Source organism: Plectropomus leopardus, chromosome 12 (assembly GCF_008729295.1).
Source record: "Plectropomus leopardus isolate mb chromosome 12, YSFRI_Pleo_2.0, whole genome shotgun sequence".
NCBI lineage: Eukaryota > Metazoa > Chordata > Actinopteri > Perciformes > Serranidae > Plectropomus > Plectropomus leopardus.
The window spans coordinates 31,161,723-31,282,900 of NC_056474.1; the positions used below are offsets into that span (position 1 = coordinate 31,161,723).

A 121,178-nucleotide genomic window follows, 5' to 3' on the forward strand; every position below is an offset into this window, starting at 1 on the left:
CCGACACATTCTCGGTGTCAACATTCAGTGGCAGTTCTGTCGTCCATGGCTGGTTGTTTTGCCACAATGAATGATTAACATGATCATGATAGCTTCATGGAATCACTCAAAGAGTACATGGCAGTTGCACTGGTCTTTTGAAACAACTTAAGCTGCATAGTTAATGGCATGAGTACATTTACTGAGCATTGTTACATGGCCTTTGTTAATACTGCTACAGTTGAATCCAGTTATTACCATAACACATGGAGGCAATCTCATCATTGTGTTGCATTTTCTTTCATTTATTATTGGCTTACATTGTAATAAAAAATATTATCACTTTAATTTGTATGTAATTAATATTTGTGGTGTTGAAAACATGGAAACAGCAGCTTGGGGCTGGCTAAAGTGCTATATACCAGTAACAGCAGGCAGCCATTTTAGAAAATGGCTGTCATGGTCATGAGAAAGATGATGTGCAGTGGCCCAATATCCAGATTTCTTCTAAATATATTAAGCTTTATTTGTACCAACTTTGGTGCTTTTATAACAAAATGAATGATAAAGTTAGCTATGCCACCCCACTATATACGTTTAGAATGTAAACTCCTCTTCAGATTATTAAACCCTACACCAAACCCTCACTTCCCTCCTGTAAATGTATATTATAATGCAGATCAGCATGTTATGTATTTATTGAATGTATGTACAACAAATGGTTAAATAATTATATTATAATTCTGATTATATTATCAGTTTTTGTGGTCAACATTCCCGCGTTACCATGTCCTTGTGATGGAGTTTGTTTATATCAAAAAGAAACTAAATCCCTCAACGAAATAAAGATCATTTACAAGAGAAATATCTGTGATGTCACACAAACCATACAATGAACAATTAAATTTAGTAAGTAAATCAACGCTGTGTGTAGAGTCTAGAATAAATTAATCCTAGAGCTGCTTCACAGGCATTCAAAGTTTTAAAAGTGAATGATAGAAACAAAGCATTGTGGTGAAAATTGATCTGGATCCTTCTCTTCTCTTCTCTTCTCTTCTCTTCTCTTCTCTTCTCTTCTCTTCTCTTCTCTTCTCTTCTCTTCTCTTCTTCTCATCCTCTCTTGTATTGTACAGCAAGGGAAGCCAAACTGAGGAGGAGGATGGCAGTTTTTCCCAGAAGTATCCAATACCATATCTGACCCTGTAGACCTGCATGGACACAGAGGAATGCTGACGGCTTTGAGTTACATGACATTTCTAGGAAACAAAGCTGCAGGAACATACACAGAAATGAAAAGACGCAGTGTTTGATGGAGTAGTAAAGGAAAACATGATAAAAATACATCTGAAAGACATTAAATGAAATAACGTATTTAATAAAAGACCATACATATATGTCATTTGGTGCTGTAAGGTGGAATTAGAAGCCACATTAGGTGGGAACAATCAACCATGTCTAGTCTCATTAATCCCTCCAGAGTCCTTACCAAAACCTGATCCCATCCAGTGAACACAAATTCACATCCTTAGGTGTGGATGGTACCTGCTGTGTTCACAGACACATAAGATCTTGACACTGATGTTGCTACTTTGCACTGCCACAATAAGGTGTCTCTGTAAGACTGTGTAGAGTAGAATGATACATGGGATAACGGTATGCCAAAACATGGTTTAACAAATAGTGTTGTTGGACCCCAGTGCTTTTCGTGGCAAGTTCTGCCCTACTGTGCTGTGTTCAGCTAGTACGGGACCTAACCACGAACTCTTTCCCCTAACCATAACCCCCACTGACCTCAAACACATCAGTGTAACAAGTAATATCCAATCAGAGCACAGACTGTGACAAGAACTATGCTGTCATAGCTTGATCAAACAAGATCAGCACTTACCAAGAAAATCAGTGCCATCACTTTAAGTATTGCAGAGGGAGTGCCATAGACTGTATAAAAGGTAGCCTGCAGGTCTGAAAAGAGAAGCCAATACAAATGAACCTTAAACTTGCATTATTTGTTATGGCCAGCAGAGGGTTTCTCTTCTCAATCACCAGCTTCAAGTCATCCTCTCTGTATGTAAATCAAGTAATTGAAAACTTTGGGATGCATTGCATTCTCAGCCAGAACCATCCCTTGCTCCTCCTAGGCTCCACCCTGTCAGCCAAATTGGGTAAGTTCGGTCTCTACCAAAACAGAACGATTATGGCTAAAAGTGTCAATGACAGTGTCCTCATGAAATGGGCATTAAAGACTTGAAGACATTCGGGCATGTTCCTGAGAGGTCAGAAACTGTTGAGGGCTGCCCAAAGGCAGAAGACATTTCTAAACATAAACAGACAGCTAATCTCCTGTATAATAAACTTGTTCCCTGAGTAGGGACTTGAACTCTGTATAATTGACAGTGTCCTCCTCAATGGGGACACCTGGAAGCAACAGACATGTTTCTTGGTCTGGTATTATGTAGAACTGGCCATATGAGCAACTCAAAGCTGGCCACCACCAGAATGCAGACTCACTAAAGACCTCCTACAATGAAGATGGCAGCATACAGTACAGACAGATCACCCAAGAAACTGAACACCTGAACAGGGACTTGAACCCTGGATTAAAAGTCAGATGCTCTACCGACTGAGCTACCCAGGCTTCAAGTAAGGGCATTTATCGAGGGAAATCATTGGCCAAAGTGGATTGAGTCAGTCAAACACAAAAACACTTTTGGTCATACCACCTCCTTCAAGAATGGAGGAGAGCAGAAAAAGTGAGCAAGACAACTTGTAATCACTTTTCTGATCATGAAAGCTGAGATACATACATCCTCCTGAGCTACCCAGGCTTCAAAAAGGGCATTTATCGAAGGAAATCTTTGGCCAAAGTAGATTGAGTCAGTCAAACACAAAAACACTTTTGATCATACCACCTCCCTCAAGAATGGAGAGCAGAAAAAGTGAGCAAGGCAACTTGTAATCACTTTTCTGATTATGAGAGCTGAGATATATACATGTGGCAATGGATAATTGACAGTGTCCTCCTTGTGGGTACAGTTGGAAGTAACAGGCATGTTTCTGGGGAGTCTGGTACTACGTACAACTGGCCATATAAGCAACTCAAACCCGGCAAAAACCAGACTACAGACTCACTGAAGACCTCCATCAACGATGATGACAATAAACAGTACAGACATATCACCCAAAAAACTTATTGCCTTAATGGGGACTTGAATCCTGGACCCTCAGATTAATAGTCTACTCATCTACGGACTTAGCTAACCAGGCTTCTTGAAAAGTTGTTTTTCGAGGGAAATTATTGGCCAAAGTGGATTGAGTTAGTCAAAAATAAAAAAAACTTTTGTCCAATACCACCTCCTTCAGGAATTGAAGGAGAACAGACAAAAAAAGCACAAGAACTTGTAATCACTTTTCTGATGATGAGAGCTGAGATATACAGTATACATGTGGCAATGTATAGTTGACAGTGTCCCAAAGGGGACAACTGGAAATAACAGACATGTTTCTTGGGAATCTGGTACTATGCAAAGCTGGCCACCACCAGACTGCAGATCTCTTACAATGATGATGGCAGCATACAGTGGAGACAGATCACCCAAGAAACTCAACACCTGAACAGGGACTTGAACCCTGGAGCCTCAGATTAAAGTGGATTGAGTCAGTCAAAAACAAAAAAAAAACTTTAATAAATATCTTTAATAAATATATGTTCTCATCCACTGACTAATCATTTCTGCTGCACTTGTATATTGTCATTTAGTTTGTGTGCACTACCTTGATTTTTAAAGTAACTAATATTATCAAGTAATTGTAACTGAGTGAAAGCCCAACATTTCTTTCAGAGGTGGAGTAGATGAAAGTAGCATGAGATTAAAATACTCACTTAAACTAAAAGTGGCCTTTTTATCTTTTTTTTTTTTTCAAATTAAATTTTCTTATTAACCCTCTTGTTTTTGGTTGATGTAAAGTTTATTTCCCTCCATGATAGCTTGAATGCCTTTTCAAAGTCTTCACTCACTGCCGAAAGTTCTGATGATCTACTGACTGAGCTACTCAGGCTTGCAAAAAGGAAATTTATCGAGGGAAATCATTGGCCAAAGTGGCTTGAGTCAGTCAAAAACAAGAAAACTTACCACTTACCACTTCCCGTAGGAAGGATGTATCAAGGGAAACTTAAGTGTGGCCAAAGTCGTTTAAATCACTGGAAAAACTAACTTTTGTCCAATACCACCTCCTTCTGGAATGGAGGACAGCAGACAAAATGAGCAAGAGTATTTGTCATCACTTTTCTGATCATGAGAGATGAAAAACATACATGTGGCACTATATAATTGACAGTGTCCGCCTCAATGGGGACTTCTGGCATGTTCCTAGGGAGTCTGGTACTTCTAGGGACTGGCCATACGAGCAACTCATCAATGGCCACAAGCAGCCTGTGGACCTCCTGAAGACCTCCATGAATGATGATGACAGTGGATACTACTGACACATCATCCACGACTGAGCTACCCAGGCTTCAAGAAAGTCCTTTCACCAAGGGAAACCACTCGCCAAAGTGTTTTGTGCCGACAAAAGAGAAAAACAACTTTTGTCCATTACAACCTTCTTCTGGAATGGAGGGAAGACGAAATAAATATCTAACTTACATGGACTTAGTTCTTGTCCAAGCAGGCCAGAGACTACTATAGCCTATAAATAATCATTCCTGTCAGGTTTTCAACATGTTCAAGCACCCACACAACATCAACTCTTGCTGCCTCTCACTTACCTGTGAGTTTTAGAATTTTAAGATTTTACTGCCTGTTTTTAAGGCCTCGGACACACCTTTTTTATATCTTTGATTTAAAACCACTTGAGATCATCTGGCAGGGCCCTAATTAATGAAATATGTATTTATCCCTAATCTTGATTTTGTGTGACATGGCTTTTGCTGTCCAGTCTCCTCATCTTGAGGATCTAGGGTGAGCAAACTTGGTATACTCTTTCAAATCCTTTGTTAAAACTAAAAGTATTTTTGTTTTTTGTTCCGAGCATGGGATAGGCTTCAGACCCTAAACAGAAAGCAGCTTGGAAAATGGATATATGGATGCATCAGTATTTGTCTGTGATTGCAATAATGACTAATTGAATTATAAATGTGTTAATAAAATGTTGATAAAATATTTTTCTTACAGTTCAGAGAATCATCAACCCCTCTGAGAAGTTGTGCCACATGGCTGCACACGCTTACCTGCTGCACTGCTCTGCTGTTTGGTGCTGTCACACCATGGAATACTGGATGTGTTCAGAGTGGGGGTTGTCAAGTTATCTGGAAAGGGGACGGTTAATTTATTAATAGTGACTCATATTAATATAATGTTAATTAAATATTATAACTAATCAATATCAATAAAGCTGCTGCTGAGTGTTTAATATTTATAAGGTCATAATTAAATAATGTAATTGGGCTAGTTTGCTAATTAGCTAGGCATTGTTGTAATGTGTCCTTTTTTTATTTATTAAATGTTAAACTACACCAAACATCACATGTGCAATAGGTGGTACTGTTGCCATTTAGACTACTGAAAAATAATAATTTATATGTTTGAATAGCATTTTTCACTAAATTATACAATTATGATAAACTCCTTACAATTACAATTACAGGGGTTCTTTTTTCAGGAGTTTTTCCTTGGGTGATGTGAGGGTCTAAGGGCAGAGGGATGTCATACACTGTAAAGCCCTCTGAGGCAAACCATGTTTTGTGATAATGGGCTCTATAAATAAAATTGACTTGACTTGACTTGACTTAACTTGACTTGACAATCAATATTTACTCCAAAATAGCCATACAAAGGGAATGTGCTATTATTATTCATCAGCATCTTACCTGCTACCTGAATCAAGACTTCAGAGCTGATTGTATCAGGGGGCTGGGTCATACAGGAGTAATAACCAGTGTCTGCCTTTGTAGCAGAGCCGATACTCAGGACCACAGTCACATTTGGAAGGATGGAGGTTATGTTGACAAGAGACACACTCCCCTAGGAGACGAAAATGGCGATTACTGTGACAGTACACTTTGACACTAGCATTGGTTGACTTTCTTAACAGTAACAAAATTTCAGGCTGAAAAGTAGTGTTACATTCCCCCCTTCCAGTGAGGGTCTGAAGATTGCATGGTTATACCCATAACCACACCTGACACTAGGCGGGTTTCCATTGACACTCAAATTGTGCAAATTGAAATTGCAATTATTAAATACTTTTCTTGTGGAAACGTCAATTTTGGAAGAACTCACATTCATGGCAAAAATGTTTTTACACTTGGCAGATACGCAATCATCTCGCAACTGTGTTTTATCAACATATCACTTAAGATTTGTGCAATTCTGTAGTGGAAACCCGCCTCATGATGTCATGGTGTACTGACAAAACCTGGAGTGCACATCCACATCACTGCAGCAGGATAGGAAACTAAAGCACTTCAGACAGTAAAAACAAGGCTGCTGTTAAAACGTTCTCTTGTATAAGGGGTAGACAGTGCTACAAGCACAAATCCAACACAACTGCCACACAAAACTTAAATGTTATAATCTTCACAAATTCATAATTTTTTGCAACAAAAAAATGCATTTAATTGCATTACATTAACAAACAGGAAAAACTCCCTAAAAAGAACCCCTGAAACAGGGGGGGTGGGGTGAAAGAAACCTCAGGAAGAGAGGCAGAGGATGATGTGGGATCCCTCTTCCAGGACAGACATAAATGCAATAGATGTCGTAAATAACAGTTTAACTTTTTCAGAGGCCAGTATCGGACCCCTCCACTTTTTTTTAAATCTGAAGGTATGGAAGTTTAAATGGTGTTTGTATCTTTAACTGTGGGGAATTACATAGAGAAGAGTAGGGATATCAGAATAACTTAAAAACTAAAAAGAGTTTTGATAATCTGTTAAACATTTTTAAAAATGGTAAAAGCATCTATTGTGTTGGAGCTTAGAGTGTCTAGTTTAAACACTGTTAGAGGAGATACATTTTAAAATCTTAAACATCAAAGGATTTGTTCAAAATTTTATTTTTAACATATCTCCAAAAGTATTAAGGGGATCAAATAGAACTAGAAAACTAAAACTAGAAAAAAACATTTTACTCCTCACTTAAACACATTTTGCATTATTGTTTTTGTGCAAAGTTATTTAATATGATAGCCTGAACTATGCTGACATACCATTAGATATAACCTTTAGTAAAAGCAGAGGCGTTGACTCGAGTCACATGACTTGGACTCCAGTCACATGATAACAAGACAATGACACCAAGTGATCAGGAACTGGATCTTTCAGGGTCAGAATCCGTCAGTCACGGATTAAAAAGAAATCTCATTTAATCTTTTATTGACAGAAAGAAAAATGTTTAAATGGAACACCAAGATGACATATTTGTTTCAGGCTGTGATGTGAAATACAGTATATCATATTCTCTGATGAGTTACTGTGTGTACGGATGGGCTACTTATTATTCTTTACCTTTATTTTAGTCATCGTCCTCAAACATTTGAATTTTACATGTCATGACTGGCTGCTATGCAACCTCCCTCCTTCCCTTTCTGTATGTTGTTGGTATCTCCCTGTCTGCCTTCCCTTCTGTGTCATTATCCTGTGTATGTGAGAGGGAGCATGTTTTTTCCTGCAGGCTGGGCCAGGTGTCTGCAATCTGCTGATGAGCTGGAGGACTACTTAAGATCCTGTCTCAGACATTCTTGCTGCCGGAGTATTAGCTCTACATCAGTGGTAGATGTTATTCACAGCCTCCTGTATATGCCATGTTGTTTGCTTCATGTTTTTCCTGTGTTACTAACCTTGTCTATTTGTCTTTTTGCCTCAGATCTGCCTAAAGCTTCTAGCTTTTTGTATGCTTCATCAGCTCAAGTACCTGCCTGCCTGCCCGCTTGCCCACCTGCTTCAACTCTCACTAGCCATTGTCCCTCACCTCACGGATTTCCACCAACTCTTGCCTTTGTTTGGACCACGTGAAGACTACAATGAAGACTTCCCCCTTACGCCACGCTCTGGAGAGCGGTTTGGCTTCGCTCACCCCCTCCCTGCACATTCTAAACTTGTTAATAAACTACCACAATCTACTGAGATCCTCGAGCATTGTGTTTTGTGTCAGCACTTGGGTCCTACATCATGTCTCATATGTCACATTACATGTTGTTTTCAACTTTTTTACCCACAAACATTTCAAAACCACTGCACTGTTATAAATAGTTTTAACCTTACTACCCTGTTGAGGTTTAACTTACTGTCTTTCCAGCACTATTCTTGTAATTGTTGGGTTGTATCCACATTGTATACTCAGTTCCAATGTACATAAGAAAGAGCTTCATTCATGCTTTCATAAATTAGAAGTTTCTGAAAACTTTTAATAAGATTTAAATACCTCATGCGGGCTGTCCCTCCACAGCTGTGCCACATGTTGGACTGTTAAACATGCAAACTCGCAGCTCAAAATGAAGCTCTCTCCAGTCGAAAGATTTGCGTCATATCCAGAAATACTCACAATAGGTCCACTGCAGCCACCTGCAGATGTGAAAGAAGACATAAAAGATAAAACTGCTCCATAAAAAACATTCAAGCCGCTCAGAAATTCAGTTGTGTTTCTTGCCATTGCCAATATTTACTGTTGTCATTTGCTTAAAATGCTTTGAAACTGGCACTTTCAGGTTAGTAGGAGTCTGTCTCATGATTCTGAGGGTAGTAGATTAACCTATACCGCTGTATGACACTATATGGAACAGCTAATGTCACTAGAGACATTAACATCATTAAATATTCATCCTTTTTTATTTTATAAAAATGGTAAATGTATTATGTTATCATCACTACCTTTACCATAAAATGATTTTGACAGTAAAAAAAATATACTTCTGTAATTATTTCACCATGTACATAATGGATAACATCAAAAGCATCATTTAACAACAATGAATGATCAGACTTTTTTGTTGCAAGTCAATTTTAATTACATTATCTTAGCTTTAAAATGTCAAATGAAGCGGTTGGTGGCGCTTTTTTTTTTTTTTATTATCTGACCCTTAATACCATGTAATGTTATTCCATGATGTATTTGATTTTTTAAAAAAATCAGTAAGATTTTTTACCATTTCTTAGATGTTTTCAAAGTACAGCCATGGTATATATGTGTGGAAATAGTACTAGTACTGGTAATACTACTGATTCCATATTAACAAATTGATATATGGTTCTATACTAAAATATTGAAGGCATTATAGCAGTAAAGGGTTTGTAATTTTGATTTTACTTTTTATTTTTTCTTTATTATGGACATAACCATTTGGTAGAGGCCTATATTTTTAAAGGATGGAGTCAGGGGAAAAAATAATTTAAAAAAATAGTTTTTATTGTCCAAAAATGCAAAAATAATATAATAATATTGTCATAAAATTGTCATAGCTTTTTTTCTAAGTCAGGATGTTTAAGAGTAATATCAAACATAGAAACGAATATAGAAGAATACAAGTACAAGTAGGCTACAGTTCATTCTAAATGTGATAACAAGCAAGATGTCAGAAACAACAAAGACCTCATAAGAGGTTCCATTGGCTTTTTTTCACAGCAGACATTTCAACTTGTCATTGTAGGAAAAGCACAGGTGTTAATGATGCATCAAACCATTCTTCCTGCAGTTTGTGAAAAATGTTTACTGACGCAACAACAGAAAAAAAAACAGGGAAAAAAACAGAAAAATATGTCAAATAAAATTGAAAAAGGGAAAAGCTCTTTTACAGCAATGCTCCTGATTCAGTGGGCTAAAATGATATATAACATATGATAGTAATAAATTGAATTTTTAAAAAAAATTTAAAAAAAAGAGCTAGCAGCAATGGCTGTCAACAGTTATAAATAGCAATAAAATCAGTAAATGAGATGAAAAAGCTAAATGGCAAACAAATCTGCAAATAGTGGGAAAATGCATAACAACATAAAAAAACTTTAGAAAAAGAAAAGATATATTCGATTATGGATTAGGCTGTATAATGATTGCATTTGTAGAAATAAAATATAATCAGTCTGCTCAAAATGGGAGTCATATACATGAGGAAATTTTATTTGGTGAATATTTGTATCTTTTAATATATATTGTATGTGCAATGCATTTTTTACAGTTTGGGTATGCAGTGGTATTCAGTCAGTGCGCCTGCACACATATATTTTTAATTCACTGTTAGGTTATTGTTATTATGTTTGTACAGCAATTATTGAGGTGACCACTAATAAAAGCATACACAGAAATAACTATTAATTACTGAATCAAATACAAAATAATTGCTGCATAACAATAAGTATTACCACTGATAACAATATCGATGTGTTTTAGGGTTTTTTTAATCTCACCTTCAGTGTGACTCCAATACAGCAAACTCATCAGCAGAAACAACATGTCTGACTCTTTTCTCATCCTTTTCGTGTATCCGTTACCTGCCTGTCCTTGTCCGACTGACAACGTCTCTGGTATATTTGACACAAATATGTACAGAGTGTAACCTTCTGATTGACAGAAGTTGCTGACCTAAATCCCAGACAGGATGTACATCTCTGCATTTCTGAGCTGATGAAGTTCTTGATAACCAGAGCTGAGAGGGTTTCTGCTGATAACACTGACCATAATGTCACTGTCATCAAGCTGCAGGTGATGGTAAAAAATCCCCACATGTGCTGCCATGTTGAAATGTAGATAGAAAGCACACAAGAACAAACATTAATGCTGATGTTAGTTCACTTACAGGAAGGGTTTTGCTGATATCTCTCCAACTAAAAGGACAACTGACACTTTGTAACAGGACTTATAATAATGTATTTCATATAGTTTAGAATAGCATCATTGTATGGTGTTTTTAATCTCCATAGTCAACCAGATCCCACCCCTGACATTATAGACATTAGCATGATAAAAGATTTACATTAATAAATAATAAATAATAATAAAAGTGATCAAATTGTGTTGAGTAATAGGATCTAAGTGTTGAATGTGTGTAGAGTTGTGTGTAGAGTAATTACATGTATATATATATATATGTGTGTGTCTGTGTGTGTGTGTGTGTGTGTGTATGTATATATAGTCACACTGCCCACATAGACTTCAGTGCGTGCTGGTGAGAGTAAAAAACAACTTTTTCACCACAAATCAAAGTGTGCGTGACCCCCTCTCACGTACTCTCACACAGACGCACATACGTGCCCACAGATTTTCTGTCCATAATCTTCAAAGCAGTTTACGCTCGCCCCTTCCGTTTACTGCGCAGTCCTCAGCTCCCTCTACGTAAACTGCGTTACGGGCACTGGTGAAGCTTTTCAGCTGGTTAGCCAAACATCCTCAGAAAAAGAGATGAGCAGGAAAACGAGACGAAGAAAATAGGGACAATTTACTATAAGCTAGAAAAATAGCGACGGAAAAAAACTCTGTTTAGGTAAGTAGTCTCTTTTTTTAACTTTGAAAAATGTGTTTGTGAAATGAGCTAGCTATGTTTATGAATGACTGTATGTATGGGCAGAAATTCAGCGTTAGCCAACATTGGCTAGTTAGCTGTCGGCTAGCATGTTAGCCGACGTTAGCTTCTGTCAGGCTACGTCTTGTTACGACTACAGAGGCTAGTAAACGATAGCTGAGTAGCTAGTTGTTGATATGGTTAACTAGCCACCACATTCACTGCTACTTGTTATTAATGTTGTATTATCTGGCACTATTTAGATTTCTTTACTACTGCATTTTCTCCACTTCAGTATTTCAAATTTGTTTCAATGAAGCTAACGTTGTCAGGCTACGCTGAGGCCAAACACACAAACTACTGTGGCCTAAACCTAACTTCCTGCGGTACTTACCATGATTGATACTTCGATGTTCAATAACATTATATTATATTTTCGAAAACAGGCTTCTAGCTCAAGTTAGATAACGTTAGCGATTGCTGGCGTCTAGTTAGCAGATTAAACATTCGCTGCTCCCCTAATGTTAAACTCTGCTGCAGTCGTATCAGCTAACGTTAGCACCATTAGCAAACCCCAAACAGCTCATCACCTCAGCAGTTTTCTGGTCTAAATCTTGAAATGGTGACGACCTTGTACAAAGCTGCGTTTTACAGGTTGGCTTTTAAGTACTCTCAGGTGCTCGAAGACATATTTCGAAAAGAGTAAGAGGTGGTGCAGCTAAGTTAATCACTGGAGTGTGGGTGGTGAGACAAGGCCATGTTAGCCAGATATATTACATTTCCCTTAAAAATCCTTGAAAAAAATAATCATGACCTTTGTACTGCCTGCTGAAAGGAACTTGAAATGAACAGAATATTAGGATAAAGGCTTTCATTCCAATAGTGGTCACTACTACTGCAGCAACTTGTATTTTAAGGTGCCATTACTTCACACATAGTAAATCTTCAACACTGCTAAACATTAACAATTTTGTAATAACCTACCTAATAATAATTAGGACATGGTGGACTTGTAATGAAGACATGACAGTAAAGGCAGTGATTCAGTCCCCATTAGAATAAAGATAAAGTGAACTGACAATGGACATTTATTTAAAACTGTTAAAAAGAAACCATACAGCTCTTTGTTGTGGGCCAGCAATGTTAAAGACACCTGTGGTCGCATGCCACTCACAAAAACCATCCATACACCTTTGCCAAAACATAAAGTGGTATTTATAAAGGAAGAGTGTGCAGTAAGAGTGTGCACATCTCACGCATTCTTCAGAGCAGCGTACACACAGCTTGAGCTGAGATAACTGAAATATGGAATTAATAAAGTCAGCCTGCCACAATTAAAACATCTGCCACCAAAAGATTTTGTGTTACAGCACACTCTCAGAGCGCAGAGCGTACCGTGGGCACAGATGGAGCAGGGCAATATCAGGCACACTTAAGGTGAAACTTGACCATTTATTCTGCTGGGTCGAATAGTTCATATAAAAGGATGTACTCACAGAAGGTGCTCCTCTAATCCTTTCATCTTTTGAATACATCATGAAAAATTCAATAAGCAACTTATCAAGAAAAGTTTGATTATTAGATATCAAAAAACAAGTAAAAATATCCAGAAAGCTATATTCAAAATTACATCTTTAGAATTATGTTGCAGAAAGAAAACACATTTTTAATTTTTTTTTTCATTTTCTTTCTTTTTTTTAGCACTTTCTTGATATGATTTCTTGTTTATTTTTGCTTTCTACTTTTCTTTTTATGTTGCTTATTGTAAGGTAATTTTCTTGCAATTGTTTTGGCCATTTCTTGTGAAGTTGCTCATTGCCTTCTTTCCATGCTGAAATAGCTGAAGCCATCTTGCTTAGGTTTCAAAGGGTTTTGCATCATGAATAAATATTACATACACCGAGAAGATTGTATTTTATGTCTGCTGGTGGGCCACCACAATAAGTGTATGTAAAATATAATGTTAACTCTTGATGATAACTAAAATTAGCCAGGAAAAAGAACTTGATATATTGATTTCCATGTCAATCGGTTATTGACCAAATTAGTTATCATATACTGCTTATCGGCTATCGATAAAAAATCCATTATTGTGCATCCTTAATCTGGTCTGATCAGCTCTGAATGGATTGATAGATCAATTATTATCCACCCAGTAAGTCACAAACTGCTGTTGAGAATAAAAGAACTAATGGAGAGCTCTGCCTGCGCTGCTTTCATGGACCTGCAAAACCCCCTGAAACTAGAGAGGGAACACATAATGACACACATGCATTTAAAAGAAAAAAAAGTTTGCTGTTTTGTTTGTCCCCCCTAGCAGCTTACACCACACATACACCTCAAATCTGTGGGAAACACTGACTTTTAAAGAATAAAAATCACAGCTAAAATTGAGTCTAATCGTACATTGGAACTGTAAATCCTACACTGCGAGCGCAAACCTCTTAGCATAAGCCACCCCTGCAAATTTATTTCCCCACAGAAGCAGTTATTGATTGCATAAAATTTATTTATTTATTTAATTTTTGCATTTTGCTGTCAGTGGATTGTTATTGTATGCAACTCACTATTTGTTTTAGTTTTTTTATTAAAACACAACTTATACAACAAGCCAATAGTATAGTAGGTGCTGATACGGAGGCTCGGGTCCAATTTTTAGTTTTAAAGTAAGTCTGCATTGACATATCTAATAAACTGAACATCAGATTTTTCTTCATGTAGAGAAACTGTTGAATCTGTTGTCCCAATTGCTTAGTAATTGAGGTCAGGTTTGTAGCCTGTGGCATGCTGTGTAGTGGATACTATTGAGTGTGAGGCTGCATGCAGGTTAGTGGGTGTGGAAAAGTTGTCTGGACTAGAGGGGATCCAAAATACTGCTGACAAAGACTCAGTAGTGATACCAAAATGGGTGTCTTGATTTCAGTGACAAACATATACTATAATTTGTCAATGCCTACAACCCATTGCTTGACGTATTTTCAAAAATAACTTAAATATATTACCAGTATAGTTACCGGTACAGTATAGCTTTATTCTGGCTCTCAGGATGAAGGGCATGGGCATAAGTCCATCACTGGCTGCCTATTTCAGACAGGAACATGCTTCCTTTGTTACTGTTTTTAAATTCCTGTTGCTACATGAAACAAGTCTTCCAAGTCAAGTCAAGTCAAGTCAATTTTATTTATAGAGCCCATTATCACAAAACATGGTTTGCCTCAGAGGGCTTTACAGTGTACGACATCCCTCTGCCCTTAGACCCTCACATCACCCAAGGAAAAACTCCTGAAAAAGAACCTCTGTAATGGGGAAAAAAAGGAAGAAACTTCAGGAAGAGTGGTAGAGGATGATGAGGGATCCCTCTTCCAGGACGGACAGACGTGCAATACATGTTGTAAATAACAAATGAAATACTACCAAAAGGTCTCTACCAAAATCAAATTTGATTTTGAGTTTGAATGCCCTGAATTTATATGTTAAAGGAGCTACATATGACATTCAGAGCATTATTATAGCAGCAAACAACTGTGTGCTATGTAAAGATATAGTGGAGTAATGGCATCTTGAAAAGAGAATGAAGTCATGCTCCCTCTGTGTTTGTTGTCACCCTAACTTCTCAGTTTGTTACTTTGATAGGTGGTCCAACAGCGCATCAATGTGAGTCCCTGTGTGTGAGTTACAGCAGTTACCGCTGATTAGGTTGTCCCAACACACAGTGTTGTCCCAGAGGCTCAGCACCCGCCATTCAGTTACCCCCCTTGTTATCACTGTTATATCTGTCAGCACCGTTAGCTGTTGGCAACTGGCTCAGCAACAGATTGTCTGCACATAGCTCTCAACATGGAAATGTTGAGAGCTATGTGCAGACAACCTGAATCAGCCTTTGAATCATAGATATGCTCTGACTGACCTTTACAGACATCAGTCATCAGTTGTTACAAGAAAAGGGATGCAGTGATTAAGTGCCAGGATCAAAGAAAAGCTAATAACTATTATTAATAACTTAGAACCGTTAGGGCCCATTTTAATATTACACACACTCGTAGTGCTCTGCACACAAATGTGCATTTCAGAATCAAGCTTTAAAAAAAAAAATCTTTTTTTTTTAATATGATTTTCTACTTAGTTAAGATTTATTGAGTTCATTTTTTAACCAACATCAGTCCTAATCAGGCCCTGCGATAGTCTGGCGACCTGTCCAGGGTGTACCCCGCCTTCAGCCCGATGACAGCTGGGATTGGCTCCAGCCCCCCCGCGACCCTTACGATGACAAGCGGTTACAGAAAATGACTGACTGACTGACAGTCCTAATCATAAATATCAAATATTCTTTAAATGACATGTTTTTGTCACGATGCCACTATGTTTTTAGATACAAAAAATAATTATTTTTAATATACGACATGCAAAATAGATTTTCTTTAATATCACAGCCTTGAAAATGTTATTGATTAGCAACAGCATTGATTATGACAGTGCACCAAGTGTAAATAGCATTGGATTTTTCCATATGCCAAAAAAAACTAAATAAAGGCATCCTCAGGTAAATAGTAAAAATTAAAAATTCCAAGGCAAAAGCCCAGAATGACACCCAGAAATAATACAATGTATGTTTTATGCTTTGATGGCTGTGGGATCAAAAATTGCAGTTTGAGTGGGTTTCAATGGTGCATTTCTTTTTTTACCTTTACAGCATGAATGTTTTGTTTCCACAGTGTATTTTTTTATTTTATATATTATTGTAGGGTAATTTGTGTAATTTTTAGATTAAACAAAAATACGCAATCTTGCTACAATGTATGCCAAATGCATGAACACAGCCAAAATATCAAAAAATGAAGACTTATAAGCACGTAAAATGCACCAAACAGTCCTTAACTCATTGAGTGCCAGCCCTATTATATAATGGAAAGTGGCTTGTGCTAGCTTTTCTGGCCATTTTGAGTCATCTTTCAAGACCCACAGAATATTTTGTACAAAGACTCTGAAAACACCAAGTAGCTCAAATGAAAGAAGAAACTCTCCTTTTCGTCATGGAAAAAAACGTTTGTTTGCACCTTGTTCCATTCTTGATTTATCTGAAGTTGAATAGAGGCTAGTTTCATCAAAAAGACCACTTTTTTTTCCTAGAAAGCTGAGAAAATGCATTTTTGTTAAAGGGAGTCTGTCAAGCAAAACATTGATTTGAATGTTAAAATTTTGCCTTCAATGACATAGAAGACATCTGAAAATTGTATTACAAATGTGTGTAAATGTGTAAATATGCAAAGTATAGCACAATGCAACAAATCATGGCCCTGGTTCAGAGAGAGAAAGCCCAAAAAAATAGAACCAGAGTCCTATTCCATTATTCCTACCTGCAGTATTCGGGCGACCGGGCCTGTTTTGAACACAAGTTTTTTCAAAGTAAACGCTTCAGACCCTGCGGGACACTCAGTTAAGAGCATGGGGCGAAATCGGCCGCTTGACCCTCTCCGTTTTTTGGGGGGCATTTTATGCCGATATTGAATTGATGTAGCTTCGTTGCTAAAGTTTCAAATCCCCTCTGCTCTCTGATCCCAGCTACTCCACTTCATGTTTTGATCTACCGTCTTTTGTACTACAACTACGAATCCCAGCAGCCCCAAAATTGCACACAGGGAGCATGAGAGCACCCCCCTTGTGCCAGCCACCAAAAACACACTTTGAGGTATATATATGTCAATGGCACTCAAGCGTTGGCTTTTGAATGACGTATATATACGTCAATGGCACTCAATGAGTTAATTTTTAAAAAGTGGGGCTGGGTTAAAAAAATCAATTCATCAATGCATTGCAATATGTTTTTTGCCAATTCAGTATCGATTCATAGGAATTTGATTATTTCCATTGTAATGACGCCCCGCTCCCGTGGGGGCAGTGTGAGTGCCTTCAGAGTGTGATTGACGTTGTTCAGAGGTCCCACTTGAGCCCCAAACAACGTCTGTTGTTTATCCATTAAAATGGCGACAGTGGTGCGAGGTAGCAGTGTGTTAAAATCAGCGCCGACAACATTAAAAGCCGACGTTTGGATACACAAAGTCGATAGTAGTTAGGTGGTGTGTGAGCCTCGTGAGTCAGTGTTAAAACACTGCAACAATACGATGAATAATTTGAGCCGACAACACGCAGATGTTTTGCAACCTGTTGGTAACGCTAAAGCTGTGGATCACAAACAAATGCAGGTTGACAAATCCTGCGCAAATGTTTATTACTTTTGTTAAGTTCGGCTCAGATAAAAATGCACACTTTTCTGTTTTTTAAATTTATTTGTTTTAATTTTTATTTAATAAATAATTATGTAATGGTAAAATAAGTTTTGGTGTCAGTTTGTTCTAAATCATTACAGATAATGCACGCTTTATTGAACACATATCAGAAGGTATTCAAATGAATTATCTGGTATTTCTGACATCAACACACAACTGAATCGATATCAGAGCAACTGGATCAATATCGAATCATATCGAAATCTAATCGGATCATCACGCAAAGAATCGAAATTGAATTGAATTGTGAGGTTCTTGACAATGTCCAGCCCTAGTTTAAAGCCTCCATATGGTATTTTATCTGTACCTAAAACAGACCAAGCTATTTTAGATACTAAGCTATTTTATTGCATATTTCCCAATTAATTGTATGATTTGATTTAATATAAGAAGGGAAGTCAAACTTGGGCAATAATTTGTCACTTTAGAGTTTGTTGAAAGATATTGGGCACAGGGGCAAGCATGAAAATTGAAAATTGCTTAATGACTGGCTTCAGTACAGCAAGTACATTTTCACCAAAGACTATTTCCCATACTAACATTTGAGAGAAGACCTCAGTCTTTTTGATTGAATTCATGCAAGAGTTGCAAACTCTTCTTTTAGCTCAGGCCAAGGATAGTGTGTGGGAGTGATGTTGTCTCTCCCTTTGGCCTAATCCTTTCTCATATATAGCCCTTCCAATAGCATTGATTTTTGCTGTGAGTTGCCCAATCTGACAGAGGCCTCTGTGGAAGGGAAACAACAGTGTTGACCTGCTACAGTGGATGTAATTACAGGCACAGGTCTAACTTGAGTCAGGGTGACATGCTGTTAAAATTTATTATGGAATCTGATTCTAGCAACTCTTACAAACCTGTTTGCTAAGTTTCAAAGACTAATTCTCTCATTAGAGAGAATCAGCTGAGCATGTTTCCCACATCAACAAGTTCTCAGGCAAAGAGCTGACGCAGCTGCACTGTAGCTGAGGTTGTTGTCGCACATAGTTTAGAAATCCACTGAGTTCATAGATTGGTATTGGCGTCAACCTTTTTTTCACATCCAATTAGCAACTGTTTTTGGCTACAAATAAATTCTGCGCGGGGCGCATCTAGAGTGGTTTGATGGAGTCACAGCATCATTATTTGACTTGACTTTAATAGAACTGCAAAGTTGTTTTTCAGATCACAGTTGTATGATATTTATGTGGTAATTTGAAGTGTCCCTATAGAGATAAAAGTAAATAACAGTTGACTATATCAGAGTTGTTAATATGTTTACAGAAATTTAGCAAACACAGAAAAAAATCCACATATAAGAATTGGATCATTGTGTTGATGTTTGTAGCTCACCTGTTGCCCTTGCTCACAGCGGCTCAGGGGTCATGTTATTCTTGTTAATTACATAATAGGAGATGCTTTGACATACTCAGCATTGTCCACTGTCTCAGACATTGCCTCCTCCTCCTCCTCACTGTTATCCTTCTCTCATGTTGTTATCATCACCAGCAAAGAAGTGGTCAGGAACCCTGCTGGAAGTGAACTGTTATTCTGAAGCTAAGTGACAGTTCTGCAGAGTAAAACCATAGAAGAGGAATGCATGATATTGGATTTTTTGCAGATATCTGATATGCTGATATAAAAACAACCCATCTGGCTGACAACTGATATCGATATATCCACTTTATTTCCCTTCCTAATTTTAGAGACCATCGCAACTCTTCTATTGTAAAATTAACATCATATTATGCACACTCTTATCCTGATGGCCATCAGCAGATGGACACCTAAAATACAATGCTTTTCAATGAATATTATATTCATTCATTGTGCAGAAGAAGAAAAATACAGCTTAGGGTTGATGTTTTGTGCTTATTCATTTGAATAAATCAATCAATCAGACTTTATTTGTATAGCACTTTACATACAGATGAACTGTAACACAAAGTGCTTTATACAATAAAACCAAAATCTACCCCCACCCCACAAAACACACACATGCTGTTGGCCAACAAATACCATAGGTATTGCAGTTTAAACATGCATGTAACTTAAGTAATATAACTGAATTGCAGACTCAGAAAGGTATGTTTTTAGAAACCAATAATGAGTGTTCAGTGGGAGGGTACCTTTGGGCCAACAGAAAAGTTAGAATACTTTGGGCAGTTTTTTTTTTACTTATAAAACAAGAATATGCATCATCCTCTACCTGCATAACTAAAATGCTAATAAATAATAAATAAATAGAAACTCATGCATTGTCATTTACCAGTTTGTTACATTATGAGTAGAGGAGAAGGGATATATTGGATATAAAAGGAAAACGGAGAGGAGAGAAGGAAGGATGAGTGTTATTATTGGAAGTGGAAATAAGAAACACTAGAGAACATGTCCTGTCTGTGGCTGTGAATGAGAGGTAGAGGGGGTTGTGCTCTAAGGGTAAGGTTAGTGGTTTGATTCCTTACTCCTCCAGTCAACATGTCAAAGTATACTTGGACAAGATACTGAACCTCAAATTGCTTCTGATGCTGTGCCATTGGAGTGTGAGTGAGTAAAAATGGTTACTGAGTAGCAGGTGGCACCTTGTACGGTAGCCTCGGCTACCAGTGTGTGAATGTGACATGCAGTGTAAAAGCACAGTGTGAGTGGTCAGAACACTAGAAAAGCGCTGTAACAAGTGCAGTTCATTTGACCATCTTGGTTTTCTGTCAGAAAGGCTAAATACTGTCAGTTGGGTGCTGTGATCAATTTTAAAAGATATGTGTATATTTAAACTTAAATGATGGCTCTGTGTTGCCTGAAGGCACTGTGATTAACCCTTTGTGTCTGCTTTAATATTACATACACTTGTACTGCTCTGTGCACAAAATGCGCTTTTCAAAATCAAGCTTTAAAAATATTAGACATTAATATTATTTTCTACTTTCATTGATTGTTTTCTGCTTTTCTGCTTAGATGGCTGTGGGATCAAAAATTGCAATTTGAATCGGTTTCAATGGAGCATTTTTTGCACTTAACGGTATGAATGTAACAGCTTAGTTGGAGCCTGTTGGAGCTGAGCTGAAAATTCCAAGATTAAATGAAAATACACAGTCTTGCCTAAATGTATGCCATATGCATGAACACAGACAAAATGATCAAAAAATGAAGAATGAAAAGCACGTAAAATGCATCAAACAGTCCCTAAGGGTCAAATATTGAAATATGGTTGAGCTTTCATCAAGTCATTTGAATCTAATCTAATCTTATTTTCCATATGTCTTTTTAGGTGGTGCGTTGAAACTCTGGGACACAGCATTCGTCAAACCCAAAGGCCAAAACTTTACCTGCTGTTTTAGGGGACCAACCTTCTGTGTAACAGTGGATAAGTACAAGTGCTTTATAAACAAATAAGACCTATGGCAATAAATCACGCCCAGAGTATTTAGTCATACCCAGTGGTCAGATGTAAAAAAAAGTTGGACCTCTGAGCTAGTTTTCTGCTAAATTCAAACCAAACTCAGCTGCTGTCAAAGTGCACTGGGATTGGGTGCATGGGTGTTGTGCTACCAGTAGGCTGTTGTCATGGTGGACTGGTATGTCTGAGCCTGAAGCTAGCATAGCTTCCCAGTCTCATGTAGCATGTTAGCATATGGCTAGCCGTGTATGGTGACTGATCAGGCCATTATCCTCTCCCCCTTCATCGCCATCTCTGGCCCCTACAAGGGGGTATAAACCAGCTGGTAGTGGTGCCCTCTTACCCCGTCATCTTTTAATTTCTGTCATTTAGTCATCTGTCCACCCAATCATCAGCTTGTGCTTTTTGTCATTCTCATCAGCCCCATCACTTTTTTATAACACTAAGAACTATTTAGCGCTGCCTACTCTCTAGTCCTTTATGATTTCTGCTTCTTTTCTTTCCTTTCTCACATCTGTCCCAGTCCAGCTCAGTCCCTGCCCTCTTTAAATTCAAACCCCAAGCCCAATTTGATTCACATTTTGGCCCAGCGGAGACCACTCAAACGTCTGACAGTCAAGCCGCCAGGCAGTTGTTTTGGTAGTTGTTTCGGTTGCATGGAATCGGCTTAACCGTGGAGAGGCCAGGCTACCACAAACTGATGGACTTTGACAAGCGAGGAGTAGGGGGAGGAGGTGGAGGTGGAGGTGGTGGTGGAGGAGGAGGTGGTGGTGGAGGTGGAGGGAAGGCGGAGACAGAGGAGGGGAAGAGGATGCCTGGAAAAACAGGAAGTCGATCAGGGCATGGTGGCCGAGGTGCCAGCTCCAACTCCGGGGTTCTGATGGTTGGACCAAACTTCCGGGTCGGTAAGAAGATCGGCTGTGGGAACTTTGGAGAGCTGCGACTTGGAAAGAACCTCTACACCAATGAATATGTGGCCATCAAACTGGTAAACATAATTTCTCTGTATATATCTGTAGTATTGTAGAACAGCACATGGACTTTGTGGACTAGTGGGAAGGACAATCATTAGTCCATATCGCTGAATAAAATTATTTGCAGTTAAAAAGGACAGAAGTCTGTCACATTGTACATCTGTATTTATTTGACAGTATTGTCAAAGAAGTATGTGCTGTATTTTGTGAATTTTACTACCTCTGATTTATGACAAAGATTTACTGTAATTCCAACATAATCTTCCTTTGTAGGAGCCCATCAAGTCGCGGGCGCCCCAGCTTCATCTAGAATATCGCTTCTACAAACAGCTGGGAAGTTCAGGTGAGAACTACTGCCTCCTTTGTCAGGCTTTGTACTGTGAGAAACAGATGAGTTTTCATGGAGGGGTTTGGACCATAACCACCAATGCCAACTAAAAAGTATAGACTTTCTGAATTGTGTTCTTTAGCATAACTTCTCAAAGAGAACTGCCATAATCTCTTCATTTTCTGCAAATTGTTGTGCCATTTAAAATGCTCGTTATGCCTTGGCGCCAGCAAAACCCTTTTTTTTTATGAACAGGGAGAAAAACACCATAGGAAAGACAGTCAAGATGCCTACTCCAAGAAATAAGTTGCAGTGAGAATCAGATGGGGCCCAGAGAGGTTAAAGTATTTACATAAGAAATGATAGGCTGTCATCTTTTGCAAAAACTGGCAGATGAGCCTCTCAGGGAATATTTTACCTTTTCTCATGCATTTCCAATCCAATCATTCAACCAGTTGTGATCAGATCACCCAATTTGCATGCTGATGCTGGGTCTAAACTGGGATAATGTGTGTTGTGTAGTGAAATCAACAAGTTAGCAGAGCAGCAGCTTAAGTCCTTTGTGTCTGCACAGCAGAGTTTACACTTCATTTTTTACAGCCTATTTTGATGTAAGGAACACAATGACTTGTTTTTGACCTGAAGCTAAGAACTTGGACTTCATGTGGGACTTGTTGGTCTTGACTTGAGACTTCTATTGCTGTTGAAGGATATCTGTACCATAAACTTGATGTTGAGCTCAGTGTGGTACTGCGTGCTGAGTGTATCAGGATAAAATTCAGCATGGTGGCCTTCAGCTGCTCTCAGTCCTCTCTGCACAGTTCGTCCACCGTCTGTAGGAACTGCAGTTACGTATGTCTCATAATGAATGCAGTGATGGTCGATATTCGATCACTGTCTGGTTTCTCTACATAAATTAGCCTCCTCTGTCTCTTTCTGTCCATCCAGAGGGCGTCCCCCAGGTGTTTTACTTTGGACCGTGTGGTAAATACAATGCAATGGTTCTGGAGCTGCTGGGTCCCAGCTTAGAAGATCTGTTTGACCTCTGTGACCGAACCTTCTCTCTAAAGACTGTACTCATGATAGCTATTCAACTGGTAAGACAAACACATAAAAGCCTCATTTTTTTTAAATTTCAAAAACACTGTCATTGTTGGATTACTTAGCTCAGCCTTTTTCTCTATGTCCTTTCTTTTAGATAACCCGTATGGAGTTTGTCCATACCAGAAGCTTGATCTATCGAGACGTGAAGCCGGAGAACTTCCTGGTGGGCCGACCTGGCTCCAAACGACAACACACCATCCACATCATAGACTTTGGCCTGGCGAAAGAATACATAGACCCAGAGACCAAAAAACACATCCCATACAGAGAACACAAAAGTCTGACTGGAACTGCTAGATATATGAGCATCAATACACATCTGGGGAAAGGTGAGCTGCTCCCTCGTGCTATACATCCATTCCTCCCCTTCAGCCATAGACGTCTTAAGCCCTGTAGGAGCATTAACAGAACCTCAGCTCATTTCATTTTTGATTTTTTGGTATTTTCACTTTAATGAGAAAATGCTTTCTACATTTTCTTATGTTGACTCTGCCTTTAGTTAGATGGTTACAACTACATACAACTATTCTGATGAGTGTAGTAGAATCTGCATCAAGTCAGTGTGTGTTCTTTTCTCTGGAAAGTCCCACACATCAGGGGCATCTCGATGCGCGTTAACTCTCCACAAAAGCTGCAGTTTTGTCACATCTGCTAGGAGGAACAGCACCTGTTATCTACACTGTTTCCTGTCTTTACAGTGTGCCCAATGTGTGTCACAGGCATCAGTAAACAATGAAACAGTACATGCCAGCTGTCCCCGTGTGAAGGAGAGAGAAGAGGTTGAGGCAGAAACAGTAGCAAGAAAGAGGCGCATTACAAAGGCCAAAGACAGAAAAAAATTGTCAGAGCTTTTTGTATTTATTTTTGTTTTTCTATTTAAGAAGCCAAAATCAGAAAATGTTTGATTTATTTGATGAACAAATAACTGAAAAGATAAGTGGATCAAAACTATAGGCTGTTAAACTGGGTACAGCAAACTAAAAAGGTTATTCAGCTGTCAGCTGAATGACATGACTGTAGTGTGATGAAACACACAAGTGCTGGTGTAAATATTGACATTTCTAGCCAAATTTATCAAATAGGTCGAAATATAGCACCAACGCCATCTAATGATTTAAATCCACCCTGAGCCTTGCAAGGCCAGCACTGACATATATACATAGAGTCGAACAGTTTGGAGTTTAGAATGTGGACTTTACATCATGAAATTCGTGTAAAAAAATATTTTTACTTTCTTTTTTTTGTGTTTCCTTTCAAGATATAGTTTGGGCTTTTTTTCACCTTTATTTGATAGGACAGAATGTACATGTGAAAGGGGGAGAGACAACATGCGTCAAAGGGCCGAGGCGTACCTGCCACCGCTGCAGTGAGGGCTAAGCCTCTATACATGGGGTGCCTGCTCTATCTACTGAGCCGCCAACGCCCCATATTTTTACTTTCTTATACCACAAGAGCACTTGAATTCTTTGGAATGAGAGGTTACATTTGTTATGATAAAGAGTCAAGATTAGTTTTTGTTGTTGTGTTTCTGCGCTGGGTTGTATGTCCTTCCCTACTTTTTTCCAAGTAGATTTTTTCCAATTTGGTGCAATTTGGAATCATAGATGAACTGATTAGATTTTAGTGGTCAAAGGTCACTGTGACGCTCGAAATCACATTTTTAGCCATAACTTAAGAACTTATGTTAGTTATGACAAAATTTTGCACAAATGTCTAATAGAATAAAATGATGAAGTTATGAGATTTTTCTATTTTTTCTTTTCAAAAACTCAAAGGTTAACTTTTATGTGACATCATAATATTCTGCAAAAACACTTTTATGGAACATCTTAACTCAAGAACAGAAGGGGAGACATTTGGTCATATATGGAATTGGTGGCACTAATCTTGGGTGTACACCTTGGTATTGTGCTGATTGTAGAGACTTTCTGTGCTGCCATGGGGAAGGTGTGTGTAAAACTTTAAGAATTTGAAGTTTCTTTTCAGCAACATCTATATTTTAGGCATTGTCAACTTTTATGGCTACATATGAGTTTGGACAGACATGGATATTAACTGCAACTTGACAGGTTTGTGGAGTGGTGGTTATTCTACTTATTCTGTGTTTCAGAGCAAAGCAGGCGGGATGACCTGGAAGCTCTCGGCCACATGTTCATGTACTTTCTGCGAGGCAGCCTACCATGGCAGGGACTCAAGGTGAGGATGCAGTTGACCAGCCATGCAACATGTTCATCAGTCCAGTCATTTGGGTTTTTTCCACCTTCATCACCTCTGTCTTCCTGTTTTTTTCCATCCCCTGTTATGAATGAATTCCTCCATGTCTGTCTTCTTTAGGCCGACACCCTGAAAGAACGTTATCAGAAGATCGGAGACACAAAGAGAGACACACCAATAGAGGTCCTCTGTGAAAGCTTCCCAGGTTTGTATACACACACTTCTACAAAAAGTGTTTCTGTGCAGCTGTTGCTTATCTGATCAGGCTAGCATATGTTGATCAGATCTTGTGTGTCTCTGTGTATGTGTATCTGTGCGTGCGTGGGTTCGATGCTTGTGTGTGTGTGTTTGTGTGCCTGTGTGTATGCAACAGAAGAGATGGCCACCTACCTGCGGTACGTGCGTCGGCTGGACTTCTTCGAGAAGCCAGATTATGACTACCTGAGGAAACTCTTCACAGACCTCTTTGACAGAAACGGATACATCTTTGACTACCAGTACGACTGGACTGGAAAGCCACTGGTTAGTGTGGAGGGGCTGTATTGTGCTGCACACACACAAAAAGCTGTCTGAGCTGAACTTGCTTCTGGGTTTAGGGCAGGGTCAATGCTGAGAAGTCAGTTCAACTGTGACTTAAAATCATATGATCTACTGTGCAAACAGGAACTGATAGTCACAATATTGATTTCTCTTAACTTCCGAAAGTCAGAGATACTTCCTTCTCCATGTTGAAGTTCCTTTGTAAACTGTGGAAGTTAAAATGATGTGAGTTTTGAGTTCACCAGCAAGGTTTGAAATTTAAGTGGTACACGATGCTACAACATTTAGTATAATAACAATTAGGGATGCACCGATTTGTAAATTCTGGACCTATACCGTTGTTTAAAATACCAAGAATTGAAAAACCAATACTAATGTTGTTATTTTTTTATTGTATATTTTGTTTTTACTATTCATTCCCCCCTTGAGCACGGGCAGGGGTGTCAAACTCAGATACACAGTGGGCCAAAATTAAAAACTGTGACAAAGTCACGGGCCAGACTTGATATTTATTGAAGAACTGACTACAGTTTAGCATGTTATCCCTTCTCTTCAGATATATAATGATGAACTTTTTCACAGGGAAACAAACTTAAGTTTTGCTTAAACGTTGAATCTCGAACAAGCAAACCTTATTAATATTATAAACACAAGAGAAATCAAATTTCAAATAAAAGACATATCAGTGGCATTTGTTTCTTATTTTTATTTAAATAAATAAAATAAAACAAAATAATTCTTATGTCCCTCTCTCTATATGTAACCTTTTGAGTTCATTTTCAATGGAAACCTTTTTTCACAGGCCAACAACAAAACAACCAAAAAATAATATTAATTTTCTTCAATGAAACCAGGTCTGTCCTTTATATTTTCGAACAGATACTCTGCCTCCCACCTGTCTAGAAAGCTTCTGTTTTCAAAGCCCACCTTTTGTTTGGCCATTTTTTTTGGAGGTTTAGCTTAAATTTGCCCGAGGTGACTGACAGTTGAACTGAACTGTTTGATTACTAGTAATACACATTCAATTAAAAAGGGGACTTATCCATGAGATCAGTAATCAAGTCCACATAACAAAATGTAACTGACTGTGTTTGTCCTTACTTGTATCCCATGTTGACCCCACTCTCTGTCTTATTAGCCCACTCCTATTGGTCCAGTGGCCAGTGAGACTCCACTTCAGACGAGCAACAGAGAGAAAGCACCGCAGACCAAAAACCAGGTACACACACTCATCCTGAACTAATATGCAACATGTCAGTGTTCATGTGATCTTTAGTCGAGTCTAAATATTTGGAATAGATTCTGTCAATATATGCCAAACTGTCAGTATAAGCCTAAAACCTGCATATTTGTATAAGTCAATGTACTATATATGTATGTGTATGTCAAATGAAAAACTCATCCTGTGTTTTACTCAATGTATGTGACACACACACACACACACACACACAGCAGCTCTCTGTCACAGTGCTGCTCCCTCTGCTCTTGTCTCTGTCTTGGTAGCTCCTTCTGCTGGTTGGTCATGTTGCAGGATTAACTTGCTTGGTTTCTTTGTCAAAAAACAAAATACAAGAAGGATGTCCTTATTAGGTTTAATATTTTTTGTACCTCGGTAGTTAATTGTAAAGTTGTACTCTTGTGTAAAGTATTGGTTGGCCTTTGTCATGTTTTACCATTTTACATAATTAAGTCACAGTAGACAGTAATGATTTTTAACACTGATAACAGAGGAGGTTGGGGAACAATGAGTGTCGGTTGCCCCTTGTAGAGTCAGCAGGTGGCTGTGAGAAGTTGGTTTGCTTCAGGGAGGGTGGCAGCTGTTGTCAGACCGAGTGGATTTCATTTCCACAGTATCCAAAGCATCACTAAGCCCTTTGTGGACAATTTACAGCATGCAGCCACCTCTGGGCAGGGCTATACTTTACTGTATACCCACCAAAAAAGCCACAGATCAGTGTTTTCCACACAAGCGTCAAGCAGGCGGAGCTCTCTATGCTCTCCCATTTTAAGGAACCTTCAAGGCCACTTGAGTATAGATTATTGAGTTTTCGAGGTGCACCTGAATGCATCATGAAGTTCCTGTTACTGTGTGTCAAAGCCGTCCCTGACAGACAAACAGTAGAGGACAGAAGGAGTGTGACAGTCAATAACACCAAAATGCCATACAGACCCTCAGCATAAATGTATTTATTTATTTCTTGATTACACAACTATTTTGGTACAAACATTTACATGCCAGTGTGGCAGACATTCTTCTGAGATTTCCACACCAAACTGTAATCTGTCCACATTTGGTGCTTGGCGGGTGTTAATTTCGGACTCTGCCTGCAGATACATAACACTTTTCTTTTTTTTTTTCTCGAGGCAAAGCTGTAGGCAGTTATGTTAGTCTTTTATGTCATCTGTTGTGTTTTCGCACACAGTGTGATGAAGATTAATTGATGATTGATTAATTGGTTGTTAAGAATTTATTCCAATTTGTGAAATGTAATTTATTAATCAAAAGGCTTTGCAGTGACCTCAAAGTAAATGCAATATGATGCTTTGAGCTTTGATTAAGGAAAAAATACATTTGTTATTGTTTAAAATGAGCAAAGTTTTAACGTTTTCCAAATAATGAATTGATTGTTAATTTTACCAATAATTGGTTAAGGAAAGTGCTTAAGTTTTAATAACATTACTGCACTCTTATGTCAAGTGCCACTTCCACTGCATGGTTTGGTTCAGTTCAACTCAGCTCATGTTTAGAACAAGGTGCTTTTCTCTGTCTTGTTTCCACTGTGGATTGTGCCCCTCAGTGTAGGTGGGATTCTCAGGAGACTGTCAGCAGCACCATGTGAAACTTCAGTGACAACTTCTTTGATGCACTTGCTGATTCTTTTTCTCAACAGTCAAACGAATGGAGGTCTGCACTGTCAATTGTGCAGCATAGTGTACTACGTAATTTTGCTGTTTGCCGTTTATTAAATTTGGGTCAAGTGAATCAAAAATTGTAGTCGCTATTGATGGAAGCACAGCTATTTAAAATTGCGGGTTTATGCAGGATGTCTTGTGTCACACTAGTGATGATTCTCACCAACTTATCAGTATTTTACAGGTTATTTTATTGATAGTAGGGCTGGGGCGACGCGTCGACGTAATCGACGTGACCGATTACGTGAATACGTCGATTCATGTAACGTGCGTCGATGCGTCGCACCGTTTCACACAGCCCGTGTCATGAGAGCGTGAGCAGCGCCGAGCGTGTTTTTTTTTTGTCTCGGTGCTCGTGTATCTAGTAAGAGCGTGCACACTGCTCGCCCGAGCAGCGCCCGTCAGGCGCGTCTGAGCTGCGCGTCAGCTGCAGCACATCTACAGAAACGGTGGCTCGCTGTTTTTACGCGTGAAGCTCGCGTTGTTGACTTTATACCACTTTGTACCGCACTTTAAAGTTACTCTGTCATGTTTGTTTTACCTCAACTTCCTTGCTTCCCTTTCAAAACAAAAACCCTCTGGCTGTGTGTCTGAACAGAATGCCATCAGTTGCTGATACAATGCATTTTATTTTGAAACATTTACAGGATGGGGTTGTCAGCTGTGCAGTAGCTTTTACAACTTCATAAATAAGTGGAATATGTGCTTGTAATTATGCAAATACAGCACTCATATCAGCAGGCAGTGATATGCCTGAAGGCCCAGTTAAGGCTGGACTATTCTGATGCAGAAAGAATGTACTGGTTATTATTATTTATGTTAGAGAAAAGTTATACTGTTATTCAAATTGCACTAATTTTACTGTAAGATGTTTTGTTGGACTGCGAGATTTCAGGTTTGTTACTTTATCAAAGAGTAACTGTTTTGTTAAGTGACTTGAATTTTACATTGTTTTAATTTTGCTGTTTAATTGCTAAATGTAGATTGCTCTACATACCTTTTCCTTGGAACAAGCTCTTGCATTCATTTTATTTCGGAGAGACTTTATATCAGGCTGTAAAACACAGATTACCAGTTAAGACTGGGCTGGTTTTTGTTTGGGAATGATGCCCTGCAGTGTAAGACAAGTTTTAAAATGTTATTTTCTGTAAATTTGTTGTTATATTAATCGAGTAATAAAAAAAATAATAGTTAGATCAATAAAAAAAATAATTGATAAATTAATCAATTAATCACAAAAAGAATCGATAGATTAATAGATAAAAAATAATGGTTAGATGCAGCCCAGATTGATAGGACAGCTATAGAATGACAGGAAATGTGGGAGAGAGAAGGGAGTGACTCGCAGCAAAGGGCCACAGGCTGGAATCGAACCTGGGCTGCTGCAAAGGCCTCAGCATATATGGGGCACACTCTAGCAGGTGAGCTAGAGGCCACCCCAGGTCTGCGCTGTTTTAACTCCACCCTTAAGTATCGGCTCAGCTTTTTTGAAACTTCGGCTGAGATGATACCAAAAAAAGTACCAGGTACTGTACACAACTGTTGCTGATTGAAAACCAAAAAAGAGCAAGTCGGGCCCAATCTTTATGAACATATCAGCATGTGAATGAATCTGTAGGCAATGATACCAAATTGTGGTATTGGAAGGATTCTAGTTTTTGTTTGTAGTTATAATTTCAAGTAGAAGTGTGAGTCCAAGTAGTGTTGACCAGTCACATTTGAGTTTCAGGTAAATAGTCTGTGAGGAGAGGAAAAGAGGCACAATGCTTTGTATTTTGTATTTATCCAAACTTGATGAGAGGAAGGCGTGTGAAATGTTTTTTGTGTCTTTAAATAAAGATAGATCATTATTTTTGAAATATTTCTAAAATGATAAAAACAAGATTGCACAAGCTATGTGGTGTGCTGCTCCAAACTTTAACTACTGTCAAACCACGTTCAGCATTTTGGAATGTGGAATATTTGCGGCATGCAACACTCTGCACACTCTGCAGATTAATATACTCAACATACATGTTTTTCTGGATAAACAGCCATTTAACAAGAGTTTCCTTATATTTTTATGCCTCCACAAGCTTAGGGTATGTTTGGTGCATTTTACATGCTTTTCATTCATAATTTACTGATCATTTTGGCTGTGTTCATGCATATGGCATACATTTTGGCAATATTGTGTATTTTTGTTAAATCTTGGAGTTTCCAGCTCAGCTCCTACAATAAGTCTGAAATACACTGTGTAAACCAAATTGTTACATTTGGACTATTAACTGCAAAAAAATCACCATTGAAACCCATTCAAACTGCCATCTTTGATCCCACAGCCATCACATATTAAAACATGCGTTATTATTTCTGGGTGTCATTCTGGGCTTTTGCCTTAGAATTTTTCATTTTTTTTCACCTGATGATGTAATGTTTAACATATTTGGCATATTGAGAAAATACATGCTATTTCCACAAGGTGCACTGTCACAGTCAATGTTGCTGAAAAAATTTAAAACATAGTGGCATCATGCCAAAAACCTGGCATTTTAAGTGTTCAAATTCTGAAAATTAATGAATATTTAACATTTAGGACTAATGTTGGTGAATAATATTAATTTGATTAAAGTAGAAAATCATATTGATGTGTAATATTTTATAGAACTTGATTTTAAAAAGCGCATTTTGTGCTCAGAGCGGTGTAAGTGTGTGTAATACTAAAGCGAGCCGTAGAGTTAACAACACAATCATTTAAGAAAACACCATGAGACATTTGGTCAGGTACTGAATTGGTGACACTGTGCTGGCTGTATGGATCGTCTGTGCTGTCGGGGGAAAGATGTGTGTGAAGCATTTATGTTTTCACAGATACAGAATTAAACTGTGAGTGCAACTTGACTGGTGCGCAGAGGCATGAAACTGCATGATAGTAATTCTGATTTTTTTTCTGCCTTTGAATACTTATTGACCTGACACTTATAATCCCTTCTGTACCCGGTTTCCAGCCAGTATCTTTGCATATTTCATGGTGAGGAGTCTGTATAGTCCAGCCTGTCTTTTATACGTACAAAAAAATGCACATCAGTCTAGATTTACAGAGGCAGTAGTTAGTTTGCACTGTGTTCATAATCCCCAAAACAGGTTTGAGGCAGGTGATGTGAAGGCAACAGAAAATAGACGCCTCCTTCCTCTTTTGCATGGGGCTTCCAAACGTGCGCACACTCCTGTGCACTCTCACTGTACTGCACACTTGAGTGCTCACTCTCCTGTTGCTCCTCCAGCAAATACTGACTCTGAACTCACTGTGTCTTTTTTCTTTCCTTTTTCACTCTTTCCTCATTCTTCTTTCTCCTCACCTCGCCACTCCTATCCTCCATCTGCTCGTCTACCCACCTTCTCCCTCGCCTTACTGCTTTCCCTTCTCCTTTTCTCTCTGTTCCACCCTGTCCCTTCCTCTTACCATGGTGATCCTCCTCTTCCATTTCACTCGTGCTTCTCACCTTTTCCCTTCTCCATCACCTCCATCTCCTCCTTCTCCTTCTCCTCCCCCTTTCTCGTCTCCCTGCGATCGGCTCCCTGTCTCCTCTAGTCTCCAGAGGGGAAAGGCAGTGAGTCGCAGCCCACTCCAGTGACCAATCGAGAGCTGCTGGGCTCCCATCTCACTGCTGATAGGCTGGGCGGGTCCGTCCAGGTACTGGGAGGAAGGGTTAGCTCTGCTGGCTTCTTGTCTGTCTGCCTTACTGTCTATCTGTCTGCCTGCATGATCTCTGTCTTTACAGCAGGGCTGACCAAAAGTCTGTTTCCTCACAACCTCAATCATTCCCTCACATGAGACCATTGTAATAGAAATTACAAATAAAAACCTTAATGCATCCATGTTAGGTTTGTACAGTATGAGTTAGAGTATATTACACTTCTTTTACATTAAGATAATGAAGACTTTCTTTGAGGAGACCGAGGGTTGGGGCCTGGCTTCTCTTTTATCAGAGCAGACTGTAAAGACCACATGATGTTGGCTTCTTTTTTGAGCTGGTCAGTGACACTCAGTACATTTACATGCACAGTTTAGTTGAACTACAGTCATTGTTCTATTAGGTTATTTTACTGGACTACTGTCCTTGTCCCAGTATACAAGCACCGGGAGAGAATCCATTTATTGACAGAAATATGTCTGACTCCTCTGTGGCAGGTGGAGATATGCCCTCTTTCAGCTAATTGCCGTAGACCTTTATTATTTTATGATATAGACCGAATTACAATCACACCTGTTTATTTACAACAACTTTGTAGTAGAAAACAGTTGGTCATGTACATATAATCAAACAACACGGAGCAAACTCTGCCTACATTGATTAGTTTTAAGCCCACTAAAAAAATATTATTTTAAGTGTAGCCTACCCTATATTTAGAATATTTTCATTGCTTTACCTTTCTGTAAGACAGCGCTTACCGACAGGGATTTGAAGCTGTTATATCAAAAACTCCAGACTCCAGTGAGGAAAACAGTCATTTTACTTCACTGAAAGGCGGAGCTGCTGCTAGACCGCTGCCTCCATCAGCTGTTGTGGAAGCTAAAGCGGAGACAAGATTCAAATATAGTGAACACTTAAACTTGTGTTGAATTCTTTAGTTTGTCAAAATATGTTTGCTGCGGCCCTGTTCACAGCAGGACATTGCTGAGGAACTGTACTGGGGTGTGACTTTTTTTTTTATTTTAAAAAATATATAAAATACTACCTTTATAAGCTGTATGTCCCTCACCTAAGCCAAATTTAAAAACACAAGTCCCTTATCAGTGCTTACATTTTTTTAATGCCTGACCTGTTTTGCAGTAGCCCTTCCCCTCATATACTGTATATTGAACAGTCTCTATCCCTAATCACAGAGGGACGACAGCGTGGCGACAAGGAGCACACGCAGATAATTTAGTCCAGTTAAAGTCAGACTGAGGTGTTTACATGACAGAATAGCTGGACTTTCAGTCAAATTATGGGTTGTGTTCGTCTGATTTCGAGAAATTCGACTTACACCGATTTCAGTCAGACTAACATGTTTACATGCATTTTAAAGGTCCAGTTTCAGTCAGACTAACACAATAACTTTACTTTGACATCATATGAACATACGACCTGTGGAAGAGGCTGGGTTTCATTCTGTGTTTGTAGCAACAACTAGAATAAGTTAACCTGGTAGTTTTTGCTGAGATCATAAGAACCAGTGCACCCATTATATATATATCATCTCTGTAAGTGATGAAGGAGTTTGGTAAAGTAAATTACATTTGGCCTTTCATCAGGTTAGTGGCATGCACACTAGAGCCAGGTCTCCAAATGTAGTTCAATGCTGTTGCTAATGTAATTGTATGGTTTTGAACTGGTGGTCCTTAGAGCAACATGCAGTGACTTTGCACAGGATCAACCACAGTGCAGAGTTAAATGTGGTGTTGCAAAGTGGATGTTAATTAAGAATTTACATATAATATAATCCATGTCAAAACATCAGGAACTAAGGCATTCTGAGGCACAGGGTAGTTCTCCTACAGTTAGGTCCAAAAGTTTGTTTTTTTTATAATTTTGCATTTGTACACAACCACAATGGAGTTGAAATAAAACAATCAATACCTGATAGAAGTGTAGACCTGAAGCTTTATTTTGAGATATTTCACAAAAATATGGCATTTACTATGTAGGACTTAAGCCATTTGTAGCAGAATGCCATCATTTTCAAGGGATCAAAAGTATTTGGACAATTGACTGACAAAAAGTTAATTGGTCAGGTGTGGTCCATTCCCTGGTTACCTCAAGACATGACATGAAGCATATAAAAGGTCTGGAGTTGATATTAGGTAGTGTTTTGGCATTCGGCAGCAGTTTGACTGGAGCTACCAATATGAAGTCCAAGGAGATCTCTATGCAAATGAAGGAGGCCATCATTAGGCTGACAGAACAACACAAGACTGTAAGAGAGATAGCACAAATTAAGTGTGGCTAAATCAACAGTTTGGTATATTCTTAAAAAGAAACAAAGCACTGGTGAGCTTAACAACATCAAAAGGCCTGGAAGACCACAAAAATCAACGAAAGCGGATGATCGCAGAATCCTTTCCTTGGTGAAGAAAAACCCCTTCACAACATCAACAGAGGTCAGGAATACTCTGGAGACGGTAGACGCATCATTGTCAAAATCTACCGTCAAGAGACGCTTTCATGAATGTAAATACAGAGGATTTACCACAAGGTGCAAACCACTGGTTACATCCAAGAACCGAAAAGCCAGATTAGACTTTGCCAGAAAACATCTAAAAAAGCCTCAAATGTTGTGGAATTGGATTCTTTGGACAGATGAAACAAAAATAAACTTATATCAGAATGATGAGAAGAGAAAAGTATGGAGAAGGAAAGGAGAAGCTCATGACCCAAAGCACACCACTTCATGTGTCAAACATGGTGGAGGCAGTGTCATGGCATGGGCCTGTATGGCTGCCAATGGAACGGGCTCACTAGTGTTCATTGATGATGTGACTGCTGACAGAAGTAGCGAGATGAATTCTGAGGTATCTAGGGCTATACTCTGTGCTCATATTCAACCAAATGCTAGAAAACTGATAGGGCGGTGCTTCACGGTGCAGAATGATAATGACCCTAAACATACAGCAAAAGCAACTCGAGATTTTTTGAAGGCAAAAAAAATGGAATATTCTCCAATGGCCAAGTCAGTCACCTGACCTCAACCCAATAGAGCATGCTTTCCAGTTACTGAAAACAAAATTGAAGGCAGAAAGACGCACAAACAAACAGCACTTGAGGATGGCTGCAGTGAAAGCCTGGCATAGCATCAAATTGTTTCCTCCAGGGAGGAAACAATTTTGGTTATGTCCATGGGCTGCAGACTTTGGGCAGTCATTGACTGCAAAGGATTTTCATCTAAATACTAAAACTTATGGTTAAATTTAAAGTTATGTCCACACTGTCGTACACTGTCCAAATACTTTTGAACCCCTGAGAATGGAGGTACTATGATTTAAATGGCTGTAATTGCTAATTGGTACATGGCATATTTTTGTGAAACCCCTTAAAATAAAGATAAGTGTACACTTGCATTACAGCTTAATTGTTTTATTTCAAATCCATTGCGGTGATGTGGAAAGGCAAAATAATAAAAACTCTCTCATTGTCCAAATACTTCTGGACCTAACTGTATGTCAGTTGACCTTAAAGGGACAGTTCAGCCCAAAACAAAAAATACACAATTAAGATGAAGATTAAGATTTTTTATGAATTAAAATGAGTCTGAGTAAGTATGAAAATGCAAATAACATTAGTCCAAAAATATTGCCAAAGATAAATCGGCTTATTAAAAAAAACAAAGATTTACAAAACACAGCACTGAAAAGGCTATGGGCCTGTACACATGTAACATCTGTAACCACCTGGAAAACGCGAGGTCGGGCGCTGAATGCTATTCCAATGTCCACTTTGTGCCAACTTTCAACAGCACAGAGGCAGGTTGCATCTGAGGTTTGCTTAGCAACCATAAACAGCACTGTATCATAGCCCTCTTACCAGAAATCTTGAGTGCGGAGCTGATCTTCTTCCAGCAGACGTTTCTTGTGTATTTGGCCCAAAATGTTGTCCGTGGGACAGATGTAATGATCTGTGTAGCCATCCACTAAAACAGTCCACTTCTTTGACCGTTTTAGTATTTTTTTTCAATTGTGGATTCAAAACTTCCAGATGATCTGCTCAACTTTTGAAGTTATTTGATCCAATAACACCTTTTGTGTTATTGAGGGAGCCAGTTCCTGCTGACAAGCACAAAGCCCAAAAAGTGTTTCCATTGCAGATTTGAGAAATATGGCTTTTTCGAATCACCTGAAATACCACCTCATGTGAGCGGAAAAACGTATTTGTGATAAATGGGAGGTTTGGGTTGTTTGATTTTTTAAAAATTTTTTCATGTTTCCATAAAGCATAGTTTATATTTGCTATTTCAGTTTGCGCAGCTTAGGGGTCAGTGGAAACCTGCCTAATGAGATTCATAATATGCCGAAATACAGTAGCGCTGAGCGTAGATAGTAGTAAAGTAATGATTTTGTTGCCATAATGCCATCTTCAAAACATACTGCTTTTTAACACCCCATAGGTTTTATAGAAGTGTCTTTTTAAAATTTTTGCTAAGATACTCGGTAGTATAAGTGACATTTGCACATTAGCTTTGGTGTTTAATGTACATTTCGATGCTCATGCTTTTTTACTATTTAAGATTTTTACTTACACACTGGAGTATTGCTGATTCTAAGTTAAGATCTCAGTTCTTCCACTGCTGATTGACAGATGCATTGGCACTTTTTTTTAGTGAGTTTCTATTGGAGCACCAAATGGCCTCTTGTAATACAGCTTTTCATTTCTCATTTTATTTATTTATCAAGGGACAGTGTGCAATGACATCAGTCATTTATTCATAGAATAATGACAAGATGGTTACACTAGATTTAGCAAGTCACTAATTTCTATATGTAGTCCTGCACAAAATCAAGGACAACCCAACTGACAACACAAGGAACATAAACTGCACTATAAATCACTATAAAGCATCATGAGCCTCCTTGGTATTGGCATTCAGTAGGTGAGACTGAGATAATTTTGCAAATGTGATTAAAAAACACAGTACAGTCATGTTATGTGCTCTGAGGCGATTGGAAATCTTAAAAAGGAAAAATGGGTGAAATGCTTATGTGATGTCAGAGCTGCTGCTGTTAGGAGTCAAGTAAAATGTATATATATATATATATATATATCTCAGGGCCAATGTAGTCATAGCTTTCTGTTGTAAGTCATAAAGCAGAGGTGCCGCTATTTTGCATGGCAGTAGAGTAAATGTTGACAATGGCTGTTTCTCTACATGTGATAAGCTTCCCTGGATGCCACAGCTCTTCTGGACTGTTCAGACCAAGTCCACATTAAGCTGGCTACATTTGAAAACTCTTTTGTGAGGATGAAGAGCAGGATGCAGGTGGATTTTTGTCTCTCTGTTCGGTTTTAAGTGCCAAGTTAAAGGAAGAAGACGTCTTTGATTTGTTTTTCTATTGATTTGTTGTGTCAGTGTAGAAAAAGAGCTTTCAAAATGACCTGAAAATACTCCTGTGAATTCATTTCACATACAAACAGCGTTTTCAGATATATCCGCCTTAGTGTGGACGTAATGAAAGTCTCATAATTTGTCCCTCTAAGACTGGGCTTTGGTACACCTACACTCACCCCTCTTGTGTTTGATATCTCATCTCCAGGTGATGAGTTCAACCAACGGGGAGCTGAATACAGACGACCCGACTGCAGGACACTCAAACGCACCCATCACAGCCAACGCAGAGGTGGAAGTGGCTGATGACACCAAGTAAGGACACACACACACACACACACACAACGTTAATCCTTAGGGACTATTTGGCGCATTTCACGCACTTTTCATTTTTTGATGATTTTTTCTGTGTTCATGCATATGGCATACATTTTGGCAAGATTGTTTATCTTTGTTTAATCTCAGAATTTCCAGCTCAGCTCCTACAGTCAGTCTAAAATACACTTTGGAAACAAAACTGTTCTTTGTTTCAAAATCAGGCTATAAAAAACACTGTACATTAATATGGTTTTCTACTTTCACTGAGTTTATTTTTCAACCATCATCAGTCCTAATCATGAATATCAAATATTCATTAATTTTCAGAATTTTAACCCTTTAAATGCCAGGTTTTTGTCATGATGCCACTATGTTTTAGTTGAAATAAACATAAAAAGATGAAATATTTTTAATATAATACATGCAAACTCAATATTTTTTATTATTATGATGACAGTCTGGGATATGTCATTGATTAGCAGCAACATTGATTGTGACAGTGCACCTAGTGGAAATAGCATGTATTTACTCCATATGCCAAATATGGTAAAAAAAAAAAAATGATGTCACCAGGTGGAAGAAAGTAAAATAGACTAATTCCAAGGTAAAAGCCCTGAATGACACCCAGAAATAATAGTGCATGTGTTTATGCTTTGATGGCTGTGGGATCAAAAACTGCAGTATAAATGGGTTGCAGTGGTGCATTTTTTTGTTCTTAACAGTATGAATGTAACAACAGTCACCACAGTGTATTTTAAACTTAGATTTAGATTTAGATTGTAGGAGCTGAGCTGGAAATTCACATAATAAACAAAGATAAACAGTCTTGCCAAAATATATGCCATACGCATGAACACAGACAAAATGATCGAAAAATGAAGAACAAAAAGTGCCTAAAATGCACCAAACAGCTCCGAAGGGTTAAAATCGATAATAATGAATGAAAAAGAAAGCTGTATCTGAAGTCTGTTAATGACGGTGTGTGTGTGTTGCAGGTGCTGCTGTTTCTTCAAGAGGAGGAAGAGGAAAGCTCTCCAGAGACACAAATGAAAGCGAGAGACAAGAGAGAAACCTTGCTCTCCTTTTGTTTTTTCTCTCTCTTTTCCTCTAGCCCTCTTCGTATAGCCCTCTCTGTGCTCCTCACTCAGTCCCCCTCTGACCCTCCTCCTCTGCTGCTGGAGGTCCTGTAGTTTACCGTGGGTGGCTTAGCTAAAGCTGATCTACTGGTTTCTAACGCTCTGGAACCACAAAGACACAGTAACAAGTTCCACCTCGGAGCTTTAACTGTGGACTAGCTGAACCAGCGGAGGAGTCCTCACGTATTTATGGTCACAAACTGAACAGAAACTGGATCAACACAAACTGCTGTTGGAAACTCGTGACCACAAACAAACAGTTTACTGTAAAAGACAAACCTACAGACTGGACTCAGCTGGATCACTTGGCAGACTGGCTGGTTCTCTATATTTTTGTTTTTTTGTTCCTTACTGACTGGTTCAGAGGAGAGAGAAGAACATTTCTGAGGAGATACCGAAGAGAGGAGAACAAAAGGACGAGACGCATCGAGACTGTCCTACCACACAGGCACTCAAACTATACACAGACACGCTGCACGCGTTCTCATCAGAAACAGACTTCACGGACAAAAAGATGCAGCTCTCACATATAGTCTATAAAGTTTTTATTCCCCCCAGGTCAAAGGAAGTACACTGTGAGGGGCTCTGTCTATTTTCTGCAGCGGACTGGGCTCTATGTGCTTCTCAGACACATTCACCCTCAGAGGAAAAAACCTCACAACCACCAGAATCAAAAGTTGAATAAGATGTTTATGTGAAAAACTATGCTTTCTCCTGTTTTAATTTGTAACTAAAAAAAAAAGACTGTCTACATTTTGGAACCTGTGTTTTTTTTCTGTCTTTTTGAGTTCCAAAAGTTTGTGTTTTTCGTAGCTTGGAGTGTGTTCCTCAAAATGTTTTTTTTTTTTTTTAAACTTGTATTTTTAATTTTCTGTTGTTTTTTTCCCCCTCTTTCTCTCTGGGTTGGAGGACGGAAGGTCGGATAACTCCATTAAAAAAAAAAACACCAAACAAAATAAAAGCTGATCTTTATTTAAGGGAATCATGAACATTTTTTCCAGTGTTTTAGGGATGTTATTGCCTTTGTTGGAGTGTGTTATTTAGTTTGGTCATCCCTTACATGGGACGGAGAAAGGCTTGATTCTTCAGTTTTATGAGAAAAGTCTTGTTAGTTGCTTCATGTTTTGATTGCGGTTCCCTCACAAATTGCAAATTACCAGAATGGAAATTTCTTTAGGATAAAATGGGGTGCAGATTTCTTAGAGTATTTGTACCTTTCTCATTATTTTGCGTTTGTAGGCTGAAGAGTCTGCTGAGCTTCAGGGGATAGTTCAGTGAGGTTTAATGAAGAACTTTTCCATATTCAGTGTATTACATAGAAATGATGTCAGTTGGCACCCCCCAGCAGCTCCTGTGTTCTGTGAAGTAAAATGACTGTTTTTGTTTTTTGTCAGTGGAGTCTGGCTTTGAAGAGAGCGACCGAACGGCTTCAGTTTTCCGTCGGAAATTACAGTCTGACATTAAGGTAAAAATAGGGTGAAAATATTAAAATATAGCATATAATTCAACTGTATCATGTTTTAGGTGCCTTAAATGCATTTTGCTTGTCCACAGCAGTACATAGCTCAGCTTTTGTGTCAGAACTCCTGCCTGCTTCTTTATGCGGGGATAATGGTGACTGACATCAACTGTGGGTAAAACACTGACTTTGGATAATTAACCCCACTTCAAAAGATCCAAACTGTCCATTTAAGTGGGAAAGCCACAGCCCTTTTTGGAAACGGCTGTTAGTGAGTGCTTTACTGGAATACATAATGAAACAGCAATTTATGGAAAGACATGAATGCCATCAGCTGTCCAGAAAAGGGTTGAATTCATCCTTCCAGTGGTTATCCAGATGTTTTATTATAATCCAACTGACTGACACTGCCATCTAGAGCCCTGTAACTAGTGACGCTGAAAATGATACAAGATGAAAATAAGCACATCATTACCTAAGTATCCTTTATGGAGCGTAAATATAAAAAATATATATTTATTTATTTCATTTTATGTAAAAACGGACTATGTAGAGTTTCAAACATAAATGTTACCGTTTGATGCACCGTACCAGATTATAATTTGGAGCGAATTCGCATCTGCGGTCCCTCAGCAGGTCAGAACAAACACACAGCACATTAACATGATAACATGATAACAAGCTGTGCAAGGAGACAACAAAAAGAAAAGACACACTAGACAAATACACCACAGCACATAATATAAAGTCATACAAAGAAGAAGGCACAAGATGGCACAATTTTTATGTATATTGACTGCAGTAAAAGAAAAGAAAACCGATGTCCATCCAGGTTTCAAAAAGCTAATGTGGCCAAAACGACCATGATTTTTACAGTGACATAAACTTTTTTTTTTTGATCTGATAGCCATGTACAAAACGTCAGGTATCTTAAATGATAACAGCAAGGGTAAAATAAAAATAAAAATAAAAAATAATCATATCTGCGTGATAAGTGATAAGTATTACGACGGAGGATTAGGGCCACATTAAGGGAAATTTTTTTTTAATTATTTACGAGATTAAAGTCATTAGTTACGAGAAAAAAGTCATTATTAACGAGAAAAAAAGTCATTATTAATGAGAAAAAAAGTCATTATTTACGAGATTAAACTCATTATTAACGAGAAAAAAGTCATTATTAACGAGACAAAAGTCATTATTAACGAGAAAAAACTCATTATTAACGAGAAAAAAAGTCATTATTAATGAGAAAAAAGTCATTATTTATGAGAATAAAGTCATAATATTCAAACCTGCTGCTTTTGGAGACACTTGTTAACATGAGGGCTACGGAGGATTTGGTTGAGTTGTATCTTAGGATAGGTTTCACAAACAAGGAGATACTTAATCTTTTGGCACATCAGCATCACATTATCATAAGTATCAGGACTTTAAAAAAAGAATATGCAAGAAATTGCATCTTTTCCGGCGAAAGAACCAGTCAGACTTGGAGGATGTTGCTGCTTTTCTGGAGGGGGAAATGGCTGGAATTGGTCAACTGCAGGGTTATCGTTGGATGCATCTATGGGCTATTCAGAGGGGTTTCGTTGTGTCTCAAGAAACAAATCCTCCGTAGCCCTCATGTTAACAAGTATCTCCAAAAGCAGCAGGTTTGAATATTATGACTTTATTCTCATAAATAATGACATTTTTCTCGTTAATAATGAGTTTAATCTCGTAAATAATGACTTTTTTCTCATTAATAATGACTTTTTTCTCGTTAATAATGAGTTTTTTCTCGTTAATAATGACTTTTTTCTCGTTAATAATGAGTTTAATCTCGTAACTAATGACTTTAATCTCGTAAATAATTTTTTTTTCCTTAATGTGGCCCTAATCCCCCGTCGTAAAAGTATGTATGAAGTGTACAAAAAAAAAATTAAACATTAAAACAAGGGCGGGGATCGCTTCTTTTTCTTCTAAAAGCTTGACGCTTTTATGTTTTAATAGTAATTTGAGAAGAGTCTTCAATTCTTGGAGGAAATATTAAAAACATAGGAGGTGAATTAGAGAAATGATGTGACTATGTATGTATACTTTTAATGTGTAACATCTTTACTTTACTACGTAAATGCGGAAGTGAGTTGGGGATATCATTCTGTTATGTACACGATCTTTGGCTGTCAGTCTGCCGTCACATGACAAAGTTAGACCGCGAGGCTTCTGCTATTGGCTGAGAAGAGCTGGAAGGCTTTCCTATTGGTCCATTCTTCTGGCTTTTTCTGCTTACATCAACACAGCCGGTTGTTGTTTACATCTGTTTGTAGTTTTATCGCCAGATGTGCTTTATGCTTGTTGCCACTTGGCTAAAGGATAACGGGGAAGCGGCTCGATGTTTTACGTGCCGAGGTTGGTTTAATGTTATACGCTGCTGCAGTTGTGCGAAAACTACGAAGAAGAACTGGCACGCGAGGTGTTTCTGTCTAATTTCGGCGTCATTTTCAATGGATACAGCGACGTATCTAAATCAGAGCAGACAGAAAGCTGAGATACATGCCGCTTATGTTCCATATTAGCTAGTTAGTGATGTGACGGGAGAAATGCGGCAATGAAAAGCCGTTTTTGTCCTCTCGCGTGCTTCTGTTTCGGTTTTCTTTCGTCACACGCTCCTCCTGGATTTGACACCACTGTCACCTGATTACAGGGAAGCTAACACTGTGATGGAAGCGAGGATCTTTTTGTCCTCCCTGCCGGGCGCGCGACATATAACTCACCGAACGGACGCACGTGATGATTAGTATATTTAAATAAAGTATCGTGAAGAAAAAAAACAGGAACTGATAGCTGCTCTGGTTACTCAGCCGTGTAAAAGCTCTCCCACAGTGGAACAAGTTGCTCTGTCTGTGCCGGTAGTTTGTGTAACTTATCTAACCCCGGTCGATAGCTGATGAGGGCGCGTGCTGAAATTTTCCTCTGAAGTGTTAAGTCTCACGCGAGCCGTCATGTCGGACACAGAGAGGACTCTCCCGGTCCTCAGGAGGCTCAGCTATGCGGTGGGACACTTTCTCAACGACCTGTGTGCGTCCATGTGGTTCACATACCTACTGGTGTTCTACCACTCAGTGCTGGGATTCCAAAACACATATGCAGGTTAGTCTATCTATCTATCTGTCTATCTGTCTATTTATCGATCTGTCTGTTAATACGATTACAGGGTGAACTCAGGTAAAGTGGAATATCAGGTAAAATGGGCCAAATACTGTTTTATATCTTGTGCTCCTTAACTCTTTGAACCTTGGGCAAATTGGCTTGATTATTTGAAAAACATAGAAAGGAGGCAATGAGTAACTTCAGAAGAAAAGACTCAAAAATGAGCAAGAATTAAGTAAAAAGTACAAAAATTACCTGAAAATGAGACAAAAAACAAACAAAAAATAAAAGTAAATAAGTAAAGAACAAGAAAAACATCAACAAAACAAGTGCCATTTTTGATAGTACATTAATGTGATATCTGAGTAATTGGAATGATGACTTTCCCAGTGGGAAAATTCGCATGAACAACCTCCAGTGTCAGAAAAACAACTCAGCAACTCTGAAATAATTTTATGACATGAGTTGCCGACTTAATGCATAAACATGGTGGGCAAAAGTCAACGTTTGGTCAGTGAAAGTAAGAAAGGTTTTTATTAATTCACGGATGGAAACAGCTATCACCTCTTGTTAAATGCTCTTAGCATTAAAGGGCGTCATGCCCCTTGTCATGCATCTCTCTTCTTCATCTGTAGTCACACATTGATTATTATTGTATACCACTAACGGGTGAATGTCTGCCTGTGGCGTAGGTGTGTTGCTGCTGGTTGGGCAAATAGCTGATGGCATCTGTACGCCTCTCATTGGCTATGAGTCTGACCGAACCCCTGGCTGTGGCAACTACGGCAAGAGGAAGACATGGCATTTAGTTGGTAAGTCAGACGGACACACAGAAAGACAGATACACACTGTGTCTTCATTTTACTGCCACACAAGATTCAGAAAGGATTTTACCCTTCGATAGTTTAGTGTAAATTCAGAAGATTATTTGTAATTTGCATGCAGCTCTTTTACATTGCAGTGATATTGTACTTGAGATCCGTCTTGGTCTCAAGACCACTTTTTGAAGGTTTTGGTCTCATCTCATGCGCAACTATTAGGTTCTGTCCTGGGCACGGACAAAGAGGACTTGGGATTTTATTTCAAGATCAAGACCACAACTGCAGGATATCACTTACATCAATTGCTTGTACAAAAAAAGAGTGTTCAATGAAGACGGTGAATTTAGCTTCTTAGTTTTTGTTAGTAAGAATCTGTTCATTAAAAAGGAGGAGAAATTACGTGATGTGAAATGCTCCTCTGCAATGCTTATTGATGATTTTATCAAGACATTTGACATGGTGCACTTACAGCAACACAGTATGTCAACAAAAGAGGAATCTTCATTTTGGATTTGATCATCGAGCTGTTATATGGTTTAGAAATTATCTCTCTGATAGACAACAATGTGTCAGAATGGGTGATGCTTAATCTGGGTTTCTTCCAATAACAAAAGGCTCAGTCTTAGGACCAGTGCTTTTCACCATTTATATAAATGACATAGTTTCGTCCTTACAAAACTATAACGCTCATCTTTATGCAGATGACTATTTTATACTGTTGGGCGGACTCTGTAGAATCAGTCATTGAAAACTTGCAGCTTGCCTTCAGTGCTTTGCAAGCTGCATGATAAATCTTCATCTTGATAAAACAAAATATATGCTGTTCTGTAGAGCCAAAAACACTGACAATAACACTCTCCAGATCTGCACTTTAAATTGTACAATTATTGAAAGAGTCCCACATTATACATATTTTAGGTATCTGGATTGATGATTAATGATTCACCTTCAAAACTCATATTGTCTAACAAAAAAATAAAAAATAAGCTTGTTTTTTTTATCCAGAAGTAAGTCTTGTTCTCCCTTATCACGTAGAAAAAAAATTGTAGAAGCAGTCTTTCTTTCAGTCCTAGATTATGGCGATGTCATTTATAGACATGCATCAGCTTCCACTCTTGCGCCTCTAAATGCTGTCTACCATTCAGCTCTAAGGTTTATAACTGGAGACAGCTATGGAACCCATCACTGTTATCTTTACCAAAAAGTGGGCTGGCCATCTCTTTCCAAGAGAAGAGAACAGTATTTATTTTTGTTTATTTATAAAGGGCTGCTTGAAAAGTGGCCGTCTTATTTGACATCCCTTATCGTCTGGAGAGCTGAAACACATAACACACGTTCACAGGACTTATTACTGCTGCAGGTTCCGAGAGCTAACATTGATTTGGGAAAGAGTGCTTTTAGATTCTCTGCACCATTCACATGGAATGAATTGCAATGTAAGCAAAAGCTTGATACTCTGATTCCAATGAGTCAGTTTAAAAACCTAATTAAATTTCGGACTGATTTTAACTGATTGTTTTTAACTCTAATAATAATAATTTATGACTTAAAAAGATTTTAGGAGATAAGATTGTATATTATTTTATTTACTGATATTGTGTATTTTAATTGTTTGTTTTACGTTTTTTACTGTGTACTCAGGTCTCTCTTGAAAATTAGATCTCAATATATTCTTGAACTCACTGATGAACTGAGTATTTTGGTGGTCAGAGGTCAAGGTCACTGTGACCTCATCTGTCTCATTCTTTTGAACACAATATCAGGAGAAGACCTTGAGGGACTCTCTCCAGATTTGGCACAAACGTTCACTTGGACACAACAATGAACTGATAAGATTTTGATGGTCAAAGGTCAAAAGTCTAAATAAAAAGAAGTCTAAATAACTTTGACCTCATCTGTCTCATTTTCGTGAACACTTTGAGGAATATCTTTTAAATTTGGCACAAACATCCAGATGTACTCAATGATGATTTGATTATATTTTGGTGGTCAAAGGTCAAGGTCACTGTGTTTCATTCTTTTGAATGTGATATTGGACTTGAATAGATTAGAATTTTGCGTTGAGAGCTCAAGGCCATTGTGACTGTATGTCTGTCTCATTTTCATTTAAGCAATATCTTAAGCTGGCCTTGAGGGAATTTCCTCAAATTTGGCACAAATATTCATTTGGACTCAAGAATGAACTGATTAGAATTTGGGAATTAAAGGTGAAAGGTCAGTGTGATCTCACAAAACAGGCTTTTGGCCAAAACCCAATAATTCATTCACTAATTATGTCAAAATGTCACTCACATGTCTATCAGGATAAAATGATGTAATGACAGCATTATATATCAAAACGCTCTAAGGTCCACAGTGACATCATAATGTTCTGCAAAAACACTTATCTGGCCATTATTCAACGCCATAAGTCAGGAACAGAAGGGGTGACATTTGGTCACATACTGAATTGGTGACACTAATTTTGGGTGTTCACCTTGAAACTGGCTGTTATGTACATGCTCCCGCAAAGGCTATTCATGTAACTCTGAATGAAACATCTGTATGGACTTTGCTCTCATACTACTCTGTCAGCTTATATTTTATTGATTCAGTTCAGGTCAGATCATGTTTTACAAGACTCTTTAATGACAGCTGTCAGAGGAGGAGTCTGAGGTCATTCATCTGTCATAGTGGAATGACTTGACAAGTTCAAGTATCCACATGACACACACATGGTATACACGATAAAAGTTTCATCGTTTACTGTCTACAAGGTCATATTGGGTTAGGCAAAAACTTTTGCATCACAGTGGTGAGGAAATCCACCTAGAAGTATGAAATTAGACCTCGGCATATCAATAAAACATCACTTTTTTATTGCACAGAGGCAATAAATTCATTAAAGATCCCCTCCAGACATGCTCTAAGACATTTGCTTTGAATAACAAATTGTGTTTAAATGGTTTCTACACTTAAAATTTTTTAAAAGCACATGTTCAAACTTGATTCAATCACACTTAATAGCATCAGTTATATATAAAATGTACCTCCAAGTGCAGGATATAGAAGAGTCAAAACATTACAGGGAGTAATTAAAACAAAATAAAATAGAATATAGTGTAATATAACTAATAATAAGTAAGAATGAAGAGCTGACAGTGAAAGTGAGGGAAGTCCCAAAACAGGCAAGATTACAGCCAGGCCAAAGAGGTGCTCTCTGCCTAAAAGAAGAGTCCAGAGTTTATGACTAGTAAATGTAAGTAAGATGCGTACTGGATTGGCTCCAAATAAGTGTTATATCAAAGATACAAGGTGAACACCAATCTGCAACCTCTGGGGCTGAAAAATGAAGCCAATATAGAAGTGTTGAAATTCCTCTAATGGCCATTTAAAGTCAAGTCAAGTCAAGTCAGTTTTATTTATATAGCCCATTATCACAAAACATGGTTTGCCTCAGAGGGCTTTACAGTGTACGACATCCCTCTGCCCTTAGACCCTCACATCACCCAAGGAAAAACTCCCCAAAAAGAACCCCTGTAACGGGGAAAAAAAAAGAGGAAGAAACCTCAGGAAGAGCGGTAGAGGATAGTGAGGGATCCCTCTTCCAGGACGGACAGACGCAATAGATGTCGTAAATAGCAAATGAAATACAATCATGGCAAAAAGGAAAGCGAAAGCTGGGGGGGGGGGGGGGGGGGGGCAAAAAGGAAAGCGAAGGGGGGGGGGGGGGGGGCACAGCAGTAATAGAAACAGATGCATGTCATATTACAATAATGGTAGGTGTGAAATTAGTAATTGCTCTCTATGATGATGTTGAGAGAGATGATAACAGTCTCATGCATATGTGAAAGGGAGTTGTAAAGCTGGATCCAAGAGTGAGTCGGTCCCCATAGACCCCCATAAACTGCAGAAATAAACATGTTTACAGCCAAAAAAACAAAAACAAATCAAACAAACAAACAAAAAAAACCCAGTATTGGTCACTGTAGCTAATTTCAACATCCATGACAACTGTATGAGGGTGAATTTTTATATAACTTACCTGTTTAAATGTTATTAAGGCTTTAAGTTATGCATATGTAAAAAAGTGGCATGGCCACTTTGAGTGACAAGTGGGTGCAGTCCATTGACAAGTCGTCATCATGGTGACAGTGTTGGATAGCTAACGTCACAATGGCGTAACCCCAGATTCACAGAGTATAGGCGTAGCTGTAGCTGTTGCTTTCTCAGTGTATTTTGAATTCATCAATGTCAATTGTAACGTTTTGGTCGTCTATAAAAGTCTTGTTCAGTGTTTGGCTGTACTAAAAGACCCTGTAAAGCAGTGATACTCTACTTGCTTTGCCCAGCACAGGACTTGGACCAAATTTAGGGGTCGTTTCACGGCAACAGCTCTTGCATGAAAGGTTGATCTTTTGTTGTGGTGTGGCCTTTGGTTCACATGATAACACCATTTTGGGGACCTGAAAATGCAAAATTTTGAAACCAGTATCCAGAGTGTAATTTTTTTGAAACGCCACCCCTTTTGTCGCCGCGTAAACTGGCAGTGCGTGGACCCAGTGAGTATGACGCATGGTGTCTTTCTACGGTGTGTCATTGCAAAGTTAGACCACCAGCTGCTGGTCTGGCAGCTTACAGCGTTTTCGGTTGTTTTTGGGGATCCGTGTACTCGAGTATCGTTTTCACAATGTTATCATATGAATGCAGATTTTTTTTTTTTTTAATGGAAAGGAAAGACTTTTCCGTTTATAGTAGGGCCGTTCTCGTCTAAACGTGGCCTTAGTTGATTTGTCAGGCTGACACTGGCTCCACTGTGTTGTGCTGTCAAATCAAGACAAAATGAAAATTTATGAATTGTGTGTGTGTGTTATCCAGGTACTCTGAGCGTGGTGCTGTCCTTTGCCTTCATCTTCAACCAGTGCCTGGGCTGTGATGCCCTCACCCCTCAGTGGGCCAGTTTGATCTACTTCGTCCCGTTCATCATCGTCTTTCAGTTCGGCTGGGCCGCCACTCAGATCTCCCACCTCTCCCTCATCCCAGAGCTAGTGTCCTGCGAGCACGCTAAAGTAGAGCTTACTGCATACAGGTGCGTGTTTACACGCAAACATTGATACAGCAAGGTGACCTGCAGATCCTGAACAGGCTATTTCTTCTCACTGTGTGCAGGTACGCCTTCACAGTGATCGCCAACATCACAGTGTACGCAGTGGCTTATCTGCTGTTCCACACCCAGGCCGGAGGGGGCGACGACCCGCTCAGTGATGCGCTTGGACCAGTAGACATCCCTGTCTTCAGGGTGAGGATGAACTCTAATGAGAGAGACTTGACAGCGTTCAAGAGTGGATGGGACTGTAACCCTTTGAAACGTGAATCTACATCGGTCTCCTTGTGCAGCACTCCTACACCTTTCACAAGCATTTAACCTTTAACAGCAGAAACATTTGGGTTGTTTGCTTTCAAAAATATGGAAGAGGCAATGCATTTTGGCAAGAAACCCCCCCCTCTCAAAAAATAAGTCAAAGCTACAAAATGTCCCGAAACACACAAAAAATGTGTTAAAAATACTTTTTTTTTTTCAAAATCTGGAAAATATAAAAAGCAATGCATATATATTTGTTATAATTAAATATTTAAAATTATATTTCAGAAATATGTTCATATATATTTTTTGCAATTGTAAAGGTAATTTCTTTCTTTTTTTTTTTTTTTTTAACTTTTCAGGACATTTACCTGTAATTTTTTTTACTAATTTCTGGCTTATTTTTAGTTGCTCATTGCCTTCTTCTTATGTTCTTGAAATTAACCTTAAAGGGTTAATAAACATGAACATGAACCATGTTGTGTCTGATTACAGAATCTGGCGTTGATTGTTTTGGGCATCGGAGCTCTCTTCTCCATCCTCTTCCACCTGGGAATCACAGAGAGGAAGCCTGGAGCAGGAGGGGAGGCCGGAGGAGAGGAGGGGAGGGGTAGAGAGAAGGTGGAGGAGGAAGAGGAAGAGGAGGAGGGGGAGCGGAGGCCTTTGCTCCCTCGCTCCAAGACCTCCTTGTCTCCTCTGCAGTGGAAATGTTGGCTGCAGCAGCCTTCATTTTACCAGGTAGGGAGACTCTTTAAGCAGATCTGTTTGAACAAACACACTGAAGACTGGCCTAAAATTCACCTGAAGCCACTGGGCTGATATATTTTTTGCAATTTGCCCTTCCTCTTTCAACATTATAGCAGTTACCACATGTTTTCTTTTGTCATATATTTTCCACTGCTTGCACCATGACAGATATGTATGATACTGTCTGCAGGTGGCTGCACTGTACATGTCGACCAGACTGATGGTCAATCTGTCTCAGACTTACATCTCAATGTACCTCATCAACACTCTGGGGCTGCCCAAGGTAACACAGCATCACCACAATCACTCTTTCATTACATACATACATTTATTATCAGTTATTAGGGAGCACAGCATTACTGTTATTATGTATCATAGCAACATGATCTCGGTCTTTGTTGATTATCCTGTTTCTCTCTGTCCCCCCCAACAGAAGTTCATTGCAACAATCCCTTTAGTGATGTACCTGAGTGGCTTCCTGTCCTCCTTCATCATGAAGCCTCTCAGTAAACTCATTGGAAAATGTGTAAGTAAAAATTAATGTCCTGCTGTCAGAAAAGGTCATATTAACACAATATGTTGAAGTTGGAGCTTTTCATTCTTATTTAATGCAGGATAGTTTATTCAATAATTATTCATCATATTTTAATTTTTACATTTTGTGAGTAAAAATCTGATTCTGCAGCATAACCAGTACCACACATTTGCATGGTAAATGTAGTGTCACCATGTTTTCCTCAAAGGTGTAAATACAATGGAATGTGCAGAAAGTTTTGACATGAGCAGAAATCTCGCTAAAACATGTGAGCCATTGAAAACCAGGGGTTTATGGGTTAATTAAAATGAATTAATCTATTATGAATGTAAATAGATGACATGTGCCCCTTGAAAGGGGATATTCCCCAAGACCTCAAACAAAAGACACTAAATAGGTTGTAAAAGTAAACTATACCTACATGTCTTGACTTCTGCAAGGATATCATTAAATGAGAAAAGATCATCAGCAAGAGACGAAATGCCAGAGCAGCTTTGCTGCATTATGTTCTGTAATAGCCAATTTTTATATTTTAAAAATGTCACCTATAGCCTGTATTTTTTGTTTTTCTTTATATAAAAGGAAACATTTCCACCTTAAATTGATGCATAAAACTTCACCAGAATACAGGAAATAAAGTGTGTGACTCTCAAAATCTTACAAAGAAATACTTAAAATTCCAAATGTGTTTGTCAGGAGCTTTAATAAAGGTAAGACTAGAAAAGTTGTTATAGCTCAGTCTTTCCTAATTTCTTGTCTGTTCTATTTCCATTCATCAAAATATTAAAAATCCTTTTCAGGATGATGCAGTGACAGTCCTGTACAACAGTCACTAACTGCAGTTAACACATAAATGAAGTGAGTTGTGAGCTCTGATTTCATGAGCAGAGTCACACAGTTGCCTGACTGGTTCTGTCTGGTTTCAGTATTTTGTTTCCTCCTCAAACCTTACAGTGTCACTGAATCCTAAAAAAAGATCTGAATCTGTATCTACACTGACAGGAAGAGGAAGTGTTAGAGCCAGAATTTAGCACCATCTGTCGCCAGGGCTGCAGCAGCTCACTTGTCATACACTGCGTGTCTCTCTCTTCTGATTGGTCCAGCTCACCTACTTCGTTGGCCTGCTGCTGATCATGGCCTTCTCCTACTGGGTACTGCTGGATGATAAGATGGGTCAGCAGGTGTACGGGGCCGCTGTCCTGCTGGGGGCGGGGTCAGCCACCATCCTGGTTATATCACTTTCCATGACTGCAGAGCTCATCGGAGATCAGACGGTAGTGTGTGTGTGTGTGTGTGTGTGTGGGGGGGGAGGGGGTGATGTGACCTTTCAAATCATACACAATCATTAACTCCATCTATCTGTCTCCATCTCTGCAGCAAAGTGGAGCGTTTGTGTACGGAGCCATGAGTTTTACTGATAAGGTGGCCAATGGAGTGGCTGTGATGATCATTCAGTCTATGCATCCTTGCCAGTTAGTACGCAAACACACACACACACACATATATGCACAAAAAATGCAAAAATGCACTCCCTAGCCCCTTACCTTAACCTTAACAATCATAACTAAATACTTAACACCACCCTAACCTAAACCTCATTCTAGCCTAAAACAAATCAAAACTCCCAAACAGGCCTTTTGAAGAAGTGAGGACCGTCCAGACTGTCCTCAATCTGTCGCTAAAACATGGTTTTTGGTCCTCACTATTTAGGATGTACAAGCATAAACACACAGACACTTATTCTGTTTATTATTACACAAATTATATATGTATATGTTAGTGCTGGGTGATTCATCGATTTTATTGATTTGTGGTTTATTTTTAAATCTCGATTTTCTCTTTAACTTCCGCTGTTGCTCTCTCTGGGCTTCCGTAGTTCATAGTGGGCTGCATCCTCCCCCTGCGCTTACCTCCCAGAGATACACACACACGACAGCATGACAGCAAGCATTAATGATAATTAAAAGAAGGTTTCCAAAAAAGGCTCAGTCTCGTCAGTCATTTGAAACTGGTTTGGTTTTGCAGCATCAGATCTGGAACAAACCACAGTCTGCTGCAAAGTTCAATCAATCAATCAAGTTAATTTATAAAGCACCTTTAAGAAGACAGCAGTCGATCAAAGTGCTGTACATAGGATACATAAAAAGAAGTAAACAAATAGATAGATTACAATAAGAACAATAAAATTAAAACAGTGAAATAAAAACAGTAAAAGTAGAAAAACTGCAGTGCCTGTGATTTGTGTGCTCATTTATGAAACGCCAGGGAGAAGAAGTGGGTCTCTAGGAAAGATTTAAAAGTTTGTTAAAAGGCTGTTGCAATTAAAGGCAGCAGGATGACTGATTTATTTCAACATGTCAAACAGAGACACGTAGCCCAGTGGGAGAAACGTGTCTCACTCAGAGATGCGGAAGACCGCATCAGCCCACAAACAGCCAGTAAAAAACAGCCCATGTTAGTGGAAGCATTTTCCCACTGTGTCCCGCATGACAAGAAGGCAACCCGGTGCTGTTGAGTTTTTAGAATGAAATTTTTGGCACTTCCAGCACCACAATCCGAGTGCCATGTAATTCCATTATAATTGTCAAATTGTTGAAATGAAGAGTCAAAGAACATATACAGAGAGATGAGATATGATTCAACAAGGACAGAGATAAGAAAGAAGAGTGAGGTTTGAAGGAGCTCAGTAGATTAAGTGATATCAGTTCTGTCTCAGATGGCTCTAACAGATGCTTGTGATGTCTCTCAGTACGGTGGTGTGCTGTCCCGCCTGTGTGTGGTTCTATCATTACATCATGGTCATAGTGACGGGAGGCGTGGCAGTCGCGGCTGCTCTGACGCTCTGCTCCATCCTCATCTGGCCAATCAAGATCAGACCACGTGAGTCAGACAACTACTCATATGTTAAGTTTGTGAATTTTTAAAGTTTGAATGTGGAATGTATTGCTTTTAGCCTGACTGATAATTGCTGGTCCTGGTCCAGGTGGTCTGTCAGCTGAATCCGAAATTGCCGCAAGAGTCAACTAATTGTCCCTCCCCCACCTTCCCGACAACTCGACACTGCTGCGGTAAAACAGGAAACACAGACTGGAGCGCTCTCAGCTGGACAGGAAGAGCTTTCACTTTTCTTTCTTTTTAAGATGCATCTCAAAGTCTTTGGGGAAAAGCAGCGGCAGGGGGAATTCTTGAGTGGCTGCTCGACTGATGCACTTTACGTGGCACATTTAGCACTTCAGATGAAATAACAGGAGTGAGCAGGAAAACCAGAGGAAGTGAGAAGGGAGATTTTTTTTGTTTTATGCCTTTCTGACAGTTTTAGCCATTTAGATCAACTTTTCCCATCATTTTCCAAAAACATCTTTCCATTGAAGCGTGGTAATTACACAAATCAGGTTAATATAGGCTCATTTCACTGTAGTTATTCAACAGACAGAGGGGATCCTGACTTAAGGGTTTTATTAACCCTTTAAAACCTGGAGGGACATCACTTTTCTTGTGCTGCTTTCAGATGCCTTTCACGAATATTCAAACCTTTGAACTCTAAACAAATAGGTGTGATTTCTCTCAAAAAACGTGGGTAATAGGGCAATGAGCTACTTGGTAAAGTAATTGCAAGATATTAGTAGATTTAGGAGGGCATAATGGCTCAGTAGATAGAGCAGGGCCCCATATAAAGATTGCAGATGCAGATTTAGACAATTATTTTAAAACCACTAGGGAAAAAATGTCTCGGTAAAATAAGCTGTGTTTAAGTATCATAATTGCATATTTTAAATTATTTTACTCAGTTATTAGAACTTTTAAGCTCTTTTTCCAGGTCATTTCTGGGTTTTTTTTGTTTTTCCAAAACTAATTTTCAGGTATTTTTCTTGCATTTTTTTTTAGATATTTATTTTTATAAACATCATTTTTACTTATTTTATTTATTTATTTTTTATGTTTATTTTATTTCATTGTGGGGTTTTTTAAGTTTGTTAAACATTCCTTGCCCAGTTGCTCATTATGCTTTTCCACATGTTTTTGAGAGTAATCAAATCAGTTTTCTCAGGTTTAGGAAGTTTAAATGCAATTAAAATGCGTTGAAATGCAGCACAAGAAAACAGACATCGATCCAGGTGTTAATGTCTTCTGTATTTCACACATTCTTTTTCATATGTTAGGTCGTAAGAACCTAATTTTATTTCCATAGTACCTAACAAACACACCAGGTATCTGCGAGATAGCTGATAACTACACAGGGCTGCAGATCCAGCTGCTCTGGAATGAAGATAAACACAGTTGATTGTATAGATTCCTGATACACTGCAGGGTTGTGAGTACAAACATTCTTTGGATGCCTTTAGGTTTGATTTTGTCTGATTGATTTTCCATGGCTACAGTCTGTTAACAGTTATACATAACTTTGGAAAATGATGAGAAAACAGGTTCCAGGGTCCACTGGAGGAGACACAGGGAATAGACTGACACGTCCACCGCTGATACCTCACCTGACTGGACGGCATGGCTCATCTCAGGTGGATCACTTCAAAAGGGAACAGCCATCCTGTGGCTGCACTAACACGAGAGTCAGAGCAGGATGACGAAGGTAACCAGTTCCACCATGTGCTGGATTTAAAGAAGGGACCATTTGAAATCCAGTGTCCCAGCAGGCAATGTCCTGTAATTATTTGGCAACAATAGCTAGTTAGTCATGCTACAAATCATTACTGACATTCTAGGCCGAGTGCTTCATTAAAGGGTCATTGCACTATATTTTCCTCCACAGAATGACGCATTGATAACCCACTACATTGACACAGACTGTGGATGGACACATGAAAACTGAGTCTGAAGTCCAGACTGTCCTGATGCCTGAGAATAGGCATTGGACAAAATAAAAATAACTGCAATTCACAATATTATTGTGAAAAATCATCAAAATTTGCTTTAAAATGCCACTAAAACATAATGGAATCACTTTACCTTACGCTTTGTTAAGAAAACAAATATTTTATTGCATCATTGATAAGACACACTCCTATTTTAAAAGCTTGCATATATTTCTATATGCAATATGCTTGTTAAGATCTTTTGCTTTTTTTTTTTACGTTGGTACGTTTTTTACTCTGGTGCGCATGCCTCATGGGCCTCTAGATTGGGGTATTTTATACCCAGAAAAAGAGTTTTTTTTTGCTTCATGTGCTGCTGAGCAGCTATTATAGGAATGAATGGGGCCCCGCCTCCATGGCTGTAGCTACACTTTCTTAATACAATACAACTTTACAGCAGAAATGGGATGGTAGATGTCATCACACCGGTCACACACTTTTTAATTCATCTTTGAAAAAGGATGTGAGACTGTCAACTGATATAGCCATGATCATTAGTTAGATCAAGTCACGCTAACAAGAGAGTTTTGTAGAAAATTAAGCGCGCTAAATCAAATCAGAAGTCGGAAGGATTTGGGGTGGTGACATCTAAATTTGTTCATAGCCTAACAATAGCTTTTTGCTTTTGGCTATTTCATTTACGCTTCAAAACACACAGACATGGTGTTCATCTGTGAAGATTATCATGCTGAACAAAATGTGTAAGTATCATAAACTTGTGTTTGTCACAGAGCTTACTTTTGGCAATAATTGAAAAACCCATAGGGTTTTTGACGAGGGAACCAGTGCGATGCTAACTTCCTGGTTGGCCTACAAAAATACATCATCCTTTCACCACACTATAGGCTTTAACACAGAAGTCCACAAACCACTGGGTGATGTCATAGTGGCTGCTTTGATTATGATATACAGTGCATGATATGGTCTCATTCCTGCCTGGGACTGGGTTACTGTTGAGTCCTCTGACATGTGTCACATCACTTGTAGTTGTGCCTCATTGTTGTGGATTGCTCAGATAGAACACTTTTGATTTTTCCACGTATGGAACAACCTATTATGATGTAATCATATTTCTATTTGAATCAATTTTCTTTGTACAGTGTTTTCATTCATATTCTCAGACCAAATGGAATATAAATAATATTTTTTATAATCAAAAGAAACTTGAATAACAAATGTATTTGATATGAAGTTACTTTAAAGGGATCAGTGCTATAAAATGTGTATAAATATTATGTTTTAATACTAGTATGCGGGAATTATCCGGGTAAACAGGCATTAATGTTTGACTGGAAGCTGTGGGAAGAAATGAGAAATGTCCCTTTGTCACGTGCAACCAGTGCTGTGCCAAAGCTCTCTGTTACCTGCGTGATAATCTCTCATCCTAATGGCAGGTATTTATGTTTTTACATCCTTTTTATGTCTTTGTTACTTCTGTTACTTCTATGATTATGTGTGTGTTGGGGTTGTTTCATAAAGAGACATTCATTAAAAAAAAGTTCATGAGATGGCACAAGAAATGTGTTGTTAACTCTGTTTTATAGTAAAGTGAATCCTGTAACCCATGGTCACAGCACGAGAAGAAAAGTTAACACAAATTGAGAAAAAAAATTCAAATTTATTTGAAGCAAACATGCACAAGAAGTCAAAGTGTTCTTCATTTCCATGTCGAGTGAGCAAACTGGTCCTTGTTCAGCCACTAAATGGACCTTGTGGTGAGATTTTCTGTTTCCAAAGGATACATCTGCTGCAGTGTTCTGGACAGTGGTGCCCCCAGATGTTTCTCATAGGGGGGCTTAACGGGGGCCACCAAAAATCTTTGGGTGGCACTTCAAAACCAAAAACCATCACTGAATTTTGGGGTTTTAATTCTACTGTTGTAGTATAGTATATTCTATATGGAAACAATATGAGAGTTAAGGAATGACATGCTGATATACTTTGGTTTCCCAAACCTGTGAAGTATGAGCACGTTGATATGATTTTTTTCAAAAACACCTGTGAAAAAGCAATCAGCGACTTGGCATGACATGTCTTTCTCTCTCTCACTCTCTCTCTCTCTCTCTCTCTCTCTCTATCTATATATATATATATATATATATATATATATATATATGTATATATATATATATATACACACACATAAGAAAGGTAATGAGAAATTGACCTGAATATTAGCTTTAAAAGAAATAGACTAGAAAATTCTCACATAACTCGGGAAAATGTCAAGAAAACTATGTTTGAAACAGTTAGAATTGAAAAAAAGTTATAATAAGAAAAAAAACATTATTATTTATATTTATTTATTTTTTAATTCATCACTTTTTCCAGATCGTTACACATTTGTGTGCAAAAAAAAAAAAATCTACATTGCATGTAGTATATTGAAAATAATTATTTGATCAAAAAACGTAGTGGCATCATGACAAAAACCTGGTATTTAAAGGGTTAACATTTTGAAAATTAATGAATATTTGATATCTATGATTAGATCTGATAAAAAATTAACTCAAGGAAAGGGGAAAACCATATTAATGTATGATATTTTTTAAAGCTTGATTTTCAAAAGTGCATTTTGTGAGCAGAACGATACGAGTGTGTGTGAAATTAACGCGGGCCCTAAATCTTAATTATCACGTGACAATGCTTACAGTACGGTTGTCATGGAAACGAGCTCCTCATCAAACAGCGTCCGGGCTTGCAGCTGCACGGAGCGACGCGGTCAGAGGAACCGAGTAGATTTCAGCCGTACTTCCATTTGTGGTGAGTATCAAACTGTTGTACTTTCTTCTTTACTGGAACCGAAGTGTGACTGAGCGCCGTTTTGGAAGAAAAAAAGCCGAGACTTGTGAAATAACAGCCTACAGAGAGGCTGTGGTATCTGGCCTCGCGCCTCTCGTTGTCATTTGGAAGCCTAACATAATGTGATTTCCGGTAAGGACCTTCAAAATAAAAGCGTGAGTTCATTCTTGCGATTAAGATGATGCATTTTAGGGGCTGGGGGAGGAAATAAACAAGGCCTATAAAACATTTTTTTTAAGGAAATAAAAAAAATGAACAAATAATTACGTAGATAAAACGATAATAGTAATAGCACATTATAAAAAAGTAAAAGACCCAAACTATAAATGAAAGGTAAATGACAGGATAACAGCACGTTTTCAAATAATAGTAAAATGATATAAAAGGTAGTAAAACTGTGAAACAGACTAAAATGGTAAAATACATAGCCACTAGATAAAGTTAATTTTAAAGCCATCGTGCTTTTATTTTGAAGACAAAGTTACTTTACTTCCGGCTATAGACTGGATAAATGCAGTAACTGCACTAGCTGCATCTTCCTTAACTGAGCACCATGATTAGTGATGTGTTTAACGTCCCAAACTGTCTGTGCTCACAATCGAAGGTTTGATATGGATGCTGTCACTAATGAACACGAACAACATCTTTTTTTGTCTGCTATACACAGAGCCTGCTGTATGTCATGACGCTTTATTAGAAGCAGAATTTGGGATCTGACCCTCTAATCTAAATGCTGTATTTGGTTCAGAGAACACATGATCTTTGTAAAAATGCACACACAGACATTGAAGGAGTGCATAGACTCAATGAGATCAGTCTGACTGCTGTTCTGCACTCTTTGGTAGGGAATGATGCAGGATAACAGGAACGGGATGATCCCATTCCCACCACCCATCAGCAGAGACAGGGTCATCTGTGAATTCCCAAAGGTATATACTGTTTTTTTCCACTGTTATCCACTGTGAGATAGATCGATGTGGTTAATACTTTAAAACCTGAGAAAATTGGTTTGATTTCTGTTAAAAACATAGAAGATAGAAGATATAAATAAAGCTTTAGTTTTATGGACATTTTTCCCTCTTTTTAAAGCACATTTTTAGGTGAAATCTCTCTCAATTTGTAAGACATTTCTTTCCAAGTCGGTCATTGCCTTTTCTTCTCCATGCTTCTAAAAGAAATTAAACCAATTTGCTCATGTTTTTAAAGAGCTGAATAGCTTGTCAAAGGCGACTGAGCGCAGCGCAAGAAAACAGACGTCGATTTAGGTTTCATGGGGTTAACATGGCAAGATGTTAACTTCATTAGAAACATGTGACCTCGAACTAACTTTCTCAAATAGTGAAGTCAGTGTCACATTGCAGCATGCTGGGTAATTATGGGATGTTGCAGTCAAATACTCCAGTCAACATATTCTGTCCTCCGAATCTTCTCCATATTACACATTTGTGCACTTTATTTGGACAGAAATCTATGATACTGAATAACATTTGAGCCTCTTGTCTATGTGTAGATCCCAATTTTGTAAATGTTAGCATTTGTAACTGCTAAACATTGTAAACATTATACCTGCATGATAGCATTAGCAGTATGAGCATGTTTGCATTTACTGCACAGTTGTTTTTGCTTGTTTTTTCACGTATTATTTACAGTTTTGAAACATTCAGTGATCATTTTTTATATTAATTGTAATGATCACAATTTACAAATGAAAATAATGTGACAAGACATACAAGTCGTTATTTCAGTAACAGCCATGCAATCGTACAAAGCCTACAACAAAAAATAAATCAATGAAACAGACAAAAGTACAAGCACACACAGGGGTTTGTCCTACTAGGCACAAAGTTGTAAGATTTGCATGACTTAATAGTTGTGGTTAATTTTTCTTATTACACATTTTTAAGTTTCACATTGTTTTTAGATATGTATATAGATCTGATTTTTGAAAGTGAGGATAATTTTTTTAAATATTCATTTCATTCATTTAGCTAAAATGTTGAGCAAATTAATTATATACTGTTCATTCTCTGAGAAATTTGGATTTCTAAATATTATTAATGTCAGGTTCTTTGAGTGAAATGTTCTTGCCTTAATGTCTTTGTGCATGCTAGCTATCAGTAATATTTGGCCCTTTTCGTGTCAGTGCTACACAGCTAACGCCTCTCTACAGCTGAAGACAGACTGGGACCCTCAGGCTAAAGCAGCCTGTAAAGACGGAGCCGCCAGGCATCAGCCGTGAGTCTCCCGCTTTGTGTCCATGCATCACTTTCAGCTTTGTTTGAGCATCATGTGAAAAGCATCTCATATGTCACTGATATAAGAAAAAATATAAATAACTGTTGTCTTTTTTAAAGGTGGGACCGACAGAAAATGTCAAAAGTGGTGGTTGTTGGAGACCTTAATGTGGGGAAGACATGCCTCATTAATAGGTACTTTATAAATAATTAAGATTAGAACCAATATAACTACACAATTTCAAAATAAGATCTGATTACTGTCTGCATATAATTGTACATACATGAAAGTACCTTTTTCTTTTCCTTTTCTTTCTGTCTACCTTTTCTTTGACAAATTTGCACACACATTGGGGGTACAAATTTTTCCTTGTACTTTCTACTAATTTCTTGCTAAGCTGTGCGTCATTTATTCTTTTGGCACTCATTGCCACCTCTCATGTTTTTTAAGAAATACATATATAAAATTATGCTACAGAATTTAGTAATTTTTTTAAAGCATTTTCCATGTTTTTGAAAGGTTTCAAAGGGTTAAATAAACATTGTTCTCCATTGGACTGTCTAAAGTATTGCACATGTAAGAAAGAAAGGAAATAGAATTATAAACAGATCTGGGTTTTTGCAGTGAGTCTGACTTCTGAACATGTTCGACAAAAACAACAACTTCATCTGTTTGTGCTATTTTTCAGGTTTTGTAAAGACGTGTTTGAAAGGGACTACAAGGCCACCATCGGTGTGGACTTTGAGATTGAGAGGTTTGAGATCTCTAGAGTCCCGTTCTCCCTTCAGATGTGAGTAGTCTGAGTTTAAAGAAGCAGTTCTGCAAACTCTGGAATATGTTTTTGCCATTCACTCATTCATCTTTTTGGTTCTAGCTGGGATACTGCTGGGCAGGAAAAATTCAAGTGCATCGCCTCTGCGTATTACAGAGGAGCTCAGGGTAAGACGCTGTTGTAACCAGATGGTTGTGTCTGATTATAGATGAGACCAGTTTACATCTGAGCTGCTGCAGACTAACAATGCTGAAACTTGTTGCTCATCTTTTCCAGTTATTATCACAGTCTTTGACATGGCAGACATTAAGTCGCTGGATCATACTCGGTAGGTCTGATTCTATTATCATTGGGCTTTTTTTTTATTGCTTTTAAAATCTACAATAAAAACATTAATGTGCTGGAATAGAGTAAGTTGCAACAAAACTTATCTAGTGAAAATATATAACTATTCTAAATGATACCTATCTGTTATGTATATTTTCAAGAATTAAGCTTTATGTAATATTTTTTACAACCCCATTTCCGAAAAAGTTGGGATATTGTGTAGAATGTATCTTGAATCTTTTTCTGTCTATATTCAGTGGAATAAAGTACAAAGATAAGGTATTTCATGTTCAAACTGATAAACTTTACTGTTTGTTGTAAATATGTACTCACTCTGATTGTGATGCCTGCAACATGTTCCAAAAAAGTTGGGACGGATGCATATTTCCCACTGCGTGACACCAACTTTTCACTTAACAGTTCTCACTTAGTGTTTGGGAACTGACACTAACTGTTGAAGTTCAAAAGTTAAATTCTTTCCCATCCTGCTTGATACGACTTCAGATGCTAAACAGTCTGGGTTCTCATATTTTTTGCTCCATAATGTGCCAGACATTTTTAATGGGAGACTGCTGGACCGCAGACATGCCAGTCTAGTACCTGCAGTCTTTTACTGTGAAGCCATGCTGCTGCACCACGTGCAGAATGTGTCTCATTGTCTTTCTGGAATAAGCAGGGACATCCCTGAAAAAGACCCCATCTGGATGACAGCATATGTTGCTCCAAAACCTGTATGTACCTCTTAGCCTTCATGGCACCTTCACAGATGTGCAAGTTACCCATGATGCCATGGGGACAAACACACCCCCATACCATCACAGATGCTGACTTTTAACCCTAAGAAACCTGAGCAAATTGGCTTGATATCTCTCTAAAACATGGGAAGAAGGCAACAAGCAACTTTGCAAAAAAGTAAACCAAGCAAACAAAAACAAGAAAATGACCTCAAGAAAGTATAAAAAAGAAATCTGTAACCTTATTTTAAATATATAATCAAGAAAATATAGTTTTCTGAACATTTTTCTCTCATTTTTTGATAATATCTAATAATTCTTAGATAATCTCCTTGTCACCTTTACGAGTTTTCTTTGCAGTTTGCAGGACATTTCTTCCAAGTTGCTCATTATGTCTTAAATGCCAATGAAAGGCATCTGAATGCAGCACAAGACAACCAATGTCAACCCAGTTGTTAAAGGGTTAACTTTGCACTGGTAACAGTCTGGATTGTCCTTTTCCTCTTAAACCTGGAAGACACAACGCCCATGAATTCCAAATGTGTAACCAGGCTAAAAGTCTAACGAGATAGACAAGAAATATCTGAGTTGTTGTACTTGATCCCTTCATGTTGATCGGCAACCATTGTTTTAAAAATGGAATCAGTAAATCATGTTCAATGACATGAGTAAAGAAAACTTTTAACAGTATTCTAGAATTAAGGTATTCTAAGCACTTTGTTTTGTTTCCGTAGCCAGTGGCTGGAGGAGGCTATGAGAGAAAATGAGCCCGGCTCCTGTTTTGTCTTCTTGGTTGGCACTAAAAGTGACCTGCTGGTGAATATATTTTAAATTCTTTGTGTATTTAGGAGATTTTCACATGAACTATTTTCTTTAAGTACTCAACTGTCTTGTCCTTAAGCCCCTCGATGAAAGAAAGAGGACAGAAAAAGACGCCACCAGGATAGCAACAGAAATGAATGCAGAATTTTGGGCTGTTTCAGCTAAAACAGGTAAAAACCAAGCACTCAATTGTGAGACAACATAGATACAATGTTCCCGGGCAATGCGGAAAGCCACTGTAAGAAACAATTTACTCTGCTTGTTTGCAGGGGAGAACGTGCAGGGCTTTTTCTTCAGGGTGGCAGCTTTGGCGTTTGAGAAGTGCGTGCTAAAGGACATGGAGAACGGGGTCCCTGTTAGCATCGGACGCAGCAATAGCATCAGTAAGTAACGAGTCAACTCCTGACAAGCAGAGATGTTACTAATGAAAGCCTTGAGGGTACAAATCTCCTCTCCATCTTTGTCGTGGCAGGATCAGATCGTGCCAACCTGGAGGAGGCCACACCCCAAGACTCGAAGAGAAGCTGCTGCTCATGAAAAGAGGAACTCTGAATTTGAGCTTTAAAGGAGAGCAGAAGGCTCTATGCTGAGCCTCAGCTGCAGAGATTCGACTGACCATGTTCCACTGGTCTGAATGTGCCTTCCGACATCTTCCATTAGATTTCAGAAGTCATCCAAACTGCCATGTATTCTGACGCTTGAAAAAGGTTCCGTCATTATGAGCTCCTGAAAGACGATGGTTACTGGACTGAAGCTGACATTATAGACTCTTTTTTGCAGATTTTAAATGTTATGAATTTACAGTTTTTATGGAATAGTTGTCAGTATTTCATCCAGGATATTAGATCACTGGAATCCCAAGAGAAAATACTTTCATTTTGCAATAGCAGATTTCACCAGTGTGTAAAAGTAGTTCCAATTATGGTTTTTCTAAGCCAACGTGTGGGTAGTCAATGGGCTGAGAATGGGCCCTATATGGGACTGCCCACAGCTTCCATAGAGGCCCCATGCTTATTGCCCTCATGGGTGGGTTTACCCATAGGCCCCCAGGCAGCCGTAGGATAACCCATGTGGGCAAATGGCATGGGGCCATTATGGAACCCATGCACAGCCCCATTTGGGTCCATTATTCAGCCCACTCAGTACATTACATGCACAGTTTAGTCAAGTTAAGGTCACAGCTCGATTAGGCCATTTATTGGGACTACTGTCTTTGTCCCAGTATACAAGCACCAGGGAGGATTGATTTATCGACAAAAGTATGTCCAACTCCACCATGGCAGCTAGTTGCTGTAAACCTATATTATTTATACAGTCTATGATATACTCTGAATCACAATCATGTCTTTCGTAGTGTTGCTCAGTTCTGCATTATCTCTGAAATACAAGTTTCATAATGTCCATCATGTCGGAGGTGGACAGTTGTGCCTGGACCAGATTTTGGGACAGCCTTATATTGGCCCTTGGTGAAACACTTGAATGGATGCTTTAGGTTTTCTTTGCTATGGTCTTTGTGTTAGTTTTTTTCATACAGTATTGCTGTTAAAGGTTTATCGAAAGCTTATAAGCTGGAATTTGGGGGGCAAGGGAACCAAATAAAAGTGTAAGTAAGTCTTAACATATATAATAATCATAACATTATGATGTAATTTCTTAAAGCAGCTATGCATTTATAAAATCAGTATTGTTGTCAAAGGCTATCATTATTAAATAAAGTGGTGTATTAGCTGTCTGAACTGTTCTGTCATTAAGATTAATCTGTATGGCTAAGCAAGATTTACAAGAAAAATACTGCATTTTTCCCAAAAGATGAGGACTTTTTGACTTGCTGCAAAACACTGAGTGTCTACAAAGGCTTGTCTTTATTTTATGTGTGATATTCAAACAAAGATAATTGAAATATATATTTATATTAGGGTATTAGGGGGTGGTGCAAAAACTGGGTGGGGGTGCATGCCAGATATTTATTTAAGCACTGGAGAGAGACTTGTGCTTTATTGTCAGACAGAACTTTGAATCGCTGTAATTTGTATTTTGTTTACCAGCGATATATAAAAATCCCCAAAATTACACCATTTATCATAGCCAGAAACTGTAAATAAAACTAATGGTCTGATGGTCTTTGGACACATCATGTGCAACAAACCCTATTGTCAGAAAAAAAACAAAAAAACATGACCAAATCTTATCTTAAAATAGCGATATTTCATCAAAGGCACTTTATTCTATATGTCTTATTTAAATTTTGGCCAAAATAAAGCTTTTTCACTGACTAACCAGCATGCATTACATGAGTAAAACATACAAATAAAACTTTCTATTCTGGATTTTGTCTTCAACTTTTAATTTTTAAACATCAAAGGGTGAGTTTTTAAAATCTTCCAAAAAATATGTCAAAGAGAAGGTCATGCAAAATTTCACATGTTGCTCAGGGAGGCTCAAGTAAAATACGGAGCGAGGGTTTAAAAAAAAATTAAAAAGTCACAGCTCAACCACACCCTTCCTCTGATGAGTAAAGAACTGTCCTCTACATCATAGTTGTTTGCCCTTGTTTTCAGTTGGAATATGACCAGGATTTCTCCAGAGTACATAAACAATTTAAAGACACGTATGATATATCTGGAATATGGCGGGGTTCGTTAATATATCGGGTTATACTGAAAAACACGCGATATCATCCTCCAAGAGAAGCGAAGCTGGAAATAAGTGGAGTGAATCCTCTTGTTTCGCCCAGACACTCTTTGACCCGCCGCCAGCCAATCACATCACACATTCCCATGTTTTGGAGGAAGTACGACCCCAGAGAGCTCGCGCTTGGCTAGTTAGCTAGCAAACCGCTGTCTATTTTTCACTTTAAAACGGGGACATTAACTTATTTCATCTATATGGGTGCATTTTCATTGCAAATAGTTGTTTAACGTTGTGACTAGCGCTAGTCAACTCAGTTTACTAGCTGTATGTTGTCTCAAATTAGCCACATGCTAGGCTAGCATATGTCAACACCACAGGGCGGTGTGAGCTGCCAGGAGTTAGAGTTTTTGAGGAGAGCCTGCTGAGGTAACGGTACTGCCATTATCCTGTGTGTTCACTTGTCTTAACCTACAAGCCATAAAGTTTCAATGAATACTTTAATGCTACCATAAGTCACCCTAAGTCTTATACTTATTGCATGTGCTGGCTCCGTGTGATAGAGAGAATGGTAATGTTGCTCCTTTCTGAAAGCCTGACAGACTGTGAGCTCATCAGAGATCGACGGAAAATTAGTGTTACTTTGAACAACTTAATTTCAGCCAAAACGCAGCTTTCGAATTAGTTTTCCCAGCACACTTCTCTTTACACAGACTTCTAATGTTACCTACACTACTGTACAGAGGACTTTAGAGACTGTTCGTTATTTATGAGGGGAAGGGTTGTGCAAAATGGGGGAGGTACTTCACATAATATTTTTTTAACACTTGGGAGGGAGTTAAGGCTATTTATTTAGCCTAAGGGAGGGTCATTCAATTGTAAACTGTATTTTTTGTTTATATTTTAAATTCTCTCAGGAACCCAAATCCACCAGTGGATGTGAAAATATGTTTTTTTCTTAAAAAATCTTCAAAATAAAAGACTTACAGCTAGAAACTGAAATATAGTCATGCATTCCCCCCTAGTTGCTCAGGGAGGCTCGAAAAATATATAAATATAAATATTTGTAGCTCTGAGGAGGATCATAATATATGAAATGAAAAAGGGAAGAAAAAATAAAATAATTGAAGTTAAACCCCAGCCAACCTGCTACTCTGATAAATAAAGAACAGTTACTAAGGTAAATAATATATCAAGTGTAGCTTTTGTAACAATAGTATAATTTGGAACAGTATAACAATGAATATATTGTTAATATAGTCAAAAAGAAATGGAAAGACAATTTAAAAAAAGAACAAATTCACATCAAAGGCCATGTGCTAATTTGCCTGCAACACAAGTAAACTTGTGATTTTGTTCCCCAGCTAGTTCATCATGAAGACCAATAAGTCATACAAGCTGGTGCTGCACAAGAAAGGATTTGGTGGAAGTGGTAAGCAAGAACCTGCAGATCACGCAGTCTAAGTGTATGTTTCTCTTACAAAAGATTTTATTCCTATGAGGTTGTTTTTTCTTTTCCTTTGAGCAGATGATGAGTTGGTTGTCAACCCAAAAGTTTTCCCTCAAGTCAGTCTGAGGGATATAATCGAGATCGCACACCCGACAGATGAATACAGGTGAGCTTCGAATAATGAGAGGATCACTGTTGTATATTAATTTACATATCACTACACCACTGATCTATTATAACACCCATATACATATAATCTTGTGTTGTGTCTTTTTTTCCCCAGTCCCCTGCTGCTCCAAGTGAAGAGCCTCAAAGAGGACCTTCAGAAAGGTGAATTCATTTTGATCTAAAACTGTATGTGTAATAATTTAGTTAGGCTAGGTCAAATGAATATCGAATTATTAATTATTAATAATAATAGTAGAGTGTAGAGCTGAAATGATAAGTTAATTAACTGTGTCAATATACAGAAAATTATGTAACAGCTTTTGATTTAAATTAGTTTTCACAGTCTTTTTTCAAGTGGTGATACCTAAGATAACCTGGGTCCTTTTTTTGAATGTGAGAATTTGCTGCTTTTCATTTTCTTTTGTCAGCTAAACTGATTATTTTTGAGATTTTGAGTGTTGGTCCGAAAAACAAGCAACCTGAAGCAGGGATGTCTGATCAAGTGTTTTTGCCTCAATCCCGATCCGAGTCATTTGATACTGAGTATCTGCTGATACAGGGTCCTGACCTGATACTTATATTTGCCTGGATAATACAGCTGCACAATGCGCACTTCAAGTACTTTAAAGTACTGACAGTTTATTGGCTCTGCAATACGATACAAGAAAACATGTCTGCATCCAAACATTTTATTAAGGGTTTATTATTTTATTTATACAAATAACAAACAAAAAATAATTGTATGTGGCTCGTAGAATAACAAAGAAAACAAATTAAAATGTGTCTTCAGAGAATGCTCTGAAATCGACTTAGTGTAGCATTGTAATAAAAGTACAAAACCTTAGAAATGAGTAATAATCACAATTCCACCTCAAAGTAGTGTTATAACTGAACTTGAACATTTTCAGTCACAACAAATAAAAGTCTGTCACCATTCAGGTTGTTACAGCATTATAGTAAAACTAGTTCACCAAAAATGAACAACAATTTAAATAAAAAAGTTGATCAGGCCCGATACTGATCCATCCGATCCGACTGGGACATCTCTAACCTGTCAAGCATTGTGATTAACCCTTTGAAACCTGAGGAAACTGGCTTTCTTTCAAAAACATGGGGAGAGGATGATAAGCAACTTAACAAGAAATGGCAGAAAAAATAACAAGAAATTAATACAAATTTACAAGAAAATCACCTAAAAATAATCCAAAAACAAAGAAATAACAACAAAAAAAGAAAAAAGTTAAAGAATAAAAAAACAGGAAATGACCTGAAAAAGTAAAATAATGGATATAAATAAATAATACCATACTGTACATATTTTATTGAACCTAATTTCAAATATATAGTTATAATGAATATAGTTTTCATGATATTTTTCTCTATTTATTTGATGATTTTATAATGATTTCCCTGCACTGTTTTTTCACTGTTCAGTGTTACTGGGTTTTTTTCTTTTTTTTTGTAGGACAATTCTTACCAAGTTGCTGATGGCCTTTTTCATCATGTTTTCAACAGAAATTCAACCAAATTTTCTCCCGTTTCAGAGGTTTTAATGCTCGTGAAAGGCGTCTGAATGCAGCACAAAAAAAAAAAAACTGATATTGATGCAGCGTTTAAAGGGTTAAGATGTAGATTCTGTAGTTGGTGGATATTTTCATGATGTGGTTGATATTTTGTTCTTATGTAGAGACGATCAGTGTGGACCAGACTGTAGCTCAAGCCTTCAAGCTGCGGGCCTACCAGGATGTCATAGTTAACATTGTGGACCCAAAGGTACGTTCACCAAGACCCTTCTGTGTCTCCGTCTGTTGGACAGAATCTCTCAGTGTGTGTTTTCCCGGCAGGATGTGACTCTGGACCTTGTGGAGCTGACGTTCAAGGACCAGTACATTGGCAGAGGGGACATGTGGAGACTGAAGAAGAGTCTGGTGGGTCCTGTGGGACTCTCTGTCTCTGGCTATAATGTGTAAGAGCACAGTGATGTGAGGATTTAACCATTTCAATCTTTGTTGCAGGTGAGCACGTGTGCTTATGTGACGCAGAAAGTGGAGTTCGCGGGAATCAGGTAGGAAGCATACGTTTTATTCTCTGCACTCTGTCTGTGTAAGTACATTTAGAGCGACGTGAATGTGCTATAAATTGATTTTTTAATTATTTTAATTATCACCAAAACAGGCTTGAAGTGAAGTCTTTGTAACTGCAGTTTTTTGTAAATATTATGGCTGCCAATAAATAAAATAAATAAATTAAATAAAAATGGTATCATAGTTAAGTTCTAACTGTGGTAGTACTTTGCTCTTGTCAAATAATGTCATAGTCAGGAGAGGAAATGCACAAATTCAAACTATTCACTAAATAGGAGACCGAACTTTTAATATGGGTTAAAAAAATAAAATAAAATAAAATAATACTTTTGGAAAAAAGTTGTATTTTGTGTTAAAGGTCTGATTTCAAAATCACATATTTTGTACAAATTCAAAATATCCACTTAATAGGAGAGGGAACCTTCAACATTTGGTAAAAAATGAATAAATAATTAAATGTATCTGTGGTCACATGGTGAGAGCAAAGAGGGGAGGACTAGAGTCTGTTGCCCCTAAAGTTGGGGAAATAGTCTGAAGTCGTGCCATTGATAACAGTCCTTACTTTGATTTTATTAAATCGCCAAACCGATTATCAAAACCAAATTTTTCAAAAACTTAAAGAGGCCATTCTAACCTTTTTCAGCATCGAGGGAGAGTAGGATTCTGGATATGTTCTTTTTCGGGGCACAATTGATAATATTAAAGAAAAAAAAACTATATATACAACATATAATATATATAATATAAACCCAGTTTGGTCAGAATTAGGAGCGTCTCCAGCTCTTGGAAATCATTTTGGTTACTTGCTTATAATCAGTATTTAACCTTTGAAACCTAGATGGACATAAATTTTTCTTGTGCTGCATTCAGATGCCCTTCACAAGCATTTCAACCTTTGAAATCAGAGCGAAAATATTTAATTCTCTTCAAAAACATGGGAATAGGCAATGAGAAAACTGCAAGAAATCGGTTTAAAAGAGGTGAGAAGACAACAACACAAAAATCAATGTTAAAAAGAGGAGAAAGACAGAGAGAAAATTACCCAAAAAGGGGGAAAATGATCAGAAACAATATATATATAAATATTATTTGACTTATATATTCAGAATATATAAGGAATATATAACACTATTTTATTTTTAGCATTTTTTGAAGATATTGTTTATTTTATCCTTAGAAGGTAACACTTTAATAGCTTCAGTAAAATTTCAGATGCTGAAAATGGTTGCAGTATGTGTTAAGGAAAGAAAAAGAAAGTGGACACATCTATTTAGATAGAGGCTGTCCTCGTCTCTTGTGCGTAATGGTGATGATGACTGAAATGAATGACTTGGCTGTTTGTGTCACACTGTGCGTGCTCATGATGATTGTTCGCTGTCCAGAGCCCAGGCCAGTGAGCTGTGGGTGAAGGGGGAGAAAGTGACCTGTGGGTACATCAGTGAAGACACCAGGGTAAGAGCAGTTTTTGGAGGCATGTGCTGATATGCACGGACAAAACATCAGTCCATGCAACTGAAGTATTCACAGTCTGTTCGATAGTCAGAATTTTGGTGTGGAGGACGGTGAAGTAGTCTGGGATGTTTAGAGTGCCACATTGTAACTGAAGAACTGTTGCAAGGTTTGACTCGTGTCTCCCACATCATTACAAGAAAACTCTTTACTTTTTAAATGAAATCATCAAATGTATAATCAGTCAACTGGGCTGTGATTGAACTGCATATTAACTTTTTACCACAGGTAAATCCAAATTGCACTTTATAGTATGACGGTTGTTTTTTGTTTAACAAATTTATGTAAAAAAAAATTAATAAATATTTTCTGAGATTATAAAAGCAAAAATGTACAAAAAAGTCCTGAAGGCATTTCGCTCATAAATGTGAGTTTTTCTCGCACTTTATGAGAAATTGACTTTATTATCTCAGAAAATATTTATATATTTTTTAGGTCATGCAGGCCATCATCTGCTCATATGGCATGGGGAGATTCTCCGTGTAGTTGATGAAAGGGTGCTGTCCTCGTCGACTCTTTAAAAATTGCACAACAATATTAAAGTGTCATATGTTAACTGTTTAAAACAGTGGTGGACCTGTCTCCCTTTGGCTTCTAAAGCTTGCTAATAAATACTACAGTTTTTATTAATTTCACTTCATTGTGACCTTATGAAACAGGTGGTGTTCAGATCCACATCAGCAATGGTGTATATCTTTATCCAGATGAGCTGTGAGATGTGGGACTTTGACATCTATGGTTAGTTGTTCCTCTTTGATTTGTTACTCACTTTGTCTGCAGTTTGATTTGCTTCTCTTGTCGCAATGCTTCTCTGGAGGTGACTGCCTGGTTGAAATGTTTTTCTCTCAGGTGATCTCTACTTTGAGAAGGCTGTAAAATGGTTTCCTGTCTGACCTTTTTGCCAAGTGGAAGGTTTGTGATTTCCCTTTGTCTGCCTCTGTGCTGACATTTTTCTTTCAACTGTGAAACTAATACGCTGTTTTCGTGTAAAACAGGAGAAGAACTGCAGTCATGAGGTGACAGTTGTGCTTTTCTCACGAACATTCTACAACGCCAAAACTATCGGTGAGTCTGTTTCCTGTGTCATCACACTGAGTTACGATGCATTTTTATGTATTTATACTAAATACAAATGTGATTTTCCTCAGAGGAATTTCCTGAGATTCTGAGAGGGTCCATCCGACAGGATCATGAGGGACGTTTTTATGAAGACTTTTACAGGTAACTATAGTCACTGTAGATATTATCTGCCTTATTTTAAAGGGATAGTTCACATCTACAGGTAACTATAGTCACTGTAGATATTATCTGCCTTATTTTAAAGGGATAGTTCACCCCAAAATAAAAATTCAGTCATTATCTACTCACCCTCATGCTGATGGAAAATTGGGTGAAGTTTTATAGTCCACAAAACACTGCTGGAGTGGTTGCTCTTATCTCCCAAATTATTAAAGCAAATGGTGACTAGGATTCAAATGTTAAAAAATACATTTAGAAAATATTTCTAACAGGATAAAATGATAATGTGTTGACATTGAATATACATAAGGTCAAAGGTCAACTGTGACATCATTATGTTCCGCAAAAAATGCAGTGACATTTTCAAAGGGGTCCCTTAAGCTCTGACCTTAAGATACAGTAGGGAAATAAGTACAGAACACGTCAACATTTTTTTCAGTTAACATATATCCAATGCAGCTACTGGCATAAAATTTACACCACATGCTGATATTAACTCAGTTAACGAGTTAACACAAATGAAAATAAAAACACTTGGGAAAAAAATGCTGATATTAACTCAGTTAAACTATGCAGATTAGAAAAATGTAAAATTTCAATTTGTAGTAAAATGACAGGAGAAAACAGTATCAAACACATGAACTGAATTCTATTTCATACTTTGTGTAGAAGCTTTTGTTTGCAATGTCAGCTACAAGATGCTTCAGGTAGAAAGAATCTAACTTTTTTATGGATTGAAATGTTACATTTTTTTAATCTGCATAGTTTTACTGCACTTATATAAGTATCTGGTCTAAATTTAACATTAAAACTGCATTTGTAATATGATACTGAAAAAAAATGTTGACATGTTGAATACTGATATCCCTTCATGTATTTGAATGAAAATGGGTTCTGTGGGAGCTGTCGGTGGTCTCGAGCACACAAACATGAATGCAGCTCTCACACTAGGAGCTACAGGCTACAACAAGGCACAATGAAGCCAGTGATGTTTTTCAAAACAACTTGGCATGTCGGGGCTTCAGGACACTTGTATTACTTTGGATGAGCAGTATGGAGACATTTTTTGCTTTTTTTAATGTATTTCTTTAACATTTGAATCCTGGTAACCATTCTCCTCAAGTGTTTGGGAGATGAGTGCAACACCTTTTCCCCTGTGAAACTCAGATGGTGTTTTGTAGACTATAAAACCCTCGGCATGAGGGTCAGTGGATAATGAGTAAATTTTCATTTTTGGGTGAGCTATCCCTTTAAGCTCCCCTGAATTACAGATGCGATGATAGAGGGTTTTTCTTTGTGCCAATGCTGAAGTGTTTTGTGTTCAGGGTGGTTGCTCAGAATGAGAGACGGGATGAGTGGACGTCATTACTGGTCACCATAAAAAAGCTCTTCATTCAGTATCCTGTGCTGGTGCGGCTCAAAGAAGCAGGTAGTGAGTTAGTCAGATGTTTTGCAGACTGATAAATCTTTGGATAAGGAGCTTTCTGTAACCACGATCATGCGTTGTGTGTCATGTGTCTACTTACTTTTATTCCAGATGGTTTTCCTACTGGCTACAACTCAACTGCTGCTCAAGGAAACTACCTGGAGGCCATTAATCTTTCCTTTAATGGTGAGTAGTCTGGTAACAGAATAGAACGGCTCTCAGAGAGACATGAAATGATTTTACCATGTCTTCATGCTGAGCAGTTGATTCTTTTTCTTATCTAGTTTCAAAAGTTTATTGGTTATTCGTTTTGTGCTTTTTAGAAATGAATACAGGCAATTTTGTTTCTCAGCACTCATGTACTCACACTTTCACATTAACTGTAATGAGCTATGCCAGAGCAGAGGGCACACAGGAAAGATGGATGTTTTGTTGTTTTGGCATTAGCTACAGTCCACCTTTGCCTGTGTGCTGTTCAGAAATACACTGAGAGCAAAGCAAGCTAATCTCTTGTACACTGTAAAATCGGACAAGTTGATCTTACTCAAAAAAAATTTAAATAATAGTTAATATAACTATATAATCTTAATTTATGTTTATTTCATATCTCTATGTGTTAGGTTTACTTGAAATGTATCTGTATTTACCTAATTCTGTAAAGTTGTAACAAAAAATAACAAGTGGAATTAACTTCAAATAATTAAATTAGGTTGACTTAACTTGATCATCAGAAAGAGGATTTTGCTGATGATGAAGTAAGGAGATCTGTGAGTTTTGTTTTGTTAACAGAAAACACAAATATGACTGACTAATTTGCAACGGGCAGAATACAAATATATAGCACAGTAGACTTGGTTTACTGAAGTTGCTAAAACTTAGGATAGTATCAAATTGAGGACACTTTGGGGTAAAAAGACTTTTGAAGATATACCCTCTTGAAGTTGAAAACCTGTCCTTTAATATTAAAAGTCAGGTGAGTTTTTGTCACAATTAATTAATTAATTAATTAATTAATTGGTAATGGTTGGAAAAGACAAGAAGAAAAGCTGATGATCACCATGTCTACCACAGTGTTTGACAAGCACTACATCAACCGAAACTTTGACCGCACCGGCCAGATGTCAGTGGTCATCACACCTGGGGTGGGAGTGTTTGAAGTCGACCGTCTGCTTATGATTCTCACCAAACAGCGTATGATCGACAACGGTGAGCGTTACAACACAAACTTCAAACTGAACAAATGTGTTTGTTCGCAGAGAATCAATGGTTCATTGCATAATGACGTTAGTGACATGCTATTCCCACTGTAGGTATTGGGGTGGACTTGGTGTGTATGGGGGAGCAGCCTTTACACGCAGTGCCATTATTTAAGGTAACACATTCAGAGTGTAAGCCTGTCTAGATGCATTATATACCTGTTGTTTTCTGATGGTCGTTCTCTCTGTAGCTGCACAACAGGCCGACGCCCGGAGACTCTCGTGTTGGAGACGACTATAACCTTCCTCACTGGATCAACCACAGGTGAAACAACATGACTGATGAGCAAGGATGAATTCAAATTACATACAAAGGTGGAATTGATTAATGTATATCTTGCTTGCATCTGTTTTTACTTTCCACACCCGCAGCTTCTACACTTCAAAAAGTCAGAACTCTTGTAGCTCATTCACCCCCCGAATCAAACTGGCCGGCCGTAAGGTGCATTTTACATATTTTTGTATTTTATAGTATTGTTGTTTGACTTCAAAAAAGCTGAAAAGCATTTTTTTGTATGTTTTAACATCTCATTTAAATAACCATTCTTCTAGCTTCATGCTGAGAAATTCAAGAGCAGCAAAGACCACAGTAAGTTGTAACCCTTTATGGTATCTCTTTAACTCTTTCAAACCTGGATTGGCATCAGTTTTCTTGTGCTGCATTCAGAAACCTTTTTTACAAGCATTAAAATCTTTGAAGCCTGAGTACACTGATTGATTTGTTTTGAAAACATGGGGGGGAAAAAGTAATCAGCAACTTGGCGTGAAATGTCCTGCAAATTGCAAAAAAAATAAGAAATGTAATGAGAAAATGACCTGAAAGAGAGTGAGAGAGTCACAAGAAAATGATCACATAACTTGGTAAAAATATCAATAAAACTGTATTTACAGCACTTATAAGTATATATTTTACAAAAAAAGTGACAGAATGTATATCATTATAGATTATATTTATTTTTTATTTTATCACTTTTTCTCAGGTCATTTCCTGTGTTTGTTATTTTATTTTTCTTTTCTTATTTGTGCAAAAATAATAACCTACTTGGCATTAAGTATACTGAGTATTTTTTTTTAGTCTTAGCCTTTTTTTCACCTAAAAACATAGTGGCATCATGACAAAAACTTGACATTTAAAGGGTTACAATTTTGAAAAGGAATGAACATTTGATATTTATGATTTGGACTGATGTTGGTTAAAAAATTAACTCAATCAAAGTAGGAAAGAATATTAATTTATAATATTTTTTAAAGCTTGATTTTGAAAAGTGCATTTTGTGCGCAGAGCAATACCTTTGTGTAATATTAAAGCGGGCCCTAAGCGGTTGATCACGTTTAATAGAATAAAGTCTAATTATCACGTGACACAAAGGCTATAGTACAGTCGTCATGGAAATGAAGTCCTCATCAAACAGCGTCTGCACACAAATTTTAAACATCCCTAGCATGTCCACTAACAGTCTGTGCACTCTGAGTTCTGTTGTTTCTTGAGGCATGAAATAGAGAGAGATTTTTTCTTGCACTCCAACCCTTCCTTTCATGACCTCTCCCAGCTCTCTGCGCTCCGAAGGACTCTGAAAACAGCCTGCCGATTCAGGTGGACTACGATGCCTATGATGCTCAGGTGTTCAGACTACCTGGTCCCTCACGGATTCAGCGGAGCACCAACTTCAGGTATTTCTTGCACAACATGAAACTACACTTGGTGAAGTACAGAGGGTAGTTAAGGCCATCCACACCAAGAAGGATAACTAGAACTATAAAAAGTTAAAAAATTAAAAATCATTCCACCTCAAGTGCAGTGCACGTGCAGTGAACAATATATTTTTGATGAACGGTAGAGATACTAACAGCCAATCAGAAGTTGCCTTATTTAGACTTCACATCCAACATAGATCTTAACATCTAATCTGGACCACAATTTCTTTATATTGTAAAAGATTGAAACTGTGCACTATTTTACTGTATGGCTTGCTTGTTTCTATTCCTGTGAATTTTGTCAACAATCATTGATTTGTCTCCCTGACTGTAGCAGATTATGGCCAGCAGATGGTGCTGCTGACCTTTCAGCCATGTTGAGCAAAAGTTACTGTGTGTCTTTCAGGATGGGTCGAGACAAAGAGACGAGTGGGAGAAAGAGCTGGGGCTCGGTGGACGTCAGCGCAGGAGTAGGCGCATCCCCCCCTGTTCGCTCTGGAGGTCCAGACGAACAGCGCAGCCTGGCCTCTGATGATAGCCTTGGTCCTGTTTCCAACATGTTGCTGATACCCCGCATGCCTCCGGCCCAGTATGAAGTCAGCAGCTCGCTGGGATATACCAGCACAAGAGGTAACGCCTTCACAAACACTCCACAGGGATGTGATAAAGTGTGCTCCACCTCTCCTCTATCCCATTCCCGTTGCCTGTGTTTTTTTTTTGTTCCAGAGTTGTTGGAGAAGATGATGGACTCCCAGCGGGACTCCAGTGCGCCGGGCAGGTTCACAGTGGGAAGTGCAGAGTCCACCCTGCATATCCGCCCTGGAGGTTACACCCCTCAGAGAGCACTTATAAACCCCTTCACCCCATCCAGGATGCCCATGAAGCTCACCTCTAACCGGCGGCGCTGGATGCACACCTTCCCTGTCGGTGAGTGGACACACAGCTATATGGAAACAAATGTATGCAGCAGTCAGAACATTTACATGATGTTAGACAAAGTCAAATTATTGTTAGTCCGCCTAAAACTGGACTTTTAAAATACATGTCAACATGTTAGTCCAACTGAAATTGTGCTACATTGAATTTCTTGTTGGACTTACACACCCAGATAATGCAGTTAGGGGTCAATTTACTCTTTCATGTGTACGCCTCAGCTGGACCTGAACTGGCTTAGGCGTTCTGCACATGCTCCATAGTCCCCACACCAGGGGACTTTTTTCATTTAAAAACATAGTGGCATTATGACAAAAAAACACATTTAAAGGGTTACAATTCTGAAAATTAAGGAATATTTGATATTTATGATTGGGACTGATGTTGGTTAAACATAAACTCAATGAAAGTAGAAAATATTATTAATGTATATTTTTTAAAGCTTGATTTTAAAAAGCACATTTTGTGCACAAAGCAACATGAGTGTGTAATATTAAACTGGGCCCTAAGGGTTAATGAGAATGTGTTTTTTGTATGATCAACGAATCTATGAAAAACAAGTTCTGCGTTTTGTTATTCAGACTATTTAACACTTTGTTCATGATCATGTCCAACTCCTGACCAGATCTCTATAAAATCAAGTTTAAAATTCATGGTCTACAGATGATGACTTCTAATGTTTTTTGACACCCTGATTCCTCAAAATGTCAAAATGCCCTCCTGACGCAGATTTGTCTCATAAAATTTGCTTTGGAGGTTCAGTCTTCAGAGGATAAACTGAAATATTTTTGTTAAATCCCTGAGGTTTTATCTAGCACCACCATCACACTCATGCACACAAGAAAGATCAGATGCTGCAAGGACGATTAAGGCTTTAATGAACACTCTAGTGCAAGTATTCATCCTAGCATCAGACTGTATGCGCATTGTTGTTATACAGGTCCTTCTGGAGAGGCAATCCAGATCCATCACCAGACTAGACAGAACATGGCAGAACTGCAGGGCAGCCAGCAGAGAGATCCTGCACACACCTCTGCTGAGCTGCTGGAACTGGCCTATCACGAGGCAACAGGAAGGTTAGACACACCTACCATGAGGAAAATAGTTCCTTTGTACAGAAATGTAGCTTGAAGCACAGACAGTGAAATGAATGCTTATTTTTTATCTTTTTATTTAAGGCGGACAGCCTCCAGGCATGTAGGAGAGAACGGCCTTTGCATTGGTGGAGGGATGGAAGAGTTTACTGGAAGTCCAGGGAGCAACTACAGTGGTGATACTCTAAAACTGTGTTCTCCTGAAACATACTGAGCATTTTAACCCTGCAATATATGCTTTAGCTGTGCTTCATTCGCACTGACAAAAGAAGCTCAGTGTCGTTAGTCATCCTTCCAGTTACCGTAAAACTTTAATTAAAAACCAAGTGCCAGTTAAACACTGAGTCCTTTTTAAAAGGCAGGAGTGACTTCACATTTTGAAAGATACACTCAGGTCTCAAATCGACACTGGGTCTGGTTGCCATAGATGCTGCAAAGCAGTTCATTTCTATCAAAGTCCTTTGGAGGTATGAAACCTCTTAAAGCTCGTTAAATCATTGGTTACCTGCTTGAGCTAATGTTAGTACATACAAATAGAAACGTTAAAACTTTTGTCAGTATAGACTTGCTACTCATCAATAGCTCAGTTACATTCTCTACTATTGATATCACTCAGTTGGATTAACAGAAACCATGAGCACCAAAGTATAATTCATTCACATTTACTGGCCTAGTAAACAAAAGAGAGACGAAAAAAGTGGTGACTCCCTGCCTTCGAAGTAGTCTTCCACTCACTGTGGCAACTGTATATGTAGTTTATGTATAGAGTTTCCACTCACAGTTTCCACAGTGAGTGGAAACTACAGTCATGTGATTAACCAGACTAAAAATTATTCAGTTATTCACTGCTTCACTTGTGTGCCAAAATTCAGCTGAATTACTTTTAAATACCTCCATTGCAGAAATTGATATATGTGATTAAGTTAGATTAATGAATCACAGAGCATGTAATTATTAATTATTTTTCTGTGTATATATGTGTGTGTTTATATGTATGTGTGTAAAAACTTGATTAATTGAGAAAAGAATCATCAGATCAGTTGGCAATGAAAATTATTATTAGCTGCACCCCTTTATAGCTTGTATCTGTGCTGCTCTTTCTTTGTTTTAATTGATCTCCGCACAGGAACTCTTACCAACCGTGGTTCCACCTTTGAAGACTTTCCCCCGAGCGGTGCTGATCCAAGTGAGTCCATCTTGCCCCTACGAAAACAACAACATGTCAGTTGATCAGTAACACTGTCATATGGCCATACCTCAGGATCAGGGTGATATTCTAAATCAGTCAACTGATAACGGCAATAAACCTTCAGTGGTGTCTTTAACCTGTGAGGGTTTATTCAGCTTTGGCAGGCAGGTTTCTCTGGGCGTCTCCAGGGGTCGCAGGTAGAAATCTCTCTCAAAGGTTATGTGACTCGGGGTTACCCTTCCTCCACCCTCCTCTCTTTCTCTGTCTTTTCTATCTATTTCTCTGGGCTTTCTGTTCATCTCAATTCCCATGAGGATATATTACCAGATCTTAAAATCCCCTAATTAATTCGCCCTCCTGTAATTTTCCTTCACCATGACCTGTTTGCATTCAACAAGCCTAGCCTATGTATATCTCACCTCTGCATGGCAATAGTAGAGTATTTCTCCTGTTAGACTGTTAATTGGTGCTTCTATCAAACAAATCTTTCTTGTGCACAATATTTTAGAGTCACCTCACCATTTGTATGTTTGCATGATGTGATTTCTATGCTTAAGTTCACGTCACAGTTCACGCCTCTGCTGAGCTCAGGACACAGTTTTCACTTGCTTGTGAGCGATGCCGATCACAGACTGACTGTCACAGAGCCACAATCTGCATGTTTGATCACTGCTGTGCCAGGACTCAGGAATCAAGGCCAGTCAAAGTAACTCATTCTGTTTTTTCTTCCCCTCTCTTCCACTTTATTTTTTTGTCTTTGTATCCTCATCTACACTTTCTTTTTCATCTTCATGTCTTCATCCTCTCTCCTCCTTTCTTTACTCATCACCCTGCTGTGCTTCCCCTTCCTCTCTATATCTATCCCCACCAACCTCCACACATACATGTGCCTCTCCTCTCTCTGGGTACATGCATTTGTCTTTGCTGTGGGGATTTTTTTTGTTTGTGTGTGTGTGTGTGTGAATGATGTGGGTGCTCCTGAAGCCCTGCTGCTGTCTGCGCCCCCGACAGTGCCCAGCTTCTGCTGCACAGTGGGGGTGGACTGGAAGTCTCTGACCACACCGGCCTGCCTGCCCCTCACCACCGACTACTTCCCTGACCGACAGACACTACAGAACGACTACACTGAAGGCTGCTACGACCTGTTGCCGCACAGCGACCTGGAGAGGTACGTATGTATGAAATTATTTCCTGTGAAACCAAGTGAACAAGTGACTCTTCTGAATATTCCACAAGGGTCAATCCTTGGTCCTCTTTTATTCAACATTATCTCTGCCACCCCAAATTGTAATGTACATTTTTATGCAGATACCATATGCCTGTTATAAATAATGGCAAAACAAAGTGTTCTCTAGGTCACTTAAGAGTATCCAGCCTGCTGCTCATATCCAAACCCTTCAGAGTTCTGCAATTGAAATTGTTGAATTAATATTTGGTGATACTGGATAAATTAGGCTTGGGCGGTATATAATATTTGATACTTTCATACCTTCAAACATTAGAAAACCACAAAATGTTAACAAAAGTAATATTCTCGCACGTATTTTCCTTACTTAAACAGAGAAAGACAACTCTACACCTTTTTAATTCAACTTTTTCTCTGTCACAGAACACTGATGGGACTTAATTCCCTCTTTGACTCATCATAAAACACACCTCATTCAAACTCAACAGAAACAAAACAAAACTCACCCAAACGATCTTGGTTACTCTTGTTAGTAATCTAGTTAGTAAGTCCACTGTTCCAACAATCACCAGCACTGGTTTGGTTGAAATAAATCCCTAATTCACCAAGTTAGATGTAAAAAACATGCTGTTCTTCCCCATGGTCTCTCTCTGCCTGCTGGCCGCTGGCTGTTAACAGTCCTGTAACTTCTTCCTATGTTGCTCTGCCTTTCAGCTCAGCTGCTTGTTCAGCGAGTAGAGACCAGAGACTGGTGCGCGCTGTGCACTACATACAATGAGTTTAATGGAAAGAGGAGCGCCTGGATTTATGTCAGTATTGAAAAACATGCTTTCTGGATTTCTAAATACCCTGGTACACCGTTATACCATACCGCCTAAGCCTTTTATATATGCATGCTTCCACTCCACCTTAAAGCCTCTTGACTCAGTGCGTCACAGTCAGCTGCGATCAACACGGTTGATACATTTCTCACACACTGAAGCATCTTCTATGTGAAGGTGAAACGCTCCTCTTTAACAAACAGAAGGGACCAGCATTGTATTTTTATTTTTAAAGCTCTACTGAACAAACTGCCTACTTACCTCTGCTCCTTGTTTCATTAAACACAGTACTTACATTGTCAGGTGTCGGGACATCTTAACATTAGCTGCACCTCATGTCCACACTGAACTTGGAAAACATGGCTTTGAATACTGTTACACACAAATGGAATGAGCTCCAAAAACTGCATTCTCTTATTCCATTTTAAAAAGTTGTACTTATGTACTTGAGTGAAGAAAATTATTTTGCAGTTGCATTTGTAATGGCTTTTATTAAGTGAAAATATGTATTATGTGCATCTATCTATGTTTGAACTGTTATTTTTGTACAAAGTTCTCTATTAAAAAAGATATTCTAGTCTCAACAAGACTGCCTTTTTAAATCAAAAGGATTACATGAATAAAGTCAATATGGGTTCTTCTGAGCAGCATTTAGCAAGTAAAAGGCTCAGACTGTTTATTCATCTGTTTTCATGCTTCTGTCTCTCTCTCAGACGGGAAGATGAAGCGCCGGTGATGAGTGCATCACAGGTGTTTGAGGAGTTTATCTGTCAGAGGTTGATGCAGGGCTACCAGATTATCGTCCAGCCCAATAACAGGAAACCACAGCCGGCTGTGGCCACTCCGCTCGGCAGCAGCCCTCTTTACTCCAGAGGTAAATCACTCAGTGCGTTTACATGCACAGTTTAGTGGCACTACAGTTACAGCTCAATTAGGCCATTTCATTGGACTACTGTCCTTGTCCCAGTATACAAGCACCGGGGAAGAATCCACTTATTGATGGAAGTCTTTCTGACTCCACTTTGGTATGTGGAGATATGCCCACTTTCAGCTAGCTGCTATACAGCTATATTATTTATACAGTCTGTGATATAGTCTGAATCACCATCATGACTGTTTATTTACAATAACTTTGGGGTAGAAAACCGCTGCGTCATGCACAAATAATCACACAGCGAAAGCAAACTCTGCCTTCACTGGTTAGTTTTAAGCCCCCTAAAAATATTAATATCAGTATGTGTAGCCTATGCTATATGTAAAACATTTTCACTGCTTAAACAGCCCTTACCGACGGGTATTCAAAGCCGCTATATCAAAAATTTTACTCCAGTGAAAGGCAGAGCTGCTGCTCTTCCCCTGCCTCCATCAGCTGCTGTGGAAGCTAAAGAGGAGACAAGTTTCAAATATAGTGAACACTTTGGTACTGATTTTTTTTTGTAAGTGGCTAAAATGTGTTTTGCTGCGGCCCCGTTCACAAGAGGACATCACTTAGCTTTCATGCTGATGTTGTGGGACTGTACTTTATTTATTTGCGGTGTAATGTTTTTGTTTAAAATAAATATTCAATATTTTATATATATATAAAATACTGAATTTACAAGTTGAATACCCCTTGCCTAAGCGAAAATGAAAAACAGGTCTCTTCTCAGTTCTTACATTTTTTAAAATGCCTGACCAGTTTCACAGCATCCCTTCCCCCTTATAAATAACAAACAGTCTATCCCAACCACAGAGGGAGGATGGTGACCAGGAACACACGCAGAATGCCAATTCCAGTTTAAGTCTGACTGAGCTGTTTACATGACGGAATAGCTCGACTTCCAATTATTTGGGTGTGTTAGTCCAATTATGAGAAATTCGATATAGTCCAATTTCAGTTGCACTAACATGTTTACATATATTTTAAAAGTTCAGTTTTAGTCAGACTGACACAATAATTTTAATTTTTCTAACATCATATAAACATTCTGACTGTTTCATATCATATCAGTTTTGTAGGTATATCTATTTAAAACCCTTGACATCTTTAGGTTGTCCAGTGTATTCTTTATCAGACTGTAACCAAACATTATTTGATTTTTAAATAGGACTTTTTGCAGGAAGTCCAATTAAAGGTAACTTGATATTGGATATTCATTGGATATAAAAAAAAGCTTTACTACCAAAATAAATAACAACTTAAAAGTGTTTTTGTGATAACTCATAGAAAAACAATAGTCTCTGAGTATTTTAAAAATATGTTAGAAAACATTAACAGAGCCAGGGTGACTGCATGTACCCTCTTCTTCTCTGGTTTTCAGGTTTGGTGTCTTTGCGTCGAGCAGAGGAGGAGGAGACAGTTTACTGGCTTAGTATGGGCCGCACCTTCCATAAAGTTTGCCTCAAAGACAAGATCATCACTGTCACTCGTTACCTGCCCAAGTGAGTATACCCAGCATCCCCAAACATATGAAGAACTCTTTACTTGTCATGTTGAGCCTTTCAAATGGATAAAAGATGAAAGAAAAACCAGCATATTTTATCTACTGATTTCTGACTCGTATGTTTCAGGGAAGTGTTCTCACTGCATTTCAATTGGTGCATTTTAGAGGCATTTCATTCTTCATTTTTTGATCATTTTGGCTGTGTTCATGCATATGGCATACATTTTGGCAAAATTGTGCATTTTAGTTTAATTTTGGGATTACCAGGTCAGCTCGTACAATAAGTCTAAAATACACTGTGGAAACAAAGCTGTCACATTCAGACTGTTAAGTGCAAAAAATGCTCTACTGGAACCCATTCAAACTGACATTTTTGATCCCACAGCCATCAATGCATAAAAAACATGCTTTTTATTATTTCTGGGTGTCATTCTGGGCTTTTGCCTTGGAATTTGTCATTTTTACAATTTTCTACCTGATAGTGTCATTTTTTACCATATTTGGCGTATGGAAAAAAACATGCTATATTGAAAATAATTATTTTTTGTGTTTTTTTTTTCATCTAAAAACATAGTGGCATCATGACAAAAACCTGGCATTTAAAGGGTTAAAATTCTGAAAATTAATGAATACTTGATGGTTATGATTAGGACTGATGCTGGTAAAAGAAATTATAATTCAGTGAAATTAGAAAATGACAGTAAGGCATCATTTTTGTTAAAGCGAATTTTGTGGGCAGTGATGCGAGTGTGTATAATATTAAAGCGGGCCCTAAGGGTTAAAAAAGGGAAAAAAATGCAGAAAGAAATACAACAAAAAAAGGGAATCCTATTCCATAATGACAGAGGATTAAAGACGGGCTTCCTCTCTGTTTGTGTGTGTGTGTGTGTGCGTGCGTGCGTGCGTGCGTGCGTGCGTGCGTGCTTGTGTGTGTTTTAGGTATCCATACGAGTCAGCGCAAATCCAGTACAGCTACAGTCTGTGTCCTCCGCACTCTGATGCTCAGTTTGTCTCCTGTTGGGTGGAGTTTGGCCACGAGAGACTGGAGGAGTACAAGTGGAACTACCTGGACCAGTACATCTGCTCTGCTGGCTCTGAGGACTTCAGGTTCACACAAATACTCAAACACATACACATTATATCTATTTTTAGCTCTTACTGATTTCAGAGCTCAAATGTGTGTATTTATGTTTTGTTTGGGGTCAAATCAAAGCCTAATGTGTGATCTACTGTTGAGATATGAGTTTGAGTGAGTTTACACTAATATGCTGCCTTCACGTGCTCCTGGGAAACATCGTATTTACTGTATTTACTAGTAACGAGCACATGAACGGCCCTCCAGAGTTGAAAGTAGGAGTGAGAAATCGGGAAACTTGGATGATACCCAAGTTGCTGAGTTGTGATGTTTGCGTAATGTTTCAGCAGAAATGGTGCAAACAGTGTCAACACTACTTTTAGTAGTTGCACATTTTAGTATCTGCATCTGTTAGCTGCAGCAAGCAAGCAAGCAAACTTTGAACTGTAAAGCATGCCAGGTGAGTATACTAACATCGATAACAACATTATTTTATAACATGAGTTGCTGACTTGATGTCATAAATGCATAAACATGGTGACAATAGTCAATGTTTAGTCAGTGGTCAGCATCTTTTTTATTAATTCACTTCAGTCACTTCAATTTGTGATCTAATTTTAAGTGTGATATGGGATTAATGTTAACTGTTGACCATGCAGAGTGACCTAGATTAAATAAAAAATACAATATATATAAAAAATAAAATAATATATTTAATATATAAATAAACTGGAAACAGCTACCAGCCTCTTGGTTAAATGCTCTTAGCATTAAAATACAGCCTATCTTCTTTGTAGCTTCCACATAACCTCAAAGCTCATAAACACAACAGTCAGAAGAATGACTTTTTTGAAATATGTCCATGGTATATATATATATATATATATATATATATATATATATATATATATATATATATATATATATATATATATATATATATATGATTGCTGTGGCTTTCCTCTCCTCTCCTCCACAGTTTGATCGACTCTCTGAAGTTCTGGAGGACTCGCTTCCTGCTGCTGCCGGCTGGAGGAGCTCGGCGGGTGGCAGACGGGGAGGGGCACTGGGACGTGTACGGGGAGGGAGCAGGTGCTGGGATGGGTGGCAGCGGGGACTGGGGTCCTGCTGGATGGCTTCATCCGCTTCCTTGAAGGCCTCAACCGCATCCGGCGTCGCCATCGCTCTGACAGGATCATCAGAGTGAGGCTCTTAATTTACACTACATGTTTTTACATGAAATATTTCCTTACAGTTTCCTGTAGATGTCACAGCTTTATTTCAGGCTACACATATTTTCATATTTTATGAACCTAACACTCATAGTGAAATCATTTTTTTCAATTTTTGACAACTTCATCTTGAAGTTGTGCTTTGCATTTTTTGACCTCTCTCTTGCTTTTTTGATTTTTTAATTTTTGCTACTTCATATGTCTACTCCACTACTTTTAAACAGCAGATAGAAATATTGTTAGTTTACTCCACAACATGAATCTAGCAGTAGTTACTTTGCACATTAAAATATGTTGCATTGTAGTAAAAAAAAATTGGGCCACTTTGATCACCTTCAACATTAACATTTGAATGCAACACTAATAACAAACCTAATGATAAAATATATAAAATTACATACAAACAGAAGATATTTTGCAACATATGTACCAACATCTCTTAACATTTGCTCTGTTGACATCTGTATTTACTGCCATTAAATGGACACTGTTTTTTTTTTCACGTAGCAGAAGGGCACACCAATGAAGGGACTGCAGGTTACCAGTCCTCTCCCTACGTATCCCACTGAGCCCGTGGTGCCCCCACAGGGAAAGAAAGGCACATCAGCTTTATCAGCCTTACTGGAGATGGAGCAGAACCAGAAGTGGGTGTCTCCAGGGACTGCAGGCCAGCATATTGTTTGCGTCTGAGCCATGAATCTCACTTTAACCCTCAGGGACTGTTTGGTGCATTTTAGGCACTTTTCATTCTTCATTTATTGATCATTTTTCCTGTGTTCATGTATATGGAATATATTTTGGCAAGATTGTGTATTTTTGTTTAATCTTGGAATTCCAGCTCAGCCCCTACAATAAGTCTAAAATACACCGTGGAAACAAATTTGTTACATTCATAGTATTGAGTGCAAAAAATACTCCATTGAAACGTCAATTTTTGATCCCGCAGCCATCAAAGCATAAAACATACACTGAATTATATCTGGGTGTCATTCTGGGCTTTTGCCTTGGAATTTGTCATTTTTACTTTTTTTCTCACGTTTTTTTTAATATAGTTGGCATATGAAGAAAAAACATGCTATTTCCACCAGGTGCACTGTCACTCAGCATCCCATCAGTGATGCTGCTAATCATTGACATATCCCAGGCTGCGATAATAAAAAAAACAACAAAAAACTTTGCATGTAGTATATTGATAATAATTCTTCTTTTTTCATCTAAAAACATAGTGGCATCATGACAACAACCTGGCATTTAAGTGGTTGAAGTTCTGAAAATGAATGACTATTTGATTTTTATGATTAGGACTGATGTTGGTTAAAATTGAACTCAATGAAAGCAGAAAACAATGCTAATGTATAATAAATATAATGTATAATTGATTTTGAAAGGCACATTTTGTGCGTAGAGTGATACAATTTTGAGTAATATTAAAGCAGTGCCCTAAGGGTTAACTGCATTCTTTCTGCTTCCTATCAGGACTCTGGAGGAGCAGCAGCAGGCAAAGCCCTCAACAGCCGTCAGTGACCCTGCAAGTGTCGCCACAGCTTCAACATATGTAGACAGTCCCCGCAAGGTGAGCAGCTGTACTGTGTGTGTGTGTGTGTGTGTGTGTGTGTGTGTGTGTGTGTGTGTGTGTGTGTGTGTGTGTGTGTGTGTGTGTGTATGTGTATCACAATACATGTTTTGCTTTAGGCATTTAGCTGCTGCTGACACATTGAAATGTGTTTTAATCACCATGAAAATTGTTGGATAAAATGGTTCTTTGCTTTGGTTTGGGGCTTCTGCTTCCATCTGCCCCCTCCCCGGCCCCGACCCGCTCTGCTCTGCTGTGTTTCTGCTGCTGGGCTTTGGGTGTCTGATTCTGGGTTATGTTCCTCCTGTGTGCTGACAGGACGCTGCCTTTATTTTGGATTTTATACGTAGCCCTCGCTCCTCCTACATCTATCACTCTCAGGTCAGTAATGAGGTCCCTTGGCATCGCTCAAGCTTTGTTGTGTGTGTGTGTGTGTGTGTTTGTGTGTGTCCACATGTGTTTGTAGCTCCTCTAACTTGCACTGCATTTACTGCATGGCGTGCAGAAACATTTTATGTTGGAGTTGCATGATGTTTGAACTTGCAGTGCCTCATCAGATTCCAGTTTTCACTCTTATTGTGTTTCAACTTTGTGCCAGTGCTGTAGTGCCTGCAGGTAGGTACAGTAGTGACACTTACAGCTCTCACACCGGAATCACATTTATTCCAAAGTTTCGTTGTGACGATTCAAGCTGTCAGCAGTTCCCTACAGCTCAAACATTTAGACTTCAAACCCGTTCAGTGAGGTTAGTTCTCCTAATTTGACCACATAAATTGCAAATGTAATGCACTGAAAAAAAGGTGTACATCATGAAAAGGTTAGATCTTGATGGTGATAGCAGCAGTTAGTGATTGATTGGTTAACCCCATGAAACCTGGAGCGACATCACAGCTCTTGCGCTGCTTTCAGATGCTCTTCTCAAGTATTTAATTCTTTGAACTCAGAGCTGATTGGTGCGATTTCTTTCAAAAACCTGGGGGGAAAAAAGGCAATAAGCAACTTGATAAGAAATGTTCCACAAGAAGTTAGATTTAATTTTTAGATTAGATTTTAGATTTTGTCTTTTTTTGAAAAGATAGGAAAAATGTCTAAGGACAAAAAGAAAACAGCTTGGTAAGAAATATATATTTGTAATTATCATAAATACATATTTTAAGTTATGTTACATAATTCTATATTTTAAGCACCAAGTCTTGTTTGCCATTTTGAATTTTATTTTTCCTTTATGTCCTTTCTTTTTTTTCTTTTTTTTGTGTAATTGTCTTCTGTAATTTTTTACTAGGTTACCGTAATTTTTGGTTCAGTTTTTCTTTTTTTGCTGATTGCCATTTTCCCATGTATTTGAAAGAAATCAAGGCAGTTCGCTCAGGTTTCAAAAGGTTATGGTAAGGAAAAAAAAATTGAAGTTAAGGGTAAAAATTAAATTTCTTTCAGAAAGAGCTCTTTGGGAGGAAGCTGAAAATCGATTGTTCAGCATGTAGAGCAAGGCCTGGATGTTGTTTGAATCACACAAGAATAGGTATAACCATTATATCTTGGAAATGATAAACAGCTGAATTAAACTAAAATAATATACAAAAATATTTAGTCAAAGATCGTTCCCCTCAGGGACACCATGAGATGTTTGATGTCGGGCATCTTAATAACCAGCAACGTCTCTGCTGCCATCAGTATACAGAGCTGCTGTATACTGATGGCAGCAAATACACTGTAAGCAGCTGAAATCCTGAAATCAGTGCTCTCCACTTCCAGAGAGAGTTCCATGTAGGTGTGATCCTGGTGTAACTAACACGTACTGCATCACAACTGGACCGAGATCAACTTTTTAGGCCCGCTCCTTTTTCTGTGCATGACATCAGCACTGAGTTTCGAAACAGAAAGAATCAAACATACTGTCTTCACTTTCCTCTGCTGTTGTCATTCCTCCAGGCTTTGAGATATCTGTATCTGAGGTTTCTGCCTCCACTATACAGTGGAAGTGAATCAGATTTTGTTTGTGGCGCTCACAGTGTCAACCTGGAGTGACATTACTTCTCTCTTGCTGCTTTCAGGTGCTTTTTACAAGTAGTTCAACCTAAAAATAACTTTAAATTGGGGGGGAAAGGGCATTTAGCAACTTGGTAGGAAATGCTCCACAAATTGGAAGAAATTAGCAGATTGAGAAAATTATTTTTTTAAAGCTAGAGGAAAACTGTATGTATAGCTTATTACCAGAAACAGAAATAGAATTCACCTCCACTGTACAGCAGCAGAACTCTGTCAGGTGTTTCAGCACTGGACAAACAAACATCTGCATCTCTGAATACTGGGAGATGTAAGTGAGAAAATGTGCTGTTTGGTAATCGGGGAAGCACATCCAACATATTAAATGCAACAGTGAATTGACTGAAGTTCTTTAAACTGTGCAGTTACCTGCTGAAGCCAACGAGGCTGCAGAGAAAGGAGTGCAGCCAGCAGTGACAGCTGGAGCAGCAGTGCAGCCTGCAGCAGAGACTGCAGCCAGCAGCAGTTGCACCGCAGACACCAGGTAATCTCTGACTCTGTGAGCTGCACAGATGCAAAAACACTTGTAGAGGGAAAGGGAACGCCTTCACCCTCACTCCATCACACACACGCTAATTGAAGACAACCTTTCCATCCTACCTGAATCTTTGTCAGGTCAAAATGTTCTAAAATTAGAATCAGAATCAGAAACACTATTGATCCTCGGGGGGAAATTGTGATTTGTTACAGTCGCTCAGATGCCAGCATAAAGCAAGTAGTATATAAAGTATATAAAAATATAAAATAGAAATATAGTAATGGTAAACAATTAGCACTGGTAGGTGCAGGTCATTTTTGTGTATCTTTTGCTTTTTACTTTTGTTTTGCTGTGGGGTTTTTTTTGTTTTGTTTTTTTGCTTTTTTTTCAAGTAATATTTTTGTAACTTTTTACTAATTTCTTGCTTTTGTTTGGCTATGTGCTGTTAAGTTGCTCATTGCCTTCTCACCATGTTTTTGAAAAAAAAAAAAAAAAATCAAACCATGTTGCTCAGGTTTTAAATGGTTAAACTAAGGTTAAGGGAGAACAGAAGTAATCTCCAATACATACAAAAAACATACCTAAAAAAACAGATCAAATTCCAAAGAAGAAAAAAAGGTCACACTCCAATAAAAGAATCAAATCCCAATGAGGGAAGACACACACCTGTTATAATAACAAATAAACCTGCTACATTAATAAACACATTTTCAGTTATACTTGTGTGTTGTCAGAGTCCAGAAAGCCAAAAACAATCAGAGCCCTCACAATAAAACAATTATCATTTATTTTAGGGAAATTGTTCAATCTCATATTCGTGCTTTAAACCTCAGAGTGTAAGAGACATCTGCTCTTTGTGACACACGGTCTATAGATAAGTACCCCACCAACACCACAACACCATTTCACTATTTCAAAAACATCTGAATTATCTCTTTAAATGTTTCACTCCATTAAATGCTCCAGTAATTACACTTTAACTGAGAATTAGTGAGAACTGCTGTCAACGTGATGATAAATGAAAATCTGCTTAAAGAATAACCTGAGCTTCGGCACTGATCAGTGATGTGTTGACAGCGGGCAGTGTGCAGCGGGAGCCCTTTCTCTGTCCTCCTCCTCAACGCTCCTGGAGATCCTGGATGCCATCAAACATCCCACGTAAGACTTGTTGTGTGTTTTTTGGCAGAGGTGGGGGACTTGAGTCACATGACTTGACTCCAGTCAGACTTGGGTCGCACATTTGAAGGCTTAAGACTTGCTTGACTAACACTGAGAGAAGACTCGACATAACTTTGACTTGGTATTTATGACTTGAGATTTGATGTGGACTTGAGACAGATGACTCTAAAGGACTTGATTTTTTTAAATGAAATTTTTGCACTTTCATGGATCAATGCTGGCGGCAGCCGAGGCTGGAGGCATTATGTTTTTGTGTTGTTCATAAGCATGTATTCTTGTGAATGCAACATCTCAAGAACACTTTGAAGGTATTGCTTCAAAGTTTGCACAAACGTCCACTTGGACTCAACGATGAGCTGATTCGATTTTGGTGGTCAAAGGTTAAGGTCAAGGAGACTTGAGACTTGTTTGTAACTTGCACATGTGTGACTACCACCTTGATATGGATCTTGATATGTTAAAACTCACTCTTTTTTGTCATGGAGAGTTACAGCGCACTTTTCATTCTTAATTTTTTGATCATTTTGGCTGTGTTCATGCATATGGCATATATTTTGGCAAGATTGTGTATTTTTGTTTAATCTTGGAATTTCCAGCTCTGCTCTTACAATAAGTCTAAAATACATTGTGTAAACTAAATCTAACTAAAACACAATCAATGTTGCTGCTAATCATTGACATATTCCAGACTGTGATCAGCTAAACAAAATTTACTTAGCATGTAGTATATTCATTTTTGTGTTGTTTTTTTCCATTCAAAAACATAGTGGCATCATGACAAAAACCTGGCTTTTAAAGGGATAAAATAAATGATTATATGATATTCATGATTAGGGCTGATGTTTAAAAATTATCTCAGTGAAAGAAGAAAATAATATTAATGTATTATATTTTTTAAAGGTTGATTTTGAAAAGCGTATTTTGTGAGCAGAGTGATACGAGTATGTGTGATTAAAGCAGGCCCTAAGGGTTAACGAAAACTAGTTTCATCAGAATTTTCCATGTGGCTACGATAACCAGTGTGCAGATATGTAACCAATGTTTTTTCTTTTTTTTTTTTTTTTAATTTGCAAAGATGTTAATATATTAAGCATGTGCTTTTAGTTTTCCTTGTTATCTCATCTGAATCAAATGAAAACAGGTTCTTGGGTTTTACTGGGTTCTGTGTTATTATAGGACAGGTGTGCAGCTGCTCCCTGAGCAGAAAGGCCTGCCGCTCAACTGCTTTATCAGCGCAGAGGTCGTTCATTGGCTGGTCAACAACGTGGAGGGTGTGGCCACGCAGGGGATGGCTGTGGATATCATGCAGGTAAACGTTGTGTGTCTCAAATTTTGCTTTGCATTGGTGGAAAAGAAAAGATGTAAGGGAGACATAATTGCCATTTAAATCCATTATATTGGAGAGAAGGCAGACATCTCTACGTCTGATATCTCTAAGCTAATGTCGCAACAAACCCCAAAATCTATGATTTACATTTACATATATGCACACACACATACAGCAAAGGCAATGATATACACTTTACAGGCAGACAGACAAATGGAAACACACTCACACACACATAGACACACCTCTGGACTTGTTCACACTACTGGTTTCTTTGTTCATTTCTTTCTTTTTCAAAAAATGTGTTGTTTGTCGAAATATTTTTTTTCTTTTCACTGACTGTCCTTTTGTTAGTTTGTATTATTACTACTACCACAAATATTATTATTGACTCAAATACTTTTTTGTCCAAACTTTCTTCACACAGCTGCTCCACTACAATAATCATTTACATCTTTTCCACACTCGTAAGAGGGAAAGTACTGTAAAACTTCAAATAAAAAACTAGTCCCAATAAGACGTCCAGTCCCTTTTATAAGCCCAATGTGTTTGCACATATTTACAAATACCTCGGCCTGGTTACCACGCAGTTCATTTTTATAGAGGCTCTTTTGATGTATAAAACCGGGTTGTTGGCTACCTGCTGGAGATAATGTTAGTTAGCTGCTTATAATACAAATATAAATGTTTAAACTTTTGGCATTCAGTTAATTTTACTGAAACCATGAGCACCAAAGAAGACCATATTACTGGCATAGTAAACAAGAGAAACGTAAAAAAAAAAAAAAAAAAAAAAAAGATTAGTAGATGTAGAGGACTATTTTTTTAAGCGAAGGAAAAATGTCCAGTGAACTATATTCATAATTATATATTTAAAATTATATTATGGAATTGTTTTGGGGTTTTTTTTTGTTGCATTTTTATGCATTTTCAGGTCATTTCTCAATTTGTAAATAAATATGTTTTTTTTGTTTTACCTTTTCTTTTTTTTCATTTATTTATTTAGTTTTAGTTTTTTGGGCAGATTTCTTTCTAACTTCTGAATCATTTCATCTTTTGATGCTCATTACCTTCTTCCCATGTTTTTTTTTTTTAAATAATAATTTGCCTAGTTTTCCAAGGGTGAATTTTTTTTTTTTAATTGTATTTCCATCTTTGCTGAGCAAACAGTTTTGTGTGATAGGAATTAAAAGCCCATCCCATATTGCTGCCTGTCCCAAATATAAGCCTGTTGACTTCAATGATAAAAGCAAATAGTAACTCGGGCCAGTCATTGACGTTTTACAGTATATATTCATTTTTGGGGTTGAAGTGTCCCTCTAAGAAGAGACCGCTGTATCTGCTCAGCAGTGCTCTGTTTCTGTCTGTTTGTCTAGAAAATGCTCGATGAAGGTGTGGTGGCCCACGCCTCTGGAGACGCCATGCGCACCTTCGTCTACGGGTTCTACTTCTACAGGATAGTCGGAGAGAAGGACGGTGAATAGATTTAAAATGCACTCTCAGGCTTCTTTTTTGTCTCTCTCTCTCTCTCTATCTATCTATCTATTTATATATATATATATATATATATATATATATACAGTTTTGCACATGGTTGTACTTGTATATATTTATAATTCATGTCAGGTAATTAGAAAAATATATTTCTCATGTAGATGTTTCCAGTGGGTGTTGTCATGATATTCTTCGTCCTGTCCTCTGCAGGCCCGACCTCCCAGCTTCCCTCCACAGCAGCCGGCGGCTGGTCTCCCGCAGCTCTGGAGGACTTTGCTCTGTTCCAGAGGAAGTGGTTTGAGGTGGCCTTTGTGCTAGAGGAGCGGCGACCCTGCGACCTCCCAGCATTCCTCCTGCCCTGGCTGCCCAGCCGGCCCGCCTCCTACGCAAGTAGGCACAGCTCCTTCAGCCGCAGCTTTGGGGGACGCAGCCAGGCTGCCGCACTGCTAGGTACACCCAGCCCGGTCTTCAGGCCCAGCCTGCACTGCAGAGGAGCCACAGTCTCCTCCTCATCCGGTCTGATGCACATCACACACAAGTCCACTTCAGAGAGCTTCCAGTGTTCACATGTCACACGGGGCACAGAGAGGGCTGCGGTCTCAGGACTCCTTGTCAGGTGGTGTCAAAGAAACCAAAAATACAAACAGAATTCCCAATTGGCTTTTCTGCTGCTGATGATTATTCATGCAGACATTACAGCAGTGCAGCAAACCTGCACAATATCCACCCCTCACATGACCCAGGAAGACACTGAGCACCCTCCACTGAGCCTGTAAGCTTCCATTCAACATTCATCCACATCCAGCTAATGCTCTTTGTTTTTAGTTGGAAATTTTAACCAGTTAAAATGATAAATTCCTATTTGAAAGGCTTTTTAGACTAAATGCTGTTTCCAATTTTATTTTTATCATTAGCTGTTCATGTTAGCCTTAAATACATGGATTAGATGAAATAAAGTCTACATGGCTGACAAAATTAGTTAAGACAAATAATGCCGGCTTTACACTAAACATGACTCTTCAAACCATTTCATTAGGCTGGTTTCCATTGACCCTCAAACTGTGCAAATTGTAATTGCAATTATAAAATACTCCTAGAGGAAACACATCAATTCTGAAAAAACTCCCAGTTTTTATGTTCGCATGAGGTGGTATTTCAGGCCATTTAAAAAAGCCATATTTTACAAAACTGCAATGGAAACACTTTTTTTGGCTTTTCTAGGTCACATGATGCTATGACTATGTGCTTGTCAGTAGGAACTGGCTCCCTCATGATGCAGCAGGAGCTACAAGAGCTGTTATTGCATCATGTAACTCTTCAAAAGTTGAATTTGAATCCACAATTCCTCTGTGAAATCGTGGACTATCACCTCCCAGAAATCTCTCATACATGGACACTCCCACGTATAATGGGCTCGCCTTTCCATTATCGCTCCCATAACGTGCCTACATGGCCTTGGATTGGAAATAATTACGGCTAGTGTGGTGGCTACAATAGAAATAAAGCTGCTAATGTTTTGAACATCTATCACCATGCTTCTTGGAATGTTGTTGCCAGAGAAGTCGCAGAACATCACTAAGTGGAAACACAGTCATCTTACAATTTGACATTTGTACCTTCGACATTTCAAAACTATTGTTTTGCGCAAATCTGTACTGGAAACTGCATATTGTCACAGACAAATTTCGTCAGATTTTTTCGACAAATTTGGTCATAAAACTCAGTCAGTGTTTCTTAAACCTGAGACTTTATTTTTTCCAGTTGTCAATACATCCATCTGTTTGGCACATTCTCATGAACACTATATATCAAGAAAGCCTTGAGGGAATTTCTTCAAATTAAGCACAAACATCCTCTTGGACTTAAGGATGAACTGATTAGAATTTGGTGGTCAAAGGTCACTGTGACCTCACAAAACATGTTTTTGGCCATTACTCAAAAATTCATATGTTACATAGTTCAAATAATGTCATCAGTTTCCAACTCACAAAGCAGGATTCTGACCATCACCTCAGAACTGCCCCCATGTAACATGTCATGACATCACATCTGTCCTCCATCATCATGTCCCTGCTGTCCGACAGACATGCTGGCCTCAGCTCTCCTGACAGTGGACTGTATGTAGATCTGCATCTGTCTTCTCCAGTGTGTAGTGCATGACCAGTGTGTCCTCTAGCTGTAGTTTGATCCGTCCACAGCAGCTCCGCCTCTGTGCGAAGTTCCTACATCACTGATCAAATTTTCTCATCCCCACCATCCAATCAGTGCACGCTGTGTGGTTATTGTGATCCCGGAGCAGCAGTAGGTGGTGTGGTGTTTTCAGTGCATGCTGTGGTGTTAGTGGCTGTGGGTCAGTAGTGCTGTGGTGTGTATTGTCCTCACCTGTCGCTCTGCTCCTGGCTTTTTGATATACGGCACTATCACAGCGCATTGTGACAGTGCCTACTCGACTCTTGCTTCATGCGACCATTAAAAGCTCCATTTGATCTCCGCAGATTTCAAAATGCTTCCATCTTTACAGCAACAACTTTGCAAGATTAATGCTTTCCCAGTTTGCACTCTGACAGCTTAGACTGGTTTCCTGGAATAGTCTTAATGTGATGCTGAAATCATTCATTTGACACAGACTACATTCTAATCTTATTTGTAGTTCTAGCTGCTCTTATTTACCAGGAAACCTCTCTTTGAGCTGTAATAACGCCACATTAATGCTGTTTTAACGTCATGTGGGACTGGAGGAAGTTCAGTCTCACTTTGCACTCACCACCTGCTCTCACTCCTCCCTCCGCTTGCCCATCATGCCATCCATCTCTCCTTCTTTTGCTTCCTTCGCCTCCCATCTTCCTGTCTCTCCACCACTGTATGCCCCCCAGCTGCCACAGTCCCGGAGCAGAAGACGGTCACTCTGGACGTGGACGTCAACAACCGCAGCGACCGAACCGAGTGGTGCAGCTGTTACTACCATGGCAACTTCTCCCTCAACTCTGCCTTTGAGATCAAGCTGCACTGGATGGCCGTCACTGCTGCAGTGCTCTTTGAGATGGTAACTAGATACATTTTTTTTTGCATGTGTGTGCTTAATTGTCAACGGGAGCTATTGGCATCCATAATTTCTTGAATAGTGCAGCAGCATTCAGATTCTTCCCAAAGTTTTTTCAAAAGATGAAAGGATAAAACACTACCCTGGATTTTGATCTGCTGGTCTGATTAACTTCTCAGGCTTTAAAATAGCACTTCACTGATTTAGTGTTGCAATGCTATAACCTAAATGGACACATCATTGACTCAGATGGTATCCCTTGACTTTAAACAAGTGCAAACTTGTCACCTGTTGGCAAAAATTGCACTCTTAAATACAAAATAGGTCATTTCTGTAGAAAATGACATAATGGAGCTCAGTTACTTGTGTTATAGTTAAACAGAACAGTGGTTAAAATAGCCTGATTATGTTGCCCAAGAAATGGACAGGCAGCTCACTGAAAACAATATAAGTTGAACTAAAGTCACCTTGTGACAATTTTTCTTTTAGACGCAATGGCTGTGAAATCTGTTTATTAACGTCATATCGAAGTCCTGTTTTTTCTAATTGACCAAACAGCAGCTATAACAGCTGTAAAGAGCAAAAACAACACAATTTTTTACCAGCTCCAATGTCCTTTAAGAAAGTTTTGGACGCAACTGATTTTAGTGCTCAGGTGATGTCCCTCTTACATTACTGTTGTGATTACATTAATTCAAGGGTGGGTTTTTTAGTGTACCCTCATGCTGAAATTGACGGAAAATCCAAATTCTAAAGCTGATATTTAAGACATTTTTACATATTTATAGACATTTTTTGGGGACCTGTCATGATGACACCATGTTTTTAGATTACAAAAAACACCAAAAATTAATTATTTTCAGTATATTACATGCAAAGCATTTTTGATTATCACAGCCTGGGATATGTCAATGATTAGCGATTGTGACAGTGCACCTAGTGGAAATAGCGTGTATTTTCTCCGTATGCCAAATAAGGTAAAAGTAACATAATCAGGTGGAAAATAGTAAAAATGACAAATTCCAAGGCCAAAGCCCAGAATGACACCCAGAAATAATACAGTGCATGTTTTTATGCATCGATGGCTGTGGGATCAAAAATGTCAGTTTGAATGGGTTTCTTTGGTATGTTTTTTGCATTTAACAGTATGAATGTAACAATTTACTTTCCACAGTGTATTTTAGACTTATTGTAGGAGTTGAGCTGGAGATTCCAAGAATAAATAAAAATAAACAATCTTACCAAAATTTTTGCCATATGCATGAACACAGCCAAAATGATCAAAAAATAAAGAATGAAAAGCATGTAAAATGTGCAAAACAGCAGCAAAAAAACCCCAAGATTGTCTCATTTTACCTTCCTAGTTGTCCCATTTTATTTCTAGTATTATTATTATTATTATTAATGAGTTGTGCATCAATATTTTATCAATTTATGGTGTGCTCTCTGAAGGGTTGTTTTTACCAAAATGTTAATAGATGGGATTTGCAAGTTTGTAGTTAGTTAATGGCTGAATAGTTAAGCGATTTGATGCTCTGAGCTGTGTGTGTTTGTCTCTAACTTGTGCTGCTGCAGACGCTGACAATGACTATATCCGCTCGGACACAGGTTGAGATTACCTCAGCTTGTCCATGCCAAAAAAAAGGACACCTCACTGACAATTTTTAACCAGTAACTTTCTGTCAGGTTCAAGGGTGGCACAGGAAGGCAGCGTCCTGTGGCTTCCTGTTGGTCCCTGTGCTGGAGGTTCCTTTTGCGCTGACGTCTTACCTGTACGGAGATCCTTTGAGAGCCCAGCTCTTCATCCCTTTGAACATCCAGTGTCTGCTGAAGAACGGCAGCGACAACCTGTTTGAAGGTACAGAAGCAGGCTGACTGACAGGCCGCTGTGATCCAGTTAACGCCGTGTGTCTCACATCTGTCCACCTTCATTCCTCCAACAGGCTTCGAACCAGAGACGTACTGGGACAGGATGCAGCTCTTCCAGGAGGCCATCCTCTACAGGTTGTTCTTAACATTTTATCATAAACAGGGTTCCCCAGAGTCTTGGAAATCTTGGAAAAGTCGAGGAATTTCACATTCACATTTTTAGGCCTATAAGTCATGGAATAAGTAAAAAAAACATTGAAAGTTTTAGAAATGTCATTGCATTGTCAACCCTTTGAAAGCAGATCAAATTTGCTTGATTTCTTTTAAAAATGGGAATAAGGCAACTTATAAGAAGTTACCCCCAAATTTACAACAAATTAGTAAAAAAGAACAAGAAAATTACTTGAAAATAAGTTTTAAAAAAGCTAGAAATGAGGTGGAATCCGGCAGAGCTTTAAGTTTACCTTACCATATGACAATACTGGGTCCCAGATGGAGAAGAATGTGTCTTTAGAGCCTCTAAGTGAGTATTTTATCTCCTCTAACTGGATGAATTGCATGAGGTCACTCAACCACAAAGACACTGGATTTTTTTGATTTCCAGTGTTATAATATTTGTCTGTGTGCAAGCAGTGTTGTAAAAGGTCCTCATCAATTTTTTTTCTGTAAATATTGTGCTCTGTCTACCAGATTCGGCTTTGTGCACGACAAGTTTTCTGCTTCTGCATTTAATTTCCCCTCCGAGAACAAGCCCCAGTACATCCACGTAACAGGTACGTCTCACTGCCACACAAAAACACACAAGCTTCTGTCTCTCTGAAGGCGAAAAGCTTCACTCTGCTCCTGTCCTGTCAGGCACCGTGTTCCTGCAGCTGCCGTACTCCAAGAGGAAGTACTCAAGCGGGCAGCAGCGCAGGCGCAGGAACTCCACCACCTCAAACAGCCAGGGGCCGTTCGGTGGCGAGGAGCGCGTCGGGTACTACTGGGCCTACAACACCATGCTGACTAAGGCCTGGAGGACGGGCGTGCTGGGAGACGAGAGGCTTGCCGACCGCCTGCTCAGAGACTTCGCCGACTTCTGCGCCAACAAGGACAACAGACTGCTGAACCTGTGGGACAGCTGCCAGGAAAAGATGAACGCTAGCGCTCCCTGACAGCACGAGAAAACCACATGGACACCATGAACACTGTTTGAATCTTTATTTATCCAGCTCCACGTTGGACTCAGAGTCAGACACTGTGACTCCGACAGACCTGCTGCACCGACTGACCCAGAGGAGAGTCATCTCTTTGGATGTTTACAGTATTAAAATGCTTGATTTTCTCAAAGGATAAAATATCAAACTCATGCCTCAATGTTTCATTCTGTTCTTTGTTTGTTTACGCAGTATAAATTATAGTTGAATTTATTGGAAAGTATTTTTTCAACCAGTGAAGCTATTTTCTTGCGCTGCATTCAGGAGCATTTAAACTTCTGAAACCTGAAAAATTGCTTTGATTTCTTTCAAAAACACAGGAAAATGTCCTGCAAACTGCAAAAACACAGTAAATGATGACAAGGAAATAACCTGAAAATAAGCTAGGGGGGAAACTGTTTGATATGATCAAAAAGTTTGTAAGTTTTTACAACTTTTCTGTAAATTCTAAGATTAAACAAAAGCCACAATGTTGCCAAAATGTATGCCGCATGTGTGAACACAGCCAAAATTATCACAAAAAAGAACAAACCAGCATGGTTGTCAGATTTTACCTTCCTAGCTGTCCCATTTTACCTGAACATGTCATCAGAGTGACGTTCTCGACGCTTTTGGTCTACAATGTCTAAATTATTTTACTTATCATCATTGCCTTCATAGAAATATAACAGAAAACAATAAAAACGTATAAAAGTGGCACTTAAGGTAGCATTTAGAGCGTTGGATGGTTTTCCTGGGAATCTACCAAAAAGTCAGAAATTACCCGACGTCGCCTGAGAGCATGAAATAAACACATCACCGGTGACAGTGGGTAACTTAAAAAAATCTGTTACAGGAGGCAGGTAAATTCACACCTGACTGTAAGGACAGTACGTGATTAAAAATCAGTACTTTGTTGTTACAAAACATATTTAGCAATTTGCAATAATGTTGCACCGGTGTAATAATATCACACCGCCCATGTACGCACCTCGGAGCATGTCGCATGTTTCGCTGCCGTGAGGCATGATGGGAGCGCGCGAGTGAGGTGCACAGTAAGCTAACGCGATGCACGCGTGGAGAAAATCAGCGAAACTCACTCCGTTCAAAGTGGGTCTGGACGGTTTAATTTAGTAGAATTTTGCAGTTAGGAATGTTAAGAATAATTTCCGCTCGTTTGTTTGAGTTCGGGACGTCTGCTGAATTTGGAACTTGGGCTGAAGAGAACAGGTAATGTTACCTCACTTTAGGCTAGCAAGCTAATGGTCGCGAGCCATGTCGAGGAGCCCTGTAAGAGGTTAATCTAGTGCACTAGAGGAGCCTAGCAGTTAACGTAACTGCGGCATTCAAGCTGAACGACGGTGTGTAACATTTTCCATAATGCAGCACTTTGATGCAAAAATGTTACCTAAGTATAAATACTTGAGGAGGAGGAGGGATAGGAATTATTTTGACTTTCTTGAGGAAAAAACATTTATATACAGACTCGCACAACCAGGTGAATGATTAATTTTGACTGTGGTTGGAATTTGTAATAGTTCAGGACAACGATATTAACACTGAGACAAGCTAAGCGTGAAAGAGGGAGAGAGGGAGGGGATGACATGACGCAAAGGGCCGCAGGCTGGAGTCGAATCCGCGGTCGCTGCAGCGAGGACACACCCTCAGGGGAGCGCCAGCTCTATGCAGTGCTTGAATTTGTCTGGTGTGACACTATGTTATTACTGACTAGAATGAGTCAGGTTTGTGTGTGTGCTTGTGTATATATATATATATATATTTTCCTCTTAGCACCAGCTTGTATGTCACACACATAAGCATCGCTCTGCGCACAAAATGCGCCTTTCAAAATCAAGCTTCAAAAACGTTAAAATTGATTTTTCTATTTTCATTGACTTTTTTTTAACTAACATGAGTCCTAATCATAAATATCAAATATTTACTGATTTAAAAGCCTTTCAGAAAAGATGCAGAAAAGGACGCAGTAGAAATGGTGGCATGAACACCAGGAAATGCCCATCAAAGCCACGAAAAGGCAGTTTTTGCAACGACTCGCGGATGTTGAGAAGGGTCAGGCGATCATGCACTTGCAGCAGTGACACGCTCCATGTAACAAGTAGTAGGTACAGGAAAAACAACAACACACCCAGGAGAGGGAGACGTCAAGCCAAACACAGGGGCGCCATCTTTCCCACTTTTTAAGGCACTTTTAATAAGTGCACAGTCCATTAATGCATTTGCTAATAAAAGGCATTAATTGTGTTATTGATTATAAATGGTGGGTAACACTGTCTTAAACAGGACACTAACATTAATGTGTTTTTTTTCTCTCTGAAGTAAGCATATTTTGGCTGAACCCAGACAGGAATGACAGTTCAAGAGTACTCCAACCAGAAGCAAGCATCTAAAGCGTGAGTAATCCCTCTGAGGTTTATCTTTGCTATGTATGTTCCAATGTGGTCTCAGAGCGGTGTCTGAATTTAACTGTTTGACTCACTGGCCCAGGATGCTGGTAGAAGGAAAAACTCCACTGGTCAAGCATATAATTTTACCATCCAAAATAATATTTAGCCTTTTTTGGTTTTAAATATACATTTTTATCAACCATGTTATCCATGTTATCAACTTTTTTCTCCTCCTCAGTCATAAAGAAATTATCAGAAAACATAACATAACCTAAATTGCTGATGCAGATTGGTCATCAGGTTGGGCAGACTCCCTCCTTAGGCTCTGGGTGTTGCCCACCTTTGGTATCAGCCATCAACCAGGACGAAATTAAGGACTGGGTTTTTGTGCTGTAGTTTTGTTCACTCAACTTGCTCTGGGGGCGGCATTCCTGCTCCTCTGATGCTGCAGCTCTGCTGTCTGTGTTATGTGCTTTCTCCATTGATAGTTGACTTTGTTGCCAGCTTTCTACCACAGCCCCACCCCCAAACCTCTGTCGCTCTCTCGCTTTCTCTCTCTCTCTCACACACACACACACACACACACCCATATTTATAGATTTTGCCATATCTCTGTTTTTTGGCTACATTGCCACATTGTGCTGTATATCCAGTTTGTTCTGTTTTGCTGTCTCTAATTTATCGCTCTACAGATCTTTCTGTCATTAGCTCTGTTGGTTGCTCAGTATGTTGTTCAGTCGGTTGCTGAGTTGATCGGTAAAAACAAATTTCACAATCCTTTGATGGTCACAGTTTTTGCACTAGGGGGCTGAAATTTGGGAAGGTAATGAACTGGCTTTTACAGGGAGGCATTATTATACTAGTGACAAGTAATTGTGAGGTTCTGTGTGTGTGTATGCATGCTGTCAAGTGCATTGTTGCAATTGCACAGGCACTTTGTTTGTAATACTGTTATACTGTCACTAGGGCTTGGGCGTAATGTATTACGTGAATACGTCGATTCACATAACGTTCGTCGACGCAAATACAAAGATGTTTGTTTTACCTCAACTTCCTTGCTTCCCTTTCAAAACAAAAACTATCTGACTGTGTCTCTGTGGACAGAATGCCATCAGTTGCTGATACAATGCATTTTATTTTGAAACATCTTTAGGATGGGGTTGTTTGCTGTGCAAGAGCTTGCACAACTTCATAAATAAGTGAAATATGTGCTTATAAATATGAAAATACAGCACTCATATCAGCAGGCAGCTGTATGCCTGAAGGCCCAGTTAAGGCTGGTCCATTTTGATGCAGAAAGAATGTACTGGTTATAATTATTTATGGTAGAGAAAAGTTATACTGTTATTCAAATTGCACTAATTTTACTGTAAGATGTTTTGTTGGGCTGTTAGATTTGAGGTTTGTTACTGTAGCAAAGAGTAACTGTTTTGTTACTCCTCCTAAAAGTGACTTGAATTTTACATTATTTATCTATTTTGCTGTGGATTGTTAAATGTAGATTGCACTACATTCCTTTTACTTGAGTGGAACAAGCTCTTGCATTAATTTTATTTTGGAGAGACTTCATATCAGACTGTAAAACACAGATCACCAGTTAAGACTGGGCTATTTTTGTTGGGGAATAATGCCCTGCAGTGTAAGACAAGTTTAAAATTGTATTTTGGTAAATTGTTGTTATATTTAATCAAGTAATAAAAACTAATAGTTAGATCAGTTAAAAAAAAATAATCGCTAGATTAATTGATTGATCGAAAAAATAATCAATAGATTAATCGATAAAAAAAAATAATCGTTAGGTGCAGCCCAAACTGTCACCTGTGTTACTGGTTGTGGTACTGTGAGTGTATGTGTTATTACTACTACTGTGACTGTTACTATTTTTTATTACTATGGTCACTATACAAGTGTTACTGGTACTGTTATTGCTAGACTGTTTTTGTCAATAGTAACATTAGTGCTACAATTACCAGTAATGACATTGTAATTGCTCCTGCTATTACTGCTACTGTTAATACTGCTATTACTACTACTACTCTGAATTTACAGATGCAGATGTAGCAATATACAGTATTTTGTGCCATTAGTGATGTAGCACGTGCATGGCTGGCAGGCAGGGTCCTCATACTGGGTGAGGTATTCTGGCAGATTGACCAGGGTTATTGAATCACTCTCAGTCTGGCCCCTCCCTTGAGAAACCCTACCAGGAGCTACTTGCCCCTGACAACAGAGCTTCCAGGGTCAAAGGGACATGCAAACCCCTCCACCACATTAAGGTGCCGATTCTTGGAGGGAAGGAGTTCAAGTATCTCTGTGTTTTGTTCTCGAGTGAAGGCAAAAAAAGAATGTGAGATGGACAGGTGGTTTGGCGTGGCCTCAGCAGTGATGCAGGCGTTGAGTTGGGCTATCACGAAGAGGGAGCTGAGTTAGAAGGCAAAGCTCTCAATTTACCATTCCATCTATTTTCTGAGCCTTACCTATGGTCATGAGCTTTGGGTAGAGCCCGGAAGAATGAGATCGCAGATACCTGCAGCCGAAATGAGTTTCCTCTGGAGGGTGTCTGGGCTCAGCCTTACAGATAGGGTGAGGAGCTCAGACATCTGGAGTGAGCTCAGAGTAGAGCCGCTGCTCCTTTGCATCCAAATGGGCCAGCTGAGGTTGCTTCCTCTGAGAAGTTTTCTCGGCATGTCCGACTGATAGGAGAACCCGAGGCAGACCCAGAACATGCCGGAGGGATTATGAATCTCATCTGGCCTGGGAACACCTTGGGGGTCCCAAGGAGGAGTACCTCACTCAGCCTGATGCCCTGTGACCTGGTCTGGGATAAGACAGATGAATGGAAATATATTGAATTATATAAAAAGAGGTAGTAGATCTGTTGATTGAATTAAAATCAATCTGAAAGTACGAAAAGCTTGCGTTGGCCGGGAATCGAACCCGGGTCAACTGCTTGGAAGGCAGCTATGCTAACCACTATACCACCAACGCATGCTATTGACACAGTACGCATTGTTTTATATTTTTGCTGCAGAGTGTCGCTGTCCATGTTTCAGGACACCACATAGCAATCAGAGCTGTGGGTGAGGCTCAGTTAGTGTCTGTTGAAAGTGTTGTGTAGTGCAGACAACTCTGTGATCAGTGCTGCTCAGCATACTGTTGTTAGTCTTTGTAAACTCCCATGGAGAGCATGCTTGTCAGAGTTTCCGTAGTGTAGTGGTTATCACGTTCGCCTAACACGCGAAAGGTCCCCGGTTCGAAACCGGGCGGAAACAGTTTATTATTGTATTAGAAACAGTGTTTTTGTGTCATGTATGTCTATGTACATGTATAAGTAATTTGTGTTTAGCTCCACGTTGCTGCTGTTTAAACCACCCCCACCCCCTCCTTGAACTTCTGTTGCTTAACTAGCTGACACACATGAGTGAGGGGCAAGGGGGAGGGGATGCTGTTGGTTGTGTAATGTCTGAGTTGGAGCGGGTGAGGGGTGTGAATGAGAGCTTATCTAACAAAGAGTACAACACATTTAGGTTGTTAGCCAGTCAGTGGTTCCTGCTCTTGCTGTGAAGTGAAGTAGATGAAAATAGCTCTAAATTGTGGCTTGTTAAAGCAATGCCAGTTCAGAGTGTAATTTCATAATCTCATGTTTAGTGCATGCCTGTAAAAGAAAATAGTGACGCCCAACGTGGGGCTCGAACCCACGACCCTGAGATTAAGAGTCTCATGCTCTACCGACTGAGCTAGCCGGGCTATAGTTGTCTTCAAAATATGCATGTATTTCTACGTGTCCCAGCAGTGTTTTTGTCATAATGTCATCCATCTGTGGGAGATCTATTTATCTACGCCACCTCACCCCCACCCCCACCCCCCATCTCCCCCCTGCAGGCCCTTCACCCCTGCCTGTCTCTCTGTATGTCTTTCTCTCTCTCTCTCTCTCCCGCTCTCTGTCCCTCTCTCTCTCTGTCTCTCTCACTCTCTCTCTCTGCCTCATCCCTGTAGTGTTATCAAACTACCAAAAGTAATGCCATTAGACTTATCACTCATCCAAATATGTGTGGAAATGGAAAACAATACTTCGGAGAGGTGTACTAACTTCCATAGAGTTTAAACCCTTTGAGCTCCTCATTAATTGATAAAAAATCTTTGCCTTTTATATTTCTTTGGGGCGATAAGAACAAAAATCCATGTTGTTGTTTTTTCTTTTCCATTTTATTTGTTTTTTATTATTATTATTATTATTTCATTTTATTTTAAATAGGCCTCTACCAAACGGTTAGCATGTTCCTTCATGGTATTTGTTATACAGAAAGAAACTGTAAAAACATAGAGGCCTGCACACCAGGGAGATCCCCTTAAAGGATTTTATTCTGTGAAAATGAGTGACGTTTCAAGCTGAAGAAACGTTCCTCCTACAGAAAGAAAAAAATAAATTACAAACTTTGTTCTGTTTTATTGCTTGCAATATGTTGATATAACAACATTTAGGCTACAAATTTGTGACTGTGAAAATAGTAGTTCTTACAGTGTTAGTATCATTTACACATATTTATCATTACAGCACAAATAGTAAAAAATGTCATACTGATATATATATTTTTTTCATCAAATATATGCTGGAGTAACATTATTTGTATGGTATTATTAATCTTTTTTTAATTTCAGAAAAGTGTAAATGTGTTACCTTGGCCTCACTGCCTTTAGCATAAGGACTTAGACCAAGGACGTGATATTTGTGTGTGTGTGTGTGTGTGTACATATACTGTATATATATATTAGTTTGAACTTGCATCCATGGATGACACTTTTTGTGGCGGTGTCAAATTGTCCTCTTTTGTATATTTGGGGGGATATTTCCCCCGTGGAAATTACGCACATGCACCACAGTGAAGATCATAGTATAAAAAATAGAATTAAGTGTTTATAAATGTTAACTGGTCATTGTTATTTTTAAAGATTAGGATTTTTTGAGCATTCTAAACATACTATATGTAAATAAAAATTGTACTTTTTTTTACTATTTAAAAATCTTGGAGGCAAAACATTAAAAAGGAAGAAAACTGAATATTTGCATAAAATTATGGCTAAAAACCAGAGAGATACAATTATTCACTCACACTGCCGTTTGGTGTCCATGCGTTTAAATTCAAAGTTTTTGAGACTAAGTGATAAAGAAAGTCAACATTTATCATATGTGTCCAATATTTTATTAGTACCTAAAACTACTTATTATGGTTGATGGCATTTTAAGAAAATATACATTGAGGTATTATGATGATTGATGCATTATTTTCTTCATCACTTATATGTTGCAGCTGGTAAAGATTGAAGTCATTTTAATTACTTTATAGGCTACTGCCTATAATATAACATTGTGATGGATTTTTTTTGTATCATTAAAATCTGCTCAGTAAGAAATTTTTCAAATCGCTGCAGTGCAGAAAAAAAGACAGAAAAACTTCTATAACATACAGTAAATTTATTTAAAACAGAGTCAAACTGACATTTTTTGAATCACTTGGTCAGAATATCCAAACTTGTATCTGCCAGACAAACATTTCCTGTTTGGAACGATGTTTATCTGAAGCAGTTGTTTCCTGTTTAGTGCTTTATGTCCCTTTAATACTCCTCTGCTTCACCTCTGAGAGTGAGCTCCAACATAACAACCTGCTCTTGTCCTCCGAGGCTCCTCCTGTCATTAGCTGAACATCCAAACTGACATTGTCAGGAGGTTTCTTTTTAACAGCCAAACTGCTGATTAATACACAAATGTTTACTTTTGGAATGTATTTAGGAACGCATGGAACATATTGGTCCCTTTTAAACTGGTGACCTTTCTGCCCCTTTAATATTCTTCTCTGTCCTCCTCTCCCTCACCATCAACGTAGTTGAGTGCGACCTCCTCATAATCCTTCTCTAGAGCTGCCATGTCCTCTCTGGCCTCAGAGAGGACATGGCAGCGTCCATCCTCACGTCCATCAGAGGATCTTGGTTTGACCTCGGGAAGCGCCTCTGCACACACTACAGTTTACTTTCGGAAGCATCATTAAAGTCATAGCATTTTAATTTTTTCTTTTAAGACTCAATACAGAAAGCGCACATACAGATAATATTACACTGGTATATTTGACATGTGGCTTTGGTTGTTGTGGCTGCTCATCATTGTGTTCCAGCAGTCCTGATTAACAAAATAACCATATGTCGGCCTTAAAATCCTCACTGTGTCAGCCAGATAGTAAATCCCTTTTCACTGATTAATTAAATTACTGTCATATATATTTGCATAAAGGCTTCAGCTCCTGGTCAGAATTCCAAACAAACATCAATATGGTGCACCATTTGGTCCCAGATACAGCTGCCTGTCTCCCCTCAGTTCAACATGCTGCCAGAGGCTCTTTTATCCCAACTGGATCTGTGTTACTAACATTAGACAGCTTCAACCTGTCTAACTCTGTGTTGCATGGCCTGCCCGTGTTTTAGAGCACACAAATATATTGTTAACCTGTAACCGCATCTTTTAGTAAGGTCTATGTTACGACTCTTGAATTTGATCTCTGCTTCTGTCTCATGCTGTTTCTTGTTTCTATTGCTGCTCTGCATGTCAGCATGTTATACTTAGTGTGTGTCGTGCTAAAATGCTATATGTTGTTGCTGTGCTATTGTTTTATACTGTCGTTCTGTTGTTTCTTGATGCTTCACATGGCTTGTGTTTCGTCATGGGAGTCCCTGTTTGTTTGTTGTAGCTGCTGCTGTCTGTATGGCGTCCTGTTACCATTGCGAAGTGAAGTTCATAATTTGACAGGTTTCAAAACATCTTGCCAAGGGAAAAGAACCTAAAGTTGAAAAACATAAACAGCACTGGACAAGTTAAGATTTTGAGATAATTTTAAAAAAAAAAAATGTATTTAAACAGACCAAGAATACCACTGATATTTATCTACCTCCCCTAAAACTATGATTGTCATATTTAGAAATTATTATGCAGTTTAAATTAACCCCCTGAAACCTGAACAGATTGTCTTAAATGCTTTCAAAAACACAAGAAGGCAATGAGCAAATAAGATAAGATGAAATAAAAAAGAAAGATGTTCAAGAAAATTACTCAAAAGTCACCAAAAAGGAAGAAAAGCACACAAACAAAAAAAGATGCAGGTTTAAAACTGTATGAAGGCATCTGAATGCAGAACAAGAAAAGTGATGATTCAAGTGTCAAAGCGTCAAATAAAGTCTTGCTTTTTGGAATAGTATTGTGAAAATAATAAAGTGACCTTTTAGAATTTTTTAAAAATGAATTTAACAATAACAACAACAATAATTATTATAATATATACATTTTTAAAAACGTATTATGTGCACATGTATGGATTCATGGATGTGCACATGCGTCACATTTGTCTTAGTATGTTGTTTGTCTCCCTCATGATCACAAGAGGGAGACAAACAAGAGCTGACAGAAACAGTCATCTACTGAAAAGCTTCTGCAGAGGCAGCCAACAAACTCACGAACCAATGAAATCTATCTGTCTATCTATCTATGCCAGTCCCCCGGCCCCCCTCTCCCCCCCGCGGGTCCTTCACCCCTGCCTGTCTCTCTGTATCTCTGTCTATCTCTGTCTCTATATCTCTGTCTCTGTCTATCTCTCTCTCTCTCTGTGTCTCTCTCTCTCTCTGTCTCTCTCTCTGTGTCTCTCTCTCTCTCTGTCTCTCTCTCTGTGTCTCTCTCTCTCTCTGTCTCTCTCTCTGTGTCTCTCTCTCTCTCTCTGTCTCTCTCTCTCTGTCTCTCTCTCTCTCTCTCTGTGTGTCTCTCTATCTCTGTCTCTCTCTCTCTCTCTCTGTCTCTCTCTCTCTGTGTGTCTCTGTCTCTCTCTCTCTCTCTCTCTCTCTCTGTCTCTCTCTCTCTGTCTCTCTCTCTCTGTCTCTCTCTCTCTGTCTCTCTCTCTCTCTGTGTGTGTCTCTCTGTCTCTGTCTCTCTCTGTCTAAACTCTAGTGACATGAGCATTGTTGTTGAACACAGATGGTCTATTGTTCTGGGTCAGTGTGGTCTGAACAGATCTGTGCCCTGACAACTTGGACCCCGTCCACAAAAAAAACAACGACACAAAACCATATTGCCTACAAAACAACAACAACAACAACACATGTACAGAGAGGCACTTAAACAACACACTGCAGATTTATGATGTTTTTTGTTTATTACGTGACATTGTTTTTGGCTGTAGTGTAGTGCTTTTATTTATTATCTCTATCTCTAACCTACTCCTCTGACCCATCTTCTATTCTGAATTCCTACTGCAATTAAATAATGCTTAATGATGCACTTAGACCACCTGTGAATTATCATATAGTGGTAAGAAACAAGATTTAGAGCAGTTTTTTTCTTCAGAGGTCACTAACCTTTACTATCAAACGGGCCATTTTGATCCAATACAAAAAAACAAAAAGTCTGTTTGGAGCTGCAAACCATCCGAGCCATATCATGAAAGAAACACAGCCTTTTAAGTCTAAATTCACCTATCAACATTACAAACAGCTTTGCAGTATTGAAAAATAAAAAAAATAAATATGAAAAAAACTGTTCATGCACTTTTTACTTCTTTATTTTCCTCCGGACTTTTTCAAAACCAATGAAAAACTTCAGAAAAAATATATCAAAAAATTACTTGAAAATTAACAAAAGACCAAAACAATACAAAACAAACATACAAACAGAACATAGGTATGACCTTTAAAAAGTGCCTAGAAATATAATAATGAGTCTTTAAAAATAATTTTAGATATGTAATAATGATCCTTAATGTAGTTTCTGGATTTTTTTAACCTAGCTTTTAAAGTTTTTCTAAATGTACTAAATCTTACAATTTGTGGGAAGTCTAGCCAAGTTGCTCGTTGCCTTTCTCCTCATTGCTTTAAAGGGGGAAAAAAGTACATCAAAGCAATGTCCACTCGGGTATTTTAAGGGTTAAGAAGCCATCACAATCAAGGTTTTGGCTACATTTAAGGGAAAAGGTGCCAGGCCATAGACATATGAAGTACATTTTAGTTTACAAAATGTTAAAACTTGTAAAAACAAAATCAGTATATAGGCTACAAATACTTACACATATACAAAAATGATACATTTGAATTAAAGTGTAAAAAAACCAAAACAAACCCTGTTATTCATGTCCAACTTTTTGTAAAACAAACAAAAAAAGCTACAGGAGCCTTTGGAGAGGAGCTTAAGAGCCACAGGCTGCTGACCCCAGACTCAGGGGGGCCCTGAACTAACTAACTTACAGAGGGGGAATAGTTAATTTCAGCTTACCAACACAAGCTGAACAATCCCCTTGGCTCTCCATCATACCAAAACACATAACCAGAGGTTGGAACAAGTCTTTGTTTTGCAAGTCACAAGTAAATCTCCAGTCATTGTTCTCAAGTCCCAGGTCAGTTCCCAAGTTAAGACAGGTGAGGCCAGTGTCAAGTCAGTAGGAGTCAAGTCAGTTACCAAGTCCTAAACTTTGAGTTTCAATCCTTTAAAACCTTGCATTATTTTTCTTGTGCTACTTTCGAATGCCTTCCTCAATTACTTCAACTACAATAACTTCAGGTAAATTTAAGCACATTGTGCTGATAATGGGCCAACCTCTCCTGACTGCAGGACTCTGACTTCAACGTCTGTGAAACATCTGTGCTATTAATCATTTTACTCAGGAAAAATAAATACATTTTGAGTATGCCTGCTTTTCCTATAGCTGCCAACAGATTACCAGCATTCCCAGTGAGAAAAAGGGTGAAAATAAGATGTCTGTCTAGGACAGAGCAACTTGATGAGAAATGTTCCACATATTGCAAAAAATCAGTAGATTGAGAAATGTATCTTTAAAAAGCCAGGGAAAAATTACATATTTAAAATTAAGCTACCAAATTATTATATTTTTTTTAAATTTTTAAGCACCTTTGCTTTGCCTTGCTTTTTTATTTTTATTTTTTTTATTATCTCTTCTTTTTCTTTCTAATTTTCAGGTGTTTTTCTTGTACTTTTGACTGATTTTTTGATCATTTTTGGGGTCATTTCTTTTGTTGCTCACTGCCAACTTCCAATGTTTGTGAAATAAATTGAATAATGTTGATGAAATACATTATAACAGAGTAAATATGTATAACATTTACAAAAAACGTGACTGTGATTTAAAGCTTGTATTGATTTGATTTGTTGTGTCTCTGTTCTCCTGTATAGTCATGTGACTAACTAAACAGAGTGATGCAGATGAGACGGGAACCCTCCTGTAACTGTCAGAACTTCAGCTCAAACTTTCTGTTAAGGTTTGGACAGAGACAATCTACTGCAAAAACAAATGCTTTGAGTGCCAGCTGAAATATTTACGCGGACACATAACGCAGTTAACCCTTGGAAACCTGAGTCAGTTGGCTTGGCTTAAAATACATGGGAAGAAAGCGACAAGCAAATTTGGAAGAAATGGCTGAAAAAATGGCAAGAAATTTGTAAGAAGTTAAAAAAAAAAAAAAAAAATTAACTGAAAAAAAGGAATAACCTTAAAGTGCTGGGGAAAAAAATAGGTACGTATTTTTAAAAAATTATCCGTAAAATAGACCTACATTATTATAACAACAAAAAACAAAAATAGCAAAACCTAAAACCTACATTTTATCTAATAGCATTTTGATGTAAACTTTAGGAGTGGCCCAAACGGATCACTGAGCCCGCAGTTCAAAACCTCTCACTTTAGAATGATGCTCAACTCTTATGATACCAGCAGAGGGAGCTCAAAGTACAGAAATTGCACAATGAAGTACCATCAGAGGGACACTGCCACAGAATCCTCATGGTTCCTGCTGGTTCCAATTTCTCCAATGTGACTATTTACTGCTCTTTTGAATGATTAGATTAGATTAGATTACTTTGGACTTTTGGACCAATCAAGTCAGTTAAAGTTGCCATCTTGTGCCTGTTTCCTTTGATGAATTAATAATGACGGTAATCAATACTGCAGCCCTACTAGACCATTATAAAGTCTGAATTGACAAAGATTTCTGATGCAGTTACGAGTCTGTGTATCTTACTAATGTGAGCAAACACACAGCGGTAAATCATGTCTTTAACCCTTTGAAACCTGGATGTACATAATTTTCCTTGAGCTGCATTCACAAGTATTTAAACCTTTGGACGCAAAGCAGACTGGTTTGATTTTTATTCCCCACAGCATGTAGAAAAAGGCAATGAGCAACTTGGTAAGAAATGACTCACAAATTACAACAAATTTGTAGTTTTAGAATATTATTATTATTATTATTAAGTCAGGGAAAATGCTCAGAGAAATATGTTTTTAATAGTCATAACTATGTATTGAAAGTGATTTTAAAGCCAGGGTCATGTCCTTTCTTTTTCTTTTTTTAAAACCTCAACACATTTCCAGGTAATTTTCTTGTATTTTTTTTCCTTGCTAATTTCTGGGTCATTTCTTTTTAAATTATTCATTGCCTTCTTTCCATGTTTTTGGAAAATGTCAAGCCAGTTTACTGAGGCATCAAAGGGTTAACCATGTCATACTTTGAATTATAATCACTCAACAATCAATTAAAACTCTTCAATTCAGGGCACCTGATAGCTCCCCAGGTAGAGTGGGGGCACCTCTCCAGGTTTGCCTCGCTGCAGCAGCTGCAGGTTTGAATCCAACTTGTCCTCCCATCTCTCCCCCTTTCACACTTAAGCTATCATACATGTAATAAAGGCAAAAAATATCATCTTAAAATTAAAAACTCCAAACCAAAACAATAACAAACAATCTTAAATTCAGGGCACTGGATAGCTCACCTCAGCCCATGTACAGAGGCTTTGTCCTCGATGCAGCAGTCGCGGCTTTGACTTCAACTTGTCCTCCCCGCTCTGGCAACCCCCCCCCCCCTCCAAAAAAGAAACATATACAGAAAACATTTGAAAAATCTAACCAAAACAGAAAAAACAGCAAAAAACCCTCTTCAATTATGTGACTTTTGGTCAAGTGTAAATGGCCGGAATTAAGTTGAAGTACCACTCACTCACTCACTCACACACAGACGCACACACACACACTTGGAGCCCACAGTTGTCTGTTGATATGTGTCATTGATCCTCCATTCATTCCTGGAGCGCCCCAGCTGTCAGTCACTTCCACATCACTGCATCTCCAACGGCTGCACAGTCACAGTGATGCTCCCAACGCTGAGCTGGGCTCAGTTATGCAATTTGCTTTCTCACTGCTTCGAGAGATCACGGGACAGAAAATGCTGACCCTGGATCAGTTTCTGGTGGGGAGAAGGAAAGATGAGAGAAGGAGAGTGGAAAGGTGGTTTGATAGGATAGAGATGAAGGAGGACAAAGGGGAGCCAATCATGAGGGAAAAGCTCTCCAGAAGACATCACGAGTCAGACAGTGCAGATCTGCTCTCAGAGATTTGGGTTTTGATTAATTAAAAAAAATAGGAGCATATTGTTTAGCCCCCAGGGCAGACTCATACAGTAGAGAAGCTACGCCAGGAGAGACGGGGGTGGGGTCACATCTCCAGCCAGCAACACAAATATCCCATAGAAGTTGGAGGGGCCGGGGGGAGGGGGGCCAGGGGCTGTACACTTCCTCATCCAGGGATTATGCAGCTCAATCAGACTCCAACAGATTATGTCTGACCAAAACAGACTCCACTGGGAAGGGAGATTAACAACTATTTCCAAATAGTTTAGTCGGGTGAAAACAATCAGCTTTGTGATTAAGAGCAGAGCTACAGGCATCAAATGGCCCACAGATGTAAAAGCGATGGTTTTGGGAGATAAATCTGTCCCATAAATCCTCTCAGATCCATTGGTTTCAATATGTTTGGGAGGTTAGATTGTAATTGGCTTGATTTCACTAATCCAAAAAAAAAAGAAAAGACCAGACAGCTTCCAAAACCCAATTAGAAGCACCCAAAATATGTCTCTCTGGGGTGTAATTAGAAATCCTCATAGTGTCATGACCACTAATCCAAGTTAAATGGATAAAATGCTCAGATTAATTGTTAATACGCAGATAAAATACTGAATGGAATTAATGATAAATTGGCTGGATTTTTTTTCTACATTGCTCCGATGTTTTGTTCTTCATGTCTGATGTGTAGCCAACTGGACCTGCAGGATCAGCAAACACAGATCATAGCATTGCATTAAATGGTACTTCTGTTAATATAGAAAAGACAATTAATGCAATTCAAATAGGGTTTTATTTTTGTGGAGTCAGTTATGAGAACATTGCACTCACAGAGTAATAGCTGAGAGCTGGGAACATGGTCACACAGAGTATATTTTGGGAGTATCTATGCTTTACTTGAGATTTTCTATTTTTGTCAACTTTTACCTTCACTCCACTACATTTCCTAAATAAAATGTTTACTTTCACTCCGCTGCATTTGTATGTATTGGAGCAATTGCATTTTAAAGTAGAAGCAGGCAGGATAAGAGTTACTTGTGCAACTTCACCTATAGACCAAGTTGCACAGGGAAATCTATCAAAAGAGGTTCACATCTCAGCAAAACTTAAGTATGTAAAATAACTTTATTGCACGACCAACACTTTTCATCGGGATGAAATGCCGAAATATGTTGGTCTTGCAATAAAGTTGTTCTGAATACTACAAGTTTGTAGAGCTTCGACCTCAGCAAAAGTGTTTAATCCAGTATCTATGTAGGCCTATGTCCATATAACTTTTGTTTATTTATTAAGGTTTGTTAGTCTGATTGTATTGACAAAAATTAAACACTGGACTGTAAAACCAACTCTCTCTCCTTAAAAACTAAATAATTATTTGCAATAAATAATGTTTTGAAGGAAACATAATGCAGACTTGATCAGGTTTTCCATCAAAAGAGTACTGTATTTCACCCACAAATTGGGGTTTGGTTAACAGTTACTTCCCTTGTGTTAGCATGATTTTGTGGGGTAAAAAAAGTTATTATTGCATGACTCTGAGGTGAGACTCCAAAAAAGGTGAATATTCTCAACAGGGGCTGCATTTTACAACAGCAAAACTATATCAAAACATCCTCTTACAAACTTTTACACATCATAACCTGCAGCATTTCCACTTGACGCCGTCCTGCCATTTTTCCATGCCGATGCGACAGGTTCCATCCGGCTGTCTGCCGGCATATAATAACACCACTAGGCCTAATGGTTCTGTCTGGCCACGTTCTCATGTGAGCCCATCCAGGCGTTTCATGCGCACATGAAAGATGGCTTTCGGCGTCACGATCTTGCGCCAAAAGCATTGTCAAAGAGGCAGTATTTTACGGGTTTGGAATAAGAACCGACTGGGTATCGTGATGTTTAGTTCCAGTATGATTAAAACTACCCTTTGTCCATTATGCAACACGATATTTGTTGTCTTTGGTTAGATCTTCTCTGCATAGTAAATAATCATATCTTTCACTACTGTATTTTGCAGGTGCCATGCATACATTGTTATGTCCCATGATAATATCTGTATAATACTTCTGTAAAATTTCTTTTTTTTAAAAACATTTTTATTGAACCTTGCAGGTTTACCAACTGTACAATAATTAGAAATAAAATAAAGAGGAATTAGGATAGGATTAATAAAATAGCTATACAGAAAAAATAAAAATAAATAAAACAGTAAAACAACTAAAAACTGTAAACTAAAAACTGAAAATAAATAAATAAATAAAAGGTGGTGGTGCATTATAGGTTTGTCCAATTATTTTTTCAGGAAGTCAATCCAGGCTTGCCATGTTATAAAAAACTCTCTGTGGTGTACCTCTTATATTATACGTAATCTTTTCTAAGTGTTATACATTTAGTTGAGTTGATTTATCCACTGTGAGTGGCTGGGAGGGTCCTCAGTAATCCATTTGGACAAAATATGTTTTTTTGCTGCTGTCATGGCCAGCCCAAAGAAATTGGCTGAAAGTTAAATTGGAGGTTAGAATAGTTTCCTTTCCGTAAAATTACCACAGAAAACTCATATTTTACCTCTTAAAATGTATATTGTGTTCTTCAGAAATATGATTGTTAAAATAAGTGTTAAAACACAAACACCACCTGCCCAACCAAATTGTAACGAATCAGAAACTAATCACAAAATTACAAATATAAACCCTTAAAAAAATCTAATATTGTAGGTCATGCATACAAAACTGGTTTGACCAACTAACAGCAATGATCTTCTCATTATATGCATTTAATCCAATTGATTATTGAGAGATGAAACAAAGTGTCTGGTCCCGGCGGTGGAGTGGTGGAGTGGTGCAGCTGTGGGCAGTGTGGGACGGAGCTGCAGGCTGGATGATGAGTGACACAGTGAATGTGCATTCCACTTGATTTGCTCTGTGCTTCAATTCACTGATGGTAGTCCTTTCATCCTATTAGCTCCAAATTCCTATAACTGGGTCCCTAAATGCGTGGGCCCCCATATCAGGGCCGGCCCCTGCTGGGAGGGCATATGGGCTGCTTTGTTGGCAGGAAGGGAGTGTGTGTGCAGGGTCCACCAATCACTGCCCTCGCCTGGGGAGTTAAACAAATTGATTGGCAGGCTAGTGGTGGCCAGTTCCAGACACTGTGGTCCCTATTCATCACAACACAGAGCCAAGAAAGCTGTGCAGAGAGGGAACTGAAAGGCCGGCCCCGGGGCCGACATACAGGAGTCATAAAAAGGGATTAGCTTATTCTTTAAATATATACTTCCACATTTTGTTGCAACACAGCACAGCTCCAAATCCACAAATGTAATTCCAGTTCAAAGTGGATGATTGGAGTTCAGCTGTGACCATCAGCAGTGAGCTGGGAGGAGATTTGAGAAAGTGAGGACACTTCCCAAATGCTGTTTTTGTTATTGTGCTATTAGACTTCTCTCCTTTGGGAACGGTAAACAGAAATGGGCGTGTTTGTTTTGTGTACAGACAATCATAAACACATTTCTCATGGTTAAAATAAACTACTGGCGATTTTTTAAAAATCATAATAAACTAATGATAAATCTAGAAGTGAAATGTGTTAGTTTGTCTGACTTAAGTGAAATAACCAGTTTGCATGGACAATTGTGAGTAGATCTTATTAATAGAACTATAATAAATTAGTTAGAATAGTTTAAATACATCAATTTGACCATTAAATATCACCAGAACTATTTTAAAACAATATTCAGTTGGTTGAACTTGAGCTTAATTAAGCTCTTTTAAGGTCAAAGCAGATTGTGTTGGTTGTACTAAACTAACACTGCTGGAGTTGGAACTCTGTTGATTTAAGTTAGAAATTTGGCATGAATGATAAACAGGATTAAAGATCCCAAGATTTCATTTAGGAAATGTCTGCAAGTGTCACAGGCTGACAGAGCATACAAGGTGCAGCTAATTGCTTTATTAATGTTTTTCTTTAAAAATAAGTTATTAGTCATTAATAAAAACAACTTTGAGGCTGCCAGTGTTGAAAACCCTGTTGGCTTTGATTTATGTACTGTATGAGAATGAAGTTAACATGTTAGGAAGTGATTAATAATCTTAACCCATCAAATTTGCGGTTGTTGTCCGATATCAACAAAAGACAAAGCATGTCAGTGGTGGACAACATGTTAACCCAGTGGACTTCTGCGTCTACATATTATGTTTTAGGTATCCTACTGTGTCTGCTCTTTACGTTGCGGATGCTGCTATAGTGATGTCAACAAATGCACATGGTGTGATTACACTGTACATTATGTTTAGGTAACAACAGCACATGGCAGCTAATGCAGGGATTCAACAAACACACATGCTGCCATGGTTGGTTCAGATTAGGTAACAAAGTCATGGATGGTAAGGACTGGAGGACATCACACTCAGATGGAAAGCGAACACTGAACTCCTGTATTAAAGTCCAGGGTTT

General features: G+C 38.5%; 4 protein-coding genes, 2 long non-coding RNA genes and 3 other non-coding genes across 10 annotated transcripts; 6 read left to right on the forward strand and 3 right to left on the reverse strand.

The window, feature by feature from the left end:
• Positions 1-5,209: 5,209 nt before the first annotated feature.
• Positions 5,210-8,485, reverse strand: LOC121950969. Its single transcript, XR_006106367.1, has 3 exons — positions 8,400-8,485; positions 5,846-5,999; positions 5,210-5,284 (listed from the first exon to the last, which is right to left on the reverse strand). It is a non-coding gene; the product is annotated as an uncharacterized LOC121950969 (long non-coding RNA).
• LOC121950968 lies at positions 7,256-8,086 on the forward strand. Its single transcript, XR_006106366.1, has 3 exons — positions 7,256-7,301; positions 7,650-7,747; positions 7,842-8,086. It is a non-coding gene; the product is annotated as an uncharacterized LOC121950968 (long non-coding RNA).
• Positions 8,486-20,973: 12,488 nt separating the features above from the next.
• On the forward strand, positions 20,974-40,511 carry LOC121951121 (casein kinase I-like). 2 transcript variants are annotated; one of them, XM_042497347.1, is made up of 10 exons: positions 20,974-22,111; positions 22,371-22,440; positions 23,374-23,522; positions 23,624-23,858; positions 25,640-25,725; positions 25,864-25,948; positions 26,117-26,265; positions 27,422-27,502; positions 38,465-38,571; positions 39,570-40,511. In XM_042497347.1, exons 1-10 carry the CDS (start codon positions 21,824-21,826, stop codon positions 39,622-39,624), a joined length of 1,305 nt encoding a protein of 434 aa, XP_042353281.1. In that variant the 5' UTR covers positions 20,974-21,823; the 3' UTR covers positions 39,625-40,511. The 2 variants fall into 2 exon arrangements, with proteins under 2 accessions (XP_042353281.1, XP_042353282.1); XM_042497348.1 differs by having other exon boundaries at positions 21,912-22,111; positions 26,120-26,265.
• A 2,941-nt stretch (positions 40,512-43,452) lies between these two features.
• On the forward strand, positions 43,453-55,350 carry LOC121951522 (major facilitator superfamily domain-containing protein 12-like). Its single transcript, XM_042497882.1, has 11 exons — positions 43,453-44,301; positions 44,994-45,113; positions 49,980-50,190; positions 50,271-50,400; positions 50,959-51,201; positions 51,401-51,493; positions 51,644-51,736; positions 52,849-53,019; positions 53,123-53,217; positions 54,495-54,625; positions 54,729-55,350. The coding sequence occupies exons 1-11, from the start codon at positions 44,154-44,156 to the stop codon at positions 54,770-54,772; spliced, it is 1,479 nt and encodes a 492-aa protein (XP_042353816.1). The 5' UTR covers positions 43,453-44,153; the 3' UTR covers positions 54,773-55,350.
• Positions 55,351-59,316: 3,966 nt separating this feature from the next.
• On the forward strand, positions 59,317-64,842 carry rab36 (RAB36, member RAS oncogene family). Its single transcript, XM_042498342.1, has 11 exons — positions 59,317-59,376; positions 60,261-60,344; positions 61,559-61,650; positions 61,770-61,844; positions 62,339-62,440; positions 62,525-62,589; positions 62,699-62,750; positions 64,218-64,299; positions 64,385-64,475; positions 64,575-64,688; positions 64,778-64,842. Exons 2-11 carry the CDS (start codon positions 60,264-60,266, stop codon positions 64,840-64,842), a joined length of 819 nt encoding a protein of 272 aa, XP_042354276.1. The 5' UTR covers positions 59,317-59,376; positions 60,261-60,263.
• Positions 64,843-67,099: 2,257 nt separating this feature from the next.
• On the forward strand, positions 67,100-102,060 carry depdc5 (DEP domain containing 5, GATOR1 subcomplex subunit). The gene is given in 45 exon segments (XM_042497240.1): positions 67,100-67,362; positions 68,298-68,365; positions 68,462-68,549; positions 68,667-68,713; positions 70,239-70,324; positions 70,396-70,479; positions 70,567-70,616; positions 72,018-72,087; positions 72,804-72,882; positions 72,994-73,019; positions 73,021-73,056; positions 73,140-73,209; positions 73,293-73,365; positions 74,709-74,812; positions 74,921-74,995; positions 75,881-76,015; positions 76,120-76,181; positions 76,257-76,330; positions 76,438-76,507; positions 76,618-76,654; positions 77,616-77,736; positions 78,167-78,390; positions 78,487-78,687; positions 79,634-79,769; positions 79,872-79,963; positions 80,914-80,973; positions 81,961-82,144; positions 83,697-83,857; positions 85,284-85,404; positions 86,346-86,513; positions 87,461-87,602; positions 87,604-87,684; positions 88,221-88,357; positions 89,190-89,286; positions 89,605-89,667; positions 91,695-91,813; positions 92,885-92,965; positions 94,163-94,295; positions 95,690-95,789; positions 96,018-96,257; positions 98,681-98,850; positions 100,534-100,705; positions 100,791-100,851; positions 101,407-101,489; positions 101,572-102,060. Coding segments are annotated over 44 exon segments (4,770 nt in total). The 5' UTR covers positions 67,100-67,362; positions 68,298-68,307; the 3' UTR covers positions 101,871-102,060.
• A 5,152-nt stretch (positions 102,061-107,212) lies between these two features.
• trnag-ucc lies at positions 107,213-107,284 on the reverse strand. Its single transcript has one exon. It is a non-coding gene; the product is annotated as a tRNA-Gly (tRNA).
• Positions 107,285-107,495: 211 nt separating this feature from the next.
• trnav-aac lies at positions 107,496-107,568 on the forward strand. The gene has a single exon. It is a non-coding gene; the product is annotated as a tRNA-Val (tRNA).
• Positions 107,569-107,970: 402 nt separating this feature from the next.
• On the reverse strand, positions 107,971-108,043 carry trnak-cuu. The gene has a single exon. It is a non-coding gene; the product is annotated as a tRNA-Lys (tRNA).
• Between the last annotated feature and the right edge of the window lie 13,135 nt (positions 108,044-121,178).

Excerpts from the sequence above, each read along its gene's own strand:
- LOC121951121 (XM_042497347.1), top strand. The coding sequence starts at position 21,824 with ATGGACTTTGACAAGCGAGGAGTAGGGGGAGGAGGTGGAGGTGGAGGT. Across the intron at positions 25,949-26,116 it reads CCTCTGTGAAAGCTTCCCAG|AAGAGATGGCCACCTACCTG; the intron begins GTTTGTATACAC and ends TGTATGCAACAG. Across the intron at positions 26,266-27,421 it reads ACTGGACTGGAAAGCCACTG|CCCACTCCTATTGGTCCAGT; the intron begins GTTAGTGTGGAG and ends CTGTCTTATTAG.
- LOC121951522 (XM_042497882.1), top strand. The coding sequence starts at position 44,154 with ATGTCGGACACAGAGAGGACTCTCCCGGTCCTCAGGAGGCTCAGCTAT. Across the intron at positions 51,202-51,400 it reads AGCAGCCTTCATTTTACCAG|GTGGCTGCACTGTACATGTC; the intron begins GTAGGGAGACTC and ends TACTGTCTGCAG. Across the intron at positions 53,218-54,494 it reads CAGTCTATGCATCCTTGCCA|TACGGTGGTGTGCTGTCCCG; the intron begins GTTAGTACGCAA and ends GATGTCTCTCAG.
- rab36 (XM_042498342.1), top strand. The coding sequence starts at position 60,264 with ATGATGCAGGATAACAGGAACGGGATGATCCCATTCCCACCACCCATC. Across the intron at positions 61,845-62,338 it reads AAGACATGCCTCATTAATAG|GTTTTGTAAAGACGTGTTTG; the intron begins GTACTTTATAAA and ends GCTATTTTTCAG. Across the intron at positions 62,751-64,217 it reads AAGTCGCTGGATCATACTCG|CCAGTGGCTGGAGGAGGCTA; the intron begins GTAGGTCTGATT and ends TTGTTTCCGTAG.